At 43.2% G+C, this 111569-nt stretch overlaps 1 protein-coding gene across 2 annotated transcripts; it reads right to left on the bottom strand.

The window, feature by feature from the left end:
- Positions 1 to 12068: 12068 nt before the first annotated feature.
- LOC311227920 (sorting nexin-4-like) lies at positions 12069 to 81968 on the bottom strand. 2 transcript variants are annotated; one of them, XM_084313781.1, is made up of 15 exons: positions 81766 to 81968; positions 81502 to 81619; positions 73670 to 73794; positions 66020 to 66161; positions 60227 to 60376; positions 46110 to 46157; positions 45884 to 45939; positions 45586 to 45658; positions 23830 to 23891; positions 23477 to 23542; positions 22587 to 22676; positions 20612 to 20711; positions 17292 to 17437; positions 16918 to 17032; positions 12069 to 14683 (listed from the first exon to the last, which is right to left on the bottom strand). In XM_084313781.1, the coding sequence occupies exons 2-15, from the start codon at positions 81583 to 81585 to the stop codon at positions 14636 to 14638; spliced, it is 1305 nt and encodes a 434-aa protein (XP_084169907.1). In that variant the 5' UTR covers positions 81586 to 81619; positions 81766 to 81968; the 3' UTR covers positions 12069 to 14635. The 2 variants fall into 2 exon arrangements, with proteins under 2 accessions (XP_084169907.1, XP_084169906.1); XM_084313780.1 differs by lacking the exon at positions 81502 to 81619.
- Between the last annotated feature and the right edge of the window lie 29601 nt (positions 81969 to 111569).

Genomic DNA, 111569 nt, shown 5'->3' on the forward strand with positions numbered 1-111569 from the left:
CAACTAGGCATCCAACAAACTAAGACATCCAACTGTCTCTCAACTAAGACATCCAACAAACTAAGACATCCAACTGTCTTTCAACTAGACATCCAACAAACTAACACATCCAACTTTTCTTTTCTTACCTACTTTCTATAGAACTTCATTCTTAGATGCTTCTATAGAAAGTAGGTAAAACAACAACAAAAAAGTTTTCTTTGCTCTATAGGGGGAAAAAAAGTTTTCTTTGCCCTATATAGCGGGGGGGGGGGGTTCTTTTCCCTATAAGAGTTTTTTTTTTTTTTTTTTTACTGACTTTCTATTGAAGCAGCTGGGAGGTGCGCTGTTTTAAGTGAGCGTGGATTATTGAATTGATTGATTGATTGATTGATTGATTGATTGCTCATTTTATTACTGTCCGCCTTGTTTCCAACTGGTTAAGTTTAGGCCCTCTTTCGAAGTTGGTTAAGGTTAGAGTTTGGAATCAGGGTTGGTGGTCTATTGCCCTGCTCTAAAGACAAACTCTAACCTTAACCAACTTCGAAAGAGGGCCTAAACTTAACCAGTTGGAAACAAGGCGGACAGTAATAAAATTAGCAATCAATCAATCAATCAATTCAATAGTCCACGCTCACTTAAAACAACGCACCTCCCAGCTGCTTCTATAGAAAGTAGGTTAAAAAATATATATTAATCAATCAATCAATTTGCGCAATTTTAATTTTGTTCCACAATGACTCATGACCCATCAATCACATCATCCAACATTGTTTAAGCAACTAACACATTCGCCGTGACAGAATCGTTTTTCATTTAGTCTTTATGACCCTATTGATCCATATCCTTTCGTAATGTTTACTGTCCGGTTTGTCCGCCATCTTGCTTCACTTCTAAAAACTCGCATGTCGGAGTGATAGTAATGCGGTTGTGGGCGGGTCCTGGGACCAAGAGCGTGAGGTTAGTACAAATACTCACATGTAAGTTGACTATTTCAGCCAATCAGAATCGAGAAATGTGCATGCCGTTGTATAAATTGCATTACATTTACAACACATTACTATGAAACAGGTTGATGGCACAGTCTTGCCAAATGGGCGGGCAATGTAATAATCATACCGGTTTCGGTCGGGTTAGAGGACAGATTCGGGCTACGTAGAAATCATTTTTTTTTTATCAAGTTGTTTTACATACTAGATCAGCAACAGCACCATCAGATATGAGTCACAAACAACAAGAAAAAACAAACAAAAACATTTAGTTGTGAATTCAACCAGAGACAGAAACAGAACTGCGTGTCCCGGCTACCCATATGTTTTGCAAGATTTTTATTTTGAAGAAAATCTACGTCAACAGTTGATTGAGTGGGAAAAAGTATCGAGCCTCGGAACCTTCTCACCTCCCACCAGAGTAGAGTACCTAAGCCAGAGCCACCCGTTTATCATTACGTCTGTATAAACATGCAAGTCAGATTCTCCATTTACACACACAAGTACAGTACAACACAAATAAGTTGGCGTCTAACCAGAGTGCAAGGTAACAGTAAAGTGCATAATACCTAGCCTATATAGACCAGGGCCGTTTCTTGCCATATGCGGACTATGCGGTTGCATAGGGCCCCCGAAGCCATCAGGGGGCCCCCTAAACTGCCAGTTTTAGTTTTATTTAAAGGGGAACTATTTTACTATTTCTTTCACTATTTGGGCACTTTTACACAATTCCTGTGAGTTTATGGAACACCTCTGTAATTATATATTTTTTTTAATTCATTGTTTTGTATTTCTAATCAAGTCTTCAAAAACAGCATTTTTCGACCTCAAGATCTTAAGCCGTTTTGAGCCAGGGCTCCAACCACTATGGTAAACCGCTGCGGGGCATGATGATTATCATGCAGCGGTGTCTTTCTGACATCACAAATCATCACATTTTCAGATGACTCAGTTCAGTGAGGGTGAATATTGTGAGGGGAGAATTGGAAGAATGCGCCAATATGAGAATTAGAGACATAGATCATATTGATATAAGTCCACATAGATAGGAAACAATGCTAAACACTGAAAAAGGCCATTTATAAGATAGTTCCCCTTTAAATGATCAGTCTCTCTTGGTAGGTAGCCAAGCACTCTCGTGCGTTGAGTGAAAGCACCTGTATGCTAATATTATAATTGTTTTATTCATGCAATACACTGTATACTGTATTATATATATATATATATATATATATATATATATATATATATATATATATATATATATATATATATATATATATATATATCCCGTAGGGATGTAACAAATCATCAGCTTAAAAAAACGATAGGCTACTGCTTATGACCGCAAGGGGGCGTCTTAAATAGTACATTTAAATGTCAATATTGTAAGTCAGAAATTGTCTCATTTATGTGCATTTGGAAGATGTTATAATGCAGATTCGGTAAATCCTGTACGTTTTCAGGAGTTTTTTGATGTAGGGGAGCCCCAGTGTTTCCCATTTATTATCATTTACTGTCATTGCTGGGGTCAACTTGAGATGTTTGATTTGAATTTGTGAGAAAAAAAGATATACACGTTTTTCACGGAACTAGCCTCTTTTCCTCTTTAAGTGCACCAGATTGATGCATTTAAATGTTAAATGCATGCCCACCTTAAAGGGTTTGGAATCCCCCCACCATAGTTTCACAAAATAGGGACCCCCAAACAAAATTTTAAATAGGGGCCCTGCTATAGCCTATACCTGTCTGACCTCCTCCAACAACACGCACCCTCCTACCTGTCTGACCTCCAACAACAACACGCCCCCTCCTACCTGTCTGACCTCCTCCAACATCACGCCCCCTCCTACCTGTCTGACCTCCTCCAACAACACGCCCCCTCCTACCTGTCTGACCTCCTCCAACAACACGCCCCCTCCTACCTGTCTGACCTCCTCCAACAACACGCCCCCTCCTACCTGTCTGACCTCCTCCAACAACACGCCCCCTCCTACCTGTCTGACCTCCTCCAACATCACGCCCCCTCCTACCTGTCTGACCTCCTCCAACAACACACCCCCCTCCTACCTGTCTGACCTCCTCCAACAACACGCCCCCTCCTACCTGTCTGACCTCCAACAACACGCCCCCTCCTACCTGTCTGACCTCCTCCAACAACACGCCCCCTCCTACCTGTCTGACCTCCTCCAACAACACGCCCCCTCCTACCTGTCTGACCTCCAACAACAACACGCCCCCTCCTACCTGTCTGACCTCCTCCTCCAACAACACGCCCCCTCCTACCTGTCTGACCTCCTCCTCCAACAACACGCCCCCTCCTACCTGTCTGACCTCCTCCAACAACACGCCCCCTCCTACCTGTCTGACCTCCTCCAATAACACGCCCCCTCCTACCTGTCTGACCTCCTCCTCCAACAACACGCCCCCTCCTACCTGTCTGACCTCCTCCAACAACACGCCCCCTCCTACCTGTCTGACCTCCTCCAACAACACGCCCCCTCCTACCTGTCTGACCTCCTCCAACAACACGCCCCCTCCTACCTGTCTGACCTCCTCCAACAACACGCCCCCTCCTACCTGTCTGACCTCCTCCAACAACACGCCCCCTCCTACCTGTCTGACCTCCAACATCACGCCCCCTCCTACCTGTCTGACCTCCTCCTCCAACAACACGCCCCCTCCTACCTGTCTGACCTCCTCCTCCAACAACACGCCCCCTCCTACCTGTCTGACCTCCTCCTCCAACAACACGCCCCCATCCTACCTGTCTGACCTCCTCCAACAACACGCCCCCTCCTACCTGTCTGACCTCCTCCAACAACAACACGCCCCCTCCTACCTGTCTGACCTCCTCCAACAACACGCCCCCTCCTACCTGTCTGACCTCCTCCAACAACAACACACCCCCTCCTACCTGTCTGACCTCCTCCTCCAACAACACGCCCCCTCCTACCTGTCTGACCTCCAACAACAACAACACGCCCCCTCCTACCTGTCTGACCTCCTCCTCCAACAACACGCCCCCTCCTACCTGTCTGACCTCCAACAACAACAACACGCCCCCTCCTACCTGTCTGACCTCCAACAACAACACGCCCCATCCTACCTGTCTGACCTCCTCCTCCAACAACACGCCCCCTCCTACCTGTCTGACCTCCAACAACAACAACACGCCCCCTCCTACCTGTCTGACCTCCTCCAACAACACGCCCCCTCCTACCTGTTTGACCTCCAACAACACGCCCCCTCCTACCTGTCTGACCTCCAACAACACACCCCCCCCTACCTGTCTGACCTCCTCCAACAACACGCCCCCTCCTACCTGTCTGACCTCCTCCAAAAACACGCCCCCTCCTACCTGTCTGACCTCCTCCAACAACACGCCCCCTCCTACCTGTCTGACCTCCTCCAACAACACACCCCCCTCCTACCTGTCTGACCTCCAACAACACGCCCCCTCCTACCTGTCTGACCTCCAACAACACACCCCCCCCTACCTGTCTGACCTCCTCCAACAACACGCCCCCTCCTACCTGTCTGACCTCCAACAACACACCCCCCCCTACCTGTCTGACCTCCTCCAACAACACCCCCCCTCCTACCTGTCTGACCTCCAACAACACGCCCCCTCCTACCTGTCTGACCTCCAACAACACACCCCCCCCTACCTGTCTGACCTCCTCCAACAACACGCCCCCCTACCTGTCTGATCTCCAACAACACACCCCCCTACCTGTCTGACCTCCTCCAACAACACCCTCTCCTACCTGTCTGACCTCCTCCAACAACACGCCCCCTCCTACCTGTCTGACCTCCAACAACACGCCCCCTCCTACCTGTCTGACCTCCTCCAACAACACCCCCCCTCCTACCTGTCTGATCTCCAACAGCACAACCTGGGGTGACAGGGCATTCTCTGTTGCTGCCCCCTCCCTGTATAATGCACTTCCAATCCACATAAGAAACGCCCCCACACTGTCAACATTCACAACAGTCCTCAACACCCCCCTATTCACTTTCCCTTCTAACCTGCCGTCACCCCCCTATGTTCTTACTCCCTTGTTGACACAAATCAATTTTAACCCCATCACTGCCACGCGACAGAAGGTTAACCCTTTACTATCACACAACCGACGGTCGCCGCTGTGGAAGGGTTAACCGGCTGTTGTGTGGCAGTGAAAGGGTTAACCTTCTGTGAATTGTCGCAGTGAAAGGGTTAACCGTTTTGGTAGTGCAGCAGTGAAAGGGTTAAGTATCCATTTATTCATTTTGTCATTATTAAAGAGTGTTGTTTTCACTATTTTCTTTTTTTATATATTCCCACCATGTACCATGTCTTTGGGTACCCAGAAAAGTGCTATAAGTCTGATGTATTATTATTATTATAATACATAGACAATTAGACACAACTGATGAAATTAAAAAGTGCACTCTAACCAGTGCACAACCAGCCTGCTAGTGGAAACTCACTGCCATGCAATGTCTACATTACAACCTACATTTAGTAATTTAGGTGAGATGCTCACCCAGAATGCATTTCAATCTCTATCTCTAATTACTAATGTCAGACACCTGTGGATAACGTGAAACCTGGGTCTGCCAGTTAATCATGTTCATGTTGCGCTCTCAGTCAGACCATAGTAACCCTTCCGGCTGCTGTGTTACAATGTTCCATCTGAAGCGTGATGCGGGGTGAAAACTGAACCCACTGTCATGTAACAAGGGTATAGTTTAGATTAGATTCAAATGTATTGTCATTATACAGGTATTTAAAAAGGATTATATGCAGACAGATGTGGATAAATGTATATATATATATATATATATATATACACATTATTGTACATGCCATCATACAGAGTTATGGATAGACTATAGTTTGAGGTGGAGTTTAGAGTTCATATAGTATGTGTAATAGAGCCTATAGTATAAGCAAACAATGCATAGAGAAGTGTAGACATGTAGCCTGAAGGTGGCAGGTTCAAATCCAGGTGCTAGCATGGGTGGGGGGGGGGGGGGGAGTGAAGAATGTCACTCCCCCCCTCCCTGAACAACTACCACCAAGGTGTCCTTGAGCAAGGCATTTAACCCTCCGGTTGCTCTACCGGGATTACTCGGAGGCCATCACCTGCAGGAGCCTGTGGTCAGACCGGGGCGGCTCCCAGGTGCGACTGTGTGGAACTGTGTGTGAAGCACGGAGGGTAAACAAAGGAATGAATGAATGAATGAATGAATGAATGAATGAATGAATGAATGAATGAATGAATGAATGAAAACTTTATTTAACAGATTGCAGAATGGGTACAATACAGTACGGCTCAATACATACAATTGTTAAGGGGATGCAGACCTGAGAAAGACGTTTGTCTTGTTTCCATCAGGGTCCCCCAGAGGAGATGTCACTCATGTCTATTGCCTCATATCCTTGCGGTCAACATTCCCATTCAATTTGTCAACCTGTCTGTATTTGACATGAGTATGAATAGAGGAAGCAAGTTAAGCCTACGATGCACTGGCAGAGTTGTTGGCATGGTAACCATGGTTCAACAGCCTTTGTTCTCCGCCTTCTGTCTTGTTCATTTAAAGAGCAACTAAGCACATGGTCGTTTTGCTCCCACCTAGTGGTTGATATGTTGACCCTGCTGCACACTCTGCCCTACCCCAATCTGTTATGTCACAGTACATTTATACAGTGCTGTCAATCGATTAAAATATTTAACTCGATTAATCGCATGATTGTCCATAGTTAACTCGCGATTAATCGCAAATTAATCGCATTTAATTTTTTTTTTTTACCTTTTACAGATCTTTTTCAAGTTCCAAGTTTTAATACTCTTATCAACATGCGAGTCAACAAATGCTTGCTTTATGCAGCCATTTAACACAAAAGGATGACCCTCATGCATAGCAAATTTGCATCAAATTCAAAACAGAGTGATGCATAAAATAACTTAAAGAAAATAATAATTTAAAACAATGAATAAAGTGTGCATGAAATAATAGGAGAAAGAAAACGTTAGGAACTTGTTACATTCACCCACACAAGGGCTGAGTAATCACACACACAAAAATAGTGGCGTTAATAGAATCGGGCGATAACACGTTAATACCGCGTTAACTTTGACAGCCTTACAGCCTTTGTTCGGTCGGTCCTCGTCAACTTGTCAACAAGTCGGAAATTTCCTAGAAATAATAATCAAAATAAGCAAACCACCTACATCGAGACGGAAAGGTTGAATAATCAGAGCGGTCCTGACTTTACGACCTAAGATCATAACAGGACCATCCCAGATCATAACAGTACCATACCAGCCTTTTTGACACGTGGGTTCCAAGCGATTCTTCTTGCAACACAAAAAACACTGTGCTGTTCTTTTTTATTATGTTTTACCGTTACTGAAAAATGTGGTAGTTATTTTCTGCCAATTCACCACTGCCATGAGCTTCCATTGTATCTGGAAATGTGTCTGAACCCTTTCACTACCACACTACAGACTGTTAACCTGGTTAGTGTGATAGTGAAAGGGTTACCTTTCTGTAGTGTGGTAGTGAAAGGGTTAACCACCACATGAACCCTTGAAAGTTCATATTCAGAGTCTTTTATCATCACAATGTACAGTCAGTCACCACATCTGATTGAAATGCCATGCTAACGTCTGAGGTGCATTTAAGGTTTTAGTTTCCCCCCTGAAAATCGACATTATTTTCAGATATACTGACAGTGGTGAATCCACAGAAGAAACGACCACATTTTTCAACAACGGCAAAAGATAATGGGAAAAAAAGGACGGCAGTTATTTTTTGTATCAAGGCAAGAATGACATGGAATCCAGATGTCGTCAGATCCTGTGACAAACCACATCCTGGGGTGACCAGGCTTGCATCGCCTGGATGCCATCTAGCCTCGTAGCAATGTAAAGAGATGTAATAGTTAAGAAGACGTCATGCAGACGCAGCAATGCGGTTCCACATGATAAGATCTGTACAATATGTACATCTCAAAACCAAATTGAAATCCCAAGTATGACCAAAGCCCATAATTTCTCAGAAGCGTGTGCAGTTGTAGTGTGGATGGCAGACGTGGCATCGCAACTTGGCTAGCCCGACACGTGAAGACCATGCAAGCTAGCCCAACACGAGAAGACTGCAAGCTAGCTTCTCCCTTCTTCTTTGAGAGAATTCTCCATGTCTGAGGAAAAGCAACTCATCCCGCTCCGAGAGAGCGAGTGTGTTACAGAGACGCGCCAATAAAGCAGATACCATGAAAATAATCTTTAGAAAAGGAATATACAGCTTTATTTATGTCTCGACACAGTAATTACAAACACATTAAACAAATCATCTTCTTGCTCAGGTTTTTAGAAAGGTTCAGGGGTTTTAGAAACAGCAAGAAAAGGTTCAGGGGTTTTAGAAGCAGCAAGAAAAGGTTCAGGGGTTTTAGAAGCAGCAAGAGAAGGTTCAGGGGTTTTAGAAGCAGCAAGAAAAGGTTCAGGGGTTTTAGAAGTACAGAGAGAAGGTTCAGGGGTTTTAGAAGCAGCAAGAGAAGGTTCAGGGGTTCTAGAAGCAGCAAGAAAAGGTTCAGGGGTTTTAGAAGTACAGAGAGAAGGTTCAGGGGTTTTAGAAGTACAGAGAGAAGGTTCAGGGGTTTTAGAAGCACAGAGAGAAGCTTCAGGGGTTTTAGAAGCAGCAAGAAAAGGTTCAGGGGTTTTAGAAGTACAGAGAGAAGGTTCAGGGGTTTTAGAAGCACAGAGAAGCTTCAGGGGTTTTAGAACACAAGGAGGTGGCCTGTATTTGCCTGTGAATTCTTAATAGTTTTGCATAATTGTTAAGCAACTTGTGAGCCATAGTGACAAAGTTACCTCATACACAGTCAATTTCGCAGAGTAAATTTTACTCAAACTGAGTACATTTTACATGGACTCAGTTTGAGTAAAATGTACTCAATTTGAGTAAAATTTACTCTGCGAAATGTACTGTGTAATTTGCTCTGGTACTTGTGAAATCAAGTGCACACCACGCTGCACAGAGTCACACTTCAGTCTTCAGAAGGTTTGATTAGTAGGATCGGCTTCTAAGAAAACCAAACCCTTGTAAAAATCCCTTGTAGTTGCATGAGTCACTCTGGGCCGTCCCCTTGGACATATAGGGTACACTGGTATGAACCTGACATGAGTCACTCTGGGCCATCCCCTCTGCCATGTAGGGTGCAATGGAATGAACCCCACCTACAGCATTTCACTGGACCCTTTCAGAGGATTTTAGTAATCCAAACGGGGTCGCGGCGGTCACTGGATTAAGTTGAACAGAGCCGATCCGTGATTCATTCATGGAATTCATCAATTATGATTATAGACGCATGTAGATTCTTGACGGGAGGGACTGGGCAACATAATTCTCACTCAAACTCTAAATAAAAGGTTGAAGCTTAAATGTTTGCCAACACCACATGTAAACAAAGCATTTACAGCATCAAAACAATGTACATTTATTTTGAATGCCATCAAAAGGGTGAAATAACCTCCTTAATCCAATCAAATAACAACAAACACAGCATTGGGATGAACTTGGTCAAACATGTTTCAAACTTTCAATATAGATACCGGTTGATGAGTTTCAATAGATACCTATTGATCAGTTTCAAACTTTCAACAGATACCTGTTGATGACATGGAATCCAGATGTCGTCAGATCCTGTGACAAACCACATCCTGGGGTGACCAGGCTTGCATCGCCTGGATGCCATCTAGCCTCGTAGCAATGTAAAGAGATGTAAGAGTTAAGAAGACATCATGCAGACGCAGCAATGCGGTTCCACATGATAAGATCTGTACAATATGTACATCTCAAAACCACATTGAAATCCCAAGTATGACCAAAGCCCATCATTTCTCAGAAGCGTGTGCAGTTGTAGTGTGGATGGCAGACGTGGCATCGCAACTTGGCTAGCCCGACACGTGAAGACCATGCAAGCTAGCCCAACACGAGAAGACTGCAAGCTAGCTTCTCCCTTCTTCTTTGAGAGAATTCTCCATGTCTGAGGAAAAGCAACTCATCCCGCTCCGAGAGAGCGAGTGTGTTACAGAGACGCGCCAATAAAGCAGATACCATGAAAATAATCTTTAGAAAAGGAATATACAGCTTTATTTATGTCTCGACACAGTAATTACAAACACATTAAACAAATCATCTTCTTGCTCAGGTTTTTAGAAAGGTTCAGGGGTTTTAGAAACAGCAAGAAAAGGTTCAGGGGTTTTAGAAGCAGCAAGAAAAGGTTCAGGGGTTTTAGAAGCAGCAAGAGAAGGTTCAGGGGTTTTAGAAGCAGCAAGAAAAGGTTCAGGGGTTTTAGAAGTACAGAGAGAAGGTTCAGGGGTTTTAGAAGCAGCAAGAGAAGGTTCAGGGGTTTTAGAAGCAGCAAGAAAAGGTTCAGGGTTTTTAGAAGTACAGAGAGAAGGTTCAGGGGTTTTAGAAGTACAGAGAGAAGGTTCAGGGGTTTTAGAAGCACAGAGAGAAGCTTCAGGGGTTTTAGAAGCAGCAAGAAAAGGTTCAGGGGTTTTAGAAGTACAGAGAGAAGGTTCAGGGGTTTTAGAAGCACAGAGAAGCTTCAGGGGTTTTAGAACACAAGGAGGTGGCCTGTATTTGCCTGTGAATTCTTAATAGTTTTGCATAATTGTTAAGCAACTTGTGAGCCATAGTGACAAAGTTACCTCATACACAGTCAATTTCGCAGAGTAAATTTTACTCAAACTGAGTACATTTTACATGGACTCAGTTTGAGTAAAATGTACTCAGTTTGAGTAAAATTTACTCTGCGAAATTTACTGTGTAATTTGCTCTGGTACTTGTGAAATCAAGTGCACACCACGCTGCACAGAGTCACACTTCAGTCTTCAGAAGGTTTGATTAGTAGGATCGGCTTCTAAGAAAACCAAACCCTTGTAAAAATCCCTTGTAGTTGCATGAGTCACTCTGGGCCGTCCCCTTGGACATATAGGGTACACTGGTATGAACCTGACATGAGTCACTCTGGGCCATCCCCTCTGCCATGTAGGGTGCAATGGAATGAACCCCACCTACAGAATTTCACTGGACCCTTTCAGAGGATTTTAGTAATCCAAACTGGGTCGCGGCGGTCACTGGATTAAGTTGAACAGAGCCGATCCGTGATTCATTCATAGGAATTCATCAATTATGATTATAGACGCATGTAGATTCTTGACGGGAGGGACTGGGCAACATAATTCTCACTCAAACTCTAAATAAAAGGTTGAAGCTTAAATGTTTGCCAACACCACATGTAAACAAAGCATTTACAGCATCAAAACAATGTACATTTATTTTGAATGCCATCAAAAGGGTGAAATAACCTCCTTAATCCAATCAAATAACAACAAACACAGCATTGGGATGAACTTGGTCAAACATGTTTCAAACTTTCAATATAGATACCGGTTGATGAGTTTCAATAGATACCTATTGATCAGTTTCAAACTTTCAACAGATACCTGTTGATGAGTTTCAATAGATTGTTGATGAGTTTCAATAGATACCTGTTGATCAGTTTCAAGATACCCGTTGATCAGTTTCAATTAGGGATGCTCGATATGGCTTTTTTACCGATACCGATATACCGATATTGTCCAACTCTTAATTTCCGATACCGATATCAACAGATACCGATATATGCAGGGTTCCCCCCCCCCCCCCCCAAAAAAACGGAATAATTTCAGGTAATTACATATCTCTTGTTGTGGAATTAACACAACATTATGCATACTTTTGACAATAAATAAAATCTGAATTTGTTCTTACTTGCTTGCCTGGGTAAATAAAGGTTATAGAAATGTAAAAATAAAAATAAAAAATCTATATATTTTTTAAAACCGATACCGATATTTTCCGATATCACATTTGAATGCCAATATCGGCCGATAATATCGGACATCCCTAGTTTCAATAGATACCTGTTGATCAGTTTCAATATAGATACATATAATAATGGTTTAGAAGGCAAAATGTTCAACTATTATGCAGGTTTGATTGAGAATAGATCTGAAATCAGAGTAAATAAAAAAATTTATAAAGATAATAACAATCAAAGAAATGATATCATTATTAATGTTGTGGTACACAAGGGATGGTAGAACCAACCAATCAGGGGAAGAGAACGAGAGACACGCCCCTGTGACCGTTTGAATGTAGCATGACGACATCTTTTTCAACATTTTCTATGTTACAACATATGACTTATGTTAACAGTCCTTATCGTTAGAAATATACTCAACAGTTTCTGGACACGGACCAATCTCATTCCAGGGGTAAAATCTGTTAACGTGATAAAACTAACAACATAGAAAGTTCATATTTGCATTTCAACACTGACGTCAATATGCCATTGTGACAGTTTATGACATACAATACAACCATTTTCACTGCATGTCAGTTTGTCAGCTTGATATGAACTTTGGCTTTCTAGCCAAGACTGCGGACGGTTGCTAGTTAACGGTTAGCTAGTTAGTTTAACTAGCTAAGTTAACGTTAGCTTCTCTTATCAAGTTTTAAATGCAAATATGAACTTTATATATCGTTAGCTTATCACATCAAGTCGTTCAACCTGGAAATGGTAAATGGCTGCATTTATATAGCGCTTTTATCCAAAGCTCTTACAATTTGTTCCTCACATTTGACCCATTCACTCACACACTGACGGCAGAGAAGACCATGCAAGGTGCCAACCTGCTCATCGGGAGCAGTTAGGGGTTAAGTGTCTTGCTCAAGGACACTTCGACACGCTGCTCGGGAGGAGCGGGAATCGAAACAGTAACCTCCGGATAACCAGACGACTGCATGGAGACACCCTGTCCAATCACTGCTCCTGATAGAGGTTTTTACAAAGACAATCATTTATACATAAGGCATCTAGGATACACAATAAGGAAAATTACTCAAATATTCAAACAGCATCTATGATACATATTCCCACAGGGGGGTTAATCAAATATTAATAGCACCAGCGGGTGGCATTTCAATTCTTACTTGACCTTTGGACGCTGTGTGTGCGTGCGTGTGTGTGTGCGGCTGTGCATGCGCGCGCTCACCAAGGGAGACACCACCAACTAGCAGAGCTACTGACAGTTTGCATTAGAAATGTGCCAACACTAGTTTTGGATATAAATCCATTGCCAGGCTAAAAAACGGGATACCAGGACATTCAATTTAATCCCTGCAACGTTGTGTCGAATGATAGAAATTAATGACGGCATGGGAACTTGATTTTCTGCGACTTCCATACAGGAGAGAGGTGCTGGATTCTCTAATGAGAATTCTAATTAATTTCCCCAAGGGGATTAATAAAGGAACACTCGACTTGACGTGCCTCGACAACTAAACAAAAGAATATACTGTATCTTGATTCTTTTTTAAAGGGGAACACCAACTGAATTAATAATTCCAGTTTGGTATTTCCTATGAAGGTTCAATCAATATTAGTGGACATGAGCTACTCTCTCATAAAGCCACCAGAGTAGGTACGACTCAGACGTGTGATGTCATCAGGTATGGAGCCGCTCCATAGACAATGAATGGGATTTAGATTTTGTGGACCCACAGAATATTTTAGTTTTCCTACTCAAATGAGCTCCATTCTGGGTTCTGTACCTGTAGAATCCTAAACGTTCCCCCGGGTGCTCTCAGCGTCACCTAGACCATCTTTCCCCAAGTCATTATCTACTCTAGGGAGCAGCTTAGCTTTCTGGGTTTTGGATTTGGGAAAGAGTTTTGTTTTCGCCAATATTCTCAGACCGTCTTGGACCATAGGAATAACGTGTATGAATTAATCAATTGGGCCAAGTTCCTCTTTAAGATGCACAATGAATGGGCGAGCCAAAATGTGTTAATTTTTTTTATACCCAAATGAGCTTTATTCTATAGTAATGTTCTCAGTTCTGAAACAGAAAATGTAAAGTATCTGTATACGCGGAACATTCCCCTGAGAGCTCTCAGCTTCACCCGTTACATCTCTCCCCATTCAGCTTCAGTTCTGTTACATCTCTCCCCATTCAGCTTCAGTTCTGTTACATCTCTCCCCATTCAGCTTCAGCTCCGTTACATCTCTCCCCATTCAGCTTCGGCTCTGTTACATCTCTCCCCATTCAGCTTCAGCTCTGTTACATCTCTCCCCATTCAGCTTCAGCTCTGTTACATCTCTCCCCATTCACTCTCCGTGGATTTGGGAGAGAGTTGCTCACGTTTACTAACATAATTTGGACCGTAGGAGTAAATATCAGACATAGTTCCCCTTTAATGAACATCCCACGAGGAAGGACTGAGTGGTGATTTGAGTCAGAAACCTGGCTTGAGTAGGTAGCTGTAGCACAGTGCTGATATCATCAAGACACTCAACTGAACAGACACAGAAACTCCACAAATATTGACACAATGACTGTATGTTTGTGTGTGTGTGTCCGTCCATTTCAGTAGCTTTCAGTCAGAGTTACAAACAGAAGGAAAGGTGGGTCTGATTTCCCACGATCCTCTTCTGAAAGGACTTCAGTAAGACGATTGGCTGGCAGAGTTCTGGGCCGGTGTGGTCCGATCTGCTTGGTCTATTTGGCTGGGGGAGGGGGGGGGGGGGGGGGGGGGGGAGTTCGGTGAGCCCGATTGGCTGCTCACATCTTGTTGAAACACTCTTTGGCATTGGACCACACTTGGATTCCCTGTGTGAGAGAGAGAGAAAAGAAACAAAGAAAGAAAGAAAGAAAGGAGAGAGGGAGATAACCCAGTCAGACTTGATTTTACAACCTGGCAGAGTTTACTTCCATAATTTGTACTAAACCACATGGCAGCGAAGAGCAATCAAACATGTCTTTTTGTCAGTTTGTGCCCAGAGGTGGTTTTAGTGGTTAAGACCCTGTTACTCTGTAGGCTCCCGTCAGAACCTTCTCTCTGTGTCTCTCTATTCTGTCTGCCTCTCAGCATTCCTACTGTCTCCATAAATAACCTTCTCTCTGTGTCTCCTCTACTCCGTCTCCCGCTCAGCCTTCCTAATGTCTCAATAAAGAACCTTCTCTCATGTGTCTCCCCTACTCCGTCTGCCTCTCAGCCATCTTACTGTCTCAATAAAGAACCTTCTCTCCTGTGTCTCCCCTACTCTGTCTCCCTCTCAGCCATCTTACTGTGAATGAATGAATGAATGAAAACTTTATTTAACAGATTGCAGAATGGGTACAATACAGTACGGCTCAATACACACAATTGTTAAGGGGATGCAGACCAGAGAAAGACGTTCGTCTTGTTTACATCAGGGTCCCCCATTTTCAATTCATAGTGTCTCAATAAAGAACCTTCTCTCCTGTGTCTCCCCTACTCTGTCTGCCTCTCAGCCCAAATACTGGTGTCATAGAATATAATAACCACTCTAACTCCCTCCCTCAGCTTTCCCACTCTCAGTAGAATAGAATAGCCAGCCTTACAACTGTCTCAATAGAGAAATAACACTAGAGTAGGGCTGCAGGATTTTGGGAAATAATGTAATTGCGATTTTTTTATTTTTTATTTAATTTTTTGTATACTTCTTACACATGTTGATCTACATGTTAACTATTACCTTCTTACACATGTTGATCTACATGTTAACTATTACCTTCTTGCACATGTTGATCTACATGTTAACTATTACCTTCTTAAGGCCTCTGCATGCTACAGAAACTTCAAAGCAACTGCAACACAACATCGACAAAGCAACAGTGTTTTAGACACTCTGCCTTTATGCTTCTGCAACATCGACGCGCAAAGTTAGTTTAACTAAAGTTAGTTTAGGTTCGTGTTAACGTTAGATAATGTACAAAAGAAACATATTTCCGGTGATTTTAGACGTCGCTCTTTTATTTTGAAAACCCCCGACCGGAAGTGTTATAGTCTCTGTTGCTAGCAGCTTAACTTTCTGTGCTTTTCAAGCTAACGTTACCGTAACATCATTAGTTTCCAATGGAGAGGACCTCGGCTCACATGCAGCTCAAACTACCTATTGGAATAAATTAATTGATTGATGTTTAAGTTGTCCCTGTGTGTGTCCAGTCATTTCGACTAGGAAACGTTGTATTTAACGTTACCTCAGGACGGATACCATTGTATTTACTTGGTTAGCTATGTAGCTAATGTGGATAGCATTTTGAATAGACCCAATGCTAGCTGGCTGGCTACAGCTTTATTTACTAAATTATGGAGGCTTTTTAATCGTCAAGGTAAGAGAGGATTTGTCATGATCAACTGAAGGCGTATGCTATGGAACAATATGTGCTTGGGTTTTCAGAAAAAGGCGAGCTATGTGACGCTAATTATTTAGCGTCAACGCTGGCTACAACAATGGAGGATGTTATTCTCTGCGGGACTAATATTATTCTATGACAGCCCCGCCCCCATTCGCTAACCAACCAATCACTGCTACGCAATATCAACGCAACGGTTGTTTAGGTTAGATTTGGGGGACATGTACGCAACGTCCAAGCAACACAGTCTACAAGACCCTCTAAAACAACCGCGCTGAAATCGCGCCGATGTTGTGTTGCAGTTGCTCTGAAGTTTCTGTAGCATGCAGAGGCCTTTACACACGATCTACATGTTAACTATTACCTTCTGTTGATCTACATGTTAAATATTACCTTCTTACACATGATGATCTACATTTTAACTATTACCTTACACATGTTGATCTGCATATTAACTATTACCTTCTGTTGATCTACATGTTAACTATTACCTTCTTACACATGTTGATCTACATGTTAACTATTACCTTCTTACACATGATCTACATGTTAACTATTACCTTCTGTTAATCTACATGTTAACTATTACCTTCTTACACATGTTGATCTGCATGTTAACTATTACCTTCTGTTGATCTGCATGTTAACTATTACCTTCTGTTGATCTACATGTTAACTATTACCTTCTTACACATGCTGATCTGCATAATGGCGTAGCTGATCAGAGCTTCTCTCAGATCCTTATCCTTTTGTTCTTTAAAGCGCTCCAAGTCCTCCCACGCTGTACGCACAAACTCTCTAAAGAGGGAGTGAGAGAGGGAGAGAGAAGTGGGAGGGAGAGAGAGTGGCTGTGGTTACATGGATATTTCCTCCACCTGCTGAAATCATTAACACTGGACTTGTCATGCCTTCACGTCACATCAAAGATCTTAGACGTTACCTCCACATGGGGCAAACATGCACAGAAAGAATATATTGATCCCAACCAGAGAGAAGAACTAAATCGATTATCAAAGGTTTGTGTGTACCTTTGTGTGTGTGTGTATGTATGTCTTACATGCACTCGCGGTTCTTGTCTTTGATGGTCTCCTCTCCCTCCTGGATGCTGAGCTCTAGAGCCTGTAGTCTGGTCTCTCTCTGCTCTGAGCTCTCCTGACCAAACAGCTTACTGGTCATCCCCTTCAGACTGAAGACACGCACCGTCTAGAGAGAGACACACACACAGCTTACTGGTCATTCCTTACAGACTGAAAAAAAAAAAAAACACACACTGGTCATTCCTTACAGACTGAACACAAGCACTGTCTAGACACACACACACACACACACACACACACACACACACACACACACACACACACACACACACACAGTCAAAGAGATGCAAGTTACACACACAGTATCACACAAGCAGGAATGCACACATACACACAGTTCAATTTCACCGACTCACTTGACATTTTGATTAACCTTTTGGAAACGATTATGGAAAACAAACTGACTAATGATGGTGTTGTTTGTGTGTGTGTGCATATGTGTGAGTGTGTATGAATGTGTGTGTGTATGGATGTGTGTGTGTGTGTGTGTGTATATGTGTGCGTGTGTGTGTATGAATGTGTGTGCGTGGGTGTGTGTGTGTGTGTGTGTATAACTGTGTGTCCTACTCCTTGTATGTCTATGTGTGTATACGTATGTGTGTAGATGGCAGTGTTAATTTTGTCAAAAAAGATTATGACTAAATATGGTCGTCAACAAAGCTTTTCCCCCTGACTAAATCTAGACTAAAACAAAAAAGACTAAATCGAGACTAAAACTGACTAAGACTAAAATGAAGGTGACTAAATATGATGAAAACGAAAAAGGAGCATTTGACACATGACTTAAGAGGTCCCCACATGGCGAGCGATTTTAGCCAGGCGAGCGATTTTTTTAGCGAGCCGACCAACAGAATTGTATCGCCTCCATTGTTATGAATGAGAGAACACACACAGCAGGAGATTTTGAAGCGATGGTCGGCAAGCTATTTCTGTCGCCTCGCTAAATATCGCCTCAATCCTATTTTTTGAGGCGACGGCACAAGGACAATGAGGAAATAACATGACTTCTACAGTAGAAGTAGTACAGACGTTCTACTGGTGTATCATTTGTACACCTTTAATGTATCAATACATTCATTGATCAATAGCCTACGTATTATTACCATGCTACTTATGTTCATTATTATTAACGGGAACAATTTAAATAAATAACGTTAGTTTGAGAAGCTATAGTGGCCGCTTGTCATTAACTAATAAATGAACAATGCGCCACGATGCACCTAGTGTTTTAATACTCGGGTAACAAAAGAAGTTGTGGATGTTGAGTTTAATGTCCAGGCTGCAGCTGATGTAGTTTGTAAGGTTTATTGTCCAAAGAAAATGATGGTTGAGAACAAAACAGTTTGCGTCTTCCGTTAAAAAAAACACTCTTTCAGCAGCTGCATAACAATACTTGTCCAATCGGTGGTAATGAACGTATCGTAGCGATCAGGCATGCAGTAATGTCAGGAAGAATGAGGAGAGGTTGTATTCGTATAGTGGTTTAATTCCAGCTCAATATGGGTTTTACAGGTTAATAATACTCCCTCGTAACGCACAACACAGCTACCTGCTATTAAATACGCTCGCTTCACAACAACATAACGGGTCCGTCCTCCTATATCTCCCGGGGGGAAGCAAATAACCACACCCCCAGCTAGACAGAGCAACGGTCGCCCCTGGTGTGGAGGGGCAAGCGATTGTCGTTGAGCAACAGGCGATTGCATCGCCAGGCGACGTCGGTCGCCCGCCGTGTGCAGACCACTTAAGACTAAAACTATTGGTTTGATTATGTCTTATGGTGTATATATGTGGAGCACTTCTATGCTCTATATGTATATATATATTATTTTTGTACAACCAGAGGTCATGGCTGCTTCACATGGGTTGTGGGGTAGTTAACACTTTGATTGCCCAACCTGAGTTTACCCCCCGCAGGTTGAATGCCCATCACGAGAATATTAGTTTTTTCCTCGTTTTTTTTAAATTTATTAGCGATCTGAATTCATATTTCATCAACCGAGTCTACCGTTGGAAAATCAGCCACACCAGGCGCTCAGATGTGAAAAAAGCGCCCCCTATCGTCTCCCAGATGGTAATGCACGCTTTTGGATTGGACTCAATGAAAATGAATGAGAAAAAAAGACCCAGACTCCACATTTGACTTCTCACTCATGTAACCGGGGTCGATCAGCTTCACTCTGGAGCCTCAGAGCAGCGGGGATTATGTGTTTTTACAGTATAAAAGGATCGATTTTTTCGAATGGCGATCAGGAATTGGAATAATCCATTTGGATACCATCTGATCTCAGGTAAGGAATCTATGTTACCAGTCTTAGGATAATCAGACCCGTTTTCACGGAGATATAAGAGTTTCCCATATGTGTCCCCCAGGCTGTTTGACTGTGCGAGCGGTCAGGAACTAGGAGAATCAGCTCGCGGCACAAGCGTGCATGCGTACACATATACTATCGATAATCTAGTGTTTATTTGAAAACGATTCATAAATAGGCCGAAAAATGACAACGTTCTAGAATATTCCAGTAAAGGGCAATTATCATGGAATGTCTTATTCTTTCCGTGAAAACGAGTGCTTTTCAAAATACTAGAAAACGGAAATGAACCGATAAAAAAACAATCTGCTTCAACAATGTTGACTGGAAAATGAGTCTTTGATAAGCGACGGGCAGATTAGACACATAGCCATAATTTAAAACATAGATTAGGCGATATTAACGTTAACATTGGAGTGGTGCTGGGCATTCAAGGGGGTAAAAAGGAAAACACGGCCGGCATTCAAAGTGTTAAGAGCTCAATTCATCAGAGGTTTCCTTTACTCCAGCTGCTGCTGTCAACGCCATCCAGAGGAGGAGATCCTTACTACTTCCTTTTCCTGTGATTTGAACAATAGATACTCGCGTGCGCCGCTTGTAATTCAAGGCATCATCCAGATCACCTCGGGACAGGCAGCATTACAAGCCACCTTCTAGGGGAAGTGGAGCAGTCGGCACAAGCTACATTTATTCCACTGACTGGAGACCACTGGACCTCGGTAAGCAACCGCAACTACTTCGGTGTGACAGCACACCTGTCGTTGGCTTTAGATGTGCTGAAAACAGACTGTGGAGGGCATTTTGCTGAAGCATGCGCTGAACGGTTTCTTCAAGTTCCAAAGGAGAGGGAGATTACCCCAAAATACACCTAAATACTAGTATTCTAAACGTGTGATTAATCATGAATAATCACAGCTTATTATTGTGTGTGTTGTACGCGCGTGCGTGTGTGTGTGTGTGTGTCTCACCCCAGTCACCATCTCTTCTCTCTGCTGTTTCTTGCTAGCGAGGTCCTGAGCTGCCATCTCCAGCTCATACTGGCTTAACTCATGCTTCTTACACACCGACCTGTTAAAACACACTCTCCATCAGGTCCAAAATCCCAGTAGAATCTCAACGGTTAGGTAGAGTCTGACCCTGGCCGAGGTCTTAACCCTTGAGGCCAGTTAGGTCTGTGGTGGCAAACCTGTTTCCCCTATATATCTACACAAAAGCCTACACATTATCAACATATATAAGTAAGTCTCTGTTTCTGTATTTCTGTCCATGACGACACATTTCACAACCCGCTGACACACCGCTCCTCACACACGTACACACAAGTCACGTACACACAAAAGTCACGTACACATAAAGGTCAGTCATCGTCACCTAGCTCCACACAGAAAAGTACATAAACTAATTTCTCAGTAAAGCGAAAGCTAAGGTCACACACACACACACACACACACACACACACACACACACACACACACACACACACACACACACACACACACACACACACACACACACACACACACACACACACACACACACACACACACACACACACACACACACACACACACACACACACACACACACACTTAGGATTAGTAGGTAGGATGTTTTAATTTTTGAGAGCTGTGATGGTAATTGAGGAATAAACTTCCTCAAGCAAGTTTGACCAGTTGAATCCTGTGTTCTGAAGTATTTTCCTGTATTGTGATACTTATAATCTAAAGTATAGTTATTGAAATATAGCATAGCCATAGGTCGAGTCTGACCCATACATGTCAACAGAAGCGCATGTTTGTGTGTAGTTGTTTTTCTTCCAACATGGCTGCCTGAAAACCTCCTTGAAATGGAATCGGGACCTCGTGATTTGAAATGGAATCAGGACCTCGTGATTTGAAATGGAATAGGGTAAATCGCTGCCAACACCCAGCCCTGTTTGGAATACCTCTATGACAAGTGGGAACCTGAGCATAAAGCGACGAGATGTTTTTAAAAGGTCTGAGACAGTAAGTACACACTTCAGTACCGACACTGGGACTTGGTTTGGGGATTTACACCAAGTGATGAGTAGTTATGGTGAATGTCACAAGAACGTCAGGGTTCCCACAGAAAGTGCAAAATTAAATTCAAGGACTTTTCCAAGCACATTAAGGGCATTTAAAAGGATACAATTCACTTTTAAATGCTGTATCTTTATAGAAAAAAATCTGATTAAATATTTATGGCTTAAAACCAATTCCCGACAATTAGTTACACTTTAAATAAAATTATTAAATGTCTTGATTTAGAACAATTTGATCATGGATGAACAAAACTTTCAATGTGAATAGTTGATTTGAATTTCAAGGACTTTTTAAGCACCTTGTAATTTCTTTTGTTGTTTTCAAGGAATTCCAGGCCTTGACTTTTTTTTTGTAAAGAATCAAGCACTTTAAGCACTTCAAGGACCTTGTGCGAACCCCGTCACATGAACATCACATACAAGGTTTTCTGTCCCTCTCTGCCTGTTACGTGATGTCCACACAATATGCAGGGAGCTCCACAATGTTTGGGTATATAAAGCCATAATTGGAGATTGACCAATGTATCTGTTGGAGTGGACGTCTAAGGTAAATGTTCCAATGATTGTCACACTTAAAGCACCTAGAGTTTTAGCTTCTGTGCTCCTGAGACATGGAACATCATGCTACAAACTCTAAAACTAAATACTTTGGTATCCATTTGGTTAGTTAAATCCTTGATCACCAACCATTGCACCATCATTTGTAATTATTTTAATTGTACACTTATTGTCTAATGTATTGTTTATTGTATATGCATTGTATATAATATGTATGTATTATGTTTGTATGCACGACGTCATTGAAAATGATGGCTTGCCCTCAATGAATTTTCGAGTTGAAATAAAGATTGAATGAATGAATGTTACACGCACACACACACCTGAGAGCGTCGGTGTAGAAGAGGTATTCCTTTAGTTGGTCAGCGTAGTGTTCCTCTTCCTCTAGGATGTCATCTACTGATGCAGCATGCCTACACACACACACAAACACAAAGTATTTATTACTATGCAGTAGGGCTGTCCCCGACGCTTGAAGCCTTTTTACAACGCATCCGCGTTTCCGGGTTCCCGCTTTGCGCTCTGATTGGCCAGGTCATGTGACATGAGCGCCAATCGTGGGACGGCAAGTTTCTACACTGGTTAAGCTTAGGCACTCTTTCGAAGTTGGTTAAGGTTAGAGTTTGTCTTAGAGCATGGCGATAGAACGCCAGGTAGTTTGCAGGCTGTTCGACGCGGAAATGGGCAAACACGCTATTGGGCGCACATGTCACATGACCTGGCCAATCAGAGCGCCGGAAACGCGGATGCGTTGTAAAAAGGCTACACGCGTCCCCGACTAAGGATTTGGATAGTTGACTATGATTGGGCAAAATGTGCTATTAGTCAAAAAAAAGAAAAAAGAAAGTATAATATTTTTATTTTTTTTACTTTATCATTCCATTTGGGCTGTGGGGGTGCTTAATGTCTGAAAGAGTCGACTGAAGGCTTGTTGTCCTCTGCAAAAGCATGCAATTGGTCCACTGATGGATACATCTTGATATTTGTCTAGTCTAGTGTGTTCATTAGACGGGTGAAATCCTCTTTCAGTGCCTCTGTGCCTGTTTTCGTAGGCAGTTAGCCTCTGGTATGCGTGCCATTAGCGTTAGCCACGCATCTAGGCCTCTTTTATTTTTGACTCCTTTCGACCGATTAGTCGACTAATCGACTAATCAGGGTCAGTCCTACTATGCAGTGTGTGTGCATCATGTTTGTGTGTGTGTTAATTACTTACGTGTCCATATGGTGTCCAGCACTTTGGAGTCCGTCTCCCATCTCTTTCTCTATAGCGCTCCACTCACTGGACAAATACACACAAAACACCTTGACCTGAAGCCCACAGATGTCCTTATGCACTGAGACACATACACCTTGTTATCAACTGGTAAGACACATGGCTATACACCTTCTTATCAACCGTCAAAGGAAGCTTTACCACTGAAAGGCCGATCTGGTTATGCAGGTTGAAAGCAATGGGGGCGCTGGGCTGGCAGCTTAACGTGCTTCATTAAACGTGCCTGAAGAATCAGCCTGTGACCAACTAGTGACGGCGTGTCAGTCTCACCACAGTCTCACCATTCCTCTTACCTGAACACTCTGCCGTAGTTGCCATGGACTTTGTAAACCCCATACAGTCTGTCTGCAACTTTCTAGAGACAGACAGAAAGACAGACAGGCAGTCAGGCAGTGGCATAGGACATATTCGATGACCCAAGAACAAAACCTCCTATCTGCATTAAAAAAAAAAAAAAGTGTCTGCACTTCGCGAAGCACTAATACCTGGTCGGTATTGTTAACACATAGTTATTTGATATACGGTCTTATATTCACTTCTTAGATTTTAGACAGACAGCTGTTATTCGACTCAGGTACCCCAAAATGAATGGAAGTGAATGAGGGAGCCTGGACACCTGGGAGGATTGGTAGCTGACAGCGGACGACAGTGACAGCAGTGGTCACTAGCTTACTTGTAGTAGGTGATCTTAGATGGAGGTTAAGACTGCCAAGACTTGATAAGTGCTACTAAAGTGAAATGTCCCTTTAACCCTTCGGTTATCCTTGGGGTCAATTTGACCCCATTCAATGTTTAACGTATCTAAATAAATGGTTGATATTTGTTTTGCTTATTATTTCATGACTTTTCCTAATTTAATGAGGACAAATGGGTAAACATAACATTAACATGATAAATGTCCTGTACACACATTGTATGCATCGGTGTTCCTTGGGCCTAAAAAAAAGAATGTTTGGTTCCGGTTGCCGACCGACCCTGCCGATTTAGGTGCGACCCAATTTATTTGATGAGTAAAAAAAAAAAAAAATACATGTAGTTTTATTTTTATTTTTTATAAAGTTTCATACAAATCTTAGTCAAACCATTAGTATTATGGATATTAAACATGCTGGCAGAGTACATGCATCCATGTTGTTGTGAACATTTGAATTAAATAAAGAAATTCCCTATCCATTAGGGGTGCACCGATATATCATTCAGTCAAGCAACCTGCACACACAAGCTACTGCATCAAAGTTACTACTTATGATTAACAACGGCATTCGTTTTGTGGCATTAACGTTATATAGTTACACGTTCAATAACATCAGCAAATTTTACCCGAACATAGCAAGCATTACTCATTCATATCTCTCACTTCCTTCCTTTGCTCAGAGAGCCTGTACTGAATTGTACCCATTCTGCAATCTGTTAATAAAGTTTTCAATAAGACAAATGTATAGAAAAGCTTTTATTATAACATTCGTTGCAGTAAAATCATTATGCCTCGTTTGGTCATCCTGCAGAGCGCTGGTACTCGTGGCCGGCGGGGAGCTAAAGTTATTAGCGCCGGGGGGGGGGGGGGGGGCGGAGCTAGGCGATCATGGAGTAGACGTGTTTCACGTGAGCTCCCCTCTATCGTGCGAAATATACTTTTCTCCCCATTAGTCTTTATTTTATTTTTATTTGTTATTTGTCTGCTTGTTGAGTCGTCGAGTTTCAACTACTGTCGTCGACTTTTTTCAACTTTCTGCGATGTCGGTGGTGGAGACCAGATCCATGAGCGCCCCAGCCAGCAAACTGCCACCGGGCCTGACCGCGCCGTCGCCCGGTATCAATGAGATAAGCGAAGCTGTACTCTCGGTCATGACCAAACTCCATGCAGACTTTGAGACACGCTTCGCTGAAACACAAAGAAAAGTGCAGGCGGAATTTTTTGATAACCTTCATCGAGAGATGTCAGAGAAAATTAGGTTGGCGGTAGACCCGTTGAGACAAGATGTAGTCGCTGCACGTCGTCTCCTCGGCTAATGCTAACGAACTAGCCATGCTAACGACAGAGGTCTCACTACAAGGCGAGAGGATGGCGGGTCTGGAGACCTCCCTGCTGGCTAGGCAGGCTGAAGTTGCCAAACTACAGTCGGTAATTGTGGAAATGCAGTCCCGGGAGAGACGCTACAACATCAGGATTGTTGGTGTACCGGAGGGCAACGAGGGAGGCCGTCTATCGGAGACCATGCCGGAATTGCTGCAGGAAATACTGGGGAAAGATGTCCTCCCCACCCCTCCCGTATGTGAGTCGGCCTACAGAGCGGGCAGGACCAGTCCTGGAGTGAACAAAGAGCCGAGGCCCATCATTGTCAAGCTGAACAGGCTTCAGCAGAGGGAACTCATCATGCGGTCGGCCCGTGCCAGAAGGGGTAAACTTAGTCTTGGCGATCACAAAGTGGCCATTTTCGAAGACTTTACGCCGGAGGTTCAAGCACAGAGAGGCGAATACAAAGTGGTCATGTCCAGGCTATGGAAACTAGGCCTGAGGCCTACGCTATTCGCTCCCACGAAATTATCTGTGCTGGGTAAGGACGATGATCGGCGTTCATTTTGGTCGTTGGCTAAAGCGAAGGAATATCTCGAGGGGATAGCGGAGACTGTAGCTTAATATCTATGTCGGGTGAGTGACTTGGCGATGTGGGCCTGAATACATTGATAGGGCCGACTACTCACAAATGCTTGCTGTCATGCCCAGACATGCTAAAGGCCCTCCCATAGTCGAGCAGACTGTACACAGAGCAGACTCCGCGGAGGTCCGCGCGGACTCTTTGAGCTTTGATCTCAGCGGACAGCAGACCCACAGCAGTGTCCAAGTGCGAAGCTCCTATTTTCTGACACGCGGACGTCCGCGCCGCTGACTTGGTGTCACACAAAACGCTGCTCGGCGTTTTGGTTGACATCGAACTGCATTTAATGTGACGCCGATCTGCATTTTACTCTGACCACTCGCTCCGTGCCAAGAGAGATGTTTGAATGGCTTTTCTAAATGAAGTGTGTAAAATTGCCAGTTTTATTTCGAAATATTGGAAACGGAGATAACATAGAATGTTATCTCCGTTTCCAATATTTTGAAATAAAACTGGTTCTTTTATTTCATGCAATGCGTGTTTGTCATTTCAGCACCACGCGCTGTCCACCTCAAGCCTATACATCGCTGCCTATATACCTGTTATTCAAGTGCGTAAAACTGCCCGTTTTATTATCGAAATATTGGAAACGGAGATAACACTCTTTATTTTGACATCGGATGACGACGACATGACAGAAGTTGAACAGCGTGGGGACAATTGTGTAAACTGGCGCGTGACATGTAGGAAATTGGTCCATGGAGGTCCGCTCGACTATGAAAGCTCAAAGAGTCCAGTGGACCTCCGCTGAGTCCAGTCCGCTCAACTATGGGAGGGCCTTAACTGTCCACTGCCCATCCAAACTAGCGGGGCTTCCCAATGACATCTGTTACTTGCTAATGCTGACCTCATGGTCGTACTTGTGTGTCGCCTCTATGAAAGCTAGCGAGCTAGCTGAACAATGTACATAACAGATTCTAACGTGCTAGCCGGATTCATCACTAGCTTACGCGCTAGCCTCGGGCTAGCTAGCAGGCTGTGTCTATCGCCTGCGCCGAGACATTCGAGACCCGTTAATGTTTACGTATTTTGGTTGTTGTTGCTGTTTAAGTGACATCGGTTTGCACAATTCAACAGTGATCGGGTCCTTAACTAACTTCTTGTATGCTTTTATTTTTATATCCAGGCTGTTTTGAGCTTTGGGCTCCAGTAGTAGAAGGTCGGTTGAATATATATATACAATATATGATAACAGGTTGTGTCAGGTATAGCTTATTACTATCCCCGGGTTAATGAAGGTGTTTAATTCTATTCTTACATAGGTTATGTCATTCCAGCCGTTGTGCCTGATCAGAGGGGCTGTTACATGTGTGCACTTTGACCATAACCCCCTTTTTTCCCTTTCTTCTTATTGTCGATGTTTAAATGACATCTGTTTGCGCAATTTACCTGTGATCCGATCCTGCCTTAGACTATCTGCTGGTATGCTTTAATTTTCCTTTATCCATTTATGCTATAACATTGCGACATTAATACGCAGATGCGGAAGTAGATGGTGACAGGGTTGATGTTGAGTTATTATATAATAATGGCTATTTTTTCCATTATAGTTGTCTCATGTTAGGGCCAAGGCTCACAGTGGTTTTCGACCGATATCTTTATTGCATTTAATTTTTATTTGTGTTTATTGGACTAGTGGGGGTTTAATCAGGGGTTTATCTAGAGGGGGGTCAGAGTGGAGAGCGTCTTATTGGATCCATGACTCCAGTGGGAAATGATAGGAAGATGACCATCCTTAGTGGATGGGGCATAGGGAGGGGATTGGAGAGTGGGTATAGGAGGGTTTATAATAGGACGGGTGGGTTAGGGTTTAGAGTAGAAGGAGGGGGGGTTGTAACTGGGGTGGTATTTTTCTGTGTTTTATGTACTGTTGTCTTATATGTGTGTAATTGTTCCTCCTCTGAACTCCTGGGATTGACCGTCTGGGCCCGCCTGGATCAGCGCCTCTGTACTCAGCCTGGCTGCACTGGTATGTTCTCTACGCATTTAGACAAACTCGACCATGGCTAAATTGAATATTTTAATTTGGAACGCAGGGGGTCTTAACGCCCCACACAAGCGTGCCAGTGTCCTTTGGTTATTGAAGAGAAGAAATATTGACATTGCTCTCCTTAGTGAGACGCATTTATTGGTGGGGGATGTGTCAAGGCTAGCAAATCGACAATATCACGTTATCTCCTCATCCTCAGCCGATGATAAGACGAAAGGAGTCGTCATAGTTACAAGACGTAACCTTGATATCAAAGTCCTGGATGTGTGGTCGGACACGGAGGGAAGGATTACTATAGCAAAAGTTGAGTTCTCTCATAGGAAGATGGCAATAATAGCATTGTATGCCCCTAACACATTTGATTCAGCGTTCTATAATACAATCACGAAGAATATGTTGGAACTTACTGGATACGCTCTCATTGTGGGTGGTGATTTTAATGCGTGCTGGGATACGGAGATGGATAGGTCCGGGTCCTCTGAAACAAGCGACCAAAAACAGTCCTCTAAGGCCCTCAGGATGTGGGCCCAGGACACGGGGCTCGCAGACCTATGGCGCTTATCCAATCCCACCCTCAAGGATTATTCTCACCTGTCAGCCAGACACAAAACCTTCTCTCGAATAGACTATGCATTCGCGTCCCCTAATATGTTTGATAGTTTCAACGTCTCATTGGTTCCCCTGGCTCTCTCGGACCACAAGGGGATTTTCCTTGTGGCAACCTTTGGCAGGCTCTCCACGAGAGCTCCCAGGTAGCGTTTTAACTCAACCTTATTAAAGAACGATGATTTCTGTTCCGAGTTCAGGAGTAAACTAGCTGAATTCTTGCAGATCAATGTTGGCACGGTCGATGACCCCAGGGTCCTATGGAACGCATTGAAAGGATTTATCAGGGGTCATGTCACACTTTTCGCCTCCAATTTGCGTAAATCCCGGTCAAAAAAACTAGAAGGACTGGAAACATTATATGCGGACCTATACGCATCTTTGCAAACTAACTATAGTGAACGACTAAACACACAACGTAAGATAGTCAAGAAAGAAATAAACTCCATACTTAAACAACAGTCCGAGTTCTTGATACATAGGACAAGGCAAAATTACTACTTTCACGGCTCCAGGCCTAGCCATCTATTGGCAATGAAAATACGCTCAAATGATAATTTCTCAGATATCCCCTCGATCAAGACGAGACAGGGTACAGTCACTACTGATTCGAAAAAGATCAACAACACTTTTAAAGAGTTTTACTCGCAGTTATATAGCTCAGAGGTTAATCTCGACGACTCTAAATTTGAATCGTTCATTGGCGGGCTTGAGATACCCCACATTTCTGAGGAAGAGGCTAAGGAACTGGGGAAACCGATCACTCTTATGGAACTAAGGGAGACGATTGCTGAAATGCAGAGGGGTAAGGCACCAGGCTGGGATGGTATTCCACCCGAGGTGTATTTAGCTTTCTGGGACCAACTGGGTCCATTGATGCTCGATATGATCAATTACGCTATCGAACAAGGGGAGTTCTCAAGAGATGTCAACATGGCGTTGATTTCTTTACTTCTCAAGAAGGACAAAGATCCCAATGATTGTGGTAGCTATAGGCCCTTGAGTCTTCTTGGGGCCGATTTAAAAGTGTTTGCCAAGGTGCTGGCCCGCCGCCTGCAGAGATTTATGACGGTATTGGTACACTGCGATCAAACTGGTTTTATCCCGGGGCGCCTGGCTGCAGATAATCTTAGGAGGCTGTTGCATGTAGTCGATAACAGTAAAGACAATACAGCTCCGTCCACTGTTCTGTCTTTGGATGCCATGAAGGCGTTTGACAGACTAGAATGGTCATACCTGTGGAAGGTACTTGAGGTCATGGGTCTTGGAAAGAATTTTATTCATATGATTAAAGTCCTGTATGCCTCGCCGTCGGCAATGATACTGACAGGCAAAAACTGTTCCACACTTTTCCCAGTCTCCAGATCTTCTAGACAGGGTTGTCCTCTGAGCCCAGGACTATTCGCGCTTTCCCTCGAACCATTGGCCCAATTTATTAGGCAATCGGAGGACATCGTCCCCATAATGATCAATAATACACCACACAAAATTGCTCTCTATGCGGATGACCTACTGATTTTTATGGATGACCCTTCCCGGTCGGCCACAAAATGATTGGGAATAATCGACGACTTTGGTAAATTGTCAGGCTTTACGATTAACTGGAACAAATCAGCCTGCCTACCTCTTAATGAGCTGGCCAAGGCGGTGCGACTACCAGCTGATATCCCCATAGTGGAACATTTTAAATACTTAGGTATAGAGATATTCCCCACGCTGAGTCAAACTACTAAGTACAACTTAACGGGTACTTATGATAAAATACGCCAGGATCTAGACAGATGGTCGTCCCTTCCTAACTCCTTACAAGACCGAGCTTCCATAATCAAAATGAACGTCCTGCCTAGGATACATTTTGTTAGCTCAATGCTCCCCCTGCCCCCTCCAATAGACCACTGGCGCAAGGTACAATCGATGGTATCTAAGTTTATCTGGAATAACAAACGCCCGAGAATCAAAAGAGCTACTACTCAACGTAGAAAACAAGATGGGGGCCTCGCAATCCCTGATTTTAAGCTTTATTTCTGGTCCTTCTCACTGAGACCTCTGATGTGCTGGCTAGACCCTGTAGATGCAGTATCTTGGCGCTCCTTAGAAGCGGCGGCGGTCTCACCGCTAAGATTGCAGGATGTGGTGTACTCCACTGTCTCTATTTCGAAATGCCGGCTGAGGTATGGACCGATCATAACTCACGTGATCCAAACGTGGCGTAATGTACAGAAGTCGTGTGGGGTTAAATGCCCATGGCACCTGGACTCTCCGATTTTTAATAACCAGCAATTACTTGTTGGGCACAAGCCGGTTAATATTCCTCAATGGCAGAGGAGGGGAGTTCATACTCTGGAGGATATTTATGATAAGAACGGCCTCCGTGCGTTTCAGGACTTAAGAGAATTTTATGATCTTCCCGGCGAGTCCTTCTTTCTTTACCTTCAACTAAGGTCAGCGCTGAGGGCGCATGGCGTGCCGTGGGCTCAAGCTTTGCACCCACACCCCTTCCTCAGGCTCATAGTGGACAGGTCGACCTCCAGAGGGTTTGTCTCAGACTTTTATACGCTCTTAATTCAATCCACGTATAAAAATGTATCATTGGATACAATCTGGCGTGTGGATATCCCGGAGTTGGACCCCGAGTTTGACTGGGATGATGTTTGGGCAAATGTGGCATTGTCTTCCCGCAACCCCAATCACCAGCAAATTAAATTTAATTATATTCATAGGACCTATCTTACACCTAGGAAGTTATTTGCTATGGGACTGATAACCGACTCTCGGTGCACTTTGTGCTCTCAAAAGGCCACTGGCACTTATATGCATATGTATTGGGATTGCCCACCAGTGGCCCACTTCTGGAGGTCAATAACGGACAAACTTTCAGATCTGTGTGGCTTAACTATCCCATTCACAGCTGTTACGCTACTCCTGAACGATATAACAACACTACCCGCGTCCGTACAACTGAAAAGGGTTGTCCTAGCGGGCGTCACAGCAGCGAAGAAGCTAATAGCATTGAGGTGGAAGGAGCCTGAGAAGCTCACAGTGATTAACTGGTCCCTAACACTGTTGGATGTGATTTATCTTGAGATATCCACGGCGCGGGTGATTGGGGTAGGGCAGGCTGGGATTGACCTGTGGTTCGCAGCAGCTGAGAAGGTCAGGACCGCCGTGTGCGGCTGAGCGGGGTTGGGGTGCTTGTTCGGGGGAGTCGGGCGGTCTCATGGGAGGGGGAGGAGGAAATGTCTTGTCCGTCTTGTCTTTTGTTATGTCTTGAATTTAACTGGGGATTTTATTGGGGGGCAGCTATTTAGCTATTTCTTCACTATTTGGTCATTTATTAGATAGCCCCCCTTGAAACCTTGAAATTTAAAATTTAAAAAGGTTGAACTCTATTTTCTTTTGTTTTTGTCTTTATAATTTATAAATTGTTATTTCTGTATTATTATTGTTTTTGTTATTTTCCTGTGAAGTTCTGTGTATTGTGATTGTGGTTAATGTGTTGTCTTGTTTCATGTAATTAATAATAAAAAAATTTGATCAAAAAAAAAAGTTATTAGTGCCGTTAGGTTTGTTGTGGTTCAGATCAATGGCGGACTTCCCGGAAATAAAAAACGAATAAGCGCTTGCCGATTGGTGGTAAGAACAGCAGAGGCGGGTGCAAGCGGTGTGACGTAATTGGCAGAATCGACTGTCAATCAAAATTGTTCTGTTGTCGTCTACCTGCATTGCTTTGGTTGAGAGATAGTGCGCTCTTATTAAAACTCATAAACAAGTCTTGAGCAAGACAAGTTAGTCTGTTAGGTTATAAAAGTCAGTGAGTATTGTATGACTCGGCCTTCAGCAATAATCATGACTCATGAGCATTATAAAATAAAAACACACATGGCATGGTGGAATTAATACCATAAACATATTTCTTGATGTTTCCTTTTTTTAAGTAAGTAAAGAGGCCTATGTTCATATCGGTGAGCACAATTTGTAACACAAAAAGAGAGACGTGTAGCCCATTTATTTATTTAATATTTTATTTATTCATTTTATTATTATTATTTTATTTGTTGCCATGCCTAAAATAATAGTCAAGCATAGGGCTAAAACATTTTCATAAACAATAATATAATTTTTTGTTATATGGTTATAATAAAAGCTTTTCTATACATTTGTCTGATTGATTGAAAACTTTATTAACAGATTGCAGAATGCGTACAATACAGTACAGCTCAGTGGACTGGAGGATGAAGACCAGAAAAAGACTTTAGGCTTTTTTACATAAGGGTCCTCCATTTTCAATTCATCAAAACATTTAGAGACCGTAGTTTCATAAAAGAAAAATTTATAATATATATATTTTTTTGTATTTTATTTTTTTATTATTTTTTAAACAAACACATAAACAAACATGACAACATAAAATTAGATATACAAGCATTAATTAACAGTGCACATCCAATGAAATCACCATTTAAATAAATGTCTTATACAAGATATACACCTAATACCTGCTATCTAATACCCTACATACATATGCTCTCGCTCCCCCCCCCCCCCCCCCCCGGGCCCCGCCTTGGATAATCCATCCATTATCATTCACTCCTAACCAGGCACTACAATTATATGCTAGCTTTTATTCTCTCCACCACTTCTAACCACATTGTAATTTTGGATTCACTGAGACCCAAAATTCTTGCTGTAGATATTTCTAGATAAATCACATCGAGATATGTAAGAATCCAGACCTTCCAGCACATTTTTTCCGGTTGAAACCATCGTGATGCTATCAGCTTTTTAGCCGCTGTGATACCAGATAAAACCAATCTCTTTAGCTGTATAGGTACTGCACACTCAAAAACATCATTCAACAGTAATACAGAGGGGTGTACAGGTATATTCAGAGTTAAGAGATTTGATAATTGCTGGGTCACTTCTTTCCAAATTATAATATATATTTTTTTGTCACAAATATCGGTATCGGCCGATTGTGTTAGTTGAACAATCGGTATCGGTGGCAAATTTTCACATCGGTGCATCCCTACTATCCATAGTCGCCATAAGAAAAAATTAAATAAAATAAAAAATAAAATAAATTCCCTACCTACCCATGGCCTTAACTGACAACCAACAGGAACATAAACATTTCCCCATTTTACACATATTTGTTTTGAGTGCTTAGGATGACATTGATGAGACTATTACATGCACATTTATAATCTTAAAAAAAACCTCCCTCTGCTTTAGGGCCCTAATCTAACATAATCTAACCATTACATTAACTTTACACAAACTCTGTACTTTTAAGGGTACTGACCGAATGACATTTGTACTACAGAGTATCGATTCACGTGTTAGATCAACCGGTGCCACATTTCAGACAGACCCGCCCAGTTAGAAAATAATCAGAATTCCAATGACACACAATTGTCATTTGATAATAGACAGACCAGAACGGACCTTCAATGACGTGCAATTGTCATTTCAAAATAGACAGACCAGCATGGACCTTCAATGACGCGCACTTGTCATTTCATAATAGACAGACCAGCGCGGACATTCGATTGTAATAGCCATGTCATCTAGCTATTCAGCCCTGTGTTCGACAGCCCTGTGACAACTCTTCTCTAGAAGCTAAGATATCTATATATTCAGCCCTGCGTTCACAGCCCTGTGATAACTCCTCTCGTGTGTCGCACCGTTTATATGTGCAGTGAAAAGTCTGCGAGCAACGGGTCTAACATGCTTTGTGTCCTCGCCATTCCTTTATGCCCACGTCACGGTAAAAAACGTTAGCTGTTAACGCTAAATGAACCCTGGGCACGCTCACACTCCGCGACATCAGTTTCGAGTTCCAATAGTGAGGAAAGGGCTGAGCCCATCTCTCTGCCTCTCTCTTCCTCCCTCCTTCTCTCTCTCTCTACGTTCAATAATTTTAAGTAGCCAAACGTTACACTAGGAAAACTAACTAGATAGTTGATGATAATAAACATTTAACTTTATTAGCTGAAATATTATAAAATCATTAAGTCTGCTATAAGCCATTCGCCCTTTCTGTGTGTGTGTGTTATCATGGTCCCACTCCCCACTTGAACAACAAGGTAGGCTTAGTGCTGCTAATGTCGTAAAAATGGTTCCAGGCCCCACCAGATACGCTGTCAGCCATGTACAAGACATAAAGTCAACATTCAAGCTCTTCATAACACCATCAATTAAGAAGGATATACTTCAGATGACGAATTTAGCAGGGATGTGTGTGTTCTGCGACAGTTGGAAGGAGTTGAATGGGACCCACTTGCAAGCCTACATTGGGCTTCTCATTTTAGCAGGAGTGTACAAATCACAAGGAGAAGCAACAGCAAGCCTTTGGAATGCGGACACTGGAAGGGCAAGAGAAACGAGACCGGGCCAACGAGAGCGTGACAAGCTTGCAGAAAAGATCTCGTTAAAATATTATGTTAATCAGTGAGATTTTATGGTGATTTATATTTTTTTCGATAGTCACATAATAGGTATTCTAGATTTATAATGGGGTGGGTGGGGGGGAGTGGGGGTACGGTTTTATTTAAATGGTTATTTAGGCAGCCAACAAAGAGCTAGAAAACATAGAAACCCGCACCCGAAACATGTGGGTAACAGTTTTGATTATTTCTGGAGGTTTAAACTGCTGGGGGCAAAATTCCCTGAAAGATAAAGAGTGTAAAGTAGATCTGAGATTAAAGAGAGAGAGTTAAAGACATACTCAGGAATTATACTTCAGGTATTTGAGCAGACGCTCTAGGGCAGCAGTTCTCAACAGGGGTGCCGCAGAGAGCTGCCAGGGGTGCCTTGAGATTTATAAAAAAAATAAAATAAAAAAATTATTATTATTCTTTTTGGATTACAGACAATTATCACTAAAGTGCTATCTGTTGCAGCTGCACTGTTTTCCATGAAAATACCATATTTGGATCAGTTTGACCATTTCTCAAAATCTGAAAATCATTATTTAATAATAAAACACAGAAAAGGATCACCAAGTTACTCTGGATAAAAAAAAAACCTTTACAGACAACATTGAGACAAAGCTTCCTGACACATCTCCATCCAAACTCTTGGAAGAACTCATTGAAATCTCATCTGATACCACCTGGAGAGCTAGTTTCAGAGTGTGGTGCTGAGTACCAAGTATCTCATGATGCAGCAGTTAAGGTGTTGATACCATTCAGCACCACATATCTGTGTGAAGCTGGCTTTTCATCCATGACAGCTCTGAAAACAAAATATAGGGCCAAGTTGAGCCTTGAGGATGACATACATGTTGCCTTGTCAAAGATCTCCCCACGTATTGACCGTATTATTAGCCAGCAGCAGCAGACCTCGCATTGAGCTAGAAATGTCCACTGAGTGAACGAGTGCTTATTTTCTGTATTTATTTATATTTTTTGAGAAATGGTAACTTGGTGATCCTTTTCTGTATTTAAAAAAAATACATGATTTTCTGTTTTTGAGAAATGGTCAAACTTATCCAAATATGCTATTTTTAATAGAGAACAGTGAAGCTGCAACAGATAGCACTTTAGTGGTCCTTTTCTGTATTTAAAAAAAATACATGATTTTCAGTTTGAGAAATAGTCACACTTATCCAAATATGCTATTTTTATGGAAAAGTGTGCAGCTGCAACAGATAGCACTTTAGTGATCATTTTCTGTAATTTTATTTAAAGAAATATGCTATTTGATTTACTACTACAAGCAGTGTAATGTCAACAGTACTAAGCCATTTAGACCTGAAACACCTGTTAATAATGCATTATATAGCCTGCATATACACACAAATGTGTTTCCCGGTTTCTTAAATAAACATTATTTTGAAAGCAAGCACTTTTGTCATCATTGTAGCAAAAAAGACAGGACCGGAAAAGTCTTTATCGTATGTAGGGGTGCCCTGGAATATTTTATTGAACACAGGGGTGCCCTTGGCAGCAGAAAGGTTGAGAACCCCTGCCTAGGGTACTAGAGTTGTGAATCTTCACTGGCCTCACGATTCGATTACTTTTCAGCTGTCCACGATTCGATTCTACGATGCATCTCAATAATATATTACATCCTCGATTTTATAATCTATATTACTGCACATGGCTACTTTTTCATCAATTAATACAAGCAGTCAGATCAATTTAGTTTTATTTAGAACGTTTTTAAATCAGAATGTCAAAATAAACGTCTTTACTAGTGTTGCATGATACAGATACTAGAAAGGAATCTCGATACCCAGCTGTTTAAAAACGGTTCAATACTTTTTATTAGTATCAGTATCAATACTTTTAGAATAGCCTGGTGCTGTATTTTCTATGAGTTGAGTGGATGCATGACCAGAGCACTAGCTTTAATAATACAATAATAATAATAATATATTTGATTTGTAGGGCGCTTTATAGTTGTGGAGCAAATCCCAAAGCGCTACATTTTAAAAGAACATAAAAGCTAGCAAGAGAGTAAAAAAAATAGTAAAAAAATTATCGATTATGTTCCGTTATGCAGAATTGTCCACGTCCGCATTGCAATACATCTTAGAATCGAGAAATGTCCACACCCCTATAGGGTACAGGATTCAATATGGTGTAACAGTGCCCTACAAGATGGCTGTTTGGAGTATAGCATGGTGTAACAGTGCCCTACACAAGATGGCTGTTTGGAGTATAGCTGACAATTGAGAGAAGGGTGGTGTCTATAATACAGAGTAAACAACAACACAACAAAACATTTCCGTTGGGACTAATCAGAAGTGTCTTCATTCCAACAGCAAAGAGATACGACAGAGAAAGAAAGTAAGGCAGCCAATCAGGAGCCGAACAAACATTCTAGATGGCTGGATCCACGTCGGCCCAGTGCACCTCCTCGAAACCTGACTCACTTGATAACCGCCAGCCTAGTATCTGCTACCAGTATCTGCTACCAGTATCCGTGTCGTCATCGTTGTCCCCTGGGCGCCCGAGGGCTCCAGCGCGGGTCTCATTGCGGAGGTCTCAATGCAAAGAAAAAGGTGATTTGTGCCGGTGACAGTGGCCTCAGGTGGACAGATTTGCACACTGATGTCAAGCTCACCTTCCAGCTGGCCATCCTGGATGAGTCAGTAGTAACAAGTGAATGACAGCTGACCATCCTGGAACATTGTGTGCATTGTCGATGTTAGTAATAGTTCAACCTCATCATGAAAGACAATAAGCGAACAATAATATCAGGACAAATATCAAGATAGATCAAGGCCACTAAATAATAGTCTTACATTTAGATTCTATATTGAATTTTACAAGAACTTAAATAGCAGCACCAAACCATAAATAATAGCACCAAACCAGATTATGGAAAATGAGTCATGAGAAAATGAAGAATTGGAATAGCAGCCTGACATCAATTACCATGGCAGCTTTCAACACATTCAGATCAACACAATTATTTCCCACGTACATGAAGAGACTAGTCCTATCCCTACTATCCAGGGTAAAGTGCCACTTCTACCAGGAGTCCCTTCACTTGGTGGGCAGCAGCCCTGAGAGAGGTGGGCAGCCCTGAGAGAGGTGGGCAGCCCTGAGAGGGGTGGGCAGCCCTGAGAGAGGTGAGCAGCAGCCCTGAGAGAGGTGGGCAGCAGTCCTGAGAGAGGTGGGCAGCCCTGAGAGAGGTGGGCAGCAGCCCTGAGAGAGGTGGGCAGCCCTGAGAGAGGTGGGCAGCAGCCCTGAGAGGGGTGGGCAGCAGCCCTGAGAGAGGTGGGCAGCAGCCCTGAGAGAGGTGGGCAGCCCTGAGAGAGGTGGGCAGCAGCCCTGAGAGAGGTGGGCAGCAGCACTGAGAGAGGTGAGCAGCAGCCCTGAGAGAGGTGGGCAGCAGCCCTGAGAGAGGTGGGCAGCAGCCCTGAGAGAGGTGGGCAGCAGCCCTGAGAGAGGTGGGCAGCAGCCCTGAGAGAGGTGAGCAGCAGCCCTGAGAGAGGTGAGCAGCCCTGAGAGAGGTGGGCAGCAGCCCTGAGAGAGGTGGGCAGCAGCCCTGAGAGAGGTGGGCAGCCCTGAGAGAGGTGAGCAGCAGCCCTGAGAGAGGTGGGCAGCAGCCCTGAGAGAGGTGGGCAGCCCTGAGAGAGGTGGAGTGGGCAGCCCTGAGGTGGGCAGCCCTGAGAGAGGTGGGCAGCCCTGAGAGAGGTGGGGTGGGCAGCCCTGAGGTGGGCAGCCCTGAGAGAGGTGGGCAGCCCTGAGAGAGGTGGGCAGCCCAGAGAGGGGTGGGCAGCCCTGAGAGAGGTGAGCAGCAGCCCTGAGAGAGGTGGGCAGCCCTGAGAGAGGTGCCCCGGGAGGCGACATGTGCTGCGGCCTCACAGGCATCACCAGCACATTCCACAGGTTATCACCGTCCATTTAAAAGGAGTCCATCTGCTTCATCTCTATGGAGGTACAGCAGGTACTCAGGATTCCCTGTGACTCTGTTGTTATGAGTCATCCAGTGTTATGAACTGCCTCTGGCAGGCAGGAAGGATCAGAGAGATACATCAGAGTGTGAACGATCCTGTTCCCCGTGGCTCGGTGCCATGTGAGTCAGATGACCTTCTTCTACAAGATGTGCAGAGGTGACTGTTCTCATGTGTATACCGTCACTTAATAATAGGCTCCCCATTCATTTTATAATGAGGTTAGGTTAGGTCAGATTAAGTTAGGTTATACTTTATAATCCCTGTTGGGGAAACCTGTCCGCTGCATTTGACCCATCCTAACTCTTATTTTGGGCGGCCACAGCGCCAGGGGACCAACTCCAGTTGTAATGCCAGTACTTTGGTGAAGGGCAGGCAGTGGCACAGCAGATACTCAGGATTCCTTGTGACTCTGTTGTTATGAGTCACCCAGTGTTATGAAGTGCCTCTGGCAGGCAGGAAGGATCAGAGAGAGTGAGTGAGCACTTTCCAAAAGATCCTGTTCCTCGTGGCCCGCCGCCATGTGAACATGTGCGGGTGATTGACTGTTCTCATGTGTATATACTAGAGCTGTGAATCTTCACTTGCCTCACGATTAGATTATGATTCAGCTGTCCACAATTCAATTCTATGATGCAGCTCAATAATATATTACATCCTAAATTTTATAATCTATATTACTGCACAATGGCTACTTTTTCATCAATTAATACAAGCAGTCAGATCAATTTACTTTAATTTAGAAAGTTCTTAAATCAGAATGTCAAAATAAATGTCTTTACTAGTGTTGCATGATACAGATACTAGAAATGTATCTCGTTACCCAGCTGTTAAAAATGGTTCAATACTCTCATTTTATTAGTATCAATACTTTTAGAATAGCCTGATTCTGTATTTTCTATGAGTTGAGTGGATGCATGACCTGAGCACTAGCTTTGCCTAGTGGGCGTGTCAACAGTGTCAGCTGAACACAGACCAAGGCATAGGAATATTCACAGATATCGCCTAATGTCTTATTTCATAATACAAAGTTTCTGAATGGACCTTTGGATTCAACCAAGTTGTATGCAGTGATGAACGCTAAGATAATAATAATAACTTTATTTGTATAGCACTTTTCATACAGAGGTTGCAGTTCAAAGTGCTTCACAACAGCAAAAAATACAGGCATAAGCGAGCATAAAAAGATAGACAGGTAGAATCACAGTGTTTCACATTAGGATCTAGCATCCCAATAGGCTCTCCGCTTACAGTTTTCAGTAACACAAATAGTAAAAATAGTTTAAAATGATTCAGTTTAAAAATAGTCAAAAAATTATAAAATAGAACGGACATAAAAAATACAGGCATGAGCGAGCATAGCAAGATATGGCAAATCACAGTGTTTCACATTAGGATCTAGCATCCTAATAGGCTCTCTATTCAGTAATACTCCTGTAATTCATGAACAAATAATCACAGTGTTTCACATTTGGATCTAGCAAATAATAAGAATAAAATGATTCAGTTTAAAAATAGTCATAAATAATCAGTGTTTCACATTTGGATCTAGCAAATAATAAGAATAGTTTAAAATGATTCAGTTTAAAAATAGTCATCAGTAAGAAGTAAAAAGTGCAATAACCGACACATGAATTTGATAGGCAGTGTAAAAGAGTAGGCAGGGTAAGAATAAATACAAGTTGTGTCAGGATATCCCTGATGTTTCCTCTTGCCACTAGGTGGTAGCAGATATCTATCAGTGAAATGCCTGAGCAAAGAGATAGGTTTTAAGCTGTCTTTTAAAGATGTCTAGCGAGTTGGCTTCCCTGATGTTTTGGGGTAGTTTGTTCCATAGTTTTGGGGCATAGTTGATAAAGGCTGCATTACCGATCCTCTTTTGACTGCTTCTGGGAGCCTCTAGTAGTCCAGCAGCTGATGATCGCAGTGTTCTTGCTGGTGTGTAATTTATTAAAGTGTTGGCGATGTAGCTAGGTCCCTGTCCATTTAGAGCTTTGTATGTAAGGAGAAGATAGCAGGAGCTGTCTGCCAACAAAGATGTTGTTTCAACAAATGGATTCACAAAACGGATTAGCATCCAAACGTTATTGAAGACTCCTGTGAGCAGTATGTAGGTACTACGTACATCTAACTTTTACTAACCATTTTACCGCAGCAATTTTGCGCAAATTGTTCTAAGTTATATGCGTAATTGTGCGCTATGAGCCTAAAGTCACACATCAACGTTAGTAGGCTATAATAATCGATTATATTCTGTCACTGCATCCACGTCCGCATCGCGATGCATCTTAGAATCGAGAAATGTCCACACCCCTAGTGTATACCGCCACCTAGAGGCTTTGATCCATTCTGTAATGCGGTTACAGATCCCCATCACTCTTTCCACTAAGTGCCAGTAATGCAGAAGAAGCACTACAGTATCTTCTGGGAGTTTTCAGAATGTGCCTCTCATAGTGCAGTAGCAGTGGGAACGCTTTGGCTGTATTGTGTAGACGGGGAGGGCTCACTCTGTGCGTCTCTGTGGGAAGGATGAAATAGAATGTGAAATAGAGTTGTCATTTGTAATGTGATTTCATGAATCCTGGATGAACGCCACAGTTCTCGATCACTCAGAATCTCGCTGACTCCCGAGAAGATTCCGTAGGAGCGGTCTCCCCCAGGCGACAACGGCAGTTATACTCTCTAGGTCACGCCTGACTTTGTTGGCATAAGTTCTCGACCCGCATGCGTGTGAGAGATGAAAGATATTCAGTGTTATGCGCTGCCTGTGGCGGTCATCCAGGATTCATAGAACCACAGTTACATCCCTAACGCTCCTTCTTTGTGTTGGGGACCTGTCAAAGTCCTGTGAGCTTCCCTGCATACAGGACATTTATAACATTTATAGCATCAGCAAGGCCCAGAAGATCATTAAAGACCCCAGCCATCCCAACAACAGCCTGTTCCAAATGTTGCCTTCCGGGAGGCGTTAGCGCAGACTCAGGGCCAGGTCCAACAGGCTCAAGGACTCATACTATCATCAAGCCATCAGACTCATGAACACTATTTAGTCATTCAGATTTTATTGTGTGTATTTACAGTATGTATTTAGTATTTTAAGTATTTTTAACGTCAATTTTATTCTACTGTACACATTTTATATCAACCACAATGAGCACTGTCACTTTCGCATACATCACTATTATGCTGGTTTCTATTGTGTTTTGTATTGTTCTATTGTGTATTTTATTGCCATGCTGTAGGTGGAGGGGGCAAGACCCAAGAATGTTGCTCTTTATTAGTGATGCACCGATGTGAAAATTGTGGCCGATACCGATAACCGATATTAATATTGCTGTTCTGGCCGATACCGATATTTACCGATGTCGATATCTCTGTATAGAAAACACTTTTTTATGATAATCAAATAAAGAGCTATTTTCCAAAACGCATACTTTTTTTTACTTTTGTAACTTATTTTCAGAAATGACTGATATTTTGAAACTATTTAAGGCCAAAACATGTAAAAAAAAAAAAAAAATATCTGCCCTATCTTGATATCGGACCAATACCGATGTGTAAAAAACTGCCATATCGGCCGATATTATATCGGCGGCCGATATATCGTGCATCACTACTCTTTATTGTATGAGAATATGACAAAGATGCAACAATAAAGTTGAATCTGAAAGTGTTTATATCGCAACATCAAAGAGCTAGAAAAGAGAGAGAGATAGATGGACGGTCAGGCAATGAACAAACATTCTAGAGTGTTGCATCTACATCATCAGCCCAATGAGCATATTCACCTCCTTGAAACCTGACTCGCCTCATAACAGTCAACCTAGGATACTAATATACCAGTACCTTCCACTGACGCTATGCATTCAGATTATCAGCATCAAGTACTATTCTGATTCAGCACATTTAAAAAGGGACACTTAATATTAATCAGCATGTGTGTTTGGGTGAAGTGGCCCTGTAAGCATTAAACTGTAGATGTGGGGGGGGGGGGGGGGTTGGGGGTAAACCTAATATGAAGGTATAGCATCATGGATCCTACAGTTTACTACAGTATACCATCGACGACGATACTATACATATTGTAATAAAAAAAAATATATATATACACAGTGTATATTTTTAAGTTAATCATAATATGCTTCCTTTGCAGTAGTGTTGAAAAAAGGTTAAACAGGATTCCGTTAGACCATTTTGAATAAAATATCACCACGACAACCGTATTACAACATAATGATGTAAAAAATATCATATGGTAAACTATACTGGAAGACAAAATACTATCAAATATCGCTATACCGTAAAAACAAAGCACAATAACTGCTATTTGGCCATATTGCCCCCAGCCCACCAACACCCTGTTTCACTCAGCCCAGTATCCGACACAAGGTGCTTCCCTGAACTAGGACACAGTGACATCAATAGGTCTCTAAACTAACGGTACATGATGTAAACTAAACAAACCAACAGAAGCCCCGAGTTGGAGGAACTGTGGGCATTTACAGGAACAGGGTGCAGCAGGGGGGGGGTGTAATAGGTGACACAGAGAATGCTCCGAGTATACGGGTACATTTTCTGTTTCAGAACTGAGAACACTACTATAGAATAAAGCTCATTTGGATATTAAAAACTCAAACAAACATCCTGTGGGACCACAAAATCACTCTCCCATTCACTGGAGCAGCTCCAGGTTTTTGTTTTGAGTCGTACTTCTCTGGTTCCTGGCTTCACAAGAGAGTAGCTCATGTTCACGAACACTGATTGAACTTTCCTAGGAAATAACATATTCTTAATTTGTGTGGCATTCCCCGTTGAGGCCGAGACAGACTTTAGTCAGCAGTGAGTTTCTGGGGTGCCGGCATTCACAGTTCTGCTGTCGGAACAAGGGGAGTGATTAGAACTTGATATTAATATATCATTTGTGTCCCAAAGCTTAATATGGGGAGAGAGCCCGGACAGGAAACAATAGAGGTTAAGGTTAGATATCTTAACCTGTTACATCCTTATTATTAGTATAATAATAATAATAATAATAATAATAATAATAATAATAATAATAATTAATAAGACTTTATTTGTATAACACCTTTCATACATTGTTGCTTCAAAGTAGTAAAATAGACATAAGATGGACAAAAATAGATATAGTATTAAAATGAGCATAGAATAGACTACAATGCAGAGAGTATGAAAAGAGTAAAAGTAATGTTTCATTATGCATATGAGTGCATGCTTACCAACTGTTTCGCCTGTTTTACTGCAACACTACTATCACCGATAGGGATGGGTACCTTTCACATTTGAACCGATACGGTACCGGTACCTGTGAATCGATACCGGTACCCAACGGTACCTTTTTTTGGTACTTTAGTCTCAAGAAATGTAATTTACCTACCTCAGTCGTAAAAAAAAAATCCAAACTTCAAATAACTACAATTTCGACAGTTTTCGGCTTGCCATTGCTCCGACTGCTTTGTTGTTGAATCAAGTCAAATCCTAGGTAAGCATATATTGTGCGTGTGAACGTTGACATGAAAAAAAAAAAAAAAAAAAAAAAAAAAAAAAAACGGTATCTCACTTGAATCGATACTCGGTAGTACCGACGTGTTTCGGTTCGGTACCTCAAAAGTAACGAATTCGGTACCCATCCCTAATCACCGACATCTAAGAAGGGAGACCCCCCCTTGAATGGCCCTTCTAAGGTTTCTCTTCTCCACATTGCCTGTGGTGCATTTTTTCCTATTGCTAGGTTTTAGTGAGTCTTTCCTTACCTTTGCGTGGGGTATGTCTGGGAGTGTTGCATTTATTTTATTTATAATTTTTTTTACAAGTTTTTGTTTTGTTCTTGATTTATTGTCATGTTTCTCCTTGACTTGTTTAAAGAAGACGTGTCCGGCCCATGGGGACATTAACGTGTGTTGTCGGGCCTTACAAATATTTTTTATTTGATTTGAACAATACGTTTGGTTACACCCGTGGACTACATTAGCTGCTTCTTCACACCCACGCCTGGTGTAAAGTACCTGCCGCGTAGCACTGAGCAGTGAGCACAGTTACATCTTTGGAGAGGTGTACGTTTCCTCTGAACATTACTCACCATTGAGCTGTGGAGATACCCTGGAAACGCCCCTAGGTGGAAGCATGGGCCCCCACCCTGAGCAGTTAGACCATGTGTGTGCCTGTTCTTACTAAGTTCTCTGACTCTTGAGTAGTTGGGACATGCGTGTGTGTGTGTGTGTGTGTGTGTGTGTGTGTGTGTGTGCGCGCGTGTGTGTGTGCGTATGTATCTATGCATGTGTGTATGTGCGTGTGTGTGTGCATGTGTGTGTGTATGTATCTGTGTGTGTATGTATCTGTGTATGTGTGTGTGTGTGTTCTTACTAACCGCTCTGACTCTGAGCAGCTGAGAGACGACTGTACTGAGTTCATCACTGTAGTGCTTCAGATCTGTGAATCTCCTAGAACACACACACACATACACACACAATGTTATAAAAGCTTCAATGGACCTCATTGGAGTAAGGGTTATTTTGTGTGCGCGTGTGTGTGTGTGTGTGTGTGTGTGTGTGTGTGTGTGTGTGTGTGTGTGTGTGTGTGTGTGTATGTGTGTGTGTGTGTGTATGTGTGTGTGTGTGTGTGTGTGTGTGTGTGTGTGTGTGTGTGTGTGTGTGTTGGAGACCTACTTGTCTGGGTTCTTGACTCTAAACATGGCACTCAGAGACTTTAATCTGGAGTCAACCTAGGAGACAGACAGACAGAGACAGAGACAGAGAACAGAGAACAGAGAGAAAACAAGCAGCCATTTATAAATCAATAATGAAGAAGAATAATGACTCATGCTAGGATGAACTGTAAGTCTTCATAGACCAGCTGGTAGAGCATTGTGAGTATTAGCTCCGATAGGAATACCTTGTCCTGGAAGCCTGTCTCCAAAACCTCCTCCCTCCATTCTTTCTCCTGAGAAGAGAAGAAGAGAAGACGGGATAAACACTGGGATTCTGGAATGGGAAATGGGAATACCATTTAGGGAACGTGGAAAAGGACCAGCTTGTTGGAAGTCACTCTAGATCATTGGTTCTCAAACTACGGGTTGCGACCCAAAGTGGGGTCACGGGTTGAATTATATATATTTTTTAATAAAATCATGAGAAAGACCAACGAGTCACCTGGCAGCTGTGTGTATTTGCCATGTCTCGCCCCTTCATCAACGGAGGCCGACACACAGTATTTCAATACACATCTCACTACATCCTGCGCATGTATAATCGCGGAGGCCACATCTGGTATTTTGTGTGTAACCTGGACTCGCAATGGATAGGTTTGTTGTCAGAAGTGGTGCTGGTTGGCCGCGATGAAATGGGCTCTGCGCATAACCAGCTGCTATACCACACTGAAGTGAGGTGGCTATCTCGCGGCAAAGTTTTAAATCGCCTTTTGGAACTCAGAGAAGAAGCAGATTTTCCTTACAGACAAAAACAACCCATTGGCAGAGAAATGTGCTGATAATGAATGGCTGGCACAGCTGGCATACTGTATCTACTCTAGCTGGCATATCTAGCCAACATCTTTGACTGCATCAATGCGTTGAATCTGGGACTACAAGGTCGGGACACAGACCCGTTTGGACTTGCAGCTAAAATGAAGAACTGGATTAAGAAACTCCATTAGTGGCACTCCAGGATAATCAGCGGAGATTTGGGGGTATTTACTCTGCTTGGTGGCTTTTTGTAGGAACAGAATGTTGCAAAAGATTATTTGAAGCCCATCATCTGTAGCCACTAGAATAGCTCATTGTACAATTTCGGAAAAAGAAAGCGGACAATTTGGACAACTGGATCAAAGATCCGTTCATTACGCATGACGCAGCAGGCCTCGCACTGTCTGAGCAGGAGGCGCTCAATGATCAGTCAAGTTCACTGGACAGGCCCTTGCAATGTTCTGGATATCAGTCCGGAACGAGTATCCAGTGTTGTGTAATGCTGCGCTGAGAAAGCTTGTCCCCTTCGCATCAACATACCTCTATGAGGCGGGACATTAATACAAAATAAATACAGATCTCGCCTCAGAGTATAAGCGGATATCCGCCTCCGCCAAAGCGCATGTGAACGAATATTTTTATTTTTTTAATGTTCTGGCAACATATTTTGGCTAAATATGCCTCGTTTTATAAATGTGTGTACAGAAACAAGTCTGTTGATAATATTCATTAATTTCATTGATAGCATAGTGCTGTAATTTCATTTTCTAATAAATAGGCATGATCAAGTTCAACAACGTGCGCTTTTATTTTGATATTCCTTATTTCCACGTTGAAATTACACGATACATTAAGTGTGGGGTCGCCAAAAGAATTCCTAAATAAAATGGGGTTGTGGTATAAAACAGTTTGAGAACCCCTGATCTAGATGGAACCGTCTGCTAAATAAAAATTCATTAGGACCATCCTCGACTGCAGAAATTCATAGTCCACTAATAGTCAACCATTTTTAAACAAATCAGTAGAATGTTGCTTCCAACATGCAATCATTGAGAAAGACCTCTTTAAAGGGGAACTATCTTATAAATGGCCTTTTTCAGTGTTTAGCATTGTTTCCTAGCTATGTGGACTTATATTAATAGGATCTATGTCTCCAATTCTCATATTGGCGCATTCTTCCAATTCTCCTCTCACAATATTCACCCTCACTGAACTGAGTCATCTGAAAATGTGCATATCTGTGATGTCAGAGATTTCTCAGCTGCATAATAATGTGGCAGTTGATGTGGCAGTTGGCACCAGGCCACACAGTGGTTGGAGCCCAGCCTCAAAACGGCTTAAGATCTTGAGGTAGAAAAATGCAGTTTTTGAGTACCTACTTGATTAGAAATACAAAATAATTAAAAAAAAATGAAAAAAACCTTACAGAGGTGTTCCATAGACTCACAGGAATTGTGTGTCAAAGTGCCCAAATAGTGAAAGAAATTGTAAAATAGTTCCCCTTTAAATATATTGCTTACCGGAGATGATCTCATAATTTTTCTGAAAATAAGGTACAAATAAATGGAAAATAGACTGCCTTCATATAGCGCTTTACAACTAGTGCCTCACATTCACCCATTCACTCACACCGATGGTGGAGGCAACCATGCAAGGTGCCACTGCCAACCTGCTCAACCGCCCCATCTCCTGAGCCACTGTCTAACCCTACCCTTCTGATTACCAGACGACCGCTCTACCTCCTGAGCCACCGTCTAAACCTACCCCCTAATATTCTGATTACCAGATGACCGCTCGATCTCCTGAGCCACTGTCTAACCCTACTCCCTAATAGGGCTGCACGATTCTTGCTAAAATGTGAATCAGGATTTTTTTCCTCTAAGAATTGAGATTACGATTTTCTCACACGATTCATATTTTTCGTCATCATTTAAAAAAGTGAAGTAAAAAGTTTTTTTTTTTTTTTACATTTTTTTAGTTATAATTTAGAAATGAGATCGCATACAGTAGGTCTATGAATCAAGATCGCAATTTTTTTTCCGATTAATTGTGCAGCCCTACTCCCTAACCTTCTGATTACCAGACGACCGCTCTACCTCCTGAGCCACTGTCCCTAACCTTCTGATTACCAGACGACCGCTCTACCTCCTGAGCCACTGTCCCTAACCTTCTGATTACCAGACGACCGGCCACCATCACCTCATCATACCTCATTCAGCGTGGAGAGACGCATACAGTAAAAATCTACTGATCGACTAACATTGTTACAAGATCGTGGTCGAAAAAGAGAGGGCAGCCCTACAAAGAATACCTCAAGAATAGTGGTATTTGGGATGTGATTTGACATCTCTGTAGCTCTGGTTATGCAAGGTGATAACATGCACCAGTGACTCTGCAGATGAACTTGGGGAAATCTGACCAGTGGCGTTTAGCCATTAATCAAAATGTTGTACATCATGCCTGAGCTCACGAGGCAGATAAACAAAGAGATGCAGGCAGCCTAGTCAGTGTGGCTGCTGTGGAATGATGTTAGAGCTCCCCCTTGTGGCCATGTCACCAGTCTACAGGCAGACGTCAGTGGGTGCTGTGGAACAGTGGGAGATGAGTCAATGCTGGATGTAACACCCGAAAGAAAAAGGTACAGTCTGTATAATTAGATTGATTCCAGTGTTTTAGTGAGAATAATGTTAGTTGGGAATTGTAATGGTAGCAAGCCTTCAACCAGATTTGCTACTGGTAAGTTCGCTTACAGGGCGTCTCCAGCCCTCACTCCTAACATCACTCCCTCCGAGCCCTAACATTACCCCCCCCCCCCCCCCCCCCCCATCCCTCACTCCTAACATCACTCCCCCCCAGCCCTCACTCCTAACATCACTCCCCCCCCAGCCCTCACTCCTAACATCACTCCCCCCCCAGCCCTCACTCCCCTCCAGCCCTCACTCCAGCCCTCACTCCCCCCCAGCCCTCACTCCTAACATCACTCCCCCCCCAGCCCTCACTCCTAACATCACTCCCCCCGAGCCCTCACTCCCCCCCAGCCCTCACTCCTAACATCACTCCCTCCGAGCCCTAACATTACCCCCCCCCCCCCCATCCCTCACTCCTAACATCACTCCCCCCAGCCCTCACTCCTAACATCACTCCCCCCCAGCCCTCACTCCTAACATCACTCCCCCCAGCCCTCACTCCTAACATCACTCCCCCCAGCCCTCACTCCTAACATCACTCCCCCCCAGCCCTCACTCCTAACATCACTCCCCCCCCAGCCCTCACTCCTAACATCACTCCCCCCCCAGCCCTCACTCCCCCCCAGCCCTCACTCCTAACATCACTCCCCCCCAGCCCTCATTCCTAACATAACTCCCCCCCAGCCCTCATTCCTAACATCACTCCCCCCCAGCCCTCACTCCTAACATTACTCGCCCCCCAGCCCTCACTCCTAACATCACTCCCCCCCCAGCCAACATTACCCCCCCCCCCCAGCTCTCACTCCTGACATTACTCCCCCCCCAGCCCACACTCCTAACATTACTCCCCCCCCCTCACTCCTTTTTAGTATTATTATGTATTGATTGATTGATCATGAAAAACACTTAATCACAAAGCCGTTTCTCCACACATTTATTTAGTTCTAGCAATAGTGTGGGAGCAGGGAGGTGTATGTAATTTGTCACCAGTGGTGGTGGGTGTGTCTGTCTGGATAATTGATATCACCTGTGGCTGGGAACCACTCTGTTTGTTACAGAGAGAGGGTGAGGCAGGGTGCCTATATTTCTGTTGACCGCGCTACGTTACTCATTTACCATCGAAATCCATACCATCCACAAGAGCATGTAACCAAAAGCAAAATAAACACCATTGAATTGCAGCTACAGACTCAGGCTCATTTAGGGCTGGGCGATATAACGATAACGATAAATATCGCTATATATTTTAATAATCTATATCGAATATCGAAAAAAAAAAAAAACGATTTTATTTTTTTTACCTGCAACAGGGCCGTTTTAAAACCAGAGACAGTGGACAGACTTGTCTTTCTTGCCTGCAACTTAAAGTAATGGCTTTGCTTGTCCAAATGACAATACTGACCAAATTGAGATTTATTTTTCTCTTGTCCATTTATTTTGTTTGCTTTCTAATTCCTTAGAACAGGCTGTCATCCCCACCTGCCTGAAGAAGTCCACTATTATCCCTGTACCCAAGAAATCCAAGCCTGCTTGCCTCAACGACTACCGCCCTGTAGCTCTCACCTCCATAGCCATGAAGTGCTTTGAGAAGCTAGTAAAGGGCTACATCTGCTCCTCCCTCCCCATCAACATGGACCCCCTGCAATTTGCATACCGCCCCAACAGGTCCACGGAGGACGCCATAGCCCATGTGCTGCACACAGCAGCATCACACCTGGACAAGAGGAAGGGGAACTATGTGAGAATGCTATTCATCGACTACAGCTCGGCATTCAATACCATAGTCCCCTCCAAACTCATAGCCAAGCTCAGGGACCTGGGCTTGAACTATGACCTCTGCCAGTGGGTCTTGGACTTCCTGACGGGCAGACCCCAGGTGGTGAGAGCAGGCAACTGCACCTCATCCATCACCCTCAACATAGGGGCCCCCCAGGGCTGTGTTCTGAGTCCCCTCCTCTACTCCCTGTACACACACGACTGTGTGGCTCAGCGGAGTAGCAACACAATCATCAAATTTGCTGACGACACAGTGGTGGTGGGCCTGATCTCTGCAAACGACGAGAGGGCCTACCTGGATGAGGTCAAGGTCCTGGCGGGATGGTGCCAGGAAAACAGCCTCTCCCTGAACGTCAGCAAAACAAGAGATGATTGTGGACTTCAGAAGGTCGGGGGTCAAGGACTACAGCCCCCTCAGCATCGACGGGGCACCGGTTGAGAGAGTGAACAGCTTTAAGTACCTCGGAGCCTACATATCAGAGGACTTGACATGGACCACACACATTGACAGTGGTGTGAAGAAGGCACGACAACGCCTCTACTTACTCAGGCGCCTAAGGAAGTTCCAAGTCAGTCAGAAGATCCTTAAGAACTTCTACTCATGTACAATAGAGAGCATCCTGACTGGCAACATCACCTCCTGGTTTGGGAATAGCACTGCACAAGACCGAAGCAGACTACAAAGAGTGACGTGTTCAGCCGAACGCACAATTGGAGGGGGGCTCCCCACCCTCCAGAACATTTACAACAAGCGGTGCAGGGGCAAGGCTAAGAGAATCATTAAGGACTCCAGTCACCCGAACAACTGCCTCTTTGAACTGCTGCGGTCAGGCAAGCGATACCGGAGTCTCAAGGCGAGCACAGAAAGACTCAGAAGAAGCTTCTATCCCCAGGCCATCAGGCTGCTCAACGAACAATGAACACTACACAACAACCATCAAACGCACATAGCACACACATCCACATGCACACACTCACTTTAAACAAACACACTGTAGCACCCACTCCCCACACTTTATAGCACACACTCACTTTAAACAAACACACTGTAGCACCCACTCCCCACACTTTATATTTATTGATAAAGGATTGCACTACAACTCGTACACCTTACTGTAAATTGTACCTAAATTGTACCTCATCCCATTTCTGCTTTGCACTATATAGTATTGTATATTAGTACACTGCATAGTATTGTATATTATATGGTAACTCAGTTACGTCTATTCTGCATCGAACATTGTACATATGTCTATACTGAACACTGTGACCTCATTTTCTACTTCTAATTTACATGCTATACTATGTTATTGATACGTATCTTGTCTAGCACAGTCTCTGGAGCGTAACAGTAAGAAGCATTTTGTATAAAAGTATTCTGTACTTCTGTATGACAACTATTAAAGAAACTTGAAACTTAATTTAAAATACAGTTTGAGTCTGTACACAGTAGGCTATGTGTGCTAGCAGAACTAGACTCCAGTCACGAGTCACGGTGCACATGTGCGGTGGTTTGTCCACCAAAAAAGCGCCAAAAGATCGAAAATAAACTAGCAGAGCCAGAACTGTTCAACTCCCCTGGAGCCACAGCCAGCAGAGAAGCCGGTTTACTTTCGCTTTTAAACCAGCTGCAGCCTGAGAACTGGAGTGTGAGGGGATGTAACACTAAAGATGGCGGCAATGACAAATAATTGCTGCAAAATAAACATACATCTGTTGTTTAAAAAAAATATATATATATATAATTATAACAATTTCGATAATTATCGATAGAGAAATATGATAACATTATCATATCGTTATCGCGATATGATTTTTTTCCATATCGCCCAGCCCTAGGCTCATTCATTGGACTCGCGTGTCAGACAGATCTCCCTGCCCAAGCCCTCTCAGCGCTGTCACTTTCAAATAGTCGCGTTACAAATAGGAATACATCAAACCAACAATAAATAATATCATAGAGAAGAAGACAGTATATAGCATATTAACACAGTATATTCCACTATACAATAGCAATATACGCAGTGATCGGTTTAGTTCTTATTTATTTAGTTTGCAGTGTGTAATGCTCACGATGCCTCATTGAGTCAGGACTATAAATGCAAAACGTAAATGTTAATGATACAAACATCGTCGTATTTATTATCATTATACTTATTTAATTCCACGATGTTTGTAGTATCGGCAATCCCCAATGACTTGTCCCAGAGAAAGCTGTTGAAAACACGGGCACACACCGGTCTGTCCGACTTACGATTGCCTTTTCGAGTTCGTAAATCCTACATAAATCGACGAATTTCCACGAATTTCCAATACGAAGCCATTCGAGAATGCCAAATCGAGTTACGGAGGAATTCTTTGGTAACTTTTACGTATGTCCGTTTCGAGAATGAGGACCAATGTTTTTGGGAATGAACGTTATGGACTTTTAGCTAACAGAACACTTGTGAGCTTATCTCTCTCCCTCGGCATGTGTGTGTCTGTGCTTCAAAAGCTAACTTGGCACAGTGTTTAATGAGATAGTAGTGGATTTGCAGGCCAGAATCTCGACTTTATCACACTGTTGTCTACTCTAGTCACTTGGTAGATGATATGAGCAATATTTTCCTTAAAAGGGTATGTTCAGTATTTTGCCCCCCTGGCCCCATTTCCTACTTACCTACAATACTTACTTCCTACAATAAATATAGTTACAATATATATATAATATGAGGGCGGGTGGCGCAGCGGACATTGCGCTTGTCACCAACGCAAGAGACACCGGTATCGAATCCGGCTGTCAGCGTTGCCTCCGGCTTGGGCTGGCCATCATACTGACTCAATTGGCAGATTCAGTGGGAGGGGAGTCGATGGGTGGTAATCTGGTCGTTGTAAACAGCGACTCCTACAGGTCGGTCAGGGCACCTGCACAGCAAAGACAGGAAATGGCGGGGGCAGTGTGAGCCTCCCACACGTTACACCTCGCCAATGAGAGTCCGCGCTGGCAGGTGAAAAGAAGTGACTGGCTGCCTCCACATGTATCGGAGGGGACATGTGATGGGCTTCTATCCTCCCTACGACCGGCCAGTGGGGGGCACATGCGAGCATCGCTCAGGACAGGGGAGGGAGAATTGGCACGAGAGGAAATTGGGATTGGAGAAAAATCACAGAAAAAGGAGAAAAAGTGGGTCAAAAAAAAAAAATATATATATATATATATATAATATATATCTACAAATGCTAAATATATGCTCTGAAGTAAGTATAGAGTATACACTGCACCTTATGTGTATACTGTATACTTACTTCATCAGAATATATATTTACCATTTTTAGATTATATACCGTAATTCCTCTAATATTCAATATATTCAATAATATTCAATTAAAAACCGGGTCTCTATTAATGACCGGGTGCGCTGTTGAGCTAAGCAATTATAAGCCGGCCTCCTAATACAAGCCGGGTTTCATGTATATTAGAGTTATTGTTGTAATATGCTGGCCTGGCTGTGCAGTAAATACCATATAATGGTATGGTGTTAATGTTTACCAAGAGAGTAAGCCTACCTCAGAATTGTATAAAACGAAGTTATTATTATTATTATTATACCAGTATTGTGATTGCACTATTTTACTTTATTTAACTTTTTTTGACCACCTGTAATTGCACTGTTTACTACCATATTTCATACAGTACTTACTTGGTTTCAATAAATGAACCCAGTGCATTTTACTGGGTTCAAACTGACACAAAATGTTGATTTATTCATTATGATCCGTTTGAAAATTAGAAATATAGGCCTCTCTCTTATACATGCCTCCTCCTAATACAAGCCTGGTATCCGCTACAGTTGAAACAAATACAAACCGGGGTTACTATTAGAGGAATTACGGTATATTAGATTATATATATTGTAACTATAATTATTGTAGGGCAAATATAACAGAGGGCATACATACCCTCATCTTGCACCTTGAACTTTTTGTCTTGCTCAAGGAGATTTCCAACACGCTGCCCGGGAATCGAACCAAAGTACTTTTCCAGCAATAATAAAAATAAATAAACGAAACAGTACCGCAGTATAACATATTTGCAGGGGGCGAAATTAAAGCCCGCCGCCCGCCAGGGGCGCTCAGTTTTTACCTTTGGCGCTTGCCACTGAGAGCCCTACCCGCCGTGTGGCGTGTAGTTCATAACGATACTCTTATTTTGAAAATCTGTGCGGGTCTCATTTCCGGCCCAAGCGCAGCTAGAGTCATAATATCGATGGCTCCGGCAGTTAGCAGCATTCGGTTCGTATGATATTCTTATTTTGAAAAAAAAACGTGGCAACGAGTCATATCCGCCCAGCCGGGCCAGCCCTGCAGCGGGATACTATTGGCTTCTGCTCGTATCAACACAGAGCGGCCCGCAGCTCTAGTGCCACTGCTAACGTTAAGCTCTCAGAATGATAGCAGCTCGCCCGCAGCTCTAGTGCTAACGTTAAGCTCTCAGAATGATAGCAGCTCGCCCGCAGCTCTAGTGCTAACGTTAAGCTCTCAGAATGGTAGCAGCTCGCCCGCAGCTCTAGTGCTAACGTTAAGCTCTCAGAATGATAGCAGCTCGCCCGCAGCTCTAGTGCTAACGTTAAGCTCTCAGAATGATAGCAGCTCGCCCGCAGCATCTAGTGCTAACGTTAAGCTCTCAGAATGATAGCAGCTCGCCCGCAGCATCTAGTGCTAACGTTAAGCTCTCAGAATGATAGCAGCTCGCCCGCAGCATCTAGTGCTAACGTTAAGCTCTCAGAATGATAGCAGCTCGCCCGCAGCATCTAGTGCTAACGTTAAGCTCTCAGAATGATAGCAGCTCGCCCGCAGCATCTAGTGCTAACGTTAAGCTCTCAGAATGATAGCAGCACGCCCGCAGCATCTAGTGCTAACGTTAAGCTCTCAGAATGATAGCAGCTCGCCCGCAGCATCTAGTGCTAACGTTAAGCTCTCAGAATGATAGCAGCTCGCCCGCAGCATCTAGTGCTAACGTTAAGCTCTCAGAATGATAGCAGCTCGCCCGCAGCATCTAGTGCTAACGTTAAGCTCTCAGAATGATAGCAGCTCGCCCGCAGCATCTAGTGCTAACGTTAAGCTCTCAGAATGATAGCAGCTCGCCCGCAGCATCTAGTGCTAACGTTAAGCTCTCAGAATGATAGCAGCTCGCCCGCAGCATCTAGTGCTAACGTTAAGCTCTCAGAATGATAGCAGCTCGCCCGCAGCATCTAGTGCTAACGTTAAGCTCTCAGAATGATAGCAGCTCGCCCGCAGCATCTAGTGCTAACGTTAAGCTCTCAGAATGGTTCTATATGTCCCAGTAAACTAAATTGTCTTAACGTTATCTAGCGGGCTAGCAGTAGCTACAGAGAGCTCCTGATATCAATGTCTTATAACATTGATTCAATGCGTATTCTAGCTGAGGGCTTGATGAATGTGATTAGACCACAGAACCGCAATATTATACCAATAGGGTCCAGCTGCAGCGCCGGAGAATCCTTGTATGCTGAATGTAGAGTATTAGTATAGGGTCTAGCTGCATCGCCGGAGAATCCTTGCTGGAGCTGGAGGCTACTCAAGTATACACACAGACAGTGGAGCTGTTTGCAGATAGCGAGCATTTTGACTTATTGCGTGGTGGCGATGTCTCGCAGATAATACAACTACAAGTATGATTATATAATATATATTTTATTTAATAAAAAAAAAATTATATAAAATATATATATATATTTTTTTTAATCAACGAAATTTGGCAGGTAAGAAATATGCTTGGCGGGTAGATTCTTCCCATCTACCCGCCACTGGCCGGTGAGTCAAAAAGTTAATTTCGCTCCCTGAACATATGCCAACAAAACAGTACCAAAGTCAATAGAATACAGTACAGATATACAATAAAATAATAAGATAAGATAGGAATAAAACAAGGCAACCTCAAACTGCACTAAAAGCAAGAGAAAAAAGGTGGGTCTTTAGATGTGATTTAAAAATGTCAATAGTAGGACAGGACTGAATGTGAGACAGGAGACTGTTCCAAAGTCTGAGAGCAGCAACAGAAAAAGCCCCGTCATGTCTCTGATTATGAGACGTGAGTGAAGGACAGAGGAGTTGTTGTTGTGAGGATGACCTTAGTGACCTGGGAGCAGAGTAAGGAGTCAGCAAGTCAATAATGTACTGTAGTGCTAATCCATGGAGGGCTTTAAAAATAAATAATAAAATGTTTAAATCAATTCTGTATTTCACAGGCAGGCAGTGCAGGTGAGCCAGTAAGAGTAATGTGCTGCCATTCCCTGGTTCCAGTCAAGGAAACCATAAAAGAAGGAAGCGTCATCACATCAGAATACCAGCATTCTATGCTCTGCTTGGTGTCAGACTTTGGTGCCAGTTCTATTGAAGTATGTATTCAAATTCTAGACATACCAGCTATCTGAAGAAATATACAGTACATCAACCAATATATCAATCATTACAGAGGTGTGTAAAACCTTTAAAAGGCTCCTGCCTTGGATGGTATCCCTGGCAGAGTACAGAGGGCGTGTGCAGACGAGCTGGTGGATGTCTTCATGGACATCTTCAACACATCCCTGCTACTGTCCATAGTCCCCACATGCTTCAAGAAGACCACCATTGTCCCTGTCCCCAAGAAAGCAAAAGCCATGCTGCCTGAATGACTACCGTCCTGTAGCTCTCACTTCCACCCTAATGAAGTGCTTTGAGCAGATGGTCAGAACCCACATCACCTCCTCACTACCCGACACATTGGACCCACTACAGTTTGCCTACAGACCAAACAGGTCTCTAGACGACACCATGGCCCTCACCCTCCACACTGCCCTCTCCCACCTGGACCAGAGGGACACATGTGAGAATGCTGTTTATCGACTACAGCTCAGCATTCAACACCATTGTGCCCTCCAAACTAACCATCAAACTCAGGGACCTAGGACTCAACCCGGCCCTGTGCAGCTAGATCCAGGATGTCCTGACAGGCAGACCCCAGGCTGTGAGGATGGGCTCCATCACCTCCTCCACACCGACTCTCAGCACCGGTGGCCCCCAGGGCTGCGTACTCAGCCCCCTCCTGTACTCCCTGTTCACATGACTGTGTGGCCACACAGAGCTCCAACACCATCATCAAGTTTGCTGACGACACGACAGTCATTGGCCTGATCACCGGCAATGACGAGTCGAAGTATAGAGAGGAAGTGAGTGCACTGGCAACATGGTGCCAGGATAACAACCTCCACGTCAGCAAAACGAAGTCCCAGGAGGGAGAGCACGCCCCCCATTCACATCGGCGAGACAGCGGTGGAGAGAGTCAGCAGCTTCAGGTTCCTCGGGGTCAATGTCAGCGAGGGCCTGTCCTGGTCTCATCACACCGGCATCGTTGTCAAGACAGTGAGACAACGGCTCTTCTTCCTCCACAGGCTAAAACGATTGGATGACCTCTCTACACACAGAGGTGCAGAAGGAAAACCCGGAACATTCTCAGGGACCACAGCCGCCCCAGTCACAAACCTTTCACTCTGCTACCGTCTGGCAAACGGTACCAGAGCATCCGCACAAGAACCAGCAAGTTCAGGGACAGCTTTTTCACACAAGCCACAAGACTCCTGAACAAGGACAAGAACAGGAGATAGCCCTATTAAAAAACACTTGAACACACACCTCTTAAATTCTTGAACACACACCTCTTAAATTCTTGAACACACACACACACACACACACACACACACCACACTTTTATGCAAGGCACTTCCTGTAGAAATTGACAATTTTATTTTATCTTACCTCATTTTGATATTTTATTTTATTTATCATACTACTACTACTTAATGTTATTGGACACACACACCCTGCACCTTACCATGCACATACACTACACGCAAGATTTTTTTATTTTTTTTTTATCTTACCTCATTTTATTTGATGTTACTACTACTACCTTGTTACCATTCTTGTATTCATTGATGTTTCTTAATTGTGCACTGTTGAGTCTGAGCTCAGAACACAAGAACTTCATTACCTGCAATGCCCCCTGTATTGTTGTGTATTTGACAAATAAAGAACTTGAACTTGTTACCTAGTTAACAATGCAACAAATTGACGATGATTCTGACCTCTGAGGAAATAACCCGTTTAAATGACAGGTCATCATAAACGAGGAGATGGCTGATCCCATTCAACTCAATGGTCCTCATTCTCAAACGGCCATATGTGAAAGTTAAAAAGGAATTCCTTCGTAACTTGATTTACGACCTTATTCGGCATTCTCAAACGGCTTCGTATTGTAAATTCGTTGTGGGATGTATGTAGGATTTACAAACTCAAAAAGGCAGTCGTAACTCAGACAGACCGGTGTGCGCTAATAATGATAATAATAAAACAAGTCATTAGGATAATATAAGCCTACTTTGTTGGAACAATTCATTACACACGTATACAGGAGTACGTGTGTGTTTGTGTGTGTGTACGCGCGCGCTGAGCCTGCCTCACTAAGCCGTTTCACCGCAAATTTCTTTCTTTCTAAGCAATAGAGATAAATCAAACCAACAATAAATAATATCATAGAGAACAAGACGGTATATGGCATATTAATACAGTCCATTCCACTATACAGTAGCTATATCTGCAGCGTTTGGATTACTTATTTATTTAGTTTGCAGTGTGTGTGTGTGTAATGCTTACGATGCCTCATTGAGTCATGACTATAAATACAAAATCCGGGGGGGGGGATTTTTGTAAAAAATTTTAACTTTTTAGATAGTTACAAAAGTACTTACGAACATGTTCGAGAATGAGGACCAATGTCGGCAGAACTGAACATTTCCACACTTGGCACCAATGTGCATTCACGCGCTACACACCCTTCATGACGCAACGACCCTTCCTTCTTTTATAGTTTCCTTGGTTCCAGTTCAAAGTCTAGCAGCTGCATTCTCAACCATTTGCAATTGAGACAGAGTGGAATGGGTCAGCTTTACAGGGCAAGGGTTCCCTTCATGTCAGCAGATGTATGCGTCTCATGCTGAGCCAGCTGTGTGGGTTTAAACGGCCGTGTCTGTGTTTGTCTAGTTACTGACCTCTGTGAGGAAGAGGAAGAAGATCTTGTCGTTTGAGAGAACAGGATGTGATGCCACGCGAAGCAGGTAGTTCTCCAGGCCGACTCTCCGTCTCTCCACAAAGTCTGGGTCCAGGTTATCGGCTGACAGCTTGTGCCACACAAACTCTGCCTACAGGAAAAGGGAAGAGGCAACATCAGGACATTTTTATTTAACCTTTATTTTACCAGGTAGTCACTTGAGATCAACAATCTCTTTTTCGAGCAAGACCTGGCCAAGTCAGGACATTTCATTGATAGCCGTCATAGCCGTGAAGGGTGTTTGTATGGTTATTTTTATTTATTATTTTATTTATGTGCTGGGAGTGTTTAAGGTTAAGTTAAGGGATAGGTTTATAAACAAATGTTTAGGGGGGAATTATGATGAGTCAAAGTGATGGTTCCCATGGAAACGTTCTCCCGGGCTATAGGATCTAAACATCATTTAGTAGTGTCTAGTTCCAATCACTTGGAAATTTACCGAACTGATATTAATAATATATTTACCTAACTGGTATTACCAAACTGATATTTATAATAATTTTACCTAACCGATATGAATAATATTTACCTAAATTATATTAACCTTTTAAGCCCTAGCCATATCACTACTAGTTTGGAACTCTAGACCCTATATAAACACAGGTTCCCCATATGCAGACCCAACTTGGAAAATCACTATAATTCATTATAGTGCCCCTACTACATGGAACTCTCTTCAGCTCTCACTGAAGATAAAACTACTAACTACTGCTCGCGGGGGTGGCATGCCTGTCGCCGTGCATGGCGATGCGAGTGGCACGCGGGTTGTTTGTGTTTTCCTTCGGTCATGAAATGCTTTATCAGGGGGTGCGTCTTGGATGGGGATGTGGTGGGGATTGATGTGTGGGGTGTTTGGGAGACTGGCTGTTCCGGGGGGGTTCACAAGCCTTCGAGCAATACTTATTCTTATGTCTGTATTTTATATATTGTTTTTATTCTGTCGACTGTATGCTGATTTTATGCCTATGTTCATTTTGTGCTACTTACCGTGGGGCACTTTAGGCTGCGGTCCAAGGGTGCTATATAGATAGAGTTGTTATTATTTATTATTATATTATAAAAAATGTATGCATTGAAATGTATGAAAGTCTCGATGACATTGAAAATGAGGGTGGCCGGGGCGGTTAGGTGGCCGAGCGGAGATTGCGTTCGTCACCAGCCCCGGAGCTGTGAGCTGGATTCGCCTGTTCGAATCCAGCTCACAGCTCCGGGGTTGTCACCAGCTTGGCTGGCCGTCTGCACTAATACAATTGGCTGTATTAGAGGGTGGGAGAAGCTGGCGGGGTGGGTCCGGGTCGTTGTAAACAGCGACTCCTACAGTTCGGTCGGGGCGCCTGCTAAGCGCGGATAGGACTCGAGGGGGATAGTGTGGTCCTCCCACACGCTACGCCCTCTCGATGAGAATCCGCGCTGCCAGGTGAAAAGAAGCGGTGATTGGCTGGACGTGTGTCGGAGGAAGCACGTGGTAGCCTCCACTCTCCCAGATGATCTGACTGTGGGGGGTAAGTGCGCAGCGACCAGGAAGGGACTGGGAATTGGCATACGACTAACATTGGGATGGGAGAAAATCGGAGGAAAATGGAGGGGGAAAAAGACCAATAAAAAATAAAAAAAATAAAATGAGGGTGGCCTCAATTGTCCTTTGAGAATAAATAAAGGTTTGAATTTAATTAAATTGACATACAATTTACATAAAAGTACCTACCCAAGTAAGGTTCTACAATGGTCATTTGCATGTTCTTGGTATCTAGGGACATCTATGGACCTCAGGGAATGTATTCCCACGGTCATAAATATTGTGTCTGTTACTATGCTTGAGTAAATTGTAATGAACCAAAGGAGAATATAAATTATTATTATTCAGGTTTTTTTCCATAATGAATAACACCACCATGCTAACATTGACCAAAAGTTAATAAATAAATTAAAAAAAATATATAAATTTTTTATTCATTCAGGACTTTCTTGAGATCAAGTGTACTATCTGTAAAATCTAAGAAAATTAACAAAGGGCAGATGATTTACAGGGGTTTTTGTATATAGAATATAGAATACCAGGGCCCTGTTCCTCGTACCTGGCTAACTGAGTTAGCCAGATAATTTTCAGCATAGCTTGACTTAAACCAGAACTTTCCATTCCCCGACGTCGGATTGTCTAAATCACCATGGTAACAGATCAGAAAGTTTGAACCTGCTCCAGAGCAGGGTTTAGTTCAGTTAGCTGGATAAACCATGGCCACACCCTCGCAAAGAAATCCCAGCTCGCTTCCTGAAATAATTCTCACAGTCTAGATCCCATTTATACCATTCTGAATTATGTTTTTGTGCTTCGTTCTTCTAGAGGGGGCTTTTGAAATGTAAAATAATATACCTAAAATGCTGATAATAAATCATATTCAGCCTATAGATTTACTTTGTCCTGGAAAGAAGTGTCCCAGCAATTATCAGAATTCTAATTTCTGAACATACCTGTACACCCCTCTGTATTGCTGTTGAATGATGTTTTTCAGTTTGCAGCCCCTATACAGCTAAAGAGACTAGTTTTATCCGGTCTCACAGCTGCTAAAAAGCTGATAGCATCACAATGGTTTCAACCGGAAAAAATTTGCCGGAAGGTATGGGTTCTTACCTATCTCGATGTGATTTATCTAGACATTTCTACAGCAAGAATTTTAGGTGTCAGTGAAACCAACATTGCAATCTGGTTAGAAGTGGTGGAGAGAATAAAAGCTAGCATATGAATTGTAGTGCCTGGTTAGAAACAAATGAAAATGGATGGATTATCCAAGTGGGGGTCCGGGGGGGGGGGTGAGCGAGCAAGAGCATAAATGTATGTAGGGTATTAGATAGCAAGTATTAGGTATATATCTCGTAAACTACATTTATAATGATTCAAATGGTGATTTAATTGGATGTTTACTGTTAATGCTTGTGTGTCTAATTTGATGTTATGTTTAAAAAATTATTAAAAAAAAATATATAATTTTTTTTTTACTTTGTCCTAAATAATGCACGTCATATTTATACGGATACGGTGCTCGGAGTCGCGATACACACTGCATGTGGTTATTTTAATAACGGCACATTGCAAATGTGAATCCCGCAGGGATATTTTTAATGAATGAAACCTATCGGGCGTTTGGCTCTGATTAGTTTCATATTCTCTGCTGTGGATGTATTTGCTTAACGGAGCGCCCGGATGCGTGTAGCTTAATCCCAGCGGAAGAGTGCAAGAGCGATTCCGCATTCTTCGCCGCGCATGCGCATGAGGTCCCTGCTTAGTTCAGACGCCCCATTCAACACGGTTAATCACAGATATAATATAATAATAATATATATACGCGATGGACGCAGCAGGCGATCTTCTTGCTGTCATTACATCCATGTATGTGACTGATTGAAAAGTGTATTAACAGATTGCAGAATGGGTACAGTACAGTACAGCTCAATGTGCATCTTCTCTTCTGTGTTTGTTTCCTTATTTGATCAATCGCAGAGAGTGCTGGGCACTCGGTTACCGGGGCGCGCGCGATCTCCTCACCCGGGGAAATAACACAAACAATTATGCTGAAGCAGCGATGCGGTTATGTGGTACTCGGAGTCGTAGCTGCTTCAGCATAATTGTTTGTGTTATTTCCCCGGGTGAGGAGACCGGCGCGCCCCGGTAACTGAGTGCCCAGCACTCTCTGCAATTGATCAAATAAGGAAACAAACACAGAAGATGCACATTGAGCTGTACTGTACCCATTCTGCAATCTGTTAATACACTTTTCAATCAATCAATCACATACATGGATGTAATGACAGCAAGAAGATCGCCTGCTGCATCCATCGCGTATATATATATTATTATTATATTATATCTGTGATTAACCGTGTTGAATGGGGCGTCTGAACTAAGCAGGGACCTCATGCTCATGCGCGGCGAAGAATGCGGAAGCGCTCTTGCACTCTTCCGCTGGGATTAAGCTACACGCCGCCCGGATTGTGTTTCATTCAAGCATAAATTGAAGTGTCTATGCATGGACGGTGGATTATGAATTACGAGGAATCTGAATCTGTGGATTGTTGAATTGTATCACTGTCACTCACGTTATTGTGATATTGTAACTGGGATTAAAATGTCTGATGAGATGCGCTGTTTGACGGATTTGAGAAATTGAATGAGCCGTTGACATTATTGCATTTGAGAAAATGCATTTATCTGTTCAAGCACCGTTATCTGATGATGAACATGTGTCACTGGTATAAACCAAAGGTTAATCAATTCAATGCATGTATGGATGATGTCCGAAACAGATTAAAACCTGATTAATAGTGAAACTGTATAGCCTCCAAGCCTCTCTGACACGTTATTTCGGGTATTTATATATAAAGTACATGATACCTAAACCGAGTGCATACAGTACAGATATCCTCATAAGTATCTATTAATTCGTATCAATTAGATGCTCTTTGGGCTTGTTTGTATCTACTTATTCTGAAAGAGTTGAACAAATTATTTTCGCTAGCAATAGATCTCATTCGATTATTCATTCCATTAAGCCTACTGCCAGCAGGCACATTTAAAGAAATATAATCTGATTGATTGGGGTAATGAGGGACTTAACATTAGCCTATAGATTATACATTTAACTTGTCTGCGAGGCTATTTAGCCGTACTGTATTGTACCCATTCTGCAATATGTTAATAAAGTTTTAAATCAATCAATCAATCAATGCCGTTAGAAAATCAGGATTTCTGCTATCGACACCTGCTGTCTTTTCAGGTGAGGCGGCCGCGCGCACTTATCCTGAGTATCAAGTCTGGTTCGAATTAACGAGACTGAATCAGCTTTCGAGGAACAGGGAAAGCGCGGATTCAAACATCGGGTTAATTGAATCTGGATAATGGGACTTTTGATCGACTTAGTTGAACCAGGTACGGGGAATATGGCCCAGGCCTATAAATTACCTTATTATGGCCACGTCATACATCTATGGATCGGCAGAAATCTCCTCTTTCCAATGGCAGAGTTAAATCTGGATTTAGTTACTGCGCCCGTTATAGGGCAGTACAGACTGAATGAAATCTACTGTAAGTATAGTTACTTTTGTATCTGCAACGCAGATTTTTTTCTAGACGTTCACGGAAAGGTAAAGAAACAATATACATTGTATTTTATGGCAATAACGTTGAGGTTTGTTCGACCCGTGAGATATAAATACAATTTTCAGGTCAATATTTGTAAAAGAAAAATGGTTGGACTACATTTGTATGCGGCTGGTGTGAGCTGGGTAGTGTCGTTTTATGAAATTGTATCGAAAGCCCTGGGTCTCCTCCTTCTTAGGACTACAATTATTTCATGACGCCGTCATGTCCTCATGTCTAAATCATCCGGTATCCGGTGCAATGCGCAAAGATTTTTATAAGCTCATATTTTGCTAATAACACTTCAAATCATTGGTAAACAAAAGTAGTGCTGAAAATATACACTTTGACTGCTGTTTTGATTTGGTTTAGGGTCTTTACTCTTGGCTACATTTGAAAAAGAAACGCAACATAACTTAATACGAACTGTATTGATCTATTTATGATGTGAAATAAATCTTGGCCCGGTACCTAACTGATACTAATAGACGTACCTAACTGATATTAATAATATTTACCTAACAGACATTAATAATAGATTCACTTGTATTTTTTTCCCAGCCATCCATCCATCCATCCATACACCCCTCCCTCCTCCCTCACCCTCTTCTCAGGCAGTGGAGGAACCACTATATGTGGGTATGTGACCAGCAGGTAGGTTCTGAGCAGCTCGAAGTCGCTGTATCTCCTCCAGAGAGAGTCTGGAGCAGCAGGAGTCCCTCCCTCTGGCACTGCCTCCGCTGGCCTTCACACAGGAGACATCAACACACCGTTAGGACAAACTACTAACATATAGTGCCGTTTACCTGCATGAGAGTATAAATCATCAAGAAAGAACTATGGCTGCTTGGTAATCAAATGATTGCTGGTTCGATCATCGGTGCCAATACTGACGAATTGCCCCTGAGCAAGGGCACCTTGTATGCGTGTATACGTCTCACTGTGTCTATGAGGTAGACAGTCTCACTGTGTGTCTATGAGGTAGACAGTACAGTGTTTCCCCTAGGATTTCTTTCAGGGGGGGTGGTAGGCACCAAAAACTAGTTCAAGTTTCTCAAGTTTCTTTAATAGTTGTCATACAGAAGTACAGAATACTTTCATACAAAATGCTTCTTACTGTTACGCTCCAGAGACTGTGCTAGACAAGATAGTATCAAATAACATAGTATAGCATGTAATTTAGAAGAAGAAAATGAGGTCACAGTGTTCGGTATAGACATATGTACAATGTTCTGAGTTACCATATAATATACAATACTATGCAGTGTACTAATGTACAGTACTATATAGTGCAAAGCAGAAATGGGATGAGGTACAATTTAGGTACAATTTACAGTAAGGTGTACGAGTTGTAGTGCAATCCTTCATCAATAAATATAAAGTGTGGGGAGTGGGTGCTACAGTGTGTTTGTTTAAAGTGGGTGTGTGCTATAAAGTGTGTGGAGTGGGTGCTACAGTGTGTTTGTTTAAAGTGAGTGTGTGCGTGTGGATGTGTGTGCTATGTGCGTTTGGTGGTTGTTGTTGTGTAGTGTTCATTGTTCGTTTAGCAGCCTGATGGCCTGGGGATAGAAGCTTCTTCTGAGTCTTTCTGTGCTCGCCTTGAGACTCCGGTATCGCTTGCCTGACCGCAGCAGTTCAAAGAGGCAGTTGTTCGGGTGACTGGAGTCTTTAATGATTCTCTTAGCCTTGCCCTTGCAACGCTTGTTGTAAATGTTCTGGAGGGTGGGGAGCCCCCCTCCAATTGTGCGTTCGGCTGAACGTGTCACTCTTTGTAGTCTGCTTCGGTCTTGTGCAGTGCTATTCCCAAACCAGGAGGTGATGTTGCCGGTCAAGATGCTCTCTATTGTACATGAGTAGAAGTTCTTAAGGATCTTCTGACTGACTTGGAACTTCCTTAGGCGCCTGAGGAAGTAGAGGCGTTGTCGTGCCTTCTTCACAACACTGTCAATGTGTGTGGTCCATGTCAAGTCCTCGGATATGTAGGCTCCGAGGTACTTAAAGCTGTTGACTCTCTCAACCGGTGCCCCGTCGATGCTGAGGGGGCTGTAGTCCTTGACCCCCGACCTCCTGAAGTCCACAATCATCTCCTTTGTTTTGCTGACGTTCAGGGAGAGGCTGTTTTCCTGGCACCATCCCACCAGGACCTTGACCTCTTCCAGGTAGGCCCTCTCGTCGTTGGCAGAGATCAGGCCCACCACCACTGTGTCGTCAGCAAATTTGATGATTGTATTGCTATTCCGCTGAGCCACACAGTCGTGTGTGTACAGGGAGTAGAGGAGGGGACTCAGAACACAGCCCTGGGGGGCCCCTATGTTGAGGGTGATGGATGAGGAGGTGCAGTTGCCTGCTCTCACCACCTGGGGTCTGCCAGTCAGGAAGTCCAAGACCCACTGGCAGAGGTCATAGTTCAAGCCCAGGTCCCTGAGCTTGGCTATGAGTATGGAGGGGACTATGGTATTGAATGCCGAGCTGTAGTCGATGAATAGCATTCTCACATAGTTCCCCTGCCTCTTGTCCAGGTGTGATGCTGCTGTGTGCAGCACATGGGCTATGGCGTCCTCCGTGGACCTGTTGGGGCGGTATGCAAATTGCAGGGGGTCCATGTTGATGGGGAGGGAGGAGCAGATGTAGCCCTTTACTAGCTTCTCAAAGCACTTCATGGCTATGGAGGTGAGAGCTACAGGGCGGTAGTCGTTGAGGCAAGCAGGCTTGGATTTTTTGGGTACAGGGATAATAGTGGACTTCTTCAGGCAGGTGGGGATGACAGCCTGTTCTAAGGACAGGTTAAATATGTCAGTGAATACTGGGGCCAGTTGGTCGGCACAGACTTTTAGGACGCGGCCGGGGATGCCGTCCGGACCTGCTGCCTTCCTGATATTCACTTTTTTAAAGGTCCGCCTCACCTCATGCTCTGATACCCTGAACACTGCGCCTCCATCAGCAGCCGACCCCCCCCCCCCCCCCCCCCATTGCCGTGGCTTGTGAGCTGGTGTTGTTATTACCAGCATCAAACGTCGCATAGAAGGTATTGAGGTCATTTGCTAAGGAGATGTCACTGTTCAGTTTGAGGGAGGCGCCTTTGTAGTCTGTCATCGTTTTGAGCCCCTGCCACATAGCTCTAGAGTCAGCTTGTTCAAACTGGAGTTCAATTTTATCCCTGTAGCGCCGTTTGGCCTCTGACACTGTCCTCCTTACGTTGTATCGCGCCACCTTGTGGTCATTCATGTTGCCTGCCACTAGGCCGTCGTTGTATGCTTTGGTGCGCTCTCTCAGAGCTTCACGGACGGATTTGTCTACCCAGGGTTTTTGATTTGGGTAAACTCTCATTTTGGTAGTGGGGATTGTTTCTTCCACCAAAGTACAAACATAGTCCAGCACTGTCTCCGTGTAGACATTAATGTTATCTGTGTCGCGGAACACATTCCAGTCTGTGCAGTCAAACGCAGACTGGAGCGTCTCCTCTGACGTCAAATCCCATTTCTGCACCTCTCGCAAGACTACAGGAGTACTTTTGATTCTCTGTTTGTACATTGGTGAAAGAAAAATGGACGCGTGATCTGATTTACCAAAGCCACTATCAGAATGAGCCTTGTAGCCACCTTTAAATTGCGTGTAACAGTGATCTAGGATGTTACCGCCTCTGGTGTTGCAAGTCACATGCTGATAGAAGTCAGGTAATACCTTTCTCAGATTGGCGCTATTGAAATCACCCAGCACTAAAATGGCGGCGTTAACGTTCGCCGCTTGTATTCTATTTACCTCGTCGTGGAGTCTGGAGAGCGCGACGTTGTTACTGGCTTGCGGTGGAATATACACTCCTACAAGGATGATCGCCGTTAACTCCCTCGGGAGGAAGAAAGGACGACACTTGATGGTTATATATTCCAGGTCTGGGCAGCAGTGGTTGGATAATTCCTTCACGTTAGTTGGATCGCTCCAATTGTTGTTAAACATGAAGGCAATACCTCCTCCACGTTGTTTACCGGACTCTGCTGTACGATCCTTGCGGTGGATAAAGAAGTGTTCGGCCGGTTGGATTGCGTGGTCTGGAACGTCCGGCGCTAGCCACGTCTCGGTGAAGCAGAGAACGTTGCAGTCTCTGACGTCTCTTTGGTATTGAATCCTTGCTCGTATATCGTCCAGTTTATTGTCAATTGATTGTACATTGGCTAGCAATATACTGGGTAATGGCGTTCGGTGGCGTCTGGATCTCAGCCTGTTACGGATCCCAGCTCTCTTCCCACGCCGTCTGGATCCTTTGTTCCTGGGGTCGGGAACAAAGGGATCTGGTCCCATTCTCCGGAGAATCTCCTCAGGCCATTGTTGCGGTTCGGAAAGCTGGTCCAGTGAGTAATCCAATCGGTAAGTTTCCCGTAATCCGATGTCTATAAGTGACTGACGGTCATACACATTAAATGCACCTACTGTTGGTACAGACAAAACTCTTAAAACTATAAATATTAACAAAAGTAAGCACAGTCTCGACGGAGCGAACAGAAAGGCAGCCGGTCGTTGCAGCGCCATTCTAACTCAAATGAAACGATTGCACATAAATTAGGTAAATAAATATTAACAAGGTGATTGATTGAATGAAAATTGTATTAACAGATTGCAGAATGGGTACAATACAGTACGGCTCAATACACACAATTGTTAAGGGGATGCAGACCAGAGAAAGACTTTCGTCTTGTTTACATCAGGGTCCCCCATTTTCATTTCATAATGAATTGTAAGTAAGGGTGCAATTAGCACCGTGCAATCCATTCTTTGTGGATCTAGCCCTGAGACTTGTTACGCACGATGCTAGTCAGTCTCGGCGTTGTCTCGGAAATGGATTTGGTAGCTTTTTTCTGCATCTCCGTAGACCGTGCCGCACCACCGTTTTTAATGTTTTAGTGAAGATTGATTCATATGAAAACCGATTTATGTATAATTTAGCTAGCTCGCCAACGTTACTGTGATTAAAGCAAACTTAGGCACTAGTAGGGGAAACACTGCAGTATAAGTCTCACCATGTGTCTATGAGGTAGACAGTATAAGTCTCACCGTGTCTCTATGAGGTAGACAGTAAGGCTGAGACCACTTATCGATAATTATCAATGACTGCGTGATATCGATAAGTGGTGTCACATATCGATATATTTGCATATGTAAAACAAATTTAAATGCTTTATACTATACTAAAATACTAGGTCTTATGTCATGTTTTAGTTAAAACACCCCCATTTCATGTAAATTCAGTTGAATTGCAACTCTGCACTGTGCATTCAATATGCAGTGCACTCCTCCATCACATCCAATACTCCAATTCAGCCATTGGCAATTCAGCCGTTGGGTGGGGGGCGCTGTTGAGCGGGCCTGTGACCGGACCTGAAAGCGCCCCTACTCTGCGGCTCTGCAGCTGTATATGCTTCTCGCAAAATCCAGCTTCCAGCTCCCGCTGCCCAGCCGTCGTTATCAGAACACGACACGCATATCATAATGTTCACAGCAAACTGTAGTTGATCACCAGGTATGTTTTATTAACGTAGAATAATTCATATAAGAAAAACGATAGGGAAATCTCTTCCCTTTCTCCACTCAACTGCAGGTTCTATACAACAAGAGGTGCAAATCCAGAGCCTGCAGAATAATGAAAGACCCCCACCACCCCAATAACAGCCTGTTCCAGCTGCTGAGGTCAGGCAGACGCCTGCGAACCCCAGCTACTAGGACAGAGAGGCTTAGGCTCAGCTTCTTCCCCCAGGCCATCAGAGCCTTGAACAATGAACACTGAGTGCCACAGAACACTGATCTATCCACACACAAGCACATATGAGCACACACACGACACGCACGCTGTGCACGCTCACACACTAGCAGCCACTTTAACACTTTAACATGAGCAGGCACACACTCATGCCGCACACGCCCACACTTATGGCCAAAAAGGAAAGGTCACTTTAAATTAGTATAACAACAGTAACAGTGTATTGCACTACCTAAGCTACCTAGCATGTCCTATATGCCCTGTAAATAACTATGTACAAATACCGAGATGTCCCACCATGTTACCTGTTACCTGTTTATTGCACAATGTTGTTTTTTATTGGATTCTATTACATGTTGTACCACTGTATTGCACATCGTTGCGGGCAAGACCACCCGCATTTCATTGTATACTTGTATGCCGTGACAAATAAAACTCTTGACTTGACTGGTTAAAAATGCCAGGAACTGAAATTGAAACTTGCTGTGCGCCGCAGTGATATGTGTTTATTATGAAATGACAATTGCGCGTTGACACGCCCACTGCGCGAAGCCTCCAAATAACTTTTTCCAGTTTGCACATATCTATTATCTATGACTAATTCTATCTATTTTTAGGGGCAAATGCAGTGAAATAGTCGCGCTGTGGTTACATGACGTCATTGCTATTTTAGAGCTGCTCTACCGGTTACAACTGGGCGAAATTAAAGCCCGCCGCCCGCCAGGGGCGCTCAGTTTTTACCTTTGGCGCTTGCCACTGAGAGCCCTGCCCGCCATGTGGCGTGTAGACGTGTAGTTCATAATGATACTCTTATTTTGAAGATCTGTGCGGGTCTCATTTCCGGCCCAAGCGCAGCTAGAGTCATAATATCGATGGCTCCGGCAGTTAGCAGCATTCGGTTCGTATGATATTCTTATTTTGAAAAAAAACGTGGCAACGAGTCATATCCGCCCAGCCGGGCCAGCCCCCTGCAGCGGGATACTATTGGCTTCTGCTCGTATCAACACAGAGCGGCCCGCAGCTCTAGTGCCACTGCTAACGTTAAGCTCTCAGAATGGTAGCAGCTCGCCTGCAGCATCTAGTGCTAACGTTAAGCTCCCAGAATGGTAGCAGCTCGCCCGCAGCATCTAGTGCTAACGCATTGTCTAACGGTATCTAGCTGGCTAGCTACTGATATCAACAAATGCTCCAGCAATAGTCTACTCGAGTGCCTTATACCTCCGTTCCCTCGTTAGCTAGCTCGCGTTAGCTAGCTCACGGCCTCACGCTAGATCGATCTGTCCCAGTAAACTAAATTGTCTTAACGTTATCTACCGGGCTAGCAGTAGCTACAGATAGCTCCTGATATCAATGTCTTATAACATTGATTGAATGCGTATTCTAGCTGAGGGCATGTTGAATGTGATTTGACAACATAACCATAACGTTATAAATGGGTCCAGCTGCATCGCCGGAGAATCCTTGCATGCTGAATGTAGGGTCTAGCTGAATATAGGGTCTAGCTGCAGGGCCGGAGAATCCTTGCTGGAGCTGGAGGCTACTCAAGTATACACACAGACAGTGGAGCTGTTTGCAGATAGCAAGCATTTTGACTTATTGCGTGGTGGCGATGTCTCGCAGATAATACAACTACAAGTATGAGTATATAATATATATTTTATTTAAAAAAAAATGTTGTATATAAAATATATATATATATATTTTTTTAATCAAAATAATTTTGGCAGGTAAGAAATATGCTTGGCGGGTAGACTCTTCCCATCTACCCGCCACTGGCCGGTGAGTCAAAAAGTTAATTTCGCTCCCTGGTTACAAGGTATAGTCAAAATCCATACCGTAGAGCAAATTCATACCGTTTATACCGTATACCGTTTATACCGTCCACCCCTACAACCAACTATAAAATGAGAAGGATCACTGTGGTAGTTTTGAATGGGGAAATCTCCCCATTGCTGCAAAATAAACATTTTAATACTAATAAAACTTATATCTATATTTGGGGCGCCCCAGTGGCGAACCACATAACGCGCTGAGTCGCGGCACGGCCGACCCGGGTTCGATTCCCGAACCCGTCGTTATTTGTCGAATGTCTTCCCCCCACTCTGTCTCCCGTTTTTCACCTATCTCTCTCTACTGGACTGCCCAGTAGAATAAAACGATAAACGCTAAAAAAATAAATATTTAAAAAAAAATATATATATATATATATATCGATAATTAGATTCTTCCAAATGGCATATAGTCTCAGCCTTAGTACAGTATATATCTCACCATGTGTCTATGAGGTAGACAGTATAAGTCTCACGTGTCTCTATGAGGTAGACAGTATAAGTCTCACCGTGTCTCTATGAGGTAGACAGTATAAGTCTCACGTGTCTCTATTAGGTAGACAGTATAAGTCTCACGTGTCTCTATGAGGTAGACAGTATAAGTCTCACATGTCTCTATTAGGTAGACAGTATAAGTCTCACGTGTCTCTATGAGGTAGACAGTATAAGTCTCACCGTGTCTCTATGAGGTAGACAGTATACGTCTCCTGCATGTTAACAGTGTTCTTCCCCGTCCTCTTCTCTACCTCGGCCACAGAGATCTCCATCTTCTTCAGCAGATCTGTACCCCTCTCCACCATCTAGACAGCAGAGAGAGGGGGGACAGGAGAGACAGGCAGAGTGAGAGAGGGGGACAGAATGAGTGTGGGAGAGAGAGAGAGCAAGGGGAGAGAGAGGTAGAGAGAGAGAGCAAGGGGAGAGAGAGGTAGAGAGAGGGAGAAAGGGGATGAGAGAGACGGGGAATGTAGTAGAGGAGAGAGGGAAAGAGAGAGAGAAGAGACATATACAAAATAACAGACACCATGAAACTCTCATCACAACAGTTAAAAAAGAATAAAGGATGATTGCTTTGCTGTTTAATTTTTCTACCCATCCCATATTATAAAAGACTAAATATATGAACAAGAGAGGTAGATACTAGATAGACAAACAGACACACAGAGAGACAGATATATTAGACAGACAGACAGACAGAGGCAGACACACAGAGGCAGATAGATAGACAAATACACAAACACACACACACAGAACACTTTCAGGCAGACATGGTTCCGGTTCTGGCTCCGGCTCCATTCTGGCGATCCAGCACGCGTTTACACCTATTTAAGCAGAACCAACGTTCCACCATCCTCCATCCTCAACGGGGGGCGTTAAGTAAACGGGGGAAGTAAACACAACAGTGGCAAAATGTGCCGTGTGCAAAACAGCTTCAAAGGTTCGGCATTGCATCTGCACCATGCTGATCCATTAACAAAGGTCATGTCACTGGAGCCATTTTTATTGATTTCCGTAAAGCTTTTGATAGTGAATCACCAGATTATCTTGAATAAACTTAGCTCATTTCAACTTTCCTCCTCTGTGATGATGATGATTTCCTCATACCTATCCAATAGGTCCCAAGTGGTACAAATTGGCCATGTGACATCACCCCCTATATCCTGTGATATGGGAGTCCCCCAGGGTAGCATGTTTGGTCCTTAACTCTTTCTTTTATATCAATGATCTTCCTAAGGTGTGTAATCATTCAAATTGTTTATTATATGCCGACGACAGTTTACATTTTGTCTGATCCAAACCCTGATGTTCTAAACGCAAAACTATCTTCTGATCTTCACCACGACTGGCTGCAATCTAATCATCTAACTGTTAACGTCAAGAAAACTGAATGTATGTATTTCCGTTCTCCTAGAAAAACCATATCTATGTCTGACCCCATACGCCGAGATTCCTATCACGCCATAAATCGATCAATACAGAACGTATGAATTAATTTTTTTTAGTTTTTTTTGCCAAGAGTAAAGACCCTAACCCTGTCAAAACAGCAGTCAATGTGTATATTTTCAGCACTACGTTTGTTATGATTTAACCCATTCTCTGCCGGAGCTTATATCCATCCTTGTAGCCTCTCTGCCAGCTCTATTTGTCTATGGAGATGTTCACCTTCTTTGCAGGGCTATAACTTTTTAAATTGTATTGCTAAATTGACATTACTATGGCCCATTCAACATCAATTATCTATCGTTCAGGATGTAGGAACGTTTTACTTTTTCATTCACACATTCATACTAAAATACCGTCTAGAGCAGGGGTAGGCAACCCTAGGCATGCGGGGGCATTTGCATAGGCACAGGGGGCAGCAGTATATAAAAAAGAAAGAAAAAAAAAGTATGCATTTTCTTTTTTTTTGCTCTGAAATATTAGTGAAATATTTTGCACTGTTGTCGCATTTATCTTGTTGAAATCCTCCCACAGGTTATTTTTACTACCACATATTTAACACTTTGACTGCCATGAAACGTGTTTTGACGTCATTGCTGGCCATGCTCAAGTTGCCGGGGGACGCTGTACAGCGTCCTTATATCAATATTTCAAAAATCTGCGATCGGATTCATATGTCCCCTCCGCTGGCCTGAGATCCACCAGCAGGACCCACTGAGCTCTCTGGCGGTTCAGGAGCGCCATCTGGTGGCCGATCGGCGCAATCGCTTTAACAGGAAGTGGCATAGAGGTTGTGCTACGTCCGTAGTACTTCCGGGTGCTCGCTATAGGTCCCGCGACTCTGGCTCGTCACGCTACACAGTGATCGATTGCCAATGACTCGATAAACAACATGATTTGGACGTACAGATGAAGCTTTTAGTTTTCCTGGGCGCTTTGCCGCGACGTGCGCACGGTTATATCACGTCGTGGAAATGAATTAGGAACCCAGGCTGCTGTTCTATTTTATGCCGCCAGGAGGCGCAAAGTCATTAGACGGACGCTACAACGTCCTACACAGTATATACTGTATAACGATCTGTATATGTTTTGTTGTCTAGAATAAATACCATACCATATGTCTACAGGCGTATATGTGTATATGTGAATAGGCGTTCTAAACCTTTAAATTACAATGACGGCGAATTGCTTAGGAATGCTGAACAATGATCCGCGTTTATGCAGTCAAAGCGGTAATATAATGGATCTATTTTGTCTGGTACCGTGGTTTAGCGGTTTATGGGCATACCTCTCAAGCTACCGACCCGGGTTTGAATCCCACCCATTCTGATATATATATTTTTTTGTATTATTTATAAAATGAAATTGCCCGCAACGATGTGCATAATACAATAGTAATAATATATAATAAGAATCCAACCAATCCATCCAAAAATCGAATACAATAAACAGTGTAAAGCAAATAATTTATCATATCAATTATCATTTATCAATTTTAGGTTGTATCAAACCAGACGGCTGTGATCGCAACCACTGTCAAGAGTTCAGTTTTATGTTATTATCTACATAATATCTGATGGTGAAACGCTGTGCGTGGGGTACCTGTAATTCGGACACCAGGTACCCCGAAAGACTGGATGGAGGAGTATATTTTTTGTACCTTTTCCGAAGCCCAAAAGAAAACTCGAGAAATGCAAGCGGTGGATTGTGTTGTTGTAAACAGCTGAACGTGAAGACCATTACCAAGGACACTTATGTTTGCTCAAAGGTAAGGTCAATTCATAAAGACATAATATTTGACGGCATGTAATATAAACGTAGACCAAACTATTAATTTGCTAACGTTTGACTTTAACTGCGAACTAGCTATCGTGTATCCAGCCCAGTTAGCCAACGTTAGCAGCTAGCTAACGTTAGCTGCCAACATAAATATATCTACTCGTCCTCGCTAGTTACAGTAGCTGGTGTTTTTACTGTAGCTAACTTTGGCTTCTCTCTTTTCACCCCAAAGCACTTCAGAGATGGGAAGCCATCTCCCATCCGGGCTCTCGTGTCTGCTCTCACCCAAAAAAGGTAACAATATCGCACATATTTCTGCATCATAACGTTAAGTTCTAGCTCTGTTATCAATACATCCAACTGTGTTATCAGTATGTTCTAACATGGAATGTGTGCAACTTTACAATCATGTCATTGATGAACTGAATATCTCTGTGAACTCTCTCAATATATATATCTCAGGAAAGATTTGCCTCTAAGATGGAACCCAGGTAGGTAATTTCATCTTTCCTTGTGACAATATTGTCACCCACTGTTTTGATTGATTGAATTGATTGAAAACTTTATTAACAGATTGCAGAATGGGTACAATACAGTACAGCTCAATACACACAATTGTTAAGGGGATGCAGACCAGAGAAAGACTTTCGTCTTGTTTACATCAGGGTCCCCCATTTTCAATTCATCAGGACATATATGACATACATGACATACAGATAGTCAGTACTGCTACATCTATACATTTATGACATACCAGATTTGCAAATACAGTACTGTTTGTGATACAGAAGGAGTCAGGAAAAGGGAGTATATACATTTGACGTAGAAACTGTACATTGGAGGAGGTTGGGTGGGGGGGAAGCCGTTGGCCTTGCTGAGTTTGTTATTTGATCCAAGAGAGAGAGAGAGAACTCGCATGGGGGACCCTGATGTAAACAAGACGAAAGTCTTTCTCTGGTCTGCATCCCCTTAACAATTGTGTGTATTGAGCCGTACTGTATTGTACCCATTCTGCAATCTGTTAATAACGTTTTCATACAAAAGGAGAGTGATGCAGCCAAGGAGGATGGTGACCAACAGAGAACCAAGGTCGAGTCAAGCTCCTTGACCGCTTCATCTGTGGACAGCAACGACACCAAATGCAAGATGATGACAGGTGTTACCTGGCCAGTGCTTCAGCACTTGTTTTCTTTCTTGCACACAGAGAAGACAAGGAGCACCATAATCTCACCCATAGATCAGCTATTTATCACCCTTGTCAATTACATACAATTATACATACAATTGTTAAGGGGATGCAAACCAGAGAAAGACTTTCATCTTGTTTACATCAGGATCCCCCTGTTTACATCAGTAATCATCGGTAACATTTAGAATTGATTTCAAGGTCCTCCTCCTTATATACAAAGTATAAACATTGCGATCATCTACTATTGAAGGTTCTGAGCCACAGTCTAAAGAAAATCAGAAATCAGAAAAGAGCCTGTTGGAGGATTTCAACAAGATAAATGCGACAACATTGCAAAATATTTCACTATAATATTTCAAAGTGAAGTAAAAAATATTATAATAATTATTTGATCATGTTAAATAAGTGTTTTGATGTGAAAAGTGATGCTGCATAAGATGACTGCACTTAGCACTGACTGAGAAAGTACACATTACAGTTCTACTTTATAAAATGCTAATTGTAAATATGTTTGTCAATGTTAATAATATGAGAGTCCACATTACAGTTCTACTTTTGTTTTGATGTGAACTTAGCACTGACTGAGAAAGTACATATTACAGTTCTACTTTGTTGGACCAAAGCATTGCATGTAATTAGAATACAGGCAAATAAAAGTAATTTAGTTTAAAGTACAATCTTGGCTGTCTTTTTCTCTCAACGCTTCAATAGGTAGATGACTAAATGTAAATGTAAAATCAAATTTTAACAGATTGCAGAATGGGTACAGTACAGTCCAGCTCAATACATACAATTGTTAAGGGGGTGCAGACCTGAGAAATACTTTCGTCTTGTTTACATCAGGGTCCCCCAACAATTAGCATTTCAATGGTGTGTGTGGGGGTTGCCAATCAATCGAATGTCACACCTACACAGGCTAGTCACTCTACCCCCCTGTTGGGATGGAGTGAGAGACGAGACAGACTATTTTCAAGTTTAATGTACATTAGATCTCTTGTTTTCGAGACTATTCTATTGGCTTGCCTTAGAGTAGCCTGTTGTACATAGACTGCAGGGATGGGTGACCTTTCACCCCTATGATCTTCCATGCGGTCTGCATCAGACGGACCAGTTTGGACTTTAATTGTACAGACAGGTTACCAAACCAAGCTGTAATACCATATCTGATGAGAATTATGCTTGCTGAGAGGTTTAAAATGAAGGATCTGGGAAAATTAAAACATTTTCTAGGGATTGATTGATTGATTGGAAACTTTATTAACAGATTGCAGAATGGGTACAATACAGTACAGCTCAATACACACAACTGTTAAGGGGATGCAGACCAGAGAAAGACTTTCGTCTTGTTTACATCAGGGTCCCCCATTTTCAATTCATCAGGACATATATGACATACATGACATACAGATAGTAGGGCTGGGCGATATGGCCTGAATATGATATCACGATATTTTCTGACCTTTCGGCGATACACGATACACATCACGATGTTTTTCTTTTTTACCCCAAACAATTCATTATGAGGCTTACCAAGACAGTATTTGAGTTTGCAAGCTAACATTAAAGACAAAATAAAATACCCATGCATTTAGCATTTTTATATTATATATTAGATTTAGATTATTAGATTATATATTGCATATATTTAACAATGAGATATTATATGATTTAGATATGAAATATGATGAATTGAAAATGGGGGACCCTGATGTAAACAAGACTAAAGTCTTTCTCTGGTCTGCATCCCCTTAACAATTGTATGTATTGAGCTGTACTGTACCCATTCTGCAATATGTTAATAAAGTTTTAAATCAATCAATCAATAGCATTTTAGCATTTTTATGAAACTACTGTATATATGTATGTCTCTAAATGTTTTGATGAATTGAAAATGGAGGACCCTTATGTAAAAAAGCCGAAAGTCTTTTTCTGGTCTTCATCCTCCTGTACTGTATTGTACCCATTCTGCAACCTTTTAATAAAGTTTTCATTCATTCATTCTGACGGAAACATAATAATTTTGATTGACAGTCGAGTCTGCCAATTACGTCACAGCGCTTGCACCCGCCCTGCTGTTCTTAGCACCAATCGGCAAGCGATATTAGTTTGACTTCCTGAATGTCCTGTGTGCTGAACAACAACAAAGCTACTAACGTTAGCTCCCCACGGCCGTCGAGTAGGAGACCAGTGCTCCACAGGATGACTAAATGAGGCATAATGATTTTACTACAACGAATGTTATAATAAAAGCCTTTCCAACATCTGTCTGATTGAAAACTTTTTTAACAGACCGCGGAATGGGCATATCTCAGCACGGGCTGAGATATGAACGAGTAACGTGTGGACAGATTGACAAGACACAATCCTCTTGGGCAAAACATCACGATATCCACGATACGTTGAAAAAGTGTATAGTTAATGAACTGTACCCGATATTTATATAATATCGTCATATCGCCCAGCCCTAACAGATAGTCAGTACTGCTACATCTATACATTTATGACATACCAGATTTGCAAATACAGTACTGTTTGTGATACAGAAGGAGTCAAGAAAAGGGAGTATATACATTTGACGTAGAAACTGTACATTGGAGGAGGTTGGGTGGGGGTCAAAACCAGCCACTAAGCTACAACTAAAGAAGTTTGCTCAGTATTTGTTTGGCACTTAGTTAGAGTGAAAGAAAAGCATGGATGTGCCAATATGTTTTTTTTGTTGTTGTTGTTTATTTTGTATTGCAGGCCAAAGAGGGAGAATATATATATATATATTTTTGTTTTGTACCACAATAAGCTAAGTTCGAGTGGGGGTGTTAAATATATTATTATTATTATGTGCGCCCTTGCTCATTTGTGTTCTACAGAGGGCGATGTAGTAAATCCAGTATGTGACGTCACTGTTATTGTTATTAAACACAACGTTACATACAAAACTGTCTGATTGGACAAGAGATAACAATTATTTGCATCTTTATTGTAACAAATGTATGAACAGTCAGCAATAGATGTCAAATGATTTACAGTAATATCAAGTAACAAGTTGTCAGTCAAGTCAAGAGTTCAGAATTGTATTAAAACACACACACACAAATTACAAGATACAAGGTTACACGTTAACTGGCTTATTTACCACTTTGACCTCCATTATTTGCTATGACTAGGGGCAACACTTTTGCCAAGCCAGCTATGAGATTGTTACATACATCCACTGTTAGTTTATTGCGCCAGTAAAACCTTATGGCCGCTACTAAAGCATCTTTCGTGAAAGGTTTCGCCTCTCTGCGAATATAATCTTTCATTAGGTGCCACACAATTTCAATGGGGTTCAAATCGGGAGACTCAGCCGGGGTTTTGACCCAATTGATTCCCTCTGCTGCAATGCAAACTCTGGCAGCACTGTGTTTGGGGTCGTTATCCTGGAAGAAACGATGGCTCTTCCCAAAAGTAGCTCGTATGTACGGACCGGCGGCTGCTTTGATGATCGATTCTTCAAAAAAGACACGGTCCATTATTCCATCGAAAATAACAAGCGGGCCTGGACCGAGCTTGGAAATCGCGCCCCAAACATGCACTTTTAACGGATGCTTAGGGGCCGGTTTACCTTGACGAAAGCCTTTTTTCGTAAAGCTTTGTCTTGCAAAGTGTTCGAGTGCGACAGTGCTCTCATCTGTAAATATGACGTCATGCCATGTTTCACATGTATCGATCCACTGGTGCGCCTGTAGATGAATGAATGAAAACTTTATTTAACAGATTGCAGAATGGGTACAATACAGTACGGCTCATAGATAGATAGATAGATAGATAGATAGATAGATAGATAGATAGATAGATAGATAGATAGATAGATAGAAGAAAAACAAACCTGTGCGAGTCTTAATTCTTTATTTTTGTCACGGATCATTGGCCAGAACTTAGTTTGACCATATTTCCAGCCGAGGCCCCTACGTGCTCTACGGATAGCAGTCAGGCTGAGATGAATACCCAAATCGTCTTCGATGCACTTCTGGATTTGCCGTGCAACCATGCAATTGCGAACCTTCGTCAGGTTGTCAATGGCGACCAGGACATTGCTATGGAAAGGGAAGAGAAAGAAAGTGGAAATTAATTAACTGAGAGGGGGGTTAAAATATATATATTTTAAGAGTATATTTATGAGACAGTATATTTATTTTGTACAAGAATGTGAAACTTCCTATCACGTTTGAATAATGCTGTAAAGTTAAGTAAAAATGCATTTCAACTTAATTCCAGCTCAATATGGGTTTTGCAGGTTAATACTCTCTCGTAACGCACAACACAACACAGACCTGCTAATCTGTTAAATAAAGTTTTCATTCATTAATTCATTCTGTACTCACTCAGACAGTTTACGTGGAGCACGGCGTCGTTGTATTTTCAGTTTGTAATGCCATTCAATAGTGCCCGCAGTAATGCAGATTCCTAACGATGCAAGATGTTGCCTAATGCGTCTCGTAGATATGCCCTGGGATCGTAACTGACGCACATCTCGAGAATGTTGTTTGTTGATTTTAGTCATTTTCACACTGACAACTGAACACGGTGATACAACACTTTATATAGAGGCGGGTCCCTCTATAGCCCCCTCCCATACTTCCAGACGCGTGTTGCTTAATGACAGCGGAAGAGTGCAAGGGCGCTTCCGCATTATTCGCCGCGCATGCGCATGAGGTCCTCGCTTAGTTCAGACGCCCCATTCAACACGGTCCCAAACTCTAAACTCCGTTACAGTTTTTCTCAATTGCTTTGGTGCATTTCTCTGATCAGAATTAAAGTTCTCATAACTGTTAGTTCAACCTCCACAACATTTTGTAATTTGTGCACATCATAGTAGCAGTTTCTCATTCCTCCGAACAAATTGCAAATGCTTTTGGACATGCATCAATTGCTTTCATACAATTCTCTGCTGTTTTATAACATTATCATTTGCTTAGGTCATATCAGTCAAAATGAACTATACTTATGACTGCTGAATAGTCATTCCCTATAAAACTAATAGTCCTCATTTCATTGCTTGAGTCATTACATACAAATATGTTGAACTAGTTGTCAAAATCTGTCAAGCCAATTTTATACATTTCTTTATAATTTTTTCCCTGAATGGAGCTGAGGAAACACCAACACCAACTCCAACCATTAATAACATTTGCAATGCGATTGTCTTGACAACGGTGGCTATTGTTATTGATCAAAAAATAAACAAGCATGTTGCCAGGCTGGTTAAACAAGTGGAGGAGACTGAGAAATGCTTGGGGGATCGTCAGGAGGCGAGTGAGAATCGACACAAGACAGAGCTGGCCAGGCTGGAGGCGAGTGAGAATCGACACAAGACAGAGCTGGCCAGGCTGGAGGAGAGTGTGAAACGCCTGGAGGACCGCCTGGAGGCGAGTGAGAATCGACACAAGACAGAGCTGGCCAGGCTGCTTAAACCCTCAGGCGTTACACCCTCCTCTCCACAACCTGCGGCTCAGCCATTCAATAGGCAGCTTTTGTTTTACACACCAACGAGAGATGAGATTGTACCATGGCGGGCTCTATCACCCTCTCTGTCCAGTCCCTACCCATCCCAAGTGGGCGATGAGAATGTACGACCATGGCGGGCTCTATCACCCTCTCTGTCCAGTCCCTACCCATCCCAAGTGGGCGATGAGAATGTACGACCATGGTTGGCTCTATCACCCTCTCTGTCCCAAACGCCCCAGAATGATGATGATGATAATGATGATGATGAAGATGATGCATGTTTTTCGCCGCAACCGCTTTCTCCTCAAACGTCACCCTTCAGAACGCCTCTGCCAGTACCTGCAGTTCCAGTGGCAAAACCACAGAAAAAAGCACAGCGACAGCGTCCAGCCCTGCCCAACATACAACTGGAAAGTATTTCAGCAGACGACGAGCAAAAGGCGTTCGATCATGCTCATGACGCACAAGGCAAACCACGGCCTGACGACTACGCAGGGCGAATGTTCATGCTGCTAGTGGACTTTGAAACCTACCAAAAGTGGGCTCACAAAGTCAATTGGAATGGCAAACGGGGGAAACATGCTTTACCTAAGAACCTCAGATTGATGTTGATTGCTAAAGTTAAAGAACGCTATAGTGTAGTCCGCTGGGAGAAAGTTCGTGATCGAGTGAATGAACGTTTGCGGAACCCACGATCAGAGGATCCAAGGAAAAGGCTACCATACAGTTTGAATGAGTTTTGTATCTGAACCAGACGAAAGTCTTTCTCTGGTCTGCATTACAGTTTGAATGAGTTTTGTATCTGAACCAGACGAAAGTCTTTCTCTGGTCTGCATCCCCTTAACAATTGTATGTATTGAGTTGTACTGTACCCATTCTGCAATCTGTTAATAAAGTTTTCAACCAATCAATTCAAAACCATGTATTATTTTGGCCATATAGTGGCGCTGTCAACATTCTAACCGTCATGCAACGCGCTATGTGTCGCTCTGTTTAGCTGGAGGTGTTTCCCCCCGGGAGATATAGGAGGACGGACCGCCGGCCGGGACCGGACGTTAGTTTGTCGTGAAGCGAGCGTATATATAATTAGCAGGTCTGTGTTGTGTGTTACGAGAGAGTATTAACCTGTAAAACCCATATTGAGCTGGAATTAAACCATCATATACGAATACAACCTCTCCTCATTCTTCCTGACATTACTGCATGCCTGATCGCTACGATACGTTCACTACCACCGATTGGACAAGTTGAAATGCATTTTTACTTAACTTTACAGCATTATTCAAACGTGATAGGAAGTTTCACATTCTTGTACAAAATAAATATACTGTCTCATAAATATACTCTTACAATATATAAATAAACGTTTCGACCTTACCGGTCTTCCTCAAGCATGAATGAATGAATGAATGAAAACTTTATTTAACAGATTGCAGAATGGGTACAATACAGTACGGCTCAATACATACAATTGTTAAGGGGATGCAGACCTGAGAAAGACGTTTGTCTTGTTTACATCAGGGTCCCCCATTTACAATTCATCATAACATAATGACATGCATGACATACAGATAGACAGTACTGCTATCTATACATTTATGACATATCAGATTTGCAAATACAGTACTGTTTGTGATACGAAAAGAGTCCAGAAAAGAGAGTATATACATTTGATGTATTATTATTGTATTGTGATATGTTTTGTTTCATGTTGAAAATAAAATAAAAATATTTGATCAAAATATCGATATCGGTGCATCCCTAATTATTGCTGATGTGATTATGCTTCTTGCCACTGCACAAATGGCCTTCTGTATTTGTATTTGATTTGTATGTTTTTTGTTTAATGCCCGTGTTTTTATGTTGAAACTTCCTGAAAGAGACATCCTTCCTTCCAGGGAACTTCTTCATTATTGCCTGTACAAAGCAAAACATCATGCATATTATAATTAAAATCACGTCACGTCTCAGTCCAGCGAAGAGACCAGAGAAAGACTTTCGTCTTGTTTACATCAGGGTCCCCCATTTTCAATTCATCATAACATGACATACATGACATACAGATACAGTACTGCTACATCTATACATTTATGACATACCAGATTTACAAATACAGTACTGTTTGTGATACAAAAAGAGTCTAAAAAAGAGAGTATATGATAACGTTAGCACACTGGCTCATTGATTTAACTGTAGAGTAGCAAGCCAAGTTACTATGGGGGACCCTGATGTAAACAAGACGAAAGTCTTTCTCTGGTCTGCATCCCCTTAACAATTGTGTATATTGAGCTGTACTGTATTGTACCCATTCTGCAATCTGTTAAATAAAGTTTTCATTCATTCGTTCATTCACTTACCGACGTTGCATCTTCATCTGTGATCCTCGAACCGCACGTTTTGCATACTGCGATTCGTTTTTTGTTTATCACCGCATAGTTTTTATAACGAAACGCAACAATCCTGGGTAGCATTTTACATTTCGCCGTTATGAATGAGTGAACTCAGCTGTAACCTTACTGACTGTGGATCGCTCGTGCTATCGCGCAACGTGATTGGTTGTTTCAAAACAAAGTGGGTCTGGGAAATGATTCTTATTATATATTATTACTATTGTATTATGCACATCGTTTCGGGCAATTTCATTTTATAAATAATAAAAAAAAAATACATATATTAAACAGGCTGGGATTCGAACCCCGGGCGTCAGCTTGAAAGGAATAACCTTAAACCACTAGACCACGGTACTAGACAAAATATATCCATTATAAATAGAGCCCACCTAGCACCTCCACTGCTAATTCGACAGGTCTTAACGGTTTAATTATTTTATTCAGCAACATTGCGTACACAAACTTATTGTTACCAAGAAGCATTACACTAACGCTTTCTTTTGATGAAATGAATGGAAAAGAGAGCCGTACGTCGGCCATCTAATGCAGTTAGATTTGACACGTTTTAATATATACACTTTGACTGCTGAATTGACACGTTTAACTTATTCATTCTTTAATTCAGCAACATTCATTCATGCAGTCTGTAGACATACTGTAGGACGTTGTAGCATCCTATGAATGAAGTCACCAGCTGTAATGGAATTGAATGGAACTCGAGCTTAGTCCAGCGCGGAGCTCCTCCAATGAATGAACAAAAAGCCGGCGCGTCGGGCAGTTGTCACCAGCTGTATGAGAGCGCCCCCGCTGGTCATTGTTAACATTAACCATGCCAAGCGACGTCATAACGGCAGGCAAACAGCTGTTCCTGGACTTTTCCCAGCTGTATCTGTACATTTACATTTACATTTACATTTAGTCATTTAGCTGACGCTTTTATCCAAAGCGACTTACAAGTTCTGTACGACAAGCCATCAGGAAGAGCACAACTCTATCAGCTGAGTAACAATGTTCATCAAAGTGTTGAGTGCTACAGTGTAGGTTAGTTTATTAGGACAAGTGCATGACAGTATGGTTAGTTAGGGTTAGATCTGTATATACCATTATACAAGCTGGAGATGGACCGGGTAAATTTACATCCCATAATGATAAGATTTCAACTCTACGATGATCGCCCAACGGCGCGCGGAGACTGGGGTGAGTTTCAGCGTGTAACGTTACCGTCTTCGATACTAACTGCTATTATCAACATTTGACCCACATTAGATGATTGGTATAACGCTGCCCACGGAATTATAAACGGCCCCTAGCCCATCCGGTCAACATCAGATGACGTGTAGTAACTTCTAGAAGTACGTCTAGTTGTAATTTTTTATATCGCGCTGATTGCCATAAAACTGTATTGCATCATCAATATAATGTATTTGGGGCTATAGATCACGTTCTGGAGAAAGCTGCAGAAAGAGATGAAAACATACTTATACATTAGACCATACTTTACTATGAATATGTGAATGAAAAAGTTTAACGTTGCTACACAATGAACAATACATATAGGACTTTGAATGGGCCCTAATAATGGCAATGTAGCAATAGAATTTAAAAAGTTATAGCCCTGCAAAGAAGGGGACTTTCTCCATAGACAAATAGCGCTGGCAATCTATGGTATATCATGAATTTAACCTTAGGCAACCAAAGTGTTAATTGAGACCCTTTATTTGTTTATTATTTTAATTTAGCTGGAAATATATTGCTACATCATTCAGTAACATTTGCAGAGCCTTATAACAAAAACATTATTACGGTCACCCTTGTGACCAGTGGGATTAATCAACACATTTTATTATTTATTTTTCTATTTCATTGAACATTGCACATGTTAAAAGCCATTTTTTTTACTCAAAATGTGAGTATTACCAAGTCAACTTGTGTTCTTAAAACAATGACAATAAACATAGTTTTATTAGGTTGAAATAATGTGGTTGTGTACTTATTTTTCTGTTAACTTATTATGGATTGAAAACTGAAAACCTTAATGCACAGTAACTGAACTCAATATTTTTAAGTTCTGGTAACTTATTATATTTTTTTTTACAGTGTAGTCTTGCGATCAATCAAAACGTATTTACACGATATACCTCACATTCACCCTCCATTCACATCCTGGTGTTCTCCTGGTGTTCTCCATTAGGCCTGTAGGTGGAGCTATGACAGCACACATACAGTACACACACCGATGGTGTGTGATGTGTCCAAAAATGAATGGGCAAATGTGAGTGAAATGGTCGCACTGTATGCAGCTGTTTGTCTGCATTGCATTCCCCCCCCCCCCAAACTCAGATTTAGGGTTGATACAACCATCATAATAATAGTTAATAATAACAATAATGATGTAATAATGTAAAAATTCTCATAAAAAATACCTGATTATGAGAAAAAGAAAATGTACGATGCATGGAATATTGTTGAGGCACACTAGTTACAACTATATTTCAAACAGGCACTCCATGTCAAAAAGGTTGCTGACCCCTGGTCTAGAGTATAAATATGTTATCGTTTTCTGCAGTATTTCATAGAACGTGAGATATAGCCATAAATGCATATATTAGATCATCAAATGCAGTTTGATACCGATCAACGTCAGATAAAAAATGTCAACTGTACATGATCCTAGACGTGTTGACTGATCATCTGCGGTTGACCGGAGGGGGGGGGGGGGGGGGGGTCGTTTATAATTCCGTGGCCGACGTTAAATCATTTATGTAGTATGGGCGATATATAGATCGAAGCAGTTTGTATCGAAAATGGTAAAGAAAAAACGGTGAAACTCACCCCAGTTTCCTCTTACCGTTGGGTGATGGAGCATCGTGGAGCAAAAAGATCGCTATTATGGGATGTTGATCTAGGTGATCCAGTTCCGGTTTGTATAATACTAATATACGTCCAATCATGTTGTTTATTGAGTTATGGCAACGGATCGATATGCACAATGTCTGGATAGAGTCCCGCGAGCGATAGCGAGTGGCCTGACGGAATAGCAGGGCTAACCTTTTTCACTAGGGGCACAGGTGCTCCTAAATGAAAACATTTAGGAGCACACAAAGAAATTTAGGAGCACCCAAAAATATTTAGGAGCACAGTGAAAATATGTCAAGTAACAGAGTTTTTTTTTTTTTCAAAAATAATTGTATATTTATTTGTACCGTGCGTGCATGTGCAAACGGGACACATCTGTGCAATAGCACATACCACCAAAGTCACTGGCCCACTGTGTGCGTGTGTGTGTATCATCTGCGTTTGCAAACAGGAATGGGACACAGACATCTGAACTATTAATTAAGTGATTAATGCCTACTATGGCAAAGTTGTAGCCAACAACTAGGCCTAATAAGAAAGGCAGTGACATTGAACAAAAAGGAGACACTGGCTTTACAACCAGGGCCATCAGTAGAGGGGGGAGCTAGTGTTGCTCTTTTAGAAAAATAATCCTTTCAGGGTTGCCTATTGAAATACTGTACACCTCCAGTACAGAAACATTGTTTATGAGTTTGCGTGTCAGGTAGACCATTGATTGACAGTCGATTCTGCCAATTACGACGTCACACCGTTGCACTCTGGCCGTCCGGCGATGCAGCTAGACCCTATTGCCACACCGCTTGCACTCTGGCCGTCCGGCGATGCAGCTGGACCCTATTGCCCACCTCTGCGGTTGATAACGCTAGCCAAGTTAGCTGTACACACAAATATCGATATCGGTGCATCCCTAATTATTGCTGATGTGATTATGCTTCTTGCCACTGCACAAATGGCCTTCTGTATTTGTATTTGATTTGTATGTTTTTTGTTTAATGCCCTTGTTTTTATGTTGAAACTTCCTGAAAGAGACATCCTTCCTTCCAGGGAACTTCTTCATTATTGCCTGTACAAAGCAAAACATCATGCATATTATAATTAAAATCACGTCACGTCTCAGTCCAGCGAAGAGACGCAACAATCCTGGGTAGCATTTTACATTTCGCCGTTATGAATGAGTGAACTCAGCTGTAACCTTACTGACTGTGGATCGCTCGTGCTATCGCGCAACGTGATTGGTTGTTTCAAAACAAAGTGGGTCTGGGAAATGATTCTTATTATATATTATTACTATTGTATTATGCACATCGTTTCGGGCAATTTCATTTTATAAATAATAAAAAAAAAATACATATATTAAACAGGCTGGGATTCGAACCCCGGGCGTCAGCTTGAAAGGAATAACCTTAAACCACTAGACCACGGTACTAGACAAAATATATCCATTATAAATAGAGCCCACCTAGCACCTCCACTGCTAATTCGACAGGTCTTAACGGTTTAATTATTTTATTCAGCAACATTGCGTACACAAACTTATTGTTACCAAGAAGCATTACACTAACGCTTTCTTTTGATGAAATGAATGGAAAAGAGAGCCGTACGTCGGCCATCTAATGCAGTTAGATTTGACACGTTTTAATATATACACTTTGACTGCTGAATTGACACGTTTAACTTATTCATTCTTTAATTCAGCAACATTCATTCATGCAGTCTGTAGACATACTGTAGGACGTTGTAGCATCCTATGAATGAAGTCACCAGCTGTAATGGAATTGAATGGAACTCGAGCTTAGTCCAGCGCGGAGCTCCTCCAATGAATGAACAAAAAGCCGGCGCGTCGGGCAGTTGTCACCAGCTGTATGAGAGCGCCCCCGCTGGTCATTGTTAACATTAACCATGCCAAGCGACATCATAACGGCAGGCAAACAGCTGTTCCTGGACTTTTCCCAGCTGTATCTGTATATACCATTATTAGGTTGAAATAATGTGGTTGTGTACTTATTTTTCTGTTAACTTATTATGGATTGAAAACTGAAAACCTTAATGCACAGTAACTGAACTCAGCGGCAGGATTTAACCCACAGTCCACCGAGCATCAGTACCCCAGTGGCTGAAAGTAATTCAAGCACATCAGAGAACTTGGAACCAAGTCACTTGCAACCTTCTTTGGAGAAGAACATGCAAGGCCACAGACCTCATGTGAAGTGGCCAAAGTCCAGCAGCAAGAAAGAGTGGGCGACAAAGCCGACAATCGATGCAGACCTGATCAAAATCCTGTACGGAATCAAAGGAACAGTGGAAAAGAAACTGGATAAAATGGGCGATCTGATCTACTTCTATGGAGCAGAAAGGTTCGGAACAAAAGAGACAGGAAAGAAGGACATGACACCAACAACTCCTCCCAAGTCCAGAAGGCAGCAAGAAATCCAGCGCCTTGTCAAAGAGAGAAGGGACTTGAGGAAGCAATGGAAGAGAGCCTCATTGGAGGAAAGAGTGGGCATCGACCTCCTAAGATAAGATATTCCTTTATTGATCCCCTTGGGGAAATTCAGGCATCATAGCAGCATGGGGGGGAGGGGGGAGGGGTACAGGTAGTAAAACAACACAGTATACAGGTAGTAAAAGACAACACAGGCAGTGTAAACAATTTGATCAATATGGTCAATATAATTTACTATCTGACTAGCTGAGGAATATTCACATTATTCACAGTGTCACATGAGGTGCAGTATGCAAGAGGTAGTGTTATAATAATTTACTATCTACTGAGTATACATTAATCAAAGTACCAGGGTAGTCTACTTTGTCCCCCTTGGGTTCCTATAAGTCCCAGGTCAATGTCTGGTAGCAGTCGCTGTCGCTGCCCCCTGTTGTGGGGCCTGGAGGCTGCTAGTCGCTGCCCACTGTTGTGGAGCCTGATGGCCGCTGGTATGAAGGACTGTCCGAGGCGGTTAGTTGAGTGTCGGGGGGGGATGAGTCTGTGGCTGAACGAGCTTCTCATCTTGACTAGCTCGTCGTAGAGGGGGTGGTAGGGGTTCTCCATGATGGCATCCAGCTTCCTTATCATCCCCCTCTCTACCATCACCTCAAGTCTAGGTAGCTCGACTCCCACCACAGAGCTAGCCTTCCTCACCAGCTTGTTGAGCTTGTTGGTGTCCCTTGAGTTGATGTAGCCTCCCCAGCATGCCACAGCATAGAAGAGGATGCTGGCCACAACAGACTGGTAAAAAGACTGCAGCAGTTTGTTGCACACATTGAAGGACCTGAGTCTCCTCAGGAAGAACAGCCTGCTCTGTCCCTTCCTGTAGAGGGCCTCTGTGTTGTCCGACCAGTCCAGTTTATTGTTCAGGTGTACCCCAAGGAACTTGTATGAGTCCACCATCTCCACATCCACCCCTCGGATGGAGATGGGAATCGGGGGGGGCCTCTTCTTGCCCCTCCGGAAGTCCACCACCAGCTCCTTGGTCTTACTGGTGTTGAGTTGGAGGTGGTTGCTGTCGCTCCACCCCACGAAGCTCTCCACCAGGGCTCTGTACTCCTCCTCATCATCGTCGGTGATGTAGCTTACGATGGAGGAGTCGTCTGAGAACTTCTGCAGGTGGCACCCGCTGGAGTTGCGGCAGAAGACCTGCAAACAGACCTGAAGGGACGCCTGGGAAGACTGCGGAGAGCTGAAAACCTCAGGACTCGACGCAAGAGGAAGGAAAGAGCGAGAACATCCATCTACAAGGATCCCTTCAGATTTGTGAAAGGACTCTTCACAAAGGAAAAGAGCGGGTCACTTAAGGTGCCAAAGAGGGAGTTTGAGGACCATCTGAAAACAACTCACACAGACAGCAAAAGATATGAACAGAGGGAACTACCACCAGACATGCCACCAATTCCTCAACCAGAACACCAGCTGGATGACTGTCCTCCAAGGTGGAGGGAGGTTGAGGAAGCAGTGAGGAAGGCAAGGGCAGCTTCAGCTCCAGGACCAAATGGAGTTCCATACCGGCTGTATAAAAACTCCCCAAATATCTTACGCTATCTGTGGAGGAAAATGAAGGTGATGTGGACAAAGCAAACCATCCCAAAAGCGTGGCGAAGAGCAGGGGGGGTAGTAATCCCCAAGGAGAAGGATGCCTCAAACATCGATCAATTCCGGCAGATCAACCTGTTGAATGTTGAAGGGAAGGTCTTCTTTAGCATTGTTGCTAAAAGGATGACAACATACCTAAAGCAAAACAACTTGATTGACACATCTGTGCAGAAGGCCGGCATTCCTGGTTTCTCAGGATGCTTGGAACATACAAGCATGATATGGCACCAAATTCAATCTGCCAAAAGGGAAGGAAGAGACCTGCACGTCTTATTCCTGGACCTAGCCAACGCTTTTGGATCCGTCCCCCATTCTCTCATCTGGACAGCCTTCAACTTCTTCCACATCTCAAATACCATCACAAACCTGGTGAGAAATTACTTCCAAGATCTGCAATTCTGTATCAAAACAACAGAATACACAACATCATGGCAATCTTTGGAAGTGGGAATAATGGCTGGATGTACCATCTCCCCACTAGCCTTCACCATGGCAATGGAAGTGGTCATTCGAGCTTCCAAGTGGGTTGTGGGAGGAGAACGTCTGCAATCTGGACAGCGTCTACCTCCTATTCGCGCCTACATGGATGACATGACCACCTTGACCTCAACCATAGCATGCACCAAACGTCTGCTGGGAAAGCTTCATGCCAACATTACATGGGCACGGATGAAGTTCAAACCCAGCAAATCCAGGAGCATATCCATCGTCAAAGGAAAACTCGTGGACCAGAGGTTCCACATTAAGGATACACCCATTCCTTTGGTGTCGGAACTGCCAGTCAAGAGCCTAGGGCGATGGTACAATGCGAGCCTCAAAGACTCAGACCAGAGTGATCAGCTGAGGGAAGAAACCATCAAAGGCCTTGTCAGCATAGACAAGACCTTGCTCCCTGGAAAGCTGAAACTCTGGTGCCTGCAGTTTGGATTGCTCCCCCGCCTGATGTGGCCTCTAACGGTCTACGAGATCCCCATGACCAAAGTCGAGAAGCTGGAGAGGACAGTCAGTTCATACATCAAGAAGTGGCTTGGCCTCCCGCGTTGCCTCAGCAACATCGGCTTGTATGGACACGGGGCCCTGGAATTGCCTGTCTCTAGCCTCATAGAGGAGTTTAAATGCACCAAAGTGAGGCTGAACATGACCCTGACCGAGTCTCAAGATGAAGTGATCCGAGCGGCTGCTCCCAGACTGGCAACTGGGAGGAAATGGATCCCATCTGAGGCCGTACAGCAAGCAAAATCTGCTCTCAGGCATGGAGACATTGTAGGACAGGTGCAGCATGGAAAAGGTGGGTTTGGACTTGGGACAAGTCGACCCACATGGCACAAGGCAACATCAACCCAGAGGAGAAAGCTGGTGGTGGCTCAGGTTCGGCAACAAGAGGAGGCAGACAGATGCGCAAAGGCAGTCTCACAGTCCAAACAGGGCCAATGGACTAGCTGGGAAAACCTGGAGCATCGTAAGCTCACATGGAAGGATCTTTGGGAGATGGAAGGAAGCCAAATCAGCTTCATCATCAGAGCCACCTATGATGTTCTCCCCACGCCCAAGAACCTAAACCAGTGGTATGGAGAAGATCCTTCTTGTGCGCTTTGCCAAACCCCCGCAACACTGAGGCACATCCTCACCGGCTGCAAAACCAGTTTGTCCCAAGGGCGCTACACCTGGAGACACAACCAGGTCCTAAGACAACTGGCAATCACCCTGGAAGGAAGGAGAACTACCAACAATGCCCTCCCTCCCCCAATGCCTAGACACTCAAACACCACTTCTTTTGTAAGAGCAGGACAGCTCCCAGCAAAGCCATCTGCAAGAGTGGAGGCAACCCTCCTGGACACTGCCCGGGACTGGAGAATGCAGGTGGACTTGGACCAGAAACTAATCTTTCCGCCTGAGATAATTACAACTAACCTCAGGCCGGACCTAGGGATGCCCCCCGGACCCCGGTTCTAAACGGGAACGGGTACTCTATTAGAATATACCGGAGTATTTATAAGCTCCGACGTCCTCGGTACTGCTATCGATACTCTAGAGAAATTATTATTATTATTATTATTATTATTATTTAAAAGTTGCGAACGATCCTCTCTCTGTCTCTGCACGAGAAGCGAGCCGCAGCCAGCGAGTCAATTATTATTACACACACTCCTCGCGAGTCGCTCGCTCGCTAGTGCTACACATAGACATACGGGTCCTACATACGGGTACTCCTTAATGAAAGCGAAAGCGCTGTCCCCGACGCCCCGTGCTGAAGTGCGATGCACACAGACAGCAGCTCTGCATGCACTGAGTCGTGAGTAGTGCTACACATAGACATACGGGTCCTACATACGGGTACTCCTTAATGAAAGCGAAAGCGCTGTCCCCGACGCCCCGTGCTGAAGTGCGATGCACACAGACAGCAGCTCTGCATGCACTGAGTCGTGATCATGGCGGATAGAGCGAAGCGTTCTAAAGTATGGATATACTTTACAAGGGTCAATGCCGACAATGCGCGTTGCCACAAGTGCAACAAAACATTTGCCAGTAAGGGTGGCAATACGAGCAACCTATCAAAACATTTGTTGGCAAAACATGATATTAGCGTGCAGAAATGCGCCGTATTCGACTGTCTTGCGCGCAGTGGTCCATCTGCATCCACGTCCACTGCAGCCGGTAAGCCAAGATACGGAGTTTCCTAGGCTAATAACGAATTATTACAAATAGTCTAATAAACAAAATAATTGTTTAGCTACAAATACTACAATCTAAAAACTTTTTATAGATCGTCAAGCTGAGGCGTCAGCCACCAATGTGTCCCAGGCCAGTGAGCCCAGGGCCACCACACATCCTCCATCTACCTCCACCACCCAAAGTCCTTTCACCCTAGCAGCTAGAGGAAAGATGACAGAGGATAGGGTGAACGAGTGTCACAGGGCTGTGACAAAGTTTGTTGTCAAAGGCCTGCACCCCTTCTCTACAGTGGAGTCCAAGGGCTTTAGGTAACAACTAATCATTCAGTGTATATCGTTTTTTTTGTATACATAGTTGTCGAACTTGTTTGTTGTTGTTGTTATAATATAAGTTATTATTGAAGCAGCTATTCCCACCACTCTACACAAATTTACAATAATTCAATCATTTCTAATCTTTACTGTAGGGAGATGACCAATGCTCTCAACTGCAAATATACCCCTCCCTGCAGGAATGCCCTCAGTAACACACTGATTCCTGCCTGGTATAATGTTGAAAAAGCCAATGTTATCACAGAGCTTAAAGATGTGCCAAAGTTAGCCTTTACATCAGATGGGTGGACCAGCTTAACTCAGGACCACTACCTCACGGTTACAGCACATTACACAAGCCAAGGCAGTGTGAAACAAAAGGTGCTTAAAACCAAAGCTGTTTACCGGGCACAAACAGGGGATGTAGTGGCAGAGGAGATCACAGATATTCTTGAAGAGTTTGGCATAGAGGTTGGCAGCAAGATTGTAGCAGTGACCGTCGACAATGCTGCTAACATGGATGTTGCCATAAAGAAACTCCATGTCCTGAAAATCGGATGCTTTGCTCACACACTGAATATAGCAGCGCAGAAGATATATCAAATCAGTGCCATTGACAGGTGGGCAGGAGGAATCAGGGCAGTGGTTGTCTGGATAAAGAGGTCATCCATGGCTAAAACAGTCCTGAAAGAAAAGCAGCAGCTCCTAGGTAAGAAGCCATTTCAAATTCAAGCATATATATTTTTTTATTCCCAATCAAATTTTTATTAATTTAATTATATATTCAAGTGTGTGCTGTGATGAAAATTGTGTTTGTTTCAGACCTTCCCCAGCACACAATGATCCTTGACGTCAAAACAAGGTGGAATTCTCTCTTTCTTATGGTAGAAAGATTCATGGAGCAGTACCCAGCAATCCAAGCTGCAACCATGGACCCACGACTCAGGAAACAGATGGAAAAGGACAAACTGGGCCGGCTGAAAGATCAGGATTTCCAGAAGGCTGAGGAGTTTGTACAACTCATGCGTGTGATGTATACATCCACCCTGTGCGTCTCCAGTGAACAAACTCCCACCTGTGGCCAAATCCTCCCGATCCTCAGGAAACTTGAAGCCCATTTCACAGTGCAGGAGGAAGACACCCTGTTTGTGTCAAGCATTAAAGAGAAGATTTGGGGGGATCTGTCTGGACGTTACAAGGACAAGACAATCCAGGCCTTCCTACTCGAGGCGACATCGATGGACCCCAGGTTCAAAGGAAAGATGGATAGTGATGCCACCTGGGGCCGGTTGAGGGAGGCAGCTGTAGCAGAGGAGGAGGGCCACACAGAGGAGCAGGGCCACACAGACCAGCAGCAACAGGAGTCAGAAGAAGGAGAGGAGGAGACAGCCACCCCACTCTACAAACCAAGGAATGCCTTGGAGGAGCTGTTTGCTGATGAAGACATGGAGCTCAGGACCACCATGCAGCAGAACACCTTGTCTGTCAGTGAGCGAGTTGATCACGAACTCCAACTCTACAAAGGCCTGCCTTCCATCCCCATGTCAGAAGCCCCTGCTATGTGGTGGTGGGAAAAGAGAGGTACTCTGCCCCTGCTGACACAGCTTGCAACCACCTACCTCTGTGTCCAAGCCTCCTCCACCCCCAGTGAGAGGGTCTTTTCTACAGCCGGGGACACTATAAGTCAGGAGAGATCCCGACTCCTGCCGGAGAAGGCAGATATGTTGATCTTTCTGCATAAGAACTGTTAGGATCATTTTCTAGGTTCTTTAATCTTGTTTGTTTGAACTTCTGTTAGCCTTTTGCATTTGTTGTTTATTATAAAAAGTCTATAATTCAGAGTCAGACACATTTAAAAGTAAAACATTGTTGCTGCTGTTGCTGAAGAAATTATATTCATTTATTATATTGATTTATAAAGTTATATAAAAGAACATTGCTGCTGCTGTTGCTGAAGAAATTATATTTATTTATAATACTTATTTATAAAGTATTAAGTTGTATAAATAATAAAGCAATGTCGATTCTGTTCTTAATTAATTGTCTTTTTTTCTTGCAAAAAAAAGAATCAAAAAGAACCGATAAGAGTATCGATAAAGTACCGAACCGTTAAGCAGTATCGATAAGAGTAGTAGTATCGATAAAATCCTAACGATACCCATCCCTAGCCGGACCTGGTCTTGTGGTCAACCTCCCAGAAGTCTGTATTCATTGTGGAACTAACTGTACCATGGGAGGCTGCAGTTGGTGAAGCATATGAACGTAAACGACTGAAGTACTCCGACATAGCAGCCGAGGCAGAACAACGCGGCTGGCGTGCCCAGGTGCTTCCGGTGGAGGTTGGTTCTAGAGGATTTGTTGCCATGTCCACAACCAAGCTTCTTAAGGGGATGGGAGTGCGAGGACAAGCATTCCGACAAGCTGTCAAAACACTGTCAGAGGCTGCCGAACGAAGCAGCAGATGGCTATGGATTAAGAGAAAGGACCCCAACTGGGCTGCAAAATGATCATCGAGGGGTAAAAGCAGAGGGGGGCACACCTGGGACGCCAGGTGTTGCCGTTGAGCCCTTCGGAGGTGTCGTGGGCCTGTCAACGAAACACCAATGAAGGAGGGTGCCCACCTGAAGACCCCAGTGAAGCTTTTACCACTACCCCATTCAAAAAAAAGTGCTGATTATCTAAGGGATTGTAATATCTAGTCCTATAAACTCAACTTATACAAGCTGGAGATGGACCGGGTAAATTTACATCCCATAATGATAAGATTTCAACTCTACGATGATCGCCCAACGGCGCGCGGAGACTGGGGTGAGTTTCAGCGTGTATGTAGCTAGACCCTATTGCCACACCGCTTGCACTCTGGCCGTCCGGCGATGCAGCTGAACCCTATTGCCCACCTCTGCGGTTGATAACGCTAGCCAAGTTAGCTGTACACACATACACAGTGGGCCAGTTGTAGGGGTGTAACAATGTATCGCAATGCATCGATCCTACTTTGCAATATTTACAAAACATGACATTGTTTTCGAACTCTAGCCATGGGGAAATGTTTAGCCAATTCACGTTAAATTTGTATGTCTTCCCTCCGGCTCCAGTGGGTGTAGCTTCGCTAGCTACAGTGGCTACATTGGGTGCTACAGTGGGTGTAGCCTCGCTAGCTTGGCCAACTTCGCTAGCATGCTGGCTAGCGTCAGTATCTTGGTTAACGTTAACGTTAACCATCACCTCTGTAACATGAGCTGCCTCGCCTGACTTCTCATTCTCCGGTATCTTTCTCGCAAAATAAAAATGAATGGGCTTCGACATGGCTGTATTGTCTGACTCAGACAGTGACGCTGATCGTTACTTTCAGTTTCCAGTCACGTGACCACAGGAAACTCTACTGTGATTGGAACGTTTATGCGGCTGTGAACTGTGGGAATTGTAGTTTTTTAACGATTCTCGCAGCGGAGGAAAAAAAAGGACTAAAGAGGCTGTACTATGCATTCGCCGGCCCCACTCGCACGCCGTGCGAGTACTTAATTTTGCAGGATCGCACACACATATTTTTAGGGGCATATGCGAGCAATATGGTCGCACTGTAGAGCCCTGAATAGGGGACGGACTACGCACTTCCGGCCACTTCCGGTTTTGGCAACTCGCCGATCGGCCACCAGGTGGCGGTATTGAAGCGTTGCAGAGTTGAGCGGAGTCCTACAACACCAGCAAAGACTCCGTGGGTGAAATGTGAATACCATGACGAAAATATTAAATATTGATCTCAAAGACGCCGTAACCCGTCATTGGCAGATTACACATGACGAGGAATGACGTGTAAACACGTCATCGGCGGAGAAAGGGTTAAGTGTTATTAGTGAAATATGACTTTATAGAAATCTCAGCACATCGAGTCGGAAAAAGACGCATATTGACGCGAGGACACGGCGCAACCTAACTTGAGTGTAGTCTTTTGAAAGAAGAGACCCGGGGCTTTCGAATTTCATAAAACTAGTAGGGCTGACCTTCGAAAAGAAATTGGAATTCGAAGCTTCGGGGGTTGAGATTCGAAGCTTCGAGATAAATTAAATACAAATTATAAATATTATTATTTATTTTTTATGTTGTGGGACTTGTACAACACTTTGTTCAACTTTGTCAGTGCTGTAAAGTTTAAACCTTTTTAAATCTTAGACAAACGAAACACTTTGCTTTCATGAAATATTGTAAGCCGTCATTTGAGTCCGACCTCATCTTAAATAACAAACAGCATTGCTTGTTGTAATTAACAACGAGGCAGAGTTGATTTTGCACAACATTTAAATAAAAAATATATAAATGTAAAAAAAATATTGTTTTTATATATATTCAAATTTTATTTTCATATTCGAAGTCCATGCCCATCGAACGAAGCTTCGAAGTATTTAAGAAAAACTAGATTAGATTTCATTCACGGTTTTTGCTGCCCTGTTAGGGGCGCCTGGTGGTACTAAATCCAGATTGAACTCTTCCATTGGAAAGAGAAGATTTGGCCCGATCCATAGATGTGTGACATGGCCAGGGCCGCCTCAGGGGGTGTACGAACAGTGCGGTCGCACAGGGCCTCGCGTGAAGGGGGGCCTCGCACACACAACCCCAAAAAAAAAAAAAAAAAAAAAAAAAAAAAAAAAAATTGCGAGGCCCCCCTTCCCGCGAGGCCCTTTTTCATTACAGACCTAAAATCTAGTTTTGCTTATATGCTTATATATTTCACATTAGACACGTTTGTAGAATGTGTCTGACTTGTTCCTGGCTCTGCGGCTCTGCAGCAGACACTCACTATTGGAGCTCTGGGGCTCTGCAGCAGACATACTATTGGTTTCAACTAAGGGAGGGGTTACGTTACATGTGTACAGACGGCCGGCGTGCGTCAGCTGCGTTTGACTATTTTGCGCGTGCAGCATGGAGGTTATGCTTAGTTATGCCAGCCAAGACGAAGAGGACGGTCATTCGGCAGATGGACTGAAGATGAAAGTTGTTGCATGTTAGACAGTTCAGTCAGGCTAGCCATGTCGGCTTAGCTAAAGGCAGGGACAGCTAGTTAGCTTTAGCTACGTTATAATATCGAGTGCTAACGTGTGGTTCAGTCGGGATAGCCATGATGATGTCGGCTAGTAGCTAGCTTAGCTAAAGGCTAACTAGCGTTAGCTAACCTAGAGAGAGCGCATGCAGCATTGTTATGCGAAGATGAAGAGGACGGTCATTCGGCAGATGAACTTCGTCAACTCCACGCGGTTGTCTCCATCCTCTTGGACGTTTGGTGAGTTTTTAATGCACTCTATTCTATTCCCGCCGTGGATATCTCTCTCTCTCTCTCTCTCTCTCTCTCTCGGGAGCCAAACGGGCCGGCTAGCTGTTGTAGCTAATGTTATATTGAGCCAAAGCGGGCCGGCTAGCTAACGTAGCTAACGTTGTATTGAGCCAAATGGGCCGGCTAGCTGTGGTAGCTAACGGTGTGTACCTGGTGTCAGTACCTGGCTACTCTATTTGCAGTTAGCCTATTTAGCTGATGTCGGCCGGTGGCTCCTTGCTACTTTGTTTTCTCTGGTATAGACCCTCTTCTCTTTGGATTTAAGTGTTGATCTTTGTCCTTTTGGATCTATGTATATTCATGTTGCCTTTGTGAAGTTATCTTTTCCTTCTGTTTTGTTCTTCCATTAAAAGTTGAATATCCTTTAGGGGCTCATCTTTGCTTATCTCTCTCATACATGCTCTCTCTCTAACACACACACATACAGACATGCTCTCTCTCTCTAACACACAAACACACATGCTCTCTCTCTCTCTTTCTAACACACACAGACATGCTCTATATCTCTCTCTAACACACAAAATGACATGCTCCCTCTATATTTCTCTCTCTTTCTAACACACATATACATGCTCTCTCTCTAACACACACACACACACACAAACAGACATGCTCTATCTATCTCTCTCTCTTCAATTCAAATGGGCTTTATTTCACATTCTTGTATTTCTCCCAGTAGGTATGGGAGTTTTGAGTTATTGTCCATGTTTTCAAAGTCTCTTTGGGTGTTTGCAATTTGTGGGAAGTATATGTCTTGGTATAGTGGGCAGGTTGTTAAGAAGTGGAGCTCGGTTTCCACCTCATCTTGTGTGCAGTGGGTGCATTGTCTGTCTTCGCTTGTGAGCCAGGTCTGCCTATGGCGGCCTTTCTCGATGGCTAGTGTTACGAAGGATCAGATTAAACCGAATATATATATTTATTTATGGATATATATTGAATAGTATTTGTATGTCGTTTGATATCCCTTGTATATTCCTTGTACATATGCACGGAATATCCCTTTAGCCTACTATAGCCCATAATAGTTCATTCTCTTATTGGACAAAGGACCAGGCGCCAGGGGACCAGCCCCTGGCGTCAAGTTCAAAGGTACCGACGAGACATGTCCGTACTAGCCCCGGCTCCGCTCAGGGATACGGCTACCGAAATGAGAGTGGCACTATTTGTTCACCGTGCATATAAATATGGCGCAAGTAAATGTAGAAGTCCCTTACCCTTCTTCCCAACTTAGTAACAGAACGTGAAGCCTCACCCACGATACGACGTGCGGTGAAGTATGGCCTGTTTGGCCTTAGAATAGCATTGAGACCTCGTGCGAATTAATAACTGAATTGTCAGAGTTTGGCACTGTACCGTCGAGTGCGACGTATTTCTATCAAGTAATAATAGTCTATCGTGTATGGTGCATCGTGCGGTTAGAGTTCTAAAGTGACCAGCATCTCCAACGCTTCCTCGTGTTATCTAGAGTCTTATCCAGGCTGGGCCGACCACATGGCGCTTTCATCCGAGGAGATCTAGGCGAGGACCGAGGGACATGTACACTGGATTACCTACCCGACGACTGCTGAGCCCTATGCGGCTGGAATATATATTTGCTTTGGTACTGTGATTTGTGGAGCGGATAATCGCCGACGCCTGTGAGTGTTGGATTTACCCCCGAGAGGAGTCAAGTTGAGTCGGCGCTCAGAGAGACTGAGGTCGCCTAGCTTCTTCTTCATTGTGGAGCTACAGCCTACAAGAGAACCAAGGTGTATTCATCTGCGGATCAAGAGTCTATTGCACTGTCTTCTGTACTTGAAGTCTCCATAGATATCGTTGACCAGACGGTCTACTACCGACGGCTCTCCTACCCCCCCTACCGGCTTACAACCGGGAGGACCCCCTCCAGAATATCCCGCTATATCATTAAGTGTACCATAGATATAATTCCCTAAGAGCCAGGTTGTATACTTGCTTCCTGCGTAACCAGAGATTGGACATTCAGTGTTGATTTGCCTACGAGTACTCATTTGCCTTACAAGTGCATTCAAATGATAAATGTAAGATAAATATTCTATGTACCTTTTGCTCCATTAAATATTTGATTATTACCTTTGACTGGAACCGATTTCATTGTGGAAAGTGTTCATCATATTTAGATATCGTGTACTGTATGGCCAGTAGTTAAAGTACATAAAGCGGTAGTGGTTTAATGATACCATACTTATCAATACAGTCAGGGAATTGTACCCCTCAGTTACAGCTAGGCTGTGCTCGCTGAGTCTGTACCTAATCAAGGATCTTCTTAGTATTGGGTCAGTCACAGTGCTCAGGTATTCTGCCACTGTGTACTCTCTGTTTAGGGCCAAATAGCATTTCAATTTGCTCTGGTTTTGGGTTGTTTCTTTCCAATGTGTGTCTCTCTCTCTCTCTCTCTCTCTCTGGCCTTGCTCTGGTGGAGGGTGAGGGGCATTGCGATAACACTGTATATTGACTGTAGAATGGGAGCTCTCTCTCGCTCTCTCTCTTGCTATATGTTGACTGTATCATGCCCAGCCTCGGGCAGCGCTATTATTTAAGAATATGTTGACTGTATAAAAAAAAATCTCGCACAGGGCCTCGCATTTCTCCCAGGCGGCCCTGGACATGGCCATAATAAGGTCATTTATAGGCCCGATATTCTATATTCATATTTAAAATTGCATGTGTCCGGAACTCATTCCAGTACCGGCTTAGAAAGATAATTATGGACCAATATCATTTTTCCACACATACACAAATTTTGGAAACAAGATCTCATTCCACATCAGAGCAATAACCTCCATCCCCCCTTGAATGGCCCTTCTAAGGGTTCTCTCCTCCACACTGCCTGTGGTGCATTTTTTCCTAGGTTTTAGTGAGTTTTTCCTTACCTTCGCGTGGGGTATGTCTGGGAGTGTTTGCATTCATTAATTTATTTTAAATTTGTCGGAATCTCGGCCCCGAAGCTTCGAATTCCAAAACAGAATTCGAAGGTCAGCCCTACACATTACACACATATGGTCGGATCGCAGTGAATGGATTCTTGGATCAACGCAAGATTGATACCATATAGCCCTTACCTTGACTAAGAATATTCAGAAGATTCTCCTCATTCCATGCGTTATAAACGCTTGCCCTACCCGACAAGGAAAACCCGGACCGGACTTTTTAGATCGACGCACAGCCCAAGGCAGAAAGTTTCAAAGGATGTGCAATACCGGCCGCAAGGCGGCGGTATTGGACGTTTGCGATCTCAGACCAATTCCCAATGATAACATCAGGCTCCCTGGACAGGGGCGTATCTCCCGCGGGGGACATTGGAATGGGTCCCCCCCATTTTTTCAGAATGCAGTTATGTCCCCCCCCCCTTCTGACTACCTGTCCTATTATTAGGGATGGGTATCGTTAGGATTTTATCGATACTACTACTCCTATCGATACTGCTTAACGGTTCGGTACTTTATCGATACTCTTATCGGTTCTTTTTGATACTTTTTTTATGATTTTTATATTTGCAGTTGAGAGCATTGGTCATCTCCCTACAGTAAAGATTAGAAATGATTGAATTATTGTAAATGTGTGTGGAGTGGTGGGAATAGCTGCTTCAATAATAACTTATAACAACAACAGACAAGTTAGACAACTATGTATACAAAAAAAACGATATACACTGAATGATTAGTTGTTACCTAAAGTCCTTGGACTCCACTGTAGAGAACGGGTGCAGGCCTTTGACAACAAACTTTGTCACAGCCCTGTGACACTCGTTCACCCTATCCTCTGTCATCTTTCCTCTAGCTGCTAGGGAGAAAGGACTTTGGGTGGTGGAGGTATAGAGGGAGGATGTGTGGTGGGCTCACTGGCCTGGGACACATTGGTGGCTGACCTCAGCTTGACGATCTATAAAAAGTTTTTAGATTGTAGTATTTGTAGCTAAACAATTATTTTGTTTATTAGCCTATTTGTAATAATTCGTTATTAGCCTAGGAAACTCCGTATCTTGGCTTACCGGCTGCAGTGGACGTGGATGCAGATGAACCACTGCGCGCAAGGCAGTCGAATACGGCGCATTTCTGCACACTAATATAGTGTTTTGCAAACAAATGTTTTGATAGATTGCTCGTATTGCCACCCTTACTGGCAAATGTTTTGTTGCACTTGTGAACGCTTCGCTCTATCCGCCATCACGACTCAGTCCATGCAGAGCTGTCTGTGTCTGTGTGCAGCGCGCGTCGGCACGGAGACAGCGCTGAGATGCTTCCAGCTGCAGCACATCAGGTGTGCGGGGCTTGTATGTGCGGGGCTTGTAAGCGCTGCTGTCTGACGTGCTGCAGCTGCATACTATTGACAGCGCTTTCATTAAGGAGTACCCGTATGTATGTGTAGCGCGACTCGCGAGGAGTGTGTGTAATAATGACTCGCTGCTTCTCGTGCAGAGACAGAGAGAGGAGAGATCGTTCGCAACTTTTAAATAATAATAATAATAATAATAATTTCTCTAGAGTATCGATAGCAGTACCGAGGACGTCGGAGCTTATAAATACTCCGGTATTTTCTAATATAGTACCGGTTCCCGTTTAAAACCGGGGTCCGGGGGGCATCCCTACCTATTATTATGCAAAGAGGAGTAGATGGGGGTCGCATTCTTGCCCTTGCCTAGAGCTAAACCAGCAGCAGTGACGACACCAGCAGTGTGTGTGTGTGCAGTGGTGTGTTCCTGAAATCAACTGGGAGTGCACTCGCTATTTGCATATCAATAGCACCGGTCGTCAGGTGTGTTAAATACGACCGGCGCTATTGATATGCAAATAGCGAGTACTTATCTGGGCTTGCACTTAGTAGTTAGGAGCACTTAGGAGTTCAAAAGTGCGTTCATTCTCAGCACTCTGTTATAACGGCGTTCAAAGATGTGCCAGATTTCATATGTATTTCAGCCGAAAACCCAGTTAAAATACACCGTAAACAGGCTTTAAAATTATGTGGAAAACCAACCGATCTGGCAACGCGCCTGTCAACTAGGGATGGGTACCTTTCACATTTGAACCGATACCGGTACCGGTACCTGTGAATCGATACCGGTACCCAACGGTACCTTTTTTCTGTACTTTAAAAAAAATAAAAAATAAATAAAAGAAAATATTTTTAATTAATTCTTTTTTTTTTACTTTTTTCTTTTCATGTCAACGTTCACACGCACAATATATGCTTACCTAGGATTTGACTTGATTCAACAACAAAGCAGTCGGAGCAATGACAAGCCGAAAACTGTAGAAATGTAATTTACCTACCTCAGTCGTAAAAAAAAATCCAAACTTCAAATAACTACAATTTCGACAGTTTTCGGCTTGTCATTGCTCCGACTGCTTTGTTGTTGAATCAAGTCAAATCCTAGGTAAGCATATATTGTGCGTGTGAACGTTGACATGAAAAGAAAAAAGTTAAAAAAATAAAAATAAATAAAAATAAAAAATTAATAAAAAATATTTTTTCTTATTTTTTATTTTTTATTTTTTTGGTTTCTCACTTGATTCGATACTCGGTAGTACCGACGTGTTTCGGTTCGGTACCTCAAAAGTACCGAATTCGGTACCCATCCCTACTGTCAACCCCTGCTACGTCATCAGACTCATCACAACAACAGCTGAATCTGCGTCTGCGAGCAGAAGCTGAGCGCTGCGCAGCAGCAGGTCAAGAGCAGCACTCGCTCAGAGTCAGACTCTACCTCTTGACGTCGGTGCTTGGGGATTTAAAATAGTTTAACGTTAAAGTCAGTACTGACTCAGACGGAAACAATCTAACGTTTGTCTGTAAACTTTGTCCACCCGGTTTGAAGAAGCAAGTCCCCACATCGACGCGACCGCGACGACGTCGACAGCAACATTGAGAATATGCAAACGTCCTGTTTTAGTTTTCATAATAAAGACAATTCAAGCAAAGTTGTTCCTCATGTTTTTGAAAATATACTGTAGAGATGAAAGCTGCAGTGTGGACTGAATGCGCGGTGGCAAAGCGTTATGGAAATGCCAGTATTCTGATTGCTGTCTGTGTGGTTCAATATTTAAAAAAAATAATAGTTTGCAGCAACGTATTGAAAAAAGAACTAACAAAATGGGCCGTTCAATATCTCCTTTAAATATGTTCGAAATGTCAAACAGACCTGGGTACCTACAGGCTACAGTCTATCACTACTTTTGGGAATCTAAGTGTTTATCCAGGTTCTGGGGCCAAGTGATTGATTGATTGAACACTTTATTAACATATTGCAGAATGGGTACAGTATAGTACAGCTCAGTCATGAATTGAAAATGGGGGACCCTGATGTAAACAAGACGAAAGTCTTTCTCTGGTCTGCATCCCCTTAACAATTGTATGTATTGAGCTGTACTGTATCAGGGTCCCCCATTTTCAATTAATCAGGACATACATGACATACAGATAGACAGTACTGCTACATCTATACATTTATGACATACCAGATTTGCAAATACAGTACTGTTTGTGATACAAAAAAGATACAAAAAATGCGGTATTGCACCCCTGGTATTTAAAAAAAAATCTAGGTAGAGAGGGGGGGGGGCCCCCCCTAACCCCCCCCCCAGCGACGTCACTCGCCACGCCCACAAATCTGTCCCCCGCACACCTGGAGAGAGAGTTACGCCACTGTCCCTGGATGCGTGAATATTTTCGGCAACCAACTTGTGTTTAGCGTTTCTCTGATTGGCCACTACGCCCATGTGACCGCGGCAGCTCGAGAGAGCTGCAGCGCGGAAATAGGCTGTCTATTGCTTCGCGCTGCAGCGCGGAAATAGGCTGTCTATTGCCTCGCGCTGCAGCGCGGAAATAGGCTGTCTATTGCCATTCTCTAAGACAAACTCTAACCTTAACCAGCTCCTTAACAGCGCCTAAACTTAACCCTTCTAACCTTAACCAACTCCGAAACAATGCCTAACCTTAACCATAACCAACTCCGAAAGAATATTGCCATTCTCTAAGACAAACTCTAACCTTAACCAGCTCCTTAACAGCGCCTAAACTTAACCCTTCTAACCTTAACCAACTCCGAAACAATGCCTAACCTTAACCTTAACCAACTCCGAAACAATGCTTAAAGTTAACATGCCTAAACTTAACCGGCGAAAGAATGCATGTTAAAAAAAAAAAAAAAAAAAATTGAAGGGAATCGAACTTGTCACCAACGGACCGCAGGATCCACAGCAAGGCAGCGCTGCCAGTTGAGCTAGTTGTCGATGGTAAAAAAGGGGGGATTACTGCTACATAATGCTGCCGCGACGGAGCTCTGCTGCTGCCGCGTCGCCGCGGGGGTGTGGCTAGACGCAAGTTGGGCGTGGCTAGACACAAGTTGGTTGCCTTTAATATTTAGGCTCCCTGGATGGATAATCAATGGAAATGGCAAATAAAAGAAATAATGACGAAAACCCGACTATACTCGGGTCTGGCGCTGAACGTTTGGCGGGTTAACCCGACTATACTCGGGTCCGGTGCTGAAAGTGTTAAGTTAAAAAAAATAATACATTAATGTGGAAGCTCAGACAATTCAAGCATCAGTGATGTAGATTTTAGGGCTGACCTTCGAATTTTCTTTTGGCAATCGAAGCTTCGGGGCCGAGCTTCGATTTTAATTCGAAGCTTCGAATAAAAAAAAAAATATTAATTTTTTTTTGTATTATTATTATTTTTTTTTTATCTTATGTTGTGGGACTTGTACAGCACTTGGTAAACTTTGTTGTTTTTAAATGTGCTCTATAAATAAAGTGGATTGGATTAATGAATTAAGTAGCCCCTTTCGTGACTGTGACACAGCCAACACGGCTGTGTGATTTAATTCAAGGTGGATCGCTGTTGTCGTTTGAACAACTTCAGATTTCATGGGAACTACCAATCCCCCAAATCAAGAATGTTTAAGATGAATGAAGTAAGATTTTGATTATTTGAAATATGGCGTGTAGGTGGTGTATATGTGTTTGAGGATGATATCCTTCAAACAGGCAATAGTAGGGGTGGGAATAGAGCTGCCGCGGTATTGATGTTTTCCTTACCGCACAGATTTGCAAAATATTTCCTACCGCCGCGGTTATTACCGCACGCACAAAATTTTTTTTTAAAAAAAGTTTGAAATGCATTTTTTTTTTTAGTAGTAGTAGTCTACTCTTTATAGCATATAGCCTGCCTCTAGTCTAAATGTCTATCTTTAGAGGATGACTTTGCAGCATGAATATTGTTTGGGATTCGGCAAGCACGCATTAGTTATTGAAAGTGAAACACGGATTCGAAGTTTCCCCTCTGGTCGTGCGCAGTTCACTCGGTGTCGCGGGCAGGGGTGGTTACCCCTAACCCCCCCGACCCTTTCTTATTATTATTACTATAAAGTTACTACTTTATAATAAAGGCATTCGTTTTGTGGCATTAACATTATATAGTTATACGTTCAATAACATCAGCGTATTTACCGGGCCATAGCAAGGCAAGCAATACTCTATTCATATCTCAGTTCCTTTCTTTGCTCAGAGCGTGCTGAGTTGTCCCATTCTGCGGTCTGTTAATAAAGTTTTCAATCAGACAAGTGTATAGAACGAAGGGCTTTTATTATAACATTCGTTGCAGACAGTAAAATCATTATGTCTCGTTTAGTACTCCTTAGGAGCGATGGTAGTCCACTCCGGCGGAGAGTTAAAGCTAACGTTATTAGCCGTGTTGTGATGAGCTGACATTCAGGAAGTAAAAACCTAATACGCGCTTGCCGATTGGTGGTAACACACTGCATGACGCTACAACGTGTGACGCGTCTCTCTTCTGACCAATCAGTGGTCTGCAATGTTTCACGTGACTTTTCTGGTACCCAATAGGGTCGCTTGGAACCTCGATAGAGGAGTAGGGTATATCTGCAGAGCCGCAAGCCCAACGAGAGGAGGGTAATTTATTATTATTATTATAAAAAACAGCGGTGACGCGGTATTCAGCCTACTCTGCGGTGGCCGTGATGTAACAGCGATACCGCGGTAATGCGGTAATCGCGGCAGCTCTAGGTGGGAATCATCAGTTTCATCACGATACGATATCGATTCTTTGGACAACGATACGATATTTGCCGATATCACAAAGTCTGCCACGATACGATACGATACGATTCAATTCAGGTGCCTGCGATCGATATGAGGCGATATTATGTGCCCATTTAACACAATCAGTCACATTTAGATCAACAAAAAAAAGGCTACGGAAATATCAATTGATGTATTTATTTTTGAGCTCTTCCAGACATTTAAATGAAAAACAATCTATTGTTTTTAATACAAATAGACCTCCTGTTCACTTTTGTTTTTATATATTGAGCTTTAACACACACACAGACACACACACACACACACACACACACACACACACACACACAGTCCCCCACAGCCCCCACCCCCCCCTCCTCCTTCCAAGTCCCCTCTTCACTCTCCTGTTCTCTCTCACGGTTAGCTGCTTAGCTTTTAAGCAGCCAACGCGACGTTCATTTAGATATTTAACGCGACGTTGGCATAAAGGAATGGCGACGATGCAATGCCTGTTATATGCATTTGACCCGTTGCGGGGAAAAAACTGCACAGACTTATATCGGCTCGCAAAATAGACGCTCTGTAGTGCTTTACAGCAGACGCAAACACTGCTGTAATGTCTACACGGAGTTTCACAATACTGGGCGCGGGCGGATATGACTCGCGGGGATTTTCAAAATAAGAGTATCGCAATATGAATCGATCTTTTTACGTTGCGTCGATCCTATTTGATTATTGATAATAGATCGATATATCGATCTGGATCGATGTATTGTCCCACCCCTAGGCAATAGTGATGATATAATTTGGGCAGTGTTGAGCTGGGTTACTTTCCTCCAGTGTATTTGTCCCCGGCCCCACCCAATAGCCCCATGCACACACACACACACAACGAAGTAAAAAAAAAATTGAAAAAAATTTGATTATTTTTTTGAAAAAAGATTTTTTTTTTATAACTTTTTTAACTTTTTTTTTAATGTTCGAAGCTTGTGCCATCGAACGAAGCTTCGAAGCTTCGAAGTATTTAAGACAGCCCTAGTAGATTTCAGAATTAATGCTTTTGTTCCTGGAAACAACATTAGCCTGCTGCGACTTCCAAATATCTAGCTGTTTGCAATGGCAGCAGCCAGCTTGCTTGATTATGATGACACATTCGATATTCAAATAGTTCATCCAGACAGACTGTCAAGACAGACAGAGAGACAGACACACACATGCACACACACACAAGCTAGCTGATTATGTCATTATGTCAGGTAGGGATAGAAAGACAACAGATAAACAAAGAGAGAGAGACAGGTTAGGTGGGGACATACGGGTAGGGATGGAGTGGAGAGAGACAACAGATAAACAGAGAAAGACAGGACACAGACAGATAAAGAGAGGCAGGGGTATGTAGGGGCAGACCGGTACGGATGGAGAGAGACAGACAGACAGATGTGAAACTATCCCTGGTATGCATTGAAAGTTGGCAGTGCTCCAGTTG

The sequence above is a fragment of the Notolepis coatsorum genome (assembly GCF_963971535.1).
Source record: "Notolepis coatsorum genome assembly, chromosome: 5".
Lineage (NCBI taxonomy): Eukaryota > Metazoa > Chordata > Actinopteri > Aulopiformes > Paralepididae > Notolepis > Notolepis coatsorum.

What these genes read in the sequence shown, in the direction of transcription:
- LOC311227920 (XM_084313780.1), bottom strand. Translation starts at nt 81,927, where the DNA reads ATGGTTGCACGGCAAATCCAGAAGTGCATCGAAGACGATTTGGGTATT. An exon ending in AAGAATTAAGACTCGCACAG is followed by an intron (nt 73,795 to 81,765) that starts GTTTGTTTTTCT and finishes TCTGCTGTCTAG; the next exon opens with ATGGTGGAGAGGGGTACAGA. An exon ending in GACAAGAACCGCGAGTGCAT is followed by an intron (nt 17,033 to 17,291) that starts GTAAGACATACA and finishes CTCCCTCTTTAG; the next exon opens with AGAGTTTGTGCGTACAGCGT.